At 48.2% G+C, this 112,333-nt stretch overlaps 3 protein-coding genes and 1 long non-coding RNA gene across 11 annotated transcripts; 2 read left to right on the forward strand and 2 right to left on the reverse strand.

The window, feature by feature from the left end:
* Positions 1-445: 445 nt before the first annotated feature.
* FKBP1A (FKBP prolyl isomerase 1A) lies at positions 446-23,856 on the forward strand. The gene is made up of 5 exons (XM_012754904.2): positions 446-632; positions 714-761; positions 17,969-18,081; positions 20,722-20,886; positions 22,757-23,856. Exons 1-4 carry the CDS (start codon positions 596-598, stop codon positions 20,848-20,850), a joined length of 327 nt encoding a protein of 108 aa, XP_012610358.1. The 5' UTR covers positions 446-595; the 3' UTR covers positions 20,851-20,886; positions 22,757-23,856.
* Positions 2,767-52,705, reverse strand: LOC142876879 (uncharacterized). Its single transcript, XR_012923724.1, has 5 exons — positions 45,549-52,705; positions 22,583-22,701; positions 19,797-20,240; positions 7,707-8,545; positions 2,767-4,426 (listed from the first exon to the last, which is right to left on the reverse strand). It is a non-coding gene; the product is annotated as an uncharacterized LOC142876879 (long non-coding RNA).
* On the forward strand, positions 51,579-67,508 carry SDCBP2 (syndecan binding protein 2). The gene is made up of 9 exons (XM_012754902.3): positions 51,579-51,699; positions 56,474-56,546; positions 57,239-57,308; positions 59,298-59,398; positions 63,562-63,720; positions 64,352-64,527; positions 64,605-64,776; positions 66,696-66,787; positions 67,030-67,508. The coding sequence occupies exons 2-9, from the start codon at positions 56,493-56,495 to the stop codon at positions 67,082-67,084; spliced, it is 879 nt and encodes a 292-aa protein (XP_012610356.1). The 5' UTR covers positions 51,579-51,699; positions 56,474-56,492; the 3' UTR covers positions 67,085-67,508.
* A 572-nt stretch (positions 67,509-68,080) lies between these two features.
* SNPH (syntaphilin) lies at positions 68,081-108,337 on the reverse strand. 8 transcript variants are annotated; one of them, XM_012754890.3, is made up of 8 exons: positions 108,207-108,337; positions 107,846-107,952; positions 97,852-98,023; positions 81,223-81,250; positions 79,818-80,474; positions 79,045-79,251; positions 75,436-75,585; positions 68,081-72,505 (listed from the first exon to the last, which is right to left on the reverse strand). In XM_012754890.3, exons 5-8 carry the CDS (start codon positions 79,997-79,999, stop codon positions 71,323-71,325), a joined length of 1,722 nt encoding a protein of 573 aa, XP_012610344.1. In that variant the 5' UTR covers positions 80,000-80,474; positions 81,223-81,250; positions 97,852-98,023; positions 107,846-107,952; positions 108,207-108,337; the 3' UTR covers positions 68,081-71,322. The 8 variants fall into 8 exon arrangements, with proteins under 8 accessions (XP_012610344.1, XP_012610348.1, XP_012610352.1 ...); XM_012754894.3 differs by lacking the exon at positions 97,852-98,023; XM_012754898.2 differs by lacking the exon at positions 81,223-81,250 and having other exon boundaries at positions 79,818-79,914.
* Between the last annotated feature and the right edge of the window lie 3,996 nt (positions 108,338-112,333).

A 112,333-nucleotide genomic window follows, 5' to 3' on the forward strand; every position in this document is an offset into this window, starting at 1 on the left:
GTCAATGCCTTCTGACCTTGGCCAAACATGGCTAACACAGGGAAATATTTCACCACAGCCCAGGCTAAGTCAGGCATCTCTGTTATGTGTTCCTCATAGCATGACACCATGTATCACTCTCACAGAACTTAGAGATTTGAAACTTTACGTTTATCTGATTTCTTTTTTTAATGTAACAAAATTATTTGGTTGTCTCTCCCACACCAGACTGTAAGTTCTGTGAGGTCAAGGACTGAATATCTCCTTTATCGCGGTATCCCTAGCACCTAGCACAGCGTATGGTAACTCCTATTTCTTTAAGGACACGCTTGCCGGGCTGAGAGCACAGAGGAAGTCAGGGAGGAAGAAACAGGGCGGCCCGGCAAACGCAGCCGCATCCGGAGGCCTCGGCTTACCGGCTTCCGGTCCTCCTGCCGGCGGCACGGGCTTCCGGGACGTGCGCGCCGTGTGGGGCGCGCACGCAGGGCGGGGCGTGCGGGGGCGCGTGCGTGCGCAGGCGACGCGCGGAGGGACGAGGCAGAGCTGCGGAGCCGCCGTTACGTCCTTCTCGGTCAACGCTGCCGGTCGCGCCGCCCGCCCAGTGCCCGCCGCCGCCATGGGAGTGCAGGTGGAGACCATCTCCCCCGGAGACGGTGAGTAGCGGCGCGGGCCGGCCCGCAGTGCCTCCGCCGCGCGCGCATCCGCTCACCGTGCCCGTCTGTCTGTCTCCGCAGGGCGCACCTTCCCGAAGCGCGGCCAGACCTGCGTGGTGCACTACACCGGTGAGTCCCGGGCGGCCTGCGGGGTGGGGGCCGGGCTGTGGGCCGCGGCCCGCGTGCGGCCGCCGCCGCGGCCTGGGAGCCCGGGGCCCGGGGCGTGGCGGCGGGGAGGCCCGCGTGGCCCGAGGCTAAGGCCTGGGCAGTGGCTGCGACCCGGAGGGGGCAGCCTTGGGCCTGCCCGACCCGAGACGGTCTGAGCCGGCGGTAGTGAGCGTGGGCTGCGGGCTGGGCAATATCTAGCACTTCGGGAGCAACTCTGCCTTAGAGGCTGCCATTATGCCCACTGCACAGGTGAGGAAGCTGAGGCTTGGCGGGACGAAGTCACTTGCCCAAGGTCACACGCGCAGGAATGGGTAGACCCATGGCCAGGGACCCCTAGGAAGGATTTGTACATTTCTGTGCGGGGGGTGGGGGGGAGGGTTGACACCCTACCCCGCTTCCGGCCCTCCCTTAAGTGGAGATAAGAAGGGCGAGGTAATTCGGAGCCGCTTCCTCCAGGGAATTCGGATTTCGTTCCTCTGCCGCGAAACCTCACACTTCCTAAGTCATTGCTTTGGCTCTACCTGGCCTTGGAGGAAGTAGAGCTGCACTGTCCTTTTTTTTTTTTTTTTTTTAACTTTTTAGCCACTTACAAATCCAAGCCTCAGTGGCAGTGATGATGGCCCAGACTGGCCGAAAGCTGCACATGTAATTTAGTCCCCCAACTCTCGTAGGAGTAGAGATTTTTCTCATCCCCATTTTAAAGATAAGGAAATTGGAGGTGCAGTGAGGGTAATACACGGTGATAATATAAGCCAAAGAGAATTTTGGACCTCCTTCACCGGGGCCAGAATTCAAACTTAAGAGTCTCGTGTCTTGGGACCGTCCTTTATTCCTTGCTCTTACAAGGTTCTCCTGGGTTGTATGGTGGGATGGGGGCAATGAGCTGGTGGAGCTCCACCAGCTGGGTGCCATGGGCTTTTGGCTACAGGAGGAGGGGAGTGATTAGTGTAGACGCAGTTGTAATGAATAATTCCCTCCTCCTTCCCCTTTCTCACCAGTCACACCCTTTCCTCTGGGCCTCCTCCACCTTCCTCTGTTTCTTTTTTTCCCCCCACCTCCTTTCCTCCTCCTCCTCCCCATCTCCCTCCCACTTCTCTCTTCCTCTCCTCCTTTCCCCCTCCCCCTCCTGTCCTTTCCCCCTCCCTCTCCTGTCCTTTCTCCTATTCTTCCTCCTCCTGCTGGGTAGTGAGCTGTGGACAGTTCTGTCCAAGCTGCTGAGGGATGAGCTCTACGGGTCTCTTTCCAGTTGGGGACAATGACTTTCAGTGGGGAGGGGAAAAACGTAGCTAACATCACCCTCCCATGCGCTTTTATTTCTCTGGCCCTTCTCCATGGGCAGAAATGGGGGCAGGAGGTGGAAGAATTGAAGGACTAGACTTTATACAGGCTGCCAAAATAGGAGATACTGAACCTAATCTTTGTAAGGAACAGTCTCATGTTTGTGAAAGAAGCTGGGAAGTGCTTTTGATGTTTTAAATAGCTGTTCTGGTGGGCCATAGTCAGCACCTGAGCCTGGGAGGTTTAGTGGATGAAAGCTTATCAGTTTGGTCGTTTTTGATCAGTGTGATAGAAGAGTAACCATTGCCTTTTATTTACAGTGCTGGGGTGAGTGGGCAGTTTATTCAATTCCTGCTGCCACCTGGGGTGGAGACTGGGACTTGAGAGGTGAGGAGGTGCCTTTTGCTGCATCCTCTCCCCACCCTAGTTTGAAGGTAGCTGCACTAGGACCCCAGGGTGCTTGGCTATATCTGTCTGGCTCCCAAGTCTGCCCCTCATGGCTTGTTCATGTTCTGGTGCTGCTGACAGGACTGGACCCCAGCATGTAGGCAGAGGCCCACTTCACTGTGCCTCATGGTGAAATGTCCCCACACAGTGTGTCTGGAGCCTTTTCCTAAGAGAGCAGATGGTCGTGGGACCCAGAACACCATCAGGGTTCCCAGTGCCTCTTTAACTCTGTGTTTTCCTTGCGGGTGGCACCCACCCACATGTTCCCAGAACAGCAGCAGGACCCTGGCGTGCAGTAGGACAAAAGCTTTCTTTTTTATTTCATTTTGATAAGCCCTACAAAGATGCCTTAGTGAGAAGCCAGCTCTGTCTCATGCTCATAGAATAGACTGTTCTCTGGCATGCTGGCGGCTTTGTTCCCATGGGTCTTTGCCACCAGCCTCCAGGAAGAACCTGTTTGAGACCTGTGGGGGCGTGAGAGGAGTGGGTAGGCGCTATGAGGTCTCATCAGTAACTATTAAGGCTTTTAAATTACTGAGAATAGAATCCATCTTGAGGGAACATAATCAGAAAGCAGGGTTATAAAGATTTAGAGGTCTTCAAAGGTAGAAGCCCACTGGGCCCCAAGAAGGGAAAAGAAGTTCTCTTGTTGCCCCTAGTTCTCATCTCTGTTTTTCTCTCTGTCACTGCTTTAGCAGTATCCTGTTACAGGTGAGTATTTTTCTGTTTCCCCCAACTGGTAGGTGGTGGAGTGCCCTGCATGCTCACCCCAGCCCCCTCCCCATGCTCGGCTTCTCTGTCTCCTTTTGAGTGTCTTGCTCAGATGGCTTGGCTGTGTGATTCTGATGATAGTTCCTGAGGAGGAGGAGATGATTTGAGTCAAGCGCGCTCTTGATCCAGCCAGCTCTGGCCAGGAGTGCTCCACTGCTGATTTGGGGGCAGGTCCAAGGAAAGGAGTAGAAGCAAGGTAGCCAGAATCCCCTTTCAGCCACCAAAGGTGTGCACAGCACAGACTGATCTTTACCACATGTATGTTTTAAATGCCACTAGTGGCTGCCAGTAGTTTCCTTGATGCCACTGTCAAGGCTCCCTCTGGTACCTTTCATGACCTTGTGGCAGAGCACAGCATGAGCAAGGCCTCAAAAAAAGGCCTGTGGTACCAGAAGGGAAAATGAAAAACTTCACTGGGGCCAGCTAAGCATCTCCTAGGAGCATGACAGGCAGTGAGGTGGGAGGGAGGAGCTGGAAAGGACCTGCCAGATAAGTGCTGTGAGATGGAGTGGATTCTCACACCCCCACCCCCACCTCCAGTAGCTTCGTCATCCTCACTGTTGAGCTTGTCTTGGCACACAGATAGCTGTATGTCCCTTTTACTCACATCAGCAAGCCACATGCCTGCTTTGTGAAAGCAACCTCAAGTGGATTGAAGGAATTCTTTTTATCCTCTTAAAAAAATAGCTGGACATTGTGTCCTTTGGGATTGGGTTTAAGTCATCCGTGGCCTCCTGGCCTCTGACTGAGAAAAACCAAGAGTCCCTCAGCCTCTTTTACTCAGTAGGTCACTCAGAGGGCCGCTGAGGCTCCTGTGGCAGGTGTGGCCACTTGAGCCCCCTCAAGCCCCAGTCCCCTTCTCCTCTCTGCTTTAGTCCACCTGCTCCCGTGCTGGGCGTTTCTTGGTTTATGATTTGATGTCTGGGGGAAGGCTCACCCTCACATGTGCTGTCTTGAGGCAGACGGGCTGTGAGTGTTCGGGCAGGGCTGCAGCAGATCCTTTCATTTCCTACAGCAGATGTTTATTGAGCAACAGCAGCAAGCAGGCGCTGGGGCATGGCCAGTGAACTAAACAAAGACCTGGTCTGGTGGGGCTTCGCTCACGGTGAGCTGCCTGGCAGGAAGAGGCCCTGTGGAGAGGAAAGCAGAGTCAGGCATGGGAAGGAGAGTTTGCTGCTTTGAGTGGGGGGGATTAGGAAAGGCCTCCGATGAAGTGACGTTTTAGCATTCACTCAGAGGAAGCTGCAGAGGGAAGAGCTAGTGCCCCGAACTTGGAATGTGCTCTGTGTGGTAGAGGGAACAGCAAGGAGCCGGGCGTGGCTGGAGTGGACTTCGTGAGGGGCGTGTGGCAGGAGAGGAGCGAATGGGTAGACAGCCTTGTAGGTGGTTATCAGAACATTGGCTCTTTCTCCGAGTCAGGTGGGAGCCATTAGCTGACTTGGCTTTTAACAGGACCCCCTCCCTTCTGGCTACTGTGCGGACAACGGGCTTTTGGGGGCAAGGGCAAAGACAGGACGCCGGTTGTATCCCGGGTATGTAGTGTGCCAGCCCAGACCGTGGGCAGAAGTGGTGCCAGGTGGACAGTGATCTTCACAGAGGAGTGGGCTCACATCTTGTCTCTGCCATTAACAGGCTGTGAGAGCTTCAGCAAATTGCCCCATGTTTCTCAGCTTCTGTGCCCTGTGAAATGGGAGCAACCTGCTGTGAGGCAAATGCTTAATGAAACCACCCCAGTTGTCTCCACAGTGTTTTGTATTGCTTCGTTACAAAACCAGAATTCCATTGAGCTTCACTCATTGCAGTTAGATGTTAATGTCTTTAGTCTTCACTTTGGAAGAGTCCTCACACTTTTTTTCATATTATCCACGATTTTTCGAAGAGAGCAGGCGAGTCATCTTGTAAATATTCCACATCTGTCTCATTGTTTTCTCATGGTATTGTTTAACTTGTTCCCCTGCCTTGATTTCCTGTAATCTGGACGTGCAGTTTTAAATGTCTAAATAGATTCTGGTTAAACATTTTAGTGTGACTATTTCATCCTCGGCACACATGGGGAACGTCATGGTGCCAAATTTGATTTTTTTTTTTGTAAAGGTACGTTTCCCTGTGCAATTAGCAGTGGTCTATGGAGTGCTTAGACGTCCTGCAGGTGCTCTGTTCCTCATCAGCCTTTCTCCTGATGCTGTATACACCAACTGATAATTCCCACCTGAAGACATTTTTCATTGGCATGGACAAAGTGATAATTTATAAAATTTTTTCATGGCCAGACGTGGTGGTTCATGCCTCTAATCCTAGCACTCTTGGAGGCTGAGGCGGGAGGATCGTTTGAGCTCAGGAGTGTGAGACCAGCCTTAGCAAGAGCGAGACCCTGTCTCTACTAAAAAAATAGAAATTAGCTGGACAACTAAAAAATATATAGAAAAAATGAGCCGGGCATGGTGGCGCATGCCTGTAGTCCCAGCTACTTGGGAGGCTGAAGCAGGAGGATCCCTTGAGCCCAGGAGTTTGAGGTTGCTGTGAGCTAGGCTGACGCCATGGCACTCTAGGCTGGGCAGCAGAGTGAGACTCTGTCTCAAAAAAATAATAAATAAATAAAATAAAATTCTTTCATTCCTTCTACATTTATTGGCTGCTATTCTTCTATAAGATAAAGTAAAGCTAATTCTTTCTCTTTAATTACCAATTTTTAAAATGAGGAATAAGTGTTAACCAATAGGGTGTTGCCATCCTCACTGGTGGCAAGTGACTACCCCCCCCTTTTGTTTTTAGTGTACTATGGGTTCAAATTTTAGGGCCTTAAAATCAGTGACACTCATTATTTTTTATCCTAAATTTGGCGAGTAGGAGCCCTTTCAAGCTGGCTCCAGTACTTTTTTGACATGCTACCACTATTCCTTCATCAGTGTATTGGTTTCACTGCTCCAGTCCTGGTTTGTCACAGCCATCTCTCCAAAGAGCTTTGGTTTCCTTCAGTGGGTCTCCTAGACTTTTAAAATCAGCTTTATCGGCCGGGTGTAGTGGCTCACGCCTGTAATCCTAGCACTCTGGGAGGCCGAGGCGGGCGGATTGCTCAAGGTCAGGAGTTCGAAACCAGCCTGAGCAAGAGCGAGACCCCGTCTCTACTATAAATAGAAAGAAATTAATTGGCCAACTGATATATATATATAAAATTAGCCGGGCATGGTGGCGCATGCCTGTAGTCCCAGCTACTCGGGAGGCTGAGGCAGAAGGATCACTCAAGCCCAGGAGTTTGAGGTTGCTGTGAGCTAGGCTGACGCCACGGCACTCACTCTAGCCTGGACAACAAAGTGAGACTCTGTCTCAAAAAAAAAAAAAAAAAAAAAAAAAATCAGCTTTATCAAATATAATACACATACCATAAAATCGCCCATTATACCATTAAAATCACCCATTTACCCATAGACTTTTTAACTTGAACATTTTTAGTTGTTAAAACTTATTTTTATGAAGTACTAGTGGGTTTATTGTATCTGTGAACTGGGAACCAATTGTCTGCCTTGGAATTCTGTAAAAATATTATTGTCACCTGCTGTTTCCCATGGAAAAGGCCAGGATTATCATGAATAACTTAGACATGGTCTCCCTTTGGTGCTTATAGTGGTTTATTTATTTTTATTTCTATTTTTTTCTGTGTGTGTGTGTGTGTTTTATCCTACTGGAAAGCTTAACCAAGTCCCTTCGCTCGTTTCCCTGGCTCCGTTTAATTTTGACTAGGTAAATTCTAGCAATGCAAAAAGTTAGAGAAGGAAAGCGGGGATGGGGGTGCAGCAATTGCCAGTTCCAGGATCCTGCTGTCTCTTCTTGTTTCATTTACTCTTCTCCCAGGAGCTCACGCCACCTGGCCTGCATCCTCGAACACACCACGCCTTTCCTCACATGAACGTCTGTGCCCTCTGCTTAGGTACCGCCATCTTACCCGCATTCCCTACCACATGGCTCTTTCCTAGTCTGTGTAGCACAGCTTAAATGACATCCCCTCAGTGGGTTCCCCCGACCTTTGGCTAAAGTGGTTCTTCACACGTGTACACACATGCTCCTAATTCCCCAACGAGGTGCCCATCCATTTTCTTCTTAGCCCTCAGCCCAGTCAGACCATGTATAGTACATCTACGCTTTCTCCAACAGACTGCAGGGTCCAGGAGGCCAAACCATACTAGTGTTGTTCTCCAGGGTGTCCCTTTCAGTTTTACTGTGATTAAAATGGAAGATAGACATGGACACAAGGGCACGCATTCTGGTCTGTGTTCCTCTCACTGTTGCTGGGATCCTGTGTGTTCTTCCTATCATGGGCCCTGCCTTTGAAAAAGACACTTATGATCATGTACTCTAAAGGCATTCAGCCAAGGTTAGAAGTATTTCCATACTACATGTAAGAAATGTGCTTACCCTGAGTTTATGATCTCAGGAAAATGATGAGGGGAGGGCTACTTCCCCCTTGGTAGGCACTTGACTTCTGGTCATACTCCTCGTAAGGGGTTCTCAGAACCCCAATTCAGGAACGTTGCACTGGAATGCAGCCACAAAGGCCCAGAAATGAAACAAACATGTAAGCTTTCAGTTAATTTATTTTACTTACCAACGAGTAGAATCCCTTTTCACCCATCATGATTGGGACAAGTGGGTAGTTGATGTGTTAATCATAAAAGTGACATGGCTTCCTTAAACATTTCAAACTCAGACATAAATCATTTGCTAAAGGACTGTGTCTTTTTCTTTGAGTACAGCTCTGCTGGTGGAGTTTCCCATCATAGTTATTACAAAAACTAATTTTGACTTTTTTTTTTTTAAGTGGAACAAGTCTGTTGTGAGACCATTTAAATACTAAACCTTTCCAGATTTTTAAGATTTCATTCTCCAAATATACAGTGTTCTCACCTTCATACAATTATTCCCTGGCAATATTTTTCTTTAGTGATTTGCCTTTGAGTCTTTCCAAGCAGTCACCTAAGACCATTCCTTCTGTTGACACTCATGTTATTAATTTACATACTATTTAATTATCTGTACACTATAAGGATAGGTGCCATAAATGGGTTTGGGAACAAACACAGCTGACCACCTCTCTTGATAAGCATAAAATTCATATAGGAACGAAGGAGTGAGGTTGAGCTAGACACTGAGGCATGAGGGAGCTTTCTTCAGCATGCTGAGTTTGCTGGCTGTGTGTTTTATGAGAGTCTCTGGCAAGGCAGTTAAGCAGAAGGTGGTTAAGAGAACTTCTGTATCTGAAAAGAAGAGGGAAGGGAAACAGTTAAGCCATTAGACCTTGGGCCATAAGCTCATCTGGGAACTTTCTAAGTGCCTTCAAATGCAAATCTGCAGGAAAATATTGGCTCTCCTTAACTTCATCTATTCAACCATTGTACTTTTGTACTTAAGAAACTCACCTGTGTGTTCAAAAGTAGAAATCCTTTCTCCCTCTCCCAACTGTAAGATGGCAAGAACTTCATCTTGTTTTGAAGTTCTGGGGCCTAGGATGTTCTCTTACTTTGTTATGGTTTGATTTGTTTAGGCTTTTTTTTTTTTTTTTCCAATCTTAAAACTTTCCATATCTTAGTCCCCATAAAATGCTGCCTGTGAAAACCACCTGCAGAGATTCACGTGCAACTGTAAACTACATTGTGAGTCATGAGCTTTCACTCCCAAGTGCTCAAGCCGTAAGTGTTTAAAGAGTCCTCTTTCCTTATCCAGGAGAAGGCGTACGGGGCCTCTGCCTTTCACAAAGCAGAGTGCACTGGAAGCAACTCCATTTCTGTTGGATTATTAGTGAAATAATGCCCCAGTGGTTTCTGTGAATCTCCAAGCCCTGGTCTTGGGTCTTAACCACTACTCTGGCATAGGCAAGGCACCAGAAACACAGTCTGGCAGCACTGTCTGCCCAGCAGCTGCTGGCCAAGTCTCCCCCTGCTGCTTTCTTCTGAACGAGAACACTCTCAGATAAGCAGCAGGAAAAAGCAGGCTGCAGTGGGGAGACAGACTTGAGACTCTTTCTCACACCCCTCTTGTATTTTTAAATCCTCCTACTCCCCCTCCAAGGATTTCAGTTTGGAAGAGACCCAGGCAAAAGTGACATCAACAGCCTCTGCCTGCAGTCATAGCTTTCGCTCAGTGGTCTTGTGCTTTTAACTGGAGACCTCCAAATTGTCACCTTTTTCTCACTGATTAGTAACTTAAAGGTGCTGAAAGTAAAGACTACCATTCTGAGATTACCCCTCAGACTATTGTTTCCATATAGGGAAGAAGGTCTAACCGTGGAAGCCTTGTGCTCCTTCTGCTGGTTCTTAAAAATCACGCAAGTATGTGCAACAGTTGGGGCATGGTCACGCTTGAAGCTCTGACTCGAGGGGGGATGGGCAATATACATAACCTTAACATTTGTACCCCTATAATATGCTGAAATAAAAAGGGGAAAAATCATACAAGTAAAGCAAATCCAAGAGTTCTCATGAGTGCCAGCACCTTGAGTGCCAAGGGTTGAGCTGAATGCCACCAGGACACAGAACTCAGGCCAGATCTGTGAGCTCGGGCTGCATTCAGTCAGGAGAGCCAAGACTTACTACTTGAAATCAAGAATACAGAGCTATTCCAGGCAGTTTCTTGGGCATGAGGTACAGATTTGTGTATGGTCAGAAATGAAATTGGTCAGTTCTGCAAATAGAAGGCAATGTTGGTGATGCCGAATGCTGAGTGACCTTCAGAGCTTAAAGACTGTCAGAACTGTAACCTCAGTTGCCTTCTGTCAGCAGGGCATGCTTTCTCTAGGAAATTACAGCAATAACTTGGCAGGTGGTTTCACTGTTCAAGGGTTCCAGCTCTTGGCACAGTGATCACCAGAGTTTAAATCGGAGCAACTGCTGAGACTTGACGTGCTGCCTGCTTTACCTGCTCCTTCTCCAAGCAGAGGAAGCACTTTTCATTCGTTGCCAGGGTGAGTGTAGGAGCTAAACATATGCAGGATTTTAGTAAATGCCCCTGCCTATATTTTTTCAAAAAAATTTTATAGATTTAGGGGGTATAAGTACAGTTTTATTACATGGATATATTGCATAGTGGTGAAATCTAGGCTTTTAGTGTACCTATTATCCAAATACTGTACATCGTACCCAATAGGTAACTTTTCATCCCTCCTACCCTCCCACGATTTGGAGTCTCTGATGTCTTTCATTCCACTCTGTATGTCTGTCTATACCCATTGTTAAGTTCCCACTCAAAAGTGAGAATATGCATGCAGTGTTTGTTTTTCCATTGCTGAGATACTTCACTTAGGATTATGGCTCACTGCTGCTGTCTTGAACTCCTGGGCTCAGTCAGTCCTCTCACCTCAGCCTCCTGAGTAGCTGGAACTACATGCTCAGGTAGGGATGAGATCTCACTATGTTGCCCAGGCTGGTCTCAAACTCCTGGTCTTAAGCATTCCTCCCACCTCAGCCTCCCAAAGTGCTGTGGTTACGGACGTGAGCCACCGCACCCAGCCTTAGATATACTTATTTATCCATTTACTGGGTTGATGGATATTTGGGTTGGTATGTAGTCAGTCTTTTTGGTTTTACTCATTTTAACTAGTAGTAGTAGACCTGTCTCCTAGTGGTTTTAATTTCCATTGTCACAGTGACTAAGAACGTTGAGCATCTTTTCATGTGCTTATTTGCCATCCATATATCTTTTTCAATGAAATGTCTGTTCAAATCTTTTGTCCTTTTTTTGTTGGGTTGTTTTATTTCTTATTTTTGAGTTTTAGTAGTTCATGATATTCTTGCTGTAAGTCCTTTATCAGATATATGCTTTATAAAAGTTTTCTTCCACTGTTTGGCTTGTCTGTTCATTCTCTTAACAGTGCTTTTTAAAGTAGAGACATTTTTAATTTTGACAAAGTTCAATTTATTTTTTTATGGTTAGTAATTTTTGACATCATATTGAAGAAATCTTTGCTTAACCCAAGGTCACAAAGATTTCTTTCCTCTATTTTCTTCTAGAAGTTTGATGGGTTTATCATTTATGTTTAGGTCTAGGATCCATTTTAAGTTGGTGTTTGATAATGATGTGATGGGTGGATCCAAGTTTTACTTTTTTTATGTATGGCTATCGAGTTGTTCCAGCCCATAGTATTTTTCGTCTTATACATTGTAGTTTTCATCTCTGAAAGTTTTGAGTTCTACTGTCTGTCTCTACTAATTCTAATGTATCTGTGTCAGTTCTGGGTTGTTTTCAATTGATTTGATAAGTCTCCTCATTGTGCGTCATGTTTTTCTTCCTCTTTGCATGCCTGGTAATCTTTAGTGCCAGACATTGGGTGCTGGATGTTTATATTACTATAAATCTTGAGCTTTGTGCTGAGAATCATTTAAGTTACTCGGAAACAGTATGATCCTGATGGGTCTTGCTTTTGTGAGTTGTTAGGTAGGTCTGGAGCAATGCTCAATTTAGGACTGATTACTTCCTGCTACTGAGGCAAGATCTTCCTGAGTATTCTACACAGTACCTTGTGAACCATGAGCTTCTCCTGTCTGACTAGTGGGAGCAGGCACTAATCCCAGCCCGGTGTGAGCATTGGCCACTGTTCCTCTTCACATTTTGTATGATTCTTTTCCTGGCCTTCAATAGTTTCCTCAGATACATGCACCGATAAGTACTCTGCTAAATACTCAAGGATGACCCTCTAGAAATCTCTGGGATCTCTCTCTATACATCTCTCTCCTGCCTGGCACTCTGTCCTCTGGACCCTAGCTTCCTTGAGGTCCATTCCAGTTCCCTCTCCCTGGAAACTCCCAAAGATGTAAGCTGGAGTAATGTAGGGCTCCTCTTGTTTGTTTCCCATGTCTTGGGAATTGTTGCCCTTTGTTACAGATGTCTAATGTCTTAAAAACCATCATTTTAGCTATTTTGTCTGAGGTTTTTTGGTGTGTTTTCTGGGTTGTGAGATTTTGTTGGTTGGCTGGTTGGTTAATTAATTGGTTGGTTGCAGTTGTTTCAGGAACAAATCTGATCCTTGTCTCCCATCTTGGCCAAAAATGGAAGTCTTCACTACCTATTTTGACATCACAGATTCTCTTATCTTCCACATTCAACATTAACCAGCATAATTCCCACTCCAGAAAATGAGCACACTCATTCCTGCCTCTTAGCAGACACTGCTTCCCTTCTTGCATCATCTCCCCCAACTGACAACTACAGCCATAGATAAGGGGGTCTGTTCCTCCCCACTGGGGAAGCCCTCCTTCTAGCATCTCCTCGTCCTATAGCTTGTGCCAGTTGCGTCATACCTGCGTAGTCACGTACCACCTGGCTCATGGCTGGGAATTCTTGTTTAGCTTTTGGACTTAGATTATGGGAAATTCTCTCAGGCCTAAGGAACTCTACCACCACCCCCCAACCCTTCCCTGTGAAGGTTTCTCCTTCTGAGAAAGTAGATGAGATTGACAGAGGGTGACTGTGGTCTGAAGTTCTAGAACAAGACTCATGTCCCTTTTTTTCTAGGGATAGGAGATCATTCAAAATGACATAGGAAAATAAGGACCCCAAAACAAAGACCCTGCTTAAAGCTCCTTTACTTAGAAATCCTGCTTCCTGGCTTTTATGGTTTCTTGAGGTAATAGGCAGAGGCTTTGCCTCCTCAGGGTGCCAGGTAGACTTAAGAGAGCAGGGGTTAGACAGACACCCTTAAAGACCCGCTGTCTCTGCACTGAAGAGCATCCGCATCTCCAGGCTGGCTCAGCAGCAGGTAGATGCTGTGTTCCCCTCATGCTCCTGGCGTGGTACCAGTCAGATAATTGAAGCATCTCACCTCACACAAAGCGGTATATGTCTGGAGGTTGCTTGGCGTTATTTTTAATCTGGAATAAAAAGAAAGTATAGGGAGTCTGTCTGTTACCCTGTGGTTTTTCATAGCAATCAAAATATGATCTTGCCTGGGTCAGGGCCATGTTCAGATTGCCAAGAAATAGGATAATTCTTTTATAGATACACTGTATGTTTTAAACTATGGATTATAACCCATTAGTGTATCAATGGAATACATTGAGTGGGTCACAATCAGCATTTTTTTTTTTTAGGGACAGGGTCTCGCTTTGTCACCCAGGCTGGAATACAGTGGCACAATCACAGCTCACTGTAACCTCAAACCCCTAGGCTCCAATGATCTTCCTGCCTCAACCTCTGAGGTAGCTAGGACTACAGGTGTATACCATTACACTCAGATGATTTTTAAAAAAAATTTTTTATAGAGATGGGATATCACTGTGTTGCCCATGATGATTTAAAAAGTGATCCTCCCAAAACATCAGAATTATAGTCCTGAGCCACCGTGCCCAGACAGCATTCTTTTTAAGCATGAGAACTGTATTCCATGTAGTAACTATTACATATAAATTTCGTTTATATACAAAATGCATATGTGTATACTGGGTCCTGATATCAAATACTGGTCTGGTTGTTACAGATGAGTGATAGCTCTTTGTGGTCCTGGTGGTGGTTGGGTTTCATTTCTTAGTTTCTCCTTTCGTGGCAGCGCTACATTGGATGTGCTAACAAAATGTCGAATAAAGGTTTACCTCGTGCCAATTCGGTCATATTCAGCTGCAAGTAACTGAAAATGCAACTTAAGGCAAAGTAGACTTTTTTTAAAAAATTAGACTTTGTTATTTTTAGAGCAGTTTTATTTATTTTTTTTTATTTTATTTTTTTTTTTTTGAGACAGAGTCTCGCTTTGTTGCCCAGGCTAGAGTGAGTGCTGTGGCGTCAGCCTAGCTCACAGCAACCTCAAACTACTGGGCTCAAGGGATCCTCCTGCCTCAGCCTCCCAAGTAGCTGGGACTACAGGCATGTGCCACCATGCCCGGCTAATTTTTTGTATATATTAGTTGGCCAATTAATTTCTTTCTATTTATAGTAGAGACAGGGTCTCGCTCTTGCTCAGGCTGGTTTCGAACTCCTGACCTCGAGCAATCCGCCCGCCTCGGCCTCCCAGAGAGCTAGGATTACAGGCGTGAGCCACCGCGCCCAGCCTAGAGCAGTTTTAGATTCTCAGCAAACTTGAGAGGAAGGTACTGCGATTTCCCATAATACCCCTTGGTCCACACACATGCACAACCTCCCTCATTATCAACATCCCCCACTAGAATGGCATACTTGTTAAAACTGATGAACCTACACTGACACATCACAATCACCTGGTGTCCATAGTTTGCCTTAGGGTTCACTCTTGGTGTTGTGTATTCTGTGGGTTTGGACAAATGTATGACGGCATGTGTCCACCATTACGGCATCATAAAGAGTATTTTCACTGTCCTAAAAGTTCCCTGTGTTCCATCTATTCATCCTGCCCTCTGCCCCTAACTCCTGGAAACCGCCCATTGCTTGCCGTCTCCAGAGTTCTGTCTTCATAGCACACTTTTAACTTCAGAACTTAAGTCTTGAGGGAGGTGTTTGGGGGCTGGTTCAGAGCACTGGAATGACTGCCCTGTGGTGCTCCTGACTTTCTCATAGGCACAGGGTGACTGCCATGGCTCCAGACATCACATCCTCACAAGACAGATTCAATAGGAAGGAGGGCAGAAGCTTTCTTCCTGAGTGTTTTTTTCTTTTTACTAGTGAGGCAGAACTTTCCTGGAAGACACCAATAGACTTCACAGCAGGTGAAGTAGTGCCAAAACTAAGTAGGCTTTAGTGCCCAAACTGGTTCATGTGCCCATCCTTCACCAACCCTAGCATAGGGGAAAGACTTAGATTGATTCTAATTTTTTTTTTTTCTTTTTGAGACAGAGTCTCACTCTGTTGTCTGGGCTAGAGTGCCATGGCATCAGCTTAGCTCACAGCAACCTCAAACTCGTGAGCTCAGGCGATCCTCCTGCCTCAGCCTCCCGAGTAGCTGGGACTACAGGCACGTGCCACCATGCCCAGCTAATTTTTTTTCTATATATTTTTAGTTGGCCAATTTCTTTCTATTTTTGGTAGAGACGGGGTCTCACTCTTCAGACTGGTTTCGAACTCCTGACCTTGAGAGATCCACCCACCTTGGCCTCCCAGAGTGCTAGGATTACAGGTGTGAGCCACTGCACCCGGCCAGATTGATTCTAATTTATCTGCTGGGCCAGCCTGTTGTTGCTCCTAGAAAGTTGATGTTTAATTAGAAAGCAGGGTGAGTGTGCTGGTTCTGGATGGTGCCACAACCTTAGTTCCAGGTGAACCTCTGGGCATGTTTTTCTCTGTAGGTTTTGTCCAGCCACCCTTTGCAGATAGGGCTTAGAGGCCAGGGACCACCCTCCCATCCTTAGCCCTTCCTAGAGTGCTTGTTCACCGTTTCTGCTTGGGAAGCCCTGGGCCCTCAACTTCAGGTCTACTCAAGAGTGCAGACCAGCTTGAGCCTGTAATCCTAGCACTCTGGGAGGCTGAGGCTGGCGGATTGCTCGAGGTCAGGAGTTCGAAACCAGCCTGAGCAAGAGCAAGACCCCGTCTCTACTATAAATAGAAAGAAATTAATTGGCCAACTAATATATATATATATATATAAAAATTAGCCGGGCATGGTGGCGCATGCCTGTAGTCCCAGCTACTCGGGAGGCTGAGGCAAGAGGATTGCTTGAGCCCAGGAGTTTGAGGTTGCTGTGAGCTAGGCTGACACCACGGCACTCACTCTAGCCTGGGGAACAAAGCGAGGCTCTGTCTCAAAAAAAAGTGCAGACCAGGAAGAGGCTATTTCTGGTTTCAGTCTCCTTCGTGGTTCCCAGTCCCCACTGTACTAAATAAAAATAAAGCCTTTTCTAGCCAGGCCCTACCACTCACTGGCTGTGACCTTGGGTGGATTACTGGGCTTTGGAGTTGGTTTCCTTATTTCTGCTACAAGCATTGTCAACATGGGTGGATGGAAAGGCTCCTTCTTTGGCCAGAGAAAAGATTCTGAGATCATTGCTGTTTATTGCCTATTCTGACTCCTAACTCTGAGTTCGGTTGGGTTGGGCTCATCGTATCAAGTAGACCTTGAAATGGGCTACAGCCAGTGTGTCCAGTGGGGTATTATGGCGCCTGGAGACCTGTGCGCTCCCAGTTATTCATAGAGAACTATTCAAGCCGTGCCATTTGTCATTTCTTTTATCAGGTGGTAATTGTGCTTGCTTTGGTAAAGGAGTAAGCTGAATGTATACCCTAACTCTTTTGTGCTGACTTGGAGCTGGGGTGGGTCCCCACCCTCCTATCTCCCTCTTAGTCCTTGACTCCAGGTTCCAGGCAGTGTCGGTGCCCATTCTGCCCCAGGACCTCCATCTCCCCTCCTGCTCTGGAGGGGAGCAACACCTACCCTGCCCCCCCCCCCATTTCCTATTTTGCTAAGACCACATAGTCTGGTGGCTGTGATAACGTTCTCAATTCATCTCTGCTTCCCCTTCCCACTTACAAGTGTTGACATTGGCTTTTAGGTTGGGATTTTGTTGGTATTTCCCTTTTTTCCTAAACACATAATACAAGCATATTTACAACAGAATTATATGTTTTGATGGATCTTCTGAGTGGATGCCCACCCTCATCTCCAATCAAATCAGCTTTCTAAGTCAACAGCTGGCTGTCTCCTTCCAGTCTGGGATCCTAGTTCGGGAGTTTTCAGAAACTCGGTTTCAGCTATCATAGTTGGCTGGCACTGGCTTCCAGAGAAACCAATGCTGATGGTCTTTTTTGAAAAGGAAGTGGCAGGTTTCTGTCACAGGTGTCAGTTTCTCTTTTCTCATGGCACTTACCCTCTGAGATCTCCATCTCTGGAGTCCTTTTTTTTTTTTTTTTTTAATTATCAATTTTTTTCTTTTTTTTTTGGACACTCACATACATACTCTCAGAATGGAGTTCCCCTTTTATTGGAAGGTGTCATTGTGGCGAAACTGGTATATTAGAATGAGACATGGTATTTGGATTTATAGTCTAGCTGTACTATTTCAGCAAGTTATTTTACTTCTCTTTGCCTCAATTTCTTCATCTATGAAACGGGGATAGTGCTGTGGAGAGTGTTGGGTGAGTTTATGTGCCAGTCCCTGACTCAGAGTGGAAGCACTGCCAACAGAGTCCTTAGCAGTTGCTGGGTGTACTGAGTAAGTTCTCTGGGGGCAGCCGTTAGCCCTCCTTACTATTCCTGTTCTCCTCAGCCATCTCTGTTAGAGTTAACTGTGCAAAAATGAGCTGCAGAGGGCTGGGGCACCACTGGATAAAATAAGTTGGATGACTGCTGCACAAGTTCTGTCTTTTCTCTAGTTCAGCCTTGGTCAGTTTTTACTTTTCCCAGAAAGATTACAATATGACAGCTTGGGAGCCAGTCTGAAGGGCCCAAGTTTGTGTCCCAGTTTCTGTGTCGGTATGAGACACTCAGCACCAGAATGCTGGTGAAAACTTGCCGTACGGCTTCCTCCACATCTGCAGGACAAGGTAGACTGCTTCCCACCTCTGGTAGGCAAGGCCCTTTTGTGGTCAGCTTAACTGGGAGGGACTATCCCCACTCCTTAGTTGCCCAGTGAGGTGATAGGAAACCCTCTAGACACTGTAGTTCCTGCCAGGCCTCGAACACCCTGCCAGTGCCATTAACACTGGCATCCGTGATGGGTGCTCTGCTGCTGGTTTCTGACTTGCCTCGTGTCATCACTCCTTGTTGCTCACGTTACAACTGCCCTTTTTTACAGGGATGCTTGAAGATGGAAAGAAATTTGATTCCTCCCGGGACAGAAACAAGCCCTTTAAGTTTATGCTAGGCAAGCAGGAGGTGATCCGAGGCTGGGAAGAAGGGGTTGCCCAGGTATGCTTTCATTTGTTTGTTCTATTTCCTAGTATCTACCTTTTAAGTTATTTTTATAGGTAGCACATTCATATGGTTCAAAAATCAAAGGTATAAGTGAAAAGTCTCTCAATCCCACCCCTGCCCAGTACCCCCACAGGTAACTCGTTATTAATGATTGTGAATGTATTGTAGAGTTTAAAAGTATAAAACTGTATGTGTAAAGTATGTTTTTGTGCTTAATCTATTTTTATACTTCCCATTCTATGGGCTTTGTTACATATGTGTGCTCATGGTGCCATAAGACATTCTCCAAAGTGGGGTGAGTGGCTCAGAGGCTGTATGTACTGTGTTTTGGCAGATCTTGCCAAGTTGCCTTCTGTGGGGATTGCACTCTTTGAACTGCCACCAGTAGGCTACGAAGGGGCCTCCTTCCAGCTCCAGCAGCTCAGTGTGTTGTTAAACTTTTGGCTTTGGGACAGTGTGAGGGAAAAATGATATCCCAGTGTAGTTTTAATTTGTGCTTGTCTTATTATTGACCATGTTGTGTCAGACCACTTCTGAGAGATCCTACTGATGGAGAAAGTCATTTTGTTTGTCTTGAGTCTGTTTTCTCACTTCTTCCTTCCCCATTTTTGGAAACAGCTTTGTTCTGCCAACAGTACAAAAATTCCCAGATGATAGGGGACCCAGGGTTGCCAAATTTCAGTTGGATTCTGTCCGTCCATCAAGCCCAGGAATTTTTTCCTTGGCTCTAACCAGGTAAAGGGGTGTTTACAATGGCCTGAGACCCAGGAGGTGCTGTATAATTAGGCCCTGCATGATAGATAATTGGTCTGTTTCCCTCTCACGAAGGAGAATTGGAAATTTGACCAAGAAGAAAAGACTGATCTGTCTTGCTCTTTTCCAGAATACACATTGTTCCACTTCTGTAAAATATCACTGATTTCCAAATAAATGGCTTAAGCCTTCCTATTCCAGGTATCTGGGTTTCTGCCCCTGCAGGGCAGGGTTGCAGTGTGAGCAGCTTTGTGGCTTACTTCCCTTGGGAAGCCTTCCCAACTCTACCTTTTTGCCTGTCTCCCCAGTCCAGCCAGCTCTGGGGCTGTAGCCCATCCTGCATCCCAGGCCAGCCCTTGTCCATACCATACACAACCCATCTTCTGTGACTATGCCAACATTGGGACAAAGGCTGTATTGTATGTTCTAAGTGCTATAGCTGCCGTGGAGATAGTGTTATCCCCCTTCTTCATATTCCAGGCTTGGCAAGGCATGACCGAGTATTGGGGAGATGCCCAACTGCCCCTTCAATCAGTGCTTTGGGGTCAGTCACAGTCCTGTCACTTGTAAGGTTTGGCACCTACATAGCACATCTTCTAAACTCTCCTCCACAGAATATTTTTTTAGCAAGTGAGTTAACCAGGAAGAAGGGATTGTCTTGTCCCCCTTTCATTTTGTTTTGGTTTTACATGTTTATCCTGCCACCAGTACTATTTTGACAGCTGCTTTTTTCATCTAACAATTTATCTTGGACATCTTTTCATGTGATTATGTTTAAAGCCACTATATTCTTTCTAATGATTAATCCATGTTGTAGATATGCCTATGAAACCGCTCTCCTTGTGATGGACATTTGGGTTGTCAGCAGAATATTCCAAAAGTAGAATTGCTGAATCAAAGGGTATGACCATTTTTTATTAGATAAAATAAAGCCTTATGCTTTTAACTCTCCTTACCACTGTGGTCCAGCGTGTCCCAGATGCTGAGGGGAGCTGTGGAAAGCACGGATTCTGAGCTGCATCAGACGCTTGCCACAGCCTGCAGCTTCCCCTGTAGTCATCGTCTCTCTGACCGGGGCAGAGAACCAGGAATGCACGCATGCAGATTAGACAGATAAAAGGATGGAAATACAGCAGAGAACCTGCTCACTGTTCAGAAAATAGATATTTACACTTATTTGTATATTTGATTAAAAAATATACTTGTGTATTTTTTCAGTTTCTAAAGTGAAAATTTATCCTATCCACACTGTTCTCATATAGCAAAATGCTGGTATTATTGGTGTCCTTCCAAAGATGTCTATTTATATACAGTGGGTACAAACATATAAATATTTTCACAAATGGAAGCAAACTGCACATGCTGTTGTACCTCCAGAAAATCATATTCTTGAAGTTTTCCTGTATAAGAGTATAAATATAGAAAGTACAGAAAAATAGATTACCCCAAATGTTACTTTCCATGTATATTTTCTGTTATAGCAAAGTTTCAATCAGGAAGAGCATAGGTATCTTTTAACATATCCTTTGAGCGACAGACCACTGAAGGACTAAGTGGTGACACTGCTGGAGCATTACTTGCCTAGTGTCTGTCATTAAGACCTGGGTACAAAGGCTGAGGGCCTGACCCATCTGGGAGTCAAGAGTGGTTTTTAACCACCACTGGGCCCCGTGGAGTGAGATGCAGGGATCATGAAGTCTTGACCACAAACCTTTAAGTCCTGCACAGGGAGGTGCCGGATGCCCGGGCAGCTACAAAATCACTGGGATGTCTTAGTCAACACCCTCCTGGCCAGGAATACCCCGGTAAACAGCTCTGCTTCTTATAAAGACAGTTGGGGAGTGTGTTCAGCTAAGTCCTTCTTCCTTGTTCTTTAAACAGATGAGTGTGGGTCAGAGAGCCAAACTGACTATATCTCCAGACTATGCGTATGGCGCTACTGGGCACCCAGGCATCATCCCACCACACGCCACTCTCATCTTTGACGTGGAACTTATGAAACTTGAATGACAAGAATGGCCTCCTCCCTTAGCTCCCTGTTTTTGGGTAAGGAAACTTAATGCTGAAGAGCTGTAACAACCTCTGTTCCTGCCACATTGTGCCCAGCGTTTGATGAGTAGCAGAGAGAACAAAAAGTGCTGCAGGGCTATTTTTCCTTCATATTCGTCCTCTACCGGGTAGCCTTTCAGTGTTAGCTGTTAGTAAACACCTTGAATATAAAAGTTGGTCACCCTAAGGAAAGGGATGGCAGCTATTTAAATGAAGTGTGTTTATGTGCAGCTTATAAACTAAAATTGAGTTGGGACTATAGAAGCATAGTTTTTAGTGCCCACATTTTAGTTCTTTAGAAATAAGACAAATTTAAGAAATGACTTTGCTCTACTCTGTTTCTAGAAGCTAGTAAAAAAGCATCTCTGAAGATGAACAGCATGTCCTAGCTTGTGCTGCTCTCATCCACATACAGTTTGCGGTTACTGCTTATCAGATGATAGGAGGGAGGTGTTACCGCCTTGTCCTCCTGCCTCGGGGCGTAAGCCCAGGACTCCTCACTGAATGAAGTAGAATGAAGCCGAGGGTGCCCGTGAGGTGTAAGGGATGCTGTTGGATCGTGGAGTCCTAGGAAGGGACCTTAGGGCCAGCAAGAAAGACCTCGCTGAGGGTCACATCCAGGCAGTGGCAAACTAGGACCAGAGTCCATTTCCTGATTTCCCCTCTCCTACCCTCATTTCTTAGGAAACCAAACTCAGCATCCTAATGGCACATAGCTTTTCACGTGGGTGTTGGAATCATTACTGACGTGAGTGCTGTCATCTCCTTTCCAACTGCCCCAGACCTTTACATTCACTCCCTTCCTGCCCCTGGAGCCAGAGGGTGGGTGAGAACACTTGTTTGAAAGCTGCAACACATGGCTGCCAGCCGTGCAGTCGAGGCTACGTGTAACCTCGTCCTGTCATGGACTTCTTTAACTGGAGGGGCTTTTTTATTTTCAGCTATCTTCTCCCTCAATGGCTTGAGCCACACACCCCTAGGTAATGCAGGCCTACTCAGGTTTGGTAACTCTGGCTTCTTCGCTTGTCATCCCTACTGGGAGGGAATCGCTGACACTTTACAAAGCCTCTGTCTGCCCAAAGGTCCACACGTGGTCCAAACTCCCTCTCCTGTTCTTTGAGAGCTGAGTCATTTGAACAGAGGTGTACTTGAGGGAGCCTTGAACAAGCTTTCTGTAAACCTGGTTGGCTAGAGGGAGGGGTAAGGAAGGGATGGAGGGCTACAGGTCACCCTGACTAGCCCTCCCCACCCACTGCCAAAGAACATCTCAGAGCTTCCTGCAAGGGTCTTAAAGAAAAGCCCAAGGGCAAGACCCAGAAAGTTATAAGTTTAGTGAGTGAATGAATACTGGAGACATTTTCCAAGTCTATTCAACATGAATACCAATTTAGGGCTATAGATCTCTCCCTGGACTGCACATTAGTCACCAGGGAAGTTTTAAGAATCTCCTGATGCCCAGGCCACACCCTAAGTTAATAATCACAATCATAGGGAGCAGGACCCAGGCATTAAGATTTTTTTAAAGCTGCCAGGTTATTCCTATATGTACCCAAGTTGGAGACCCAGCGAAGATGGGGAACTGTATTGTCAGCATGGGTGGACGCCTTCCTGTCCTCAGCATGGTAAACTTAACTTTAGGTTAAAAACAAACAAAACACACCGATCGATTTTAAGTAGGAAGAAGCTTGCTTACCTGGGCACCCAGCCCAACCCGTCTGGTTCTCTCCAGCTGGAACTGGCTTGGTCTCAGTAAGACCTCTCAGCTGTTGGGAAGGGACTTGGCATGGCAGATGGCATTGTGGCTGTCCCCCACTGCATACAAAGAACACCGAGTTATTGGAACTCACAGATTTTCTGTCCTCAACAGATCGGCCATGGAGGGATCTCGTGCCTCCAGACGTGTGCACACGAATCCATATGGAGCTTTTCCTGATGTTCCACTACACTCTGTATAAACATCTACCCCGACTGAATGTGTTCTGTCACTCAGCTTTGCTTCCGACACCTCCATTTCCCCTTCCCCTTCCTCCTTGTATGTGTGTTTACCTAAACTATATGCCATAAACCTCAAGTTACTCGTTTTGTTTTCATTTTGGGGTGAAGATTTCAGTTTCAGTCTTTTGGACCTAGGTTTCCACTTGAGTATGTGGTCAGGTATTAAACAGCACAAGTTATGGGTTAACTTTAGAATAGGAATTGGTGTTTTTTTTGGGGGGGGTGCAAGAATCTTTATTTTATTTTATTTTTTTGGATGAAATTTTTATCTATTATATATTAAACATTCTTGCTGCTGCGCTGCAAAGCCATAGCAGATTTGAGGCGCTGTTGAGGGCTGAATTGTTCTCCAAGTTGAGAGATGTCCTTGGGTTAAATTAAAAGCCCTACCCAAAACTGAAGTGGGGAGGGGGGAGAGTCTTTCCCCCCACCTTACCCTCCCCCTTAAACCCTCTGCCTTTTGAAAGCAGGTCATTTTCACTGCAACGTTGGACACTACAGGTATCTGTCCCTGGGCCAGCAGGGACCTCTGAAGCCTTCTTCGTGGCCTGGCTTATTTTTTTTTCCATCCTGTCGTTTTTCTAATGGACTTTCAGGAATTTTATAATCTCATAACTTTCCAAGCTCCACCACTTCCCAAAATTTAAGAACTTTAAAATAATTGAAAGTTTAAATTGAAGGTGCTGTTTGTAGACTTAACACCCAATGAAAGCCCAGCCATCATGACAAATCCTTGAATGTTCTCTTAAGAAAATGATGCTGGTCATCGCAGCTTCAGCATCTCCTGTTTTTTGATGCTTGGCTCCCTCTGCTGATCTCGAAGTTTCCTGACTTTCCTCCCACAGCTCCTTCTCACCCCTTTGCTGTCCTGTGTAGTGATTTGGTGAGAGAAATTGTTGCTACCCCTCTCCCCCCCAGCACCACATATGAGTTTCAAGTTTTATTATTGCAATAAAAGTGCTTTATGCTGGCTTTTCTCAGCTCTGTGTCATGGTGGTTGCTTCCAAGGGCCTCCCCTGCTACTTGGCGTGGGGGGTGGGATTGGGCAGCGGGAGGGTGGCAGTAGGGACGTAGCCTGCAAGGTTGGGTCTTGGCAGAAGAACTGCAGCAGTCGGCATCCTTCCCCGCTGGCCACTCTGGTTGGGGGACAAGGAAGGGGAGGATAAGAGGTTGTATGTTTGCATCAGAGGGACTGCCCCGAGGTCAGGCTGGGATGGTCAGGAGCACTCCCTCCTCCACCCTCAGGTGTTCGTTAAATGTGTGTTCTGGGTAGAGCCCTGTGCTGGTTCTTGGATTACAAAGAAGATACAACCCACTCTCAAGGGTGAGTCATAGTCTTCTTGGAGATGTGCTACAAGCAAACTGATGGAAAATTACGAGGGGAAGATTATTTCCTCAAAAATTCTTGCATAAAAATCATCAAAACCAAGTAAAAAAATGATTACAGTGAACACCTGCATACTCACCACCTAGACTGTCATATGAACATGTTACTATACCTACTTATATATCTATCCACTCTTCCGTCCTTTGTCACATTTCAGAGTAAATGGCAGACATCACTGCAGTTCCCCCAGTACATATTAACTAGAACTAGAGTGCAGTGGGTGTTTGCACTTTTGTTTCCCTATCAAGATACAGAAAATCATCCTAGAAAATTACATTATGCCTTTTCCTAGTTGATCCCTCCCACCTAGAGGCAAAGGTGGTTTCATTTTCCCACCATGGATTAGTGTTGCCTGTTCTAGAATTCAATTTAAACGGAACCCTACAGTATGTCCTTTGGCACCCAGCAGTGGGTGTTGTGCCTTCACTTAGGTGCTTAGGGAAGCTATTCTCCATGAACTGGGAAGTTCAGAGAAATCCTCTGGATTGGGAGTGGGGGCCCTCAAAAGGCCCACATCCTAATCCCCAGGACCTGTAAATGTGTCACCTTACGTGGCAAAGGGGACTTTGCAGATGTGATTAAGTTGTTAGCCTGGGTGGATCCACACAAGAGTCAGGAGATGTGAGGATGGAAAGACATTTAAGGATGCTGTGCTATTGGCTTTGAAGACAGAGGAAGGGACTACAAGCCAAGGCATGCTGGCAACCTCTCGAAGATGGAAAGGCAAGGAAATGGTTTTTCCCTGGGAACCCGAAAGGAGCCTAGCCGTCTGTATCTTGATTTTAGCCCCAAGACGCCCATCTTTTTATTTCTCAGGACACCTCATAGCTGGATCTTATTTTTAATGTATCAACAAAACAGATTAATGAATGACTCAGAATCCTACCACCCCAACAAGTCTAACTTCAGTTTTTTTCTCCTTCCCATCTAGTTCTTGCCCTCAGCATTTACTTCTTAGCCTTAATCACAGCATTTCTGCCCCCCCCCCGTTAATGTTTTATCAGGTGTATTTGTCCATGTTGTTATATGGTCTTTATAACTCTTTTAAATGTATCAGATATACTAAACTTATTTTAACTACCTTATTAAAGGATAACTTTTTTAGAAAGTAAAGTTATGACTCATACAAATAAATATTAAATCTGCATTATGAGTTTTCCTCAATTTGTGTAATTATACAGTAGCTCAAAGGCAATGAGAGTTGGAGACAACCCAGAGGGTGGGCTGGGTGGAGCGCCCAGTAAGCGGGTGGCAGGGGCGAACCTCGTTCAGTGTCCTTGACAGCGTCTCCTGACACCCTGTTGTGGGAAACTTAGGTTATTTCTGGTTCTTTGCTTTTTTACTAAAACAAATTTGAAAGCCAATACACCTTTGAACATGCTTTTTCTTTTCTGAATACCTAGATTCTGTAGGACGAGGTACTAGAGGGGAACTGTAGGGTCAGGGGAGGCTTTATGACTTTTCACGAGTGTTGCCAAGTTGTTAGACCAGAGCTGGAGAAGCCTTTTCCCGCACCCAAACCAACCAAACTCCCGTGGCAGAAAATGGGCTATTGCTTCCACGGTCTTTAAAAAAAAAAAGCTTTTTTTTTCTTCCAGAAGCCTGCAGCTATGGCTTGAACGTGTCCCCCAAAGTTCATGTGTTGGGACCCTGATCCCCGGTGCAGCAGTGTTGGGAGGAGGGCCTTAATGGGAGGTCGTCACGTCATGGGCTCTGCCCTTGTGAACGGATGATTAATGCTGCTGTCACAGGAGTGGCTTCCTTACAAAAAGATGAGTTCGTTCCCCCTCCTGCCCTCTTTCTTGCTCTCTTTGCCCTTCTGACTTCCACCATGGGTGACACAGAAAGAAGGCCCTTGCCAGATGCTAACACCTTGATTTTGGGACTTCTTGTCCTCCAGAAATGTGAGAAATAAATTTCTGTTCATTATAAATTACCTTGTCTGTGGTGTTTTTTTTATAGCAGCACAAGATGGATTAAGACACCCTTCCATTTCCCCTCATATTCATTGACCAGAATTAAATCTGGAGAATTGACTAACCTGGACTAATTAAGACCCATCCCCAGGGCTAGGGAAGAGCTCAGACTCCCCTAAAGCTCCAAGCCCACACCCCTAAATATAACCAGGTTCTGATAATAAAGAAAGGAGCAGGGAGACCAAAGGGCGCACCTGGAACTGACAATATTTTAACTTTAATAATTTTTACTACTGACTGTATTTTAATTTTTTCTATTTTTTATTTTTGAGGAACATGATGGTTATATTTGCAATGCTAGGATTCAGGAAGACTTGTTTCTAATTTTCTTTTGAACTTTGCTAAGGCTTACACACTGAATTACCCTGTATCTGAGTTTTTCTGCTCATTAAATGGACTTAGAGTGGGAGTGGGGAGTTCATGTGACCACATGGACTTTAAGATACCTTCCAACTCTAAAATTTTAATTACTTGAAATTTGATCCATGCGAGATTTGATCCATGATCCATGCGAGAAAACCTCCTGCCATGGCAGCCACACACTACCACCACCACTCCCCACCCTGTAAGAACCATGAGACAGACTGCAAGAAAGCACCCCATCGACCACTTGTTCCGGAAATGGCTGGCCACAGAAAACTCTCCGCCCCCTTCCTCTTTTGAAACCCCAAACCATCACTTGCCCCCTCGCAGCTGTGTGCATTTGGATGGCCAAATGCACGTGAAGACCAGTTCTCCTTCGCTTCTGCAAACCCTACCTTAATAGAACATTTGCCAATGCAACACTATTTCCTCTTTTTACTCCATAAAACAAACGTTGGCACCTTTGAACCCCTGCTGAAACAAAGGTGACAGCAAGAGTTCCCTTGCTGCAAATGTATTAATATATGTATTAATAATAAATGTATTAATAGCCTTTATTTTTCTTAGACTCTGTCTCAAAAAAAAAACTGAGTCTCACTTTGTTGCCCAGGCTAGAGTGAGTGCCGTGGCGTCAGCCTAGCTCACAGCAACCTCAAACTCCTGGGCTCAAGCGATCCTGCTGCCTCAGCCTCCCGAGTAGCTGGGACTACAGGCATGTGCCACCATGCCCGGCTAATTTTTTTTTCTCTATATATTAGTTGGCCAATTAATTTCTTTCTATTTATAGTAGAGACGGGGTCTCGCTCTTGCTCAGGCTGGTTTCAAACTCCTGACCTTGAGCAATCCGCCTGCCTCGGCCTCCCAGAGAGCTAGGATTACAGGCGTGAGCCACCGCGCCTGGCCTTAGACTTAGTTTTGTCTGACACATGTAGGATGTGTGTCTATTAGAATTCTGCTTTTAACACACCACCTGCTTTCTGGATAAATGTAGGTTCGTGTGTATTGACAACTTTGGGCTACACTAGCTTCTTGAACCACTGAGAAGCCAGTGTAGGGATTCTCATTCAGACCTCTAATTACATCCAGTGAATTAATGGACAGCTGACACCAAAAATGGATTAAAGTAAAAATGCCAAGGGCAGCACTACCCCCTGGCTGCTACCCAGAGAGTGCGATGAGTTCATCTGAGTTCCCGGAGTTCCAGGCACACACTGGGCAGATCGATCACGTGCCCATCAGAGGCTGGGCTTGCGGCAGCAGCTGCCCCATACAGCATGCAGCAAAACATGTCAGCTCTTGTTAGGAAGGTAGGAACACGCCAGGGGGTATGTATGTGGGACTAGTGTACTGTGGGATCTGCCTACTAATGACCTGTGGTTCTTCCTATTTTAACATTAATTTGTATGTTTCTCAAAGCAGTATATACCCAAGATTTAGGACAGTAAATTCAATTAACCACAGAGTATGCTCAGTGTATGCCATTCCTATGACCAAGTAGTGAATACAGCACAGGGCAGAGCATGTACTGTCTGCAAGGACCTTACATTCTCGTGAAGGAGACCGAAACAGGTGAGCAAATAATGTCAGGTATCCAAAGCCTAAAAGTGAAGAGAGTGAAGTGGCCAAGCAAAAGCCTGGAGGGAAATTGTTCTAGGCAAATGGAACATCAGGTACAAAGTCCTGAGGGGTGGCGAGTTTAGGTACAGTGATACCAGTAGGGCAGAGCAGAGGTGTGAGGGACAGAATTGGGCAGCGGCCAGGTTGAGGGTGTTGTATTATAGGCCTAGTGAGCATGATGGTGCCATTGGTAGATTTCAGCAGGGAAACAGTATCCGTTTATTTTTTTATTTTTTTTATTTATTTATTTTTTTTTATTATTTTACTCCAGGATTGTTAGGTTTATTTTTTTAAAAAAGGTGTCTGGAAACTGGAAGATGGACTCAAAGGTAGCTAGTATTCCTCCACAGCTCTTGAATCCAGGCTGACCTTGTGACTACTTAATCATTAGAAGGCAGTGGGAAGGATGTTTTGGGACTTGCAAGCCCAGGCCTTAAGAGGACGGCCAGCTTCCACTTCCGTCCTCTGGGAACACCTGCTCTGGGCCCAAGCTACACAGAGAGGCCACACAGAGAACGGAGGCCCACAGCTAAGGAGCCAGCCAATTGCCCGCACCAACTGCCAGCCAGGTGAGTGAGCCACTGTGGACATTTTGCCCAACTGAGCCCACAGAGGCCCACAGCCCCAGCAACAGCACATTGTAGGACGAGATGACCTTGGCTGGATCTTTTCTGCCAAATATCAGAAAGTAGCACACTTCTACATACACCTCACCGTGCATGACTAGCCCGCCAACTCTAAACGCTTCCTACACTAAGCCTCCTACCTCCTCTTCGTGTCTTAACGCGCCTTAGCCAATCGGGTAAGAACAAGATTGTGCCGTCAAAATCCCAGCCAATGAGATGAGACACAGCCGTAGGTCTGTGTGAGGCATAAAAAGGTAAGAAACCATTATTAACTCAAAAGCCACCCACTCCTCTCTAACATACCATCCGCCACTATACAACTGTCCAATAAATGTCTATTTATATCAGGGATAAAAGAAAGGAATTGAACGTCCCAATTTTCAAAAAGACAAATCATATACAAAGACCAAAAAACACAAATTTCTTTTCATGCCTAAAACAAAAATCTCCTAAGCCAAAACTTAATGTCAAAATTAAAAATAAGGCCGGGCGCGGTGGCTAACGCCTGTAATCCTAGCTCTTGGGAGGCCGAGGCGGGCGGATTGCTCAAGGTCAGGAGTTCAAAACCAGCCTGAGCAAGAGCGAGACCCCATCTCTACTACAAATAGAAATTAATTGGCCAACTGATATATATATAAAAAATTAGCCGGGCATGGTGGCTCATGCCTGTAGTCCCAGCTACTCGGGAGGCTGAGGCAGAAGGATCACTCGAGCCCAGGAGATTGAGGTTGCTGTGAGCTAGGCTGACGCCACGGCACTCACTCTAGCCTGGACAACAAAGTGAGACTCTGTCTCAAAAAAAAAAAAAAAAAAATTAAAAATAAAATTGTTAACTAATATACAATTCACATTTTCTTAAACCTACTATCCACAAAGAAAAAAAATTCTCCAAAAAAAAAAAAAAAGAAAGAAAGAAAAATCTAAATATTTCTCCAATACAAATTTACCTTAAGACTCCAGGGGAAGCTATCAAAAGACAATACCTAATTCCTATATTTAAAAAAAGACTAAAATGACAACCTATTATAAAAAATTTACTAAAACATAGTCTCCTCAAACCCTGTATGTCTCCCTTCAACACCCCATTACCTATTAAAAATAAATAAATAAATCATATAATTCAAAATTTAAGATCAAATTATTCAATGTCAACATCCTATAATCCCCAACCCATATGCCCTTCTCAACAAAATCCCTTATAGTCATAAATAATTTAACATAATAAATCTAAAAAATATCTTCTAAGCCTGTCCTCTAATTAAAAATAACAAAAACTTACTCATTTCTAAGTTAAAAAATCCACACACAAAAAAAATACTGATAGACTTTCCTCCCTAAAATTGTACTAAATCAACTTATTTAAACAAATCCTTAAATACTAAAAAAATTTATAACTCCCCCTCCAATCAAATTTCTCTAATAATAAATAATTTACTTGTCTCAGGGTACAGAAGGGAAGAAGTGACAAAAACCACTATAAATTTACTTAATTTCCTAGGCCAACAAGACTTATGGGTCTCAAAAACTAAATTCTAATTAATAAAAAAATAAAATATCTAAGATATTTAATCAATAAAAACAAAAAATTAAGCCCTAAATTTCAAAAAGTCAATATGCCTTTACCAACTACAAAAAACCTAAACAAATTTTTTACATTAATGGATACTACAAATTATAAACTCCCATACTTTCCTAAAACCAAAAAATTATATCTTAAACTTTCAGATAAGGAGCCTAACTCCCTCCTTTAAAGACCAAAAAAAACCCAACTAATAAATACCCTCGAACAGACCCTGATCACAGCTCCAATACCCTCCCTTAAAAAAACCTTTCATCTATTTATAAACATTAACAAAAAGTGCCTTAAAAATTTTAACTCAAAAACACAAAAAACAAACAACTGTGACATTTTTGTCGAAACTTTTAGACCCTGTCTCTCGAAGGTGGCCAAAAATACATCCAATCAATAACAGCCACTGTTCTCTTAACAACAAAAAAAGGCTTACCTTTTGGAAAAATTTAATTATCAATAAACCCCACCAAATTAAAACCCTTTTCACCAACGGGTAAAAAAATGACTAATTCTAAAATCCTAAAATATAAAATTATCCTATTAAAAAAAAGACAACTTAAACCTCATCACAGACGGGTGCTTAAATCCTGCCTGATATTGAATAACTTGGTTTTGAAGTGGTTTATATGTCACAGCAATAGATAACTGAAACAGGGACAAGGGTGGACACAGGGCATCAGGCAGCCAGCTTTTGGGGTCCCTTGGGCAAGCAATGATGAAGGCATTGACCAGACTGTAGAAGTGAGGAGAGCATGTGTTCAGATTGAGGACACGCTTTATCAGCGCAACGCGATTGGAACGTGAGGGAAAGAGTTATAATAGGTACTTTTTGTCTTTTTTTTTTTTTGCCCTTTAGGAAAAAAATAAGATTAAATCTTTGAGTGGAGAAATCCTTCCTAAGGAAGAAACAAAACCTCAAAGACATAAAGGAAATTATCATGAGATGTGACCACCTAAAAAACTTCTGTATCAAAAAAATATTTCAAAGATGAGTCATAATGGACAGAAAGTATTTCAAATTAAAACAAAAATCTCATACCCTAAATATTAAACAATTCTAAAGAAAAAGACAATCAAATAGAGACTAGACTAGTATTAAGCTGCTCTACAAATTTCACATCCTATTGCTGTGTCACATCCTATTGCTGTGTCTGTACCAATTTTAGACATGCCATGAGGCCCTCCGTCTTCTAGTGGACATGCCCAGGCTTCTCACAGCATGGGGGCTCAGGGTTCCAAGAAGATGAGAGGAGAAGCTTCGAAGGCTTCTCCTCAAAGTTCTTAAAGCCAGAACTCAATGTTACTTCTTCCACATCTTCTTGGTCAAAACAAGTCAACAAGGCCAGCCGAGGTTCAAGAGGTGAAGAAATAGACCCACTTTCTCACTGGGAGAGACAGTGAAGTCTCAGTGCAAAGTGGCATGATAGTTTGGCTGATAATATTATTCTAGATTGAGAAGTATTTTCTCTAAGAATGAAGGCATTGCTGCATTGTCTTGTAGCTTCTGGTGTTGAGAAAGGTGAAGCCATTTTGATTCCCATTCCTTTATATGCGATCTCTCACATTCCTCTCTGAAATCTTTCAAGATCTTCTACTTATCTATGGTATGATGAAATTTCATAATATGGCCTTGCATGGGTCTTTTTATTTTTGTTTTTATCTATTCTTCCTCTCCCGTTTTCATTTTTACTGTGTTGGGTACTGAGAAGGTCATTGCATTGAAACATGTCCTTCAGTCTGGAAGTTTTTCTTATATTATTTCTTTATAGGTATATTTCCCACAAATAGATTTTCTCACAAAAAATATTAGAAGAGTGGTGTTGGCCGGGCATGGTAGGTAGCTCACGCCTGTAATCCTAGCACCCTGGAAGGCCAAGGCTGGCGGATTGCTCAAGGTCAGGAGTTTGAAACCAGCCTGAGCAAGAGCAAGACCCCATCTCTACTATACATAGAAAGAAATTAATTGGCCAACTAATCTATGTAGAAAAAATTAGCCGGGCATGGTGGTGCATGCCTGTAGTCCCAGCTACTTGGGAGGCTGAGGCAGGAGGATCGCTTGAGCCCAGGAGTTTGAGGTTGCTGTGAACTAGGCTGACGCCACGGCACTCACTCTAGCTAGCCCGGGCAACAAAGTGAGACTCTGTCTCAAAAAAAAAAAAAAAAAAAAGAAGAAGAATTGTGTTATTTTACATTTTTAAAAATTTCTTTAATGCCTGGCTTAATAGAACACCAGTGAATTCTCAAATCTGCTCTGTATTCAATCTGTTGCAGTATGTTGTTTTAGTTGAAGTATATGAAGAAATTACAACTAAGCACATTTTAAAGGAAGCTTGTGTTTGAACAGATAGCAATACAAAAACCAATATGACTAGAAACACCTGGCATCTATTTCTCTTAGGACTAAATGGGAAATACTCAGTCATCTTTTTTGAAAAGAATGTATCCAACCTTGCATCGGTAGAAAACAAAACTGGCTTTGTTTCCCTGTATTAAAAACACTTAGCACTTCATTTGTACATCTGAATGTAGAAGGTTGTGAAGAGAGCAGTTGGTGAAATCCACGTATTCCATTTGTAATATAATTAACCGAGAGAGAATACAAGGTCAGATCACCCCTCAGTTGCTCTGACAGTTGCCATCACAAAATGAGTCACCTGCCAGGAGTAACCTACAGTCATGCGTTATTGAATGACACGGATACGTTCAGAGAAATGCGTCATTGTGCAAGCATCATAGAGTGTACTTACACAAACCTAGATGATATAGCCTACTACACACCTAACTGATACAGTATAGCCATTGCTCCTGGGCTACAAACCTGTACAGCATGTTACTGTACTTAATATAATAGGCAATTATAACGCAATGGTAAGTATTTGTATATCTAAATATAGAAAATGTAATGTGTTGTGCTGTGATGTACAATGGCTACAACATGACTAGGCAATAGGATTTTTTCAGCTTCATTATGGTCTTATGGGACCACTGTTGTATATACAGTCCACAGTTGACCTATATGTTGTATGCGGTGCATGACTGTACTTCTACCACCAGGGATACAAGTGCATGGATTGGACAGAAGACAAGCCTTAGCGAACCTGAGGATAAGATCGTTTGTTGAGGCATTCATCACAACTCATCACAAGCCACCAGGTATTCAGCATGGAGGCATGATAATAGTTATGCAGGACTGCAATACAGTGGTCATTCTTGCAATCAATGAAGGCCATGTCCAACAGATTCTATAAGTTTGCAGTAGATGGATCATCAAAGGATATGGATTTTCTTGTATTTACTTTCCCATAGTCCTGTTAACTCATGGGACATAGACAGCAATATAAGCTGTCCAAGGTTACAGACTCCTAAAATTCCATGGCAAGAGAAGGACTATTTTTTATGTACTTTTGTCTGAGCCTGTCATTAATCAATATATGACAGATCAATTCAGGTAAATCCAGAAGAAACCTTTCATCCTGGAATGTTATCCTATCCAGACCTTGAAATAAGCATTAATATGCATCAGAATTTTCCCCACTTGGATCAAAGAGCAGTGGCTTTGAGAGCAGAAATGGTAGCAATGGTGGTGGCAGGAGCAGCTGTGGTCATTAGGCTCTTGGCATCTGTCAGGCAAGACCATAGGATGGTGACAATCAAATGAAAATATGGACAAAAATATAATGGAATACTAAACAATAAAAAGGAATGAATTACTGATATGCCAACAATATGGATGAATCATAGATATTATACAAAGTAAAAGAAGTCCAACTTTCACAAATACAACATTCTACATAATTTTCTTTATATGAAACTCTAGGAAGACACGTCTAATCTGTAATCTGTAATTTACTGATTACAACTAAAGACTCTGGACAAAACACATATAGCAACTATCAGCAGACTCTGAAAGGTGGAGCAAAGAAGGGCTGGCTAGGTAACTTGGGTCTCAATGGGTGGCCTGGCAGGGAATTCTTAGAGGCTTTCCTACCTCATATATCTCATGCTGAGCCCCAGAGAAAGGCACAACCTGAAACGACCAACAAGCAGAAAGTCCCAAGGAAAATGCTTTCTCTAGTGAAAAGACTTAAAAGACAACAGCAATGAAGGACAGCCCTTTTGACAATAGTTGCCAAAGGAAGCCACAGCCCTCCATCTCCCCGGCAGACTCTGCAGACTGTGGTGTGGTGTTCTGCCAACCATCCTGCTGTGCACTAATGTGTGGTCACCCTCGCCCCCAATTTTGGGGACTGAAGTGGACCTCTGTCAATGAGCCCCGCCCTGCACTAACATGATGAGGTGATTCCCACTCCCTCCTCCTTCCCCTGGGATGCAATGGAGACGAAGGTGGAGCCTTGTTGACTATCCTTGCCCTGCACTAAGCAAAGATAATAAAGAGGCAGCACCCACGCCCTCACGGCTAGAATGTGGGGAGGACTATAGAGAGGAGGAAACCAAAGAAACAGATTCTTTCAATTTGTGCATAAAGTCTGGGGCACATCCCCAAGTGGCCTATGTGTGAAACTCATCAGAATTAACAAAAGCTTTGAGAGCTGAACTATGATGTGGAATACTACATGGATTTCAGACTGGTCTCTGGGTAGCACACAAGCAGGGCAGACTAAGGTAGCACTGAATTTGAAACTAAATTGATATTCAAACTCAGACCACAATGTGCATTCTGAATTTAAACAGATTGAATGCATGCTAGAATAGAAGATTGAAAAATGAACCAGAGTCTCATAATACAATACCCAAAAAGTCCAGATAAAAAGAAAAACCAAATGGAAGTTTTAGAACTAAAAACTACAACAACAGAAATAAACTCGATGGATGAGCACAATGGCGGAATGGAGATGACAGAGGAAAGAAGCAGTGAACTTGAAGACAGACCCATAAAAGTTATGTATCTTAACAGAGAAACAATAGATTTTTAGTGGCTGGGCGAGGTGGCTCACACCTATAATCCTAGTACCCTGGGAGGCCGAGGCAGGCGGATTGCTCGAGGTCAGGAGTTCGAAACCAGCCTGAGCAAGAGTAGGACCCCATCTCTACTAAAAATAGCAATTAATTGGCCAACTAATATATATAGAAAAAATTTGCCAGGCATGGTGGTACATGCCTATAGTCCCAGCTACTTGGGAGGCTGAGGCAACAGGATTGCTTGAGCCCAGGAGTTTGAGGTTGCTGTGAGCTAGGCTGACACCACGGCACTCACTCTAGCCTGGGCAACAAAGTGAGACTCTGTCTCAAAAAATATATATATATTTTTAAAAAATGAATAGAACCTCAGGGACCTATGGGATAATACCAAAAGATCTAACTTTTGTGTTATTGGAATTCCAGAAGGAGAGGAGAAAGAGTGCAGTACTGAAAATATACTTAAAGAAATAGATGAAAACATCCCAAATTTGAGGAAAGACATAAATCTTCAGATTTAAAAAGCCAAGCAAATCCCAAACCAAGAGGACATAACCACCCTAAAATGGGATGCACTAAACAGTTATGAAATACATGAAGCAAAAACGGGCAGAATTGAAAGAGATAGATAAATCCACAGTTATAGCTGTGGACTTCAACATCCTTCTTTCACTAATTGATAGAACCACTAGACAGAAAATAATCAAATATATAGAAGATATTAACACCACCATGAACCAACAAGATTCATTCCACCCAACAGCAGCAAAGTCTGTCTTCCAAGTGCACATGGAACATTCACCAAAATAGACCATATCCTGAGACATACACCGTAACAGAGTTAAAAGAATGGAAAGCATGCAAAATATGTTTCCTGATTGATCAGCATGGAATTAAACTGTATATATCTCACTCAAGTGAGGCTCATTCCAGGAATACAAGGCAGGTTTAATATTTGAAAATTAATCAGTAAAATCAACCATACTAACAGTCTAAATAAGAAAATTACATGGTCATATCAATGATACATACAAGCCATGTGGCGAATTTTGACACCCATTCATGAAAACAAATCTCAGTAAACTAAGGGAATTTTCTTGATTTGATAAAGAACATCTAAAAAACTAACAAATAACTTACCTAGTGTAAAGAACTATTAATAGTGAAGCATCACTCCTGCTCTCACCACAAGAGCTGAAAAAACTAAAAATCAATGACTTTTCTTTGTTTTATCAGAGAATTACAGTCACAGAGAAAACCACCACACCAAAAACTGGAGAGACGGGTGAATACAGAGAGTGCAGATCAACTTACCTGGAGCAGAAGCCAGTGGGGTTAGTAACTGGTAGGAACACGTAACAGTCACTGGAGGCTGGACTGGCTATGAGAGTTAAAAATCCTCTATACTAGCATCGAGTATAGACTAGCTTGAGAGTTAAAATCTCCTGGAGTTTTACCCCTAGGAGGCCCACTGGGTTCTTACAGTGAAAATAAAAAATAAGAAAAAAGAATCTCATTTTTGGCAAGGGAAAATACCTGTTTTGAAATAAGCCCTGTGTGTTCTCAGTAGCAACGGCCTACCATGCCCCACGTAGCAAGGGAAAGACTTCACCAGAGCCTTATCCAACCTGGGGGAAAGGACTATTCAGCTCCAGTCTCCTCGAGCTGCTTGACTCATCTAAGGAGGAAGGAGATGCTGAGAAGCACCTGTGATGATCCCAGCCCAGGGGTGCAGGCCCGCTCAAAGACTGAGACCTAATCATGGGATTATAGAATGCTGCTTCTCCCCCCACCCCTCACTACCACATCAACAGGCCCTTCCACACTGGATTACAGGTGAAAACTGCAAGGCTCAGACTCTTCTAACAAGACTCGAGAAACTCAAAGATAATAGGGGAGATATCTTTGCTTTGCTGATAGAATGCCACAGAAAGGGTAATTTATAAAGAACAAATTTATTTCTCAGTGTTTTTTTGTTTGTTTGTTTGTTTTGAGACAGAGTCTTGCTTTGTTGCCCAGGCTAGAGTGAGTGCCGTGGCATCAGCCTGGCTCACAGCAACCTCAAACTCCTGGGCTCAAGCAATCCTCCTGCCTCAGCCTCCTAAGTAGCTGGGACTGTAGGCACACGCCACCATGCCCGGCTAATTTTTTCTATATATATTAGTTGGCCAATTAATTTCTTTCTATTTATAGTAGAGACAGGGTCCTGCTCTTGCTCAGGCTGGTTTCGAACTCCTGACCTCGAGCAATCTGCCCGTCTCAGCCTCCCAGAGTGTCATAGTTTTGAAGGCTGGGAGGTCCAAGATCAAGGTGCTTGCAGGTGTGTTGCCTGTTGAGGGTTTGATCTCTGCTTCTAAGATGGCTCTTTGAACACTGCATCCTCCAGAGGAGAGGAACACTGTGTTCTCACTTGGTAGAAGGCAGAAGGGCAAATAGGGATGAACTCACTACATTAAGCCCTTTTAGAAAGGAACCTAATCTTTTTCATGAGGGTGGAGCCCCCATGACTCAATCTCCTCCCAAAGGCTACACCTTCCAACACTACTGCATTGAGGACTAAGCTTCAACATGAATCTTGGAGGGGACAAAAACATTCAAACTGTACCAGGGGAGAAAAACAATGATACTAGAGGAAATAGAAGGCTCTAACACCTTCAGCTACAGCAAACAGTGAACACGGCCTAACCTCTCGCCAGATACACACAAAACCTTATACCAATGGCCTACCTCAGCAGTTCCTACTACCCAATGCATCATATTTTGGTTTGCTTTCAACCAAAAATTATTATTAGGCATGCTAAAAGGCAACAACAACAAACCAACCACAATCTGAAGAGAAAGCAACCATCAGAGCCAGTTTCGGATAAGGCAGAGATTTTGGAATTATCAGATTGGGAATTTAAAATAACTATGACTAATATGCCAAGAGCTCCAATGGGAAAGGTGGACATCATGCAAGGACAGGTGAGTACTCTAAATAGAGAGACAGAAATTTTAAGACCCCCCCCCAAAAAAAATAATATTAAAAAATCAAACATAGTAACAAATGAATACCTTCAATGGGCCCATCAGCACAAAGGACACAGTTGAGGAAAGAATCAGTGAACTTGAAGGTATGTCAAAAGAAATTTCCCATCCGGGCGCAGTGGCTCACGCCTGCAATCCTAGCACTCTGGGAGGCCGAGGCGGGAAGATTGTTTGAGCTCAGGAGTTCAAAACCAGCCTTAAGAAACCATGGGTGGAAGCTGCAATGCGCATGATGATCTAGTTTGGAAGTCACACACTGTCACTTCATACTGTACTAGTAACAGATCAGCCCTGATTTATACAGGGTGGGGCAATTGGGGAGGGGACTAGAAGGGCGTGAGTACAGGAGGAGAATCATCTGAGACCATCCTGGAGGCTGGCTGCCAGAGCCGCCTTCTAGACCCCATGAAGACCTCGTGACGCAATCCCTGCTAACTACACCGGCATCTATTTTTGGCTTCTGGTTCACAGAGGTTTTGAGAATGAGCGTATGTGTGTGTGTTTACGTATATTTAATTTTTTTGCTATCATTTTTATGGTGTTTGAAATAAAAAGGGAGAAATTTCAGCATGTGCTAATCTATCCTCTTGGTCACCAAATCCCCTATTTCTCTCTCTTTTTTTTTTGAGACAGAGTCTCACTCTGTTGCCCCGGCTAGAGTGAGTGCCGTGGCGGCAGCCTAGCTCACAGCAACCTCAAACTCCTGGGCTCAAGCAATCCTCCTGCCTCAGCCTCCCGGCCTCCCTATTTCTCTTTTAAAAATTCACTTTTCCATTATAAAATTACTATAACTTTACAGTAAAATAGAGGTATAGAAGAATTCAAAACCTTAGCCCTGGCCGGGCGGGGTGGCTCACACCTGTAATCCTAGCACTCTGGGAGGCCGAGGCGGGCGGATTGCTCGAGGTTAGGAGTTCGAAACCATCCTGAGCGAGACCCCGTCTCTACTAAAAATAGAAAGAAATTAATTGACCAACTAAAAATATATACAAAAAATTAGCCGGGCATGGTGGCACATGCCTGTAGTCCCAGCTACTCGGGAGGCTGAAGCAGGAGGATCGCTTGAGCCCAGGAGTTTCAGGTTGCTGTGAGCTAGGCTGACGCCACGGCACTCACTCTAGCCAGGGCAACAAAAGTGAGACTCTGTCTCAAAAAAAAAAAAAAAAACCTTAGCCCTCCCAAACAACTTGCGATAATTTATTATTGTATTTTCTTCTAATATTTTTAAAGTAAGGTTTTAAAATATTTATTTTTTTTTTTTGAGACAGAGTCTCACTCTGTTGCCCGGGCTACAGTGCCATGGCGTCAGCCTAGCTCTCAGCAACCTCAAACTCCTGGGCTCAAGTGATCCTCCTGCCTCAGCCTCCCAAGTAGCTGGGACTACAGGTGCTCGTTACCACACATGGCTAATTTCTTTCTACTTTTAGTAGAGATGGGGGTCTTGCTCTTGCTGAGGCTGGTCTCGAACTCCTGACTGTCCCGACTCGCGGGACCTTCTGTTACTCGCGGGGGCGAGGGGGACCGTGCCTGAAAGAGATGGGCGAGAGAAAGAAACGAGACCAAGCAAATGGTTGTCAAGGTCTACTTTACTTGGATTTTTAGTAGGTTTTATATACAGAAAACAAGGAAGTAGAAACAGAAAAATAGAGTGGGGGGATGATGAGGCTTGGGTGTGGGCTAATTAGCCCCAATCAGCATCTCAATGGCACCGAAAGCTGTTTGTGATGGATCTCTCAATCCCAACCTGGCAGGGGGTTGGGAACAATTGCAGGTAGCATGCCCTGGAGCAAGCACGTCATGGAATGCATTCTTCTCTGAACTATAGCTGGAGGGCTGGGTGCTATTTTCATCTTAGGCTATTTTCAGTGCGTGGGACAAGTCAGGACGAGTCGTTGGAATGTGAGGGTCTTAGTCTCCAACACCTGACCTCAAGTAATACTCCCGCTTTGGCCTCCCAGAGTGCTGGGATTACAGGCGTGAGCCACCACACCCAGCCTTATTTTTTAAAGTTGTGTAGCTAATGCACATTCATTTTGGAAATTTTTTTTTAAAAAACATTTTTTCCTTTTATTTTTTCCAGCATATTATGGAGGGGGGTGGTACAAATGTTAAGGTTACATATATTTTCTTTGCCCCCACATTTTGGAAATCTTATTGAATGGATAAGAATAAAATCAATAACATAACCAGCATTTGTAATTCTTCACCCAGATATCCTGTAGTTGGTTCTGGGCTTTTTTCCCCACGCACACACAGAAACATGTAGATATACATATACCCACACTTTTTAGAAGTGGGTTTCTATTATAGTACATGTCAATGCCTGCCTGGGTTATTAAGTCTATTCCTGCAGCGTTATACAGGTGTGTGTGACATTCTTTAGTCCTGTGGACCAGTGCAGGTCTGTGGCCTGTTGGGAATGGGAGGCACACAGCAGGAGACGGGTCTCCAGCAAGCCAAGCTTCACCTGCATTTACAGCTGCTCCCGGTTGCCTGCCATCCCCCACCCCTTCCCCGTGCTTGGAAAAACTGTCTCCCATGAAACCAGTGCCTGGTGCAAAAAAGGTTGGGGACTGCTGCTTTAGTCAATGATTCACTATTTTTCAACCACGTAGGCTTTTTTCATTACCAGCACGAGGTGGAAATCCAGGCCCACAGGTGGTAGGAAAAACAGACCGGGGTGGGGGCGGGGGCGCAAGGATAAGGTCTTACGGACACGTTAAACAAGGATGATGTTGATGACACAGAAAGCTGTCAATGATAATAAATTAAGTGAAAAAGGAAAATGATGAGAAAGTGTATACATAGCATATATATTTCCTTATATATGCATGTATATAATATTTATAGTAGTTAAGAGCACAGGATCTTGAGCCAGTGTGCCTGGGTTCAAATCTTGCTTTCACCTCTAACTTCACTTTGGGCATTTTACTTAAATACTGTGCCTCAATTTCTTCATCTGTAAAATGGAGCCAAAAATAAGGGTAAGGTGAAGATTCCATGACATAATTGATCTAAACTATTTAACACAGGTGCTGGCATATAGTAAGTGCTCAAAAATGTTAGTCGCTAATCTTATTGTTAGTCTCTGGCACAGGGACCTTGTATGCCCAGCCTTGGTGGCAGCCAGGCCCTAGCCATCCCACCCCAGGCGCGGGAACCCCCTGCCGCGGGCAGCCCATTGTTCTCGCCTTCCTGTCTGCCCTGTTCCCGGACTAGCTCCAGCCCGGCCAGGAAAGCATCCGAGCTCTGGCACCTCCCCCACTCCACCGCAGGGACAGTCAGCCAGGTCCCTCCTCCCCTCCTAGTTAGGAGTCCCCAGACTGAGTCCTACCCAACCGAGGAGCCCACCTGACAGGGCCACCTGAGGGTCAAGATGATGGGAGCAACCATAAGCAGACTGTCCTCAGAGTTACCATCTTGTTCAGGATCAGCTTTCCAAACGCTGCCTCCAGCAAGGATGCCGGGGACGGTTAGGCCGCCAGTGTCTGGGCCTGAGCAGATTCCTCAGATCACGCTGCCTCTCCCTACCCAACACCCAGATCCCCCCCCCCAACACAAGGCCAAAAGTGGGTAAAAGGGCCGGGCAACCTTCCCAGCCTGGCGGCCGGAAGAGACCAGGATATGGAGTCATTGTATCTTGGCTCTGCTGCTGAATTCCTCTGTGACCCTGGGCAAGGCCTCCCCCTTTCTGTGCCCCAGTTTCCCTCCTCCAATGGCCACAGGAAGGCAGACGTGGCTCTTCACCCTGACTGGGCCACTGGCTGGCTGGGTTACCGCGGGAGTCGTTTGACCCCTCCAGGGCTTAGTTTGTCTGATCTGCGAAGTGGCACGCTCAGCTACAGTAGCCAGCTAGCTCCTCATCTCGCAGAATGTTTTCTTGTCTTTCTGCTGCCCTCTCCCCCATTTCTCCGCTCAGTAGAGGGACTGTGCCAGCAGCCCAGGGCTGTATTTGGGGCGTTGAGGAGAGTAAATCCAAGCCTTAGCTGCACTTCTCTCTGCACTGGGCAGGACAAGGGCCTGGCTTTTTTTTTTCTTTCTTTTTTTGAGATAGAGTCTCCTTCTGTCACTCCAGGTAAAGTCCAGTGGTGCCATGGTAGCTCACTGCAACCTCAAAGTCCTGAGCTCAAACGATCCTCACACCTCAGCTTCCTGTAGCTGGGACTACAGGTGCACACTACCACGCCCGACTAATTTTTCTATTTTTAGTAGAGATAGGTTCTCTCTCTTGCTCAGGCTGGCCTCGAACTCCTGAGCTCAAGCAATTCTCATGGCTCAGCCTCCCAGAGTGCTGGGATTACAGGTGTGAGCCACCGCACCTGGCCGAGGGCCTGGCTTTTGACACGCTTTCTCCCCACCCTCACTCCAAGGAAGCAGAGACCCTCTGTGGCCACAGGTTGGCTTTGACGTGGACGACATGCCAAGTGCCCACTGTGTAGGAGCGAAAAGCTTGTCAACAGGAATTTTCTGAAGATCTGAGGAGCAAGGATCTAGGGCTCACATCACAGCAAGGCAAACAGCTTCAGAGCCTACGTCTATTCTTAGAGTCCCCCCTCCCCTGCTTGCCTTCAGCCTCCCAGGGGACTTTCCCTGAAGGTCACTGTGCCTTTCAGCCTCTGCCCCTCATGCCGCCTTCCTTCACCTGCTCTCCTTTTTGCTCCCCCATCTTGTGGATTGCCACAGGAACCCCCAAACTTCTGTTTGGATGGGAGCAGGTGCCACATCTCCATCAACTCCTTCCTCCAAAACTGTCCCAGATAAAGTCACCACAAAGATATCTTAGGAATACATTGTGCTTTTGTGAGCACAGTCTTACGCTAAGCCCCCTCCAACTTGGCTGCCTCCCTCAAGCCCCTGCTTGCAAATGTGCCCACCCAAATTTAGCAAAGGGCTCAGCGGGGCCGAGGGTCTTCCACTGAAAAGTACCACCTTCTGTAGATGGCTGCTGGGAGTATAAAGCTTCCCCACTGGTCTTCACACACTTCATCTTAGAATTCTGCAGGTTAGGAAATACTGTCCCAGCTTTATAGAAGTGGAAATGAGGCTTCAGGCTGGGACTGTGTCTCTACTATAACAAAATACCTTAGACTGGGTAATTTATAAACAGAAATTTACAGTTCACGGTTCTGGAGGCTGGGAAGTGCAGGGTCAAGATGCTCTCTGCTTCAGAGACGGCGTCTCCTCACTGCTTCCTCCCAGGGAGAAAAAGGCACCTAGCTCCCTTGGGTCTCTTTTATAAGGACACTAGTCATGTTAGGTGGATAATTAGGATCTCCTGCTCTTCTCTGGACAAGGGTTCCTTGTTTGGTGCTGTTTGGAGCAATTGCGCCACCTGGGAAGAAGGATAAGGGCGGGCATTTTGGTGTTTTGATGTTACCCTTAATCCTATCCTGAGCAACTGCTGCACCTGGGGAAGGGGGGAGCGCTTTACCAATCTAGCAATTCCCCAGCCCAGGCATAGTAAGATTTAGAAAGCGACCTAGAGTAACCTAAGGGTAACTAATATGCCATTAGCTTGCATCTGCATTGTAATCCACAACCCCAAAAGGTGGGCTTTCTTAGAGGGAGCTCATATACGCAGATGGCATTTTGAGGCTACTTGTTGATCATTTGATAACATCCTACACCTCCCAAGAGTCCTCCTCCAGACTGGGCTAATAAAAGGAAACCATCTGAGAAGTCAAAAGAAGTGAGTGGGTCAGTCCTCGAGTGAGTTGGTCTGTCTCTCTCTACTCTTGCAGACAGACCCATTTTATTCTACGATAAAGAGCTGCTCTTGTGAAACTGCTCCCTGCCTGAGGTTACTCCGTTGGATCGGCCTTGCTGGTGTTTTTCCAAGAAAGGAGTCAGAGGACCGGGAGAATAGTCTGGACTTGACACTTTGGTCATTCTCTGGCCAACAGCACACCAAGAATGGAGGACAGACTCCCACCCTGACATCTTCAGTGCCGAAACCTGGGATTCTGACGATCTCATTCACAAGGGCTCCACCCTCACAACTGAATCACCTACCCGAAGATCCTTACCTCTTAGTACTATCAAACTTGAGATTAACTTTCACCATATGAATTTTGAGGGGACACAAATATTCAGACCGTGGCAGATTGGCAGGTAGGACTGTCTGGCATCACTGCCCCAGGCTCTGGAATGTCAAGTGTCTTTCCTTCTCTTCACCCTCCTTGCTCCCCACGTAGATCCCAGTGGGGCTCAGTCAGCCCCTCAGGTCACATCTGCTCCACTGGCCCCTGCACAGGTGATCAGAGCGATCTGGCAGACACCCTACAGCAGGGGCCTGAGCTCATTAACATCAATCTCCTGTATTTCCCACTCTCCGCCTTCCAAGCATGTTGCAGGATGACACTTCCTTGCCCTCTTGCAACTCACCTAACCAGTGAGGTATGAGAAGTGATGTTTGTCACTTCAGACTAGAGCATTTAATTGGCAGATGGAGACCTCTTTCCCTCTGACAGCCTTTGAGATGGCAGCTGCTTTGTCACCCTGGGTCCTGGAGTGAGGAGACGTAGAGACCCCTGCCAGCCCTCAATGGGTATGTGCTGTGCATGAGCAATGCTTTGTGTGAGGAGCCACTGAGATGATCAGGGTGTTGCTGCAGCCTGACTTGGCCCACCCCGACCAGTACAAACCTCCGAAAAGCAAAACCAAGATGGAGCTGACACGGCATGAAGGACCTTCTGTCTCTTAGAGACCAAATGCCCAAAATGGTTATTTTTGGTGTCTGGCCCCAGCAGGGATTGGGGATGGCATTGAGTTAGCCCTTAAATGGTGCATCTGGGAGAAATCTCAAAGATAATACATCCAAACTCTCCCCTGGCTAAATGTGGAGACTGAAGCCCAGAGAAGGCAGGGACCTGACAGCATGCTCTGGTACAAGCTGGCACAAACCTGCAACAGAATCCACTTAGGGCCTCATGACTCTCATATGACAGACAGGAAGACTGAGGCCTGTGGAGTCAAAGGCAGACCCTCCATTCAGGGCTCTTCTGTACACACCCCTTCCCGCAGGCAATGTCCTCAGGCTGCTGCTCACAGAATCAGAAACGATCGTGGTCTGGCCTGGGGAGCCCTTGGCACACCTTGGCACGGGTGGCTTAGACTGCTTATTGCTTATCCAATATCCATGCTCCCCCTCTCCCTTAGCAACAGAACCTCAATAGTACCTGGCAACATGCTCAGCCAACAGACCATTTCCCAGCCTCCCATGCAGCTCTATGTGGCCATGCGATGAAATTCTCGCCACCGAGGTTGAAGTCTACGTAGGACTTTGTAGGCCTCCTGTAGGCTCAGCTGTGCATGGTGGACTCCTAGAACCCAGGCAGCTCTGTTCAAGGCCTGGCTGCAGCACTCTTGGGCTGTCTGGCCTTGGACAAGATGCTTCACTCTCTGAATCTGGGGACTGCTCTGAAGAGATGAGATCAGCTTATGCCCAGTGTACAGCAGAGCACCCGGAGGGCAGGACTCGGCAATGGCGCTCTTCCTGTTACTGGCACTCACGGTAGGGATGCACCACCCAGATCCCAGGCAGAGGGCAGGACCGCACAGCTGCTCCTCTGCACAGCCACCTTTCTCCCTTCTTCCAGGAAGGGCGCCTCCATTTCACTGGAACCAGATGACTTGTGTTTCTGTAACTTGCAGTCTTGAGGAAGTAGGGAACTAACATTACCAAATGCCAGCTGCATCCTAGGTACTTTACCCGATTAACACACCTACTCCTTAGGGTAAGCCCATAAAGCAGGCAGACGTGGAAAACTGCAGCCCAGAGGCTTAGCAATCCATGCAACGTCACACATCTGGGACTCAAACCTGACACCCCAGCCCAAGCCATCTTTTAAAGGGTCAGCCATTTAAGTTTATAACTGTGACTGGCTTCTACCAGGAGGGCATTTATCATCCCATTGTTATTTACTGAGAGCCTACTGTGTGCCAGGCACTGTGAGGCCCCTGCCATCGTGGAGCACCCATTCCTGATGGCACAGGGATTTTACCTCGCAGGCCAACTCCAGGTGACAGAGCTGCCTGCAGTGTCACGAGGATTCCGTCAGCAGGAAGGGGTGTAGCAGTTGATGACTCAGGTCTGCCATGGGTGCTGGTAGGGAGTTTCTGAGTGTGTGCTGTATACTGGCCACCCAAAGTTGGAGGACCTTTTAAGACTGTCCATACAAATAAATAACAAACGGGAACTATATCCTGGTCAGAGCATAGGTTGCAATCTTTATTTTGAAAAGATTCGCCATTGTAAGATCTAATAACTAGACCCTGCCCTCAAGAAACTTAGGGTCTAATTGGGTGGCCCAAGGCACACATGAATGCAAGATGGTTATTATTAAAGAATGGAACGGGACAGTCTGATCCAGAGTCAGAGGCAGGAGACGCTGCAGGGAAGGGGATGAGTGAGAGGCTTCCTGGGAGAGGAGCTCAGCGGATCTGGCCAGGCCAGGTGGCGGTAGCCGCACAGGCAAAGGCACAGAGACAGGACAAGTGGGCATGGTGAGGGCTCTGGCCTAGCTGAGAAGTGTCTGGGAGAACAAAGCTGAAAAGGGAACAAAGGGAGTGGACCGTGGAGGCCTCAAATGTCAGCCCTGAGAGTTTGGTCCTGACCCGGAAGCAGTAAGGAGCCGAAGAGTTTAAACATGGCTATGCCCATGTTTTATTCTGTGGCCAGAATAAAACGTCAAGAATAGGGGTAACTATGAAACCAGGGAATGAAGGGCAGGTGGGAGTTAGGGCACCCGGGCTCTATGCTGACAGGTGACCACAGGCAAGGCCCCTCACCCAGAAGGGCTCCTTCTTTCTCCACCTCCTCTAAGGCCTCTTCAGACCATGTCTGAGTGACCTGAGGGGTGTGTATGGGGGGTGGGAGTGGGGCTCATTCGGTTCAATTAGGGTCTCTATTTCCTACTTTGCTTTGGCCTAAAGTGGGTCCATCACCCCCGGTTACTTCAGCTTCAGGCCCACATGGCTCAGCCCCCACTGTGTCTCACACCTTCTGAAACAGCATGTCTCAGAAGAGAAAAGGAGGCCTTGGAGCCACCTTCCAGCTGTGTAACTTGAGAGGAATTTGCTTCCCCATGCCTCAGTTTCCCCACCTGTAGGGACAGTGTCAATCAAACTTACTTCACAGGGAAGATATGAGGAGTCACAGTGATGAGGCCTCTAAAGTGCCCAGGGCAGGATCTCTGTGCTGTTTGGGCAGTAAGTGCTCAATTAGTGGCAAATGTCTTTCTTGTTATTCTTCCTGTTACCTGTTTCCTGTGTGGGACGCTGGGCCTTAAGCGCCTCACAGGCAGGCAGAGTCTCCTCCCGGGGCTGAGCTCAGGATCTGACGCCCAAGGCTAGTGCAACTGTGCCCAGGCTGGTCACAGCGACTGTGACGTGGACCGTGACGCCCGCCTGCCTGGCCTGGCGACCAGCCCCGATACTCACCACACCCTGAGTGGGTACACTGCGTCACTCCTCACGGGCCTGCCCAGCACATGGGTCCCCAGTCCCTCCCCAGGAACCAAGGGTGACAAGCACCCTTGTCCAACCAAACCAGGATCTAAACCGAATTCCTCCTCCTTTTCTGTTGAATTTTACATAATTATTTCTGGGTGTAAGTAATACATTTAAATTTTTCAAAATTTAAAAGACACACACACAAAATGTGTTATAAAAATAAATCCCCTCCTACCCCAGAACACAGCTTAGTCCCCTCCCAGGAGACAACCAATTTGAATTCTTTGTTTAACAATTAAACTTAATTTGCTTCTCCCTTATAAAAACCGTAAGCCTTCAGAGCAAAAACTTAAAAACAAAAACCCACCATCACGTTGGAACCCATACAAAAGCACAAACTGAAAACTTCCCCTTCTATGCCACCATCCAGAGACACTCAGCATCTTAGTATATGTCTATTCACTTTTCAAAAAATGAACAAGATCAAAATCACAATATTGATTTTTCAGTATCTCACTGGTATCTCAGGAACATGTCCTCAGAGCTTCTTCCTTAAATGACTTTAATAGCTTTGTATCTTCCACAGATAACGGGCATTTGGGATTTTTAGATTTTCCTTACTAGAAGCAACATGGTGATGGGCCCCAGGACCTCAGTGTAACAAATACCTAGAAGAGGAAACGCGGGGTCACGAGGTATGACCATTTTTAAGACCCCAGATACCCATCAAACTGCCCTCAAGTCAACTGCCTTCCATCATCAGTGGGACTAGGTGTCCAATCCAAATGCCAAGTTCTTCAAAAAAAGGCAAGGAAGTCTTGGTTCATGCCCATCTCAGCAGCTGTGTGTCCCCTACCCCTACCTCCAAATGTGGACTAAGGTCAAAGACCTCCTCTGGGCCTGGTGACCTGCCTTGTTTATCCAGCCACAGGGCCTTACCTGGGCCCATCCCAGTCCAAGGTGAGTCAGCTGAACAGGGGCAGGCACCACCCTTCCCAGAGCAGGAGCCCAGCTGGTACAAGGGCCACCTTCCAGGGAGGGAAGCAGACTGTCTCAGCAGTGACTGGAGAAGGACGTGCAGCAGCACCTGGCCTCCAGGTAAGAGCTGGGCCCTGACCACATACTGGCTGGGACTGGGATGAGTGACACCTGCTCTTGCCCTGTCTCCTTCCCTCCCTGCCCTACCCTCCTAAGATTTCCCAGGCAGTTTCCTTTCAAAGTGCTTCACTGTAGGAGTGAAGTATGAACTGGAGTTTCCTCTTCTGACCTCAGCCCTTGCCAGGTTTGAGGACTGAGTGATTGTCTTCACCTAGACATCATGAGGGCCTCCAGGTTCCTTCTGACTGCCGGGGCTGTGCTCCAGGAGGTGCGACCCACACTCTGCCCCTTGAAAGGGCAGGCCCAGCTGAAAGCAGAGGCTGCAGACAGGCAAAGAGCTCAAAGGCCTCTGTCTGTTACTTCCTTCTCTGGCCTGAATATGTTCCTATCAACAGCACGGAAAAACCTGCTGGAGAACTGGGCCAGTGGCTTTACCTCTCTAAGAACTGGTTTCTTCATCTGGGGACTGGAAATAGCCCGCATGATCAGAGACCTTAAAGAGACAATGTACACATGGTGCTAGTACATGCCCTCCACACAGCAGGGTCTCAGAAAATGGGGCTAAAATGAGCCTGCTGTGTTGGGCAGGCACTGTCCTAGCTGATTCGCATACAGTGGCCCAAGCTAGTCCCAATTCTACCAACACCACCATGTCTCACCTGGGCTCCCTGCTCCCACCCTGCCCCCTACTCTATCCTGCAAACATCAGCTTGGGAGCCTGTTACAAGGGGGATCACAGCACTCTGCTGCTCAGAATTCTCCAGGGGCTCCCATCACACTAGAGTAAATGCCGCAGTCCTCCCCATGGCCTATAGGCCCTGTGGGTCTGACCCTCCTCTCACTACTTCTCCAGACTCCTCCCCACCACTCCCCTCTGAAGAAGTGACTTCAGTCTCACTGGTCAGACATTCTATTCTCCAAACACAACAGGCACTCCCACCTCAGGGCCTTTGCAAGGGTTGTGCAAAGGGTTAGGGAACTGATCTGCCCGGCCAAGTCCCCTTTCCTCCCAGGGTAGCAGGGGCCAATCACTTAATCACTGGGGGGCAGGACCGAGGTGAATCTGCACAGAGCAGGGAGGGGCATTTTCAGCTTAGCACCAGGTCCGGAATGAAACCCGGGAGAGTGAAAAGCTCTTCCCCACCCTGTCAGGCCTCTACTCAAATGCCATCCCACCAGCTAGTGAGGCTCTTCAGGACCTCCTTACACTCTTCCCTCCATCCTGCTTTGCTTTTCTCCCCAGCCCTTCCTGCCATCTGACAGAGCATACAAAGTCTCTCAGCCTGTATTTCCAGCTCCTTCCTCGAGGACAGATTTTTCTTTTGTTCACTGCTGGCACCTAGCAGGTGCTCAGTAAATATGTGTTGAATAAATAACAGCTATTATTGAATGCCTATTATGTGCTAGGTATACTGTGCTAAATGCTTTCCACACAGTTTTTTGAAAAATCTTTTAATCCCCAGATAACTGTGATGTAAGTATTGTTATCCATATTATAAAGGGAGAAAAGACATTCAAAAGGGACTTCCCCATGCTCTGTTCTCAGTCTGAACCCAGTCCTGACTCCCCCAAAGTCCTTGCTTCTCCCTGCCTCTCCTGAGCTTGGGTTTAGGAGCTTCTGCATTTCTTAGGAAGTCCACCTGTCACCAGCAGGCAGTAGCTCTGAGAGGAGGGGGTGTGTGCTGGTGGCCTAGCAACAGCCTCTTCCCTTCCAACTCACCATATTCCTGGGCTAATTTGGCCTTCCAGGAGCTATTCCTCTGACACTCTAACCCACGCTTCCCTCCCGCACACTGTCTTGTAAAAGACGGATGAGTTGTCCACAGGAACAAGTGGGAGTCCCACAGCTTCAGCTGTTTGGAAAGCGTTCCAAAGGACTGTTCTCATTCTAGGTTCAAAGCTTGGGCCTGAAGACCCCTTTTCAGCCCTGCTGATATCCAAGGACCTGGCTGCTTGTTTGTTGTGGGCAGTGTTACTGTTTGTATCAAAAAGTACAGAAGTTTAGGGATGGAAATCTGGAAAGTGCTGTAGGAGAGGAAAATTCCTCTGTGAGAGAAGGGTTAAGTGGATTCCTTTCCTTTCAGAGGAGCCAATTATTTGTGGGAAGTCATCAGCACAGAACTGAGCAAACTCTTCCACTGTCAGATTATAGAAATCAGGCAGTGTTTCAGTCTAACTCATTAGGACTGTGTTTTCTCTCCCTTTTTAGGCTCAGAGTTATTCTCCAGAAGACTTTCTACTTACTGATTGTAAACACAGGTGGGAATGGGAAGAAACTCTATATTTAGGTTTTCAGGCTCTCTCTTCCTTCTGGGTCTGCTTTTCCACCACGTTCAGAAACAGTAACTGGATGCCTGCTGTGTGCCAGGCACTGTGCTCAGCACTGGGGATTCAGACATGAGCCACATTCCCTAATCAGTGAGGGAGACAGGCAAACAAGCGCAGCACAGGGGAAATCCAACCCAGGAAATGCAAAAGGCTTTGCTCACAATAGGTGACTAATAAACATTTGTGGAATGAATGATGAAGAGGCAAATATATATGAGATGCTGTGGTCTAGAGAAGGGAGGCTTGCCAATCTCCATGGGTATGTGTGGGTGTGGGGATCTGGGGAAGGCTTAGAACTGAAGGAAGAAGAGTTCAACAGATGAATGAGGAGGGAGAAGGCGTGAATGGCATTTAAGTCAGAGGGAACAGCATGTGCAGGAAGCATGGAGGCATGAACTAGCGGGTTGGATTTCAGGACCAGCAAGTAGTGTGGAATGAAGGAAATGCATGGTGAGTGTGGAAGAGTGAGGAGGTGAGATTGGAGACATCAACCAGAAGTCAGGCCACAGAAATTTGAATGCCAAGTTGAAGTTTGAGGTTTATCCTGAGGGTAAGAGCTGGGTATGGCTTCAAGAGGAGGGCAAGGCAGGAGGTGAGGTAACTCCCAGATTTCTGGCTCAGCCCATGGGTGGATTTGGTGGGACTGCTATGGAGGTGCGACACAGCGAGGGAAAACAGTCCAGTCCGGATGACTGGCAAGATGTACTAAGGTCCCGAAGGGCAGCCAGACTCTCAGGCCCGGGCACCGCTATCCTTGGAATAACACTCGATTCCCACCCCCTTGAACCTCTGTCCTTGATGGCCCAGTCAGGGTCTTCTTCCTTCCTCCAGTAGGTCTTCCTAGGTTGACCTAGCCTTTCTCCTGTACCCACACACCCAACTGCCTGAGTCCCCTTTATGGGGCAGTGGGTCTGATTTCACTGTAGGAACTGATATGTCCGGCCAAGCCAAGTCCCCTTCCCAGGGTAGCAAGGGCCCAATCACTCAATCACTGTGGGGTGGGACCTGGGGTGAATCTGCGCGGAGCGGGGAGGGGCATTTTCAGCTAGGCACCGGGTCTGGAATCAAGGCCCGGAAAGAAACCCGGGAGAGTGGAAAAAAGGATGACGTCACAATGGTCGGAAACACTCAGGGACTTAAGGCGTTAGGGAAACCACAGGGAGCGGGGGGCCTCCTTTTTCCGTACGAGCAACAAGTAGCCAGGAGCGCGGCGTGTGGCCTTTTGTCCTCCTTACCAACCATAGCTGCCTTAGCGCAGACTCTTATACGTCAGGAAGGGGCGACTCTACCGCACCCGGCCGCTCCTTCGGAGGCCACAAATGGCGCTTAGAGGCCAGGGGCGTGGGATTGAGGGGGCACCAGTCGCCTTCAAAGCTCGATCTGACCCGCGCAGCCGCCAATCCGGGAAAGTGGGGGCGCGGAGCCCGACCGGACCTTCCCGTCCCTTACTCTGCTGCTTTACCTGATCTCTTTTTGTGGATGCCAGCGCCTGCTACGGGCGCCTGGAGAAAGTGTGAGTCCGGGTGGACTGCAGCAGCCCACCCGGCCAACAACCCACGCAGCGAGGCCGCCGCCATTTTCCGCTGCACAGCCGCGGGGAATCCTGGGAGGCGCCCTGAGCGAGACGCATGCGCGCTAGACGCCGCCGCGCCGCTGGGCGGGGCCTGCAGTGAAGGAGCCCACACCAGGGAGGGTGTCAGAACAGGTCCCGGTGCCTGGCGCTCAGTGGACACCCAAGTGCTTTGAATGAATAGCTGGATGTTGAATGAGACGCCAGCCATATTCGCGGGCAGGGAGCCATTCCCCACCATGTCGAGAACTGCCACAAGGCAGGCAGCTCTCCGTGTCGCTGGGTTCCGCACCCATGGATCCCGCCATCCGCGGATGGAAAATGTTAAAAAATACAATAAAAAATAACAATACAAAAATAAAAACCAATTCAAATAAAAATACAACAACTATTTGCTTAGCATTTAGATTGTATGAGGTATTATAAGTAATCTAGAGATGATTTAAAGTATATGGGAGGATGTGCTTAAGGTATATGCAAAGCTGCGCCATTTTCTATAAGGGGTTTGAGCATCCTTGGATGTTGTTGTATGTGGTTTAGGGGCGGGGAGGTTGTCCTGGAACCAATCCTGAGGAATGACTGTACCTGTATCCTGATTGCCCCAAAGGCCCAGCACCAAGTTGGAACCCAGAGACAGTGGCAGTGGTGAAATAATCTCAGACAGAGAAAGGGTGGTGTGGTCCCAGCCTGGGAGTGATTTCCAGGAAATGGATCTCTGCTTCCCTGCTCTCCTAGAGAACAGCTGCCAAAAATATAACTGCTCCACTGCTTAAATTAGAAAAATCAGGGCAGAGGTGGCCTCTTATCATCTGCCATTCATTCGTGGTCCTGGTGGCAGGGCATGCTTTTGGCAGATGGTAACTGCTGAAGACTGTCCGAAGATAAAAAAAATCTCCCAGAGTGTGTGCTCAGTGGGGATGGCCACAGGCAAAGGAGGGTCTCTTCCCCCAGGTGGCCTAAATGAGGCCAGAGCCAGAATCCTTTTCCCCACCGGAAATTCCTGTTTCTTGCACAATGGTCATTTCTGCCCCAAAGGCCAGACTGGGGCAAGAGTCTGGAACCAAGCAGGCAATATGAATCAGCGAAGGGCTGGATGGGCACCTTAGGAAACAGGAAAGCGCCCCCAGTCCTATCTAAGTGTCGGGCTGCGGCTCAGCCTGGCTGGGGGTTGCCATGCACAATTCCTGCTCTTGCCTTGCCCAATATTTTTAGTTTTTTCAGTGCAAATTAGAAATAAAGAATTTTATGTTTCTGGATTTTTAAATGTTGGCACTAATTCAAACTTTCAACAATGGAACAAGACTGTGAGAGGCAACAAAACGCATTTGGGACCTCTGGTTTTTGTTTCCATCCCAGGAAGGATACCAGGAGAAAAGTGGAGGGCCAAGCAGGGTACATTGCCTCTGGCAATATTACTGAGTTAGCCTCCATGCTAGGGGTTAGAGGTCTCACAGCCAATGAGAAGGCCCAATTCCTGCCCTCTTGGAACTCCCAATCTAATGAGGTAGACAGATAAGTAAAGAGGCAACTACAGGGGTGGTGGATAATCAACAGGAGGAAGGATGGAGCAGGGCTAGGTGGAGCACAAATCAAGGAAGGCTTCCTGCAGGAAGAATCCTCCCGTCTGAGGCTTGAAAATTATTAGGAGTTAGCCAGGCAAGGAATGAGGGGTATTCCAGATGGAGGGAATAAGACATGCAAAGGAGACATGAGAAAATTAGATCCCCATTCAGTGATCTGAAAGTAGCTCACTGTGGCTGGAGCTGAAAGTGGCAGCTGGGAGAAAGACATAAGGCAAGAAGTAAAGCTGGAGAGTTAGGCAGGCATCACAATCAAATGTATACTGGGACTCAGTGGTCTAGGTGTAAGAGACAATAGAGAATGGTGGGGACTGGGGTGCCCTGAGTCTGCTACTATTCGACTGTATCTCCTTTGCTGCAGTCCAGGGTTGCCAAAGCTTCCTATTTTTCAGGTGTAGTGGGAAATTAGATTATTAAATGCAGTGCCTTCAGTTTTTCATTTAGACCTCTAATCTGAATGTTTATGGTATAATGCATTGTCAAATAAAATCTGTTTACATCTGGCCCGAGGGCCACTGCTTCCAATCTCTGGAGGATCATGAAGGCCCTGAGAGCCACTTTCCGGCATGTTAATTCTGCGGGCAGTGCGGAGTTAGTGACTTACTTGGAGGATGTCGTGGCTCCTGGGGAGAGGCAGGGAGATGACAGAGGTCTGCACAGCATGGGATGTGGAAGAGACAGATTCGATGACAGATTAGATGGGAATGTGGGGGCAGAGGCCGAGGATGAAGCAGGGGTCGAGGCAGCAGGTGTGCAGCGAAGGGAGGGGTGGGGGATGGATGAGGAGGCCCTCAGCGCCTGTGAGTCACTCAGGGAGGTGCTGGCAGATCTGGCCCTGGGGGTGCTGGAGTCACCTCATGCCTGGCACAGCCCGCTCAGGTCCCTGTGCCACCACCAGGCATTCCTTTATCATGTGCCCTGCTGCATGTGGGCTCAGTGGGGTGAATAGGACACAACTTGACCCCATGGAACTGCAATCCAGCCAGGAAGACAGACAGGACAATGGATGAGTTGAGGCAGGAGGCTGGCCCTGCACTGTCCTAGGGGACAGGGCCCTGCCTGGGAAGGCAGTGACCTCATTGCCAGGGAGCCAGGGGGTCAGGGGAGGCCTGTCCCGCAGGAACTGAGAGTGACAAAAATGTGTGGAGTGGACTGCCCCAGTGAAGGCCTGGAGGTGTGACAGAGCCAGCGGTTAGTGGGCAAGGGAAAGAATCCAGAAAGACAAACTACACCCCACACACACAGTTTATCCGGGAAGGAAATAAACTGTTTCTCGAGAGGCAATAATTACTTTGAATTTCTCTGGGCACCTTGCTTGGAATCCCTGCTGATTCTCTGCTGGGACAGTGAGGTGCCGGCAGCTGTCCATGGTGCCCCTCCCTCCCCACTCCCTCTTGCCTCTGGAGCAGTGCCCTGTTTGCCCTGTTGGGTGTTTAAATTCTGCTACAGTTTGTGTGTGTGTTTATGAATTTCCTTTGGTCTGACTGCGTCGTGGCCGAGATAACAAGGCGACTGTGAGTTCAGCAGTGGGTGGTCGATAGCAGAGCCCACATACCCAGAGGGGAGCAAGGGTGTGGCAGGGCGATTCTGGATGCCCTGTGGCCTTTGTGTTTTCATATTAAGTCCCAATCCACTTGCTGCTGTGGGACGATGTTGTGCAAAGCGGGACTTAGGCCTGGTATGCAGCAGGCCCTCAGTACACACCGGGATCGAAGTTAGATCTTGAGTGACCATTAGCTTGTCTGACCTTTGAAACAGGGCAGGGAAGAATATGCCCCATGATCCTGCCTTTCCTGGCCAGCATGTCCTGGGTGGTCCCCTGGGCCTGAGTTCTAAAGCCCAGAGTCAGTTGATGGGATGGAATTTTGCACATGGAGACCATAGGCTTGGAAACCAGACAGATGGTTCAATTCCATCTCCCTCATCTCTAAACTGGGGACGATAATAGCTCCTAAGATCTTTCTCATGTCGGAGAGTGCTGCACTGCACGTATGGGCAGGAGGAGGATGTCTGAGCCTCTTCTCAAGAAGGCAAGATGGCATCCTCATCCTTCCTCACCCTTTGCACTCTACAGGGTGCTCCCAGGAGCAGCCATGTCCACCCTGTACCCGTCACTGGAGGACCTAAAGGTGGACCGAGCCATTCAGGTAAGCTGCCAGGCCCTGTTAGCCTGGGCTCCCCGATGGGGGACTTGGGGATTGCCCCAGGGATAACTCAGGGAGGCTTACCCTGGAAGGTGCCAGGTATTGGGGACCCCTGGGCATTCCAGGTAGGCCCCAGGGCATGTAGGTCCCCACGGCAGGGCCGGCTAGGCAGAGAAGGTGTCCAGAGGCCAAGCCAGTGGCTTTACAGCAGGGATGGAAAAGAGCTGCTTTGTCCCACTCTGTCCCAGGGCTTCCTCCCTCTGGGACAGGTAGGCCCCATGCTCTAGGGCAGGCTTTCAGAAGAAACCCAGTGGACATGGGGTTTGGGCTGCTCAGTCCCCAAAACCCCTTCCTCCCTCCCTCCATCCCACCGCCCTGTGGTCCCAGTAGGTTTTGAGAATTTAGGACTTTTCACCTGAGAACTTGCTCGGGAGGTGGGCTTTGATGTTCTGCCTATCACAGGCAGTAAACAGGTCATGGCATTTGGTGGAGTGTGGACCCCCGGTGAACCTCCTCTTGGAAAGAACCACATCTGCAGAAGCCACATTTACCTACGACCTTGAGCATTGAGGGTTCATGTACACCCCTGGGCTCATCCTAAAGCCAGTGCCCACAGCCCTGGCCTCAGGGAGCCCCAGGCTCCAGGGGTTGCTGGGCCTGACTACAGCTGACCGGCACTCCCTGCCCCTCCCCAGGCCCAGGCCCGAGCCGCACCCAGGATGCCCGCCCTGCCAGCCCAGAGGGCAGCCGTCGCCCCGCCTGCAGGTGAGTGAGCTGGGGTGGGCGCCCCTGGCTGAGAGTGGCTGGTGCCCAGCCCCTTCGGGGCAGAGGTCACCAGGGCAGCATGGTGGCGCCAAAGCTGCGGGGGGCTCTGGGGCCATGGATTCTACGTGGTGGGAGGAGAGGACCCAGGCTTCCAGCTGCCACCTACCTCTCACCACCTGGGTGACCTGGGCTGTGTCACCTTGCCTCCCAGGGCCTTTGCCTATGCTGCTCCCCTCTCTCCTTCCCTGCCTGGTGAGCTCCTATTTATCCCTCCAAACCCAGCACGGACAGGTGGGAAAGCCATGGCTTCTCCGATGCCCTCAGCAAGGCTGCCTTAAGAGCATGATGTCACCTGTGGGGCCTCTCTCTATATAAACAATTTGAGTCACCTCAAATCAGCATGTCAGCACCATTCTGGTGACCCACTCTCATGTGATCCCAGGAATGAAACATCACACCGGTCAGAGGGAGAGGGCCAGGCCCTCCCTGCTGGAACTGGGGCTGGCCCAGGGTGAGAGGGGAATGGGGGAAGAAGGGGTAGCAGATAGAGCATCAGAGAGAGAAGGGGCCAGAACCCACCTGTCTTAGTCTGCTCGGGCTGCCATAACAAAATACCATAGGCTGGGGCTTAAACAATAGACATTTATATTCTTACAGTTCTGGAGGCAGAAAGCCCAAGATTTAGGTTCTGGCCAATTTGCTTTCTGGTGAGGGCTCTCCTTCTGGCTTGCAGACGGCCTCCTGCTGGGTGAGTCCTCACATGGCCTTTCCTCAGTGCCTCTGTGTGATTGAGAGAGAGGACACACAAACTTGCTACTGTCTCTTACAAGGATGCTAATCGTATGGGATTAGGGCCCCACACTTATGAACTCATTTAACCTGAATTATTTCCTTAGAGGCTCTATCTCCAAATACGGCCACACCGGGGGTTGGGGCTTCAACATAAGAACTTTGTGGGGACACAGACATTCAGATGGTAATATTCCCCAGACAGCATTGCTGGTCCTGGCAGTTCCCATGCACCAGAAGGGAAGTAGAGGTTTCTGGGAAGGTACTCACAGGTGCAGGCTGGGGCAGGGCCTGCTTGCCGGGCGGTGCTGGCCCTGAGGACACAGCCCCAACTTTTCTGGCCATTTCTGAGTGCTGGCCTCTCACCTGCCACTGTGGGTGGGCTTTATGCACATTTCGCCCTCACCATATCACTTGAGGGGGACACTGGGGAAACTGGCTTGGTGAAGGCAGTAGCTCCCTGCCCGTCATGCTACCACGTGAGGCTCTGTAGGGCGACCAGGATGTTTGCAGCCCCTAGAGTAGCTCATGGCAGTCGTGATTCTGGTCCCACAGTAGCAAACCTGAACTCAGACCCAGCCCCTCCCCTCCCCTCCCCTCCCCTCCCCTTCCCTCCCCTCCCCTCCCCTCCCCTCTCCTCCCCTCCCCTCCCCTCCCCTGCCCTCCCCCTGCCCTCTCCTCCCCTCCCCTCCCCTCCCCTCCCCTGCCCTCTCTTCCCCTCTCCTCCTCTCCCCTCCCCTCCCCTCCCCTCCCCTCCCCTCCCCTGCCCTCCCCCTGCCCTCTCCTCCCCTCCCCTCCCCTCCCCTCTCCTCCCCTCTCCTCCCCTCTCCTCCCCTCTCCTCCCCTCTCCTCCTCACCATGCAGGAGCTGCCCTTGGTCAGAGGCCCGCCTCCTGCACTGGGGTGGGGGGTGGGTGGGTGGGGGTGGGGTGTTAGTGCCACATGAAGTCAGCAGAGTTGGATACCAAAGTGGTGCATGAGGGACTCGTGTCCCATGCTGCTCCTGGACAAAGGCAGACAGACCCCTTGCACCTCGGGTCTTCTGAGGCGTGTTCCTGGGGATACGCTGTGTTCTTGGAAATGAGCACATGCCCAGGGACCTTTCTCAATAAAAATGAGCAGCCACCAGGAGCCAGGCAGGTATGGTGAGACACATGCCCCTGAGTGACACCTTTCTTTTTCCTTCCTTCCTTCCCATCAGTTTTGTACCCAAACCTGGCGGAACTGGAAAGCTATATGGGTCTTTCCCTCTCCAGCCAAGAAGTCCAGCAGAGCCTGCCTCAGACTCCAGCAGGTCACAGCGTAGGTATTCGTCCCCTGCCTACTGCAGGTGCAGAATGTCTCAACCCTCCTCCTTCTTGGTCCTGCCATTTGAACAGACTCCCTCTCTCCATGCGTCTGAATCTCCTCTTTCCCCAGCATTTCCGTGGCTCAGTTTCTTGATGGCACTTTGCATTTTGAGCCTTCATGAAAAGCGCTGTGGGCTTTCATGGCTTCACGTCTTCCCACAGGCCTTGGGGCCGGAGGGCCAGGGCCCGCCTTTTGACCTCTGGCCTGAGCCTGCTGGAGGAGGAGGGAGGACATTAAAGCCAGCCTGAGCCTGGAGCATCTAGTGCAGGGCTGCCTCGGACAGGCAGAGCCGAGAGGGCAGGAGCTTGTCACTCAGCTCTGGTCCTGAGTGATAAGGCTTGATTGAATAAAAAGGCTTGATTCCTGCCTTCCATGGCTTTGGGGAGCAAAATAAACTGTAACAGAAATACTTGCCCCAAATCTTACTAAGGCCAGAGGATTTCATGCAACTGATGGAAGTGACAACTGAGAACTGCCACAGCCACATACAAAGCCACTGGCAAATGAGAATCCGACAGGGCCAAGTGGACAAGGATGAGGCCATGTGGGGCCCTGAGAAGAACTGGGGACACTCTGGGTGTTTCTCCACAATGACCCCTTCGCTGGTCATGCTGTGAGATACAAACACGAGGCAAAGAAGCTCACACTGTAGCCAGCTCAACTTTAATCATTTTTTATTCCAATAATTAAGACATAAATGCATTCAACCTAAATTTTGATAAAAAAAAAACATAAGATGGGAAATGCATTTTTATAATTAAAATTTTTTTCATGGCTTTTAACTTTTTTTTTTTTTTTGAGACAGAGTCTCGCTTTGTTGCCCAGGCTAGAGTGAGTGCGGTGGCGTCAGCCTAGCTCACAGCAACCTCAAACTCCTGGGCTCCAGTGATCCTTCTGCCTCAGCCTCCCGGGTAGCTGGGACTACAGGCATGCACCACCATGCCCGGCTAATTTTTTTTTATATATATATCAGTTGGCCAATTAATTTCTTTCTATTTATAGTAGAGACGGGGTCTCGCTCTTGCTCAGGCTGGTTTTGAACTCCTGACCTTGAGCAATCCGCCCGCCTCGGCCTCCCAAGAGCTAGGATTACAGGCGTGAGCCACAGCGCCCGGCCTTAACTTTTTGTTTTACATAGTAATAACAGGAATTTGCAAAGAGAGTGCAGAGAAGTCCCTTGTAATCTTCACCCAGTTTCCTCAATGATTACATCTCACATCACTACAGTACAGCATCAGGGCCCGGAGTTTTACACTGGCACAATGTGTGTCTGTAGTTCTGTGCCATCTTATCAAGTGTGTAGATTCATGTCACCACAAAGATCTCCCTCAGCGGCCCCGTTATAGTCATACCCTCCCCTGGCAACCATCGCTATAGTTTTGTCATTGCAGATTATTATTTTTTTTTTAATTTTTTTTCTAGATACTAATAAGGCAGAGAACATTGCAGATTATTTTATGAGTAAAATCATATGGTATCTGACCTTTTGAGGTTGGCTTTTCTCAGTCAGCATAATCTGGGTTGTCCTGTGTATCAAGTGTGTTCCTTTTCATTGCTGAGTTGTAGTCCACAGTGTGAACATATGAGGGTTTGTTTAACCTGTTGAGGGACACTTCCATTGTTTTCAGTGTTGGCTATTATAAGCAAGCCGTTTGTATATAGGTTTTTGTATGGACATAAGTTTTCATTTCTCTGGAATAAATGCCTGAAGTGCAATGACTAGGTCATATAAGTCTATGTCAAACTATTTTCTTTTTTTTTAAATTTAATTAATTTTTACATTTTATTTTTTTAAATTTAATTTAATTTTTTTTTACTTTCAGAGATAGCAGTGGAGAATGTCAAACTATTTTCTAGAGTGGCTGTACCACGTTACTTTCCTTCCAGCAATGCATGAGTTCTCCAGTTTGTTCACATCCTCGCCAGCATTGGGTGTTATCACTATTTTTAATTTTAGCCATTATGATAGGTGTATAGTGAGGGCTCATAGTGGTTTAACTTGCATTTCCCTAATGGCTAGTGATGTGGAACATCTTGTTATGAGCTTGTTTACCATCTGTATATTCATTCTTTTTGGTAAAATATTTCTTCATGTCTTTTTTTCCATTTTCTAATTGGATTGTTCGTAGGTTTTTTGTTTTTTTAAAGGCAAGTTTTGGGAGTTCTTTATACATTCTGAAGTCCTTTGTTGGATGTTTGCAAATATTTTCTCCCAGTCTATAGCTTAGCTTTTCATCTTTTAACAGGGTCTTTTGCAGACCAAAAGTTTCTTATTTTGATGAGGTCCAATTTATTGAAATCTTTTCTTTTGTGGGTCATACTTTGGAAAGAAATTGTTAGCAAGCCCTAGGTCCTGAAGATTTTCTGCTTCATGTTCCTCTAAAATTGCTATTGTTGTATGTATATCTCACATTAAAATTTATGATTGAATTTGAGTTAATTTTTGTATAAGTTTTGAAGTTTAGGTCTAGGTTCATATTTTTGCCCATGGTTATTCAATTGCTCCAGTGCTATTTGTTGAAAAGACTCTTGCACCTCTGTGAAAAATCAGTTGGTCCTACTTGTTTGAGGCTATTTCTGGATTTCTGGATTTTGTTCCACTGAGCTTTGTGTCTCTCCCTCTGCCAATACCACACTGGCCTGCTTATTGTAGCTATATGTGTCTTGAAATTTGGGAGAGTGAGTCCTCTCACTTTATGCTTCTTGTCAGAATTGTTCCAGCTATTCTAATTCTTTGTCTTTTCATACAAAGTTATAATTAGCCTTACCTGCATCTATAAAGCATCTTTTGGAGATTTTGATAGAAACCGTGTTTTAGCCACATATCAATTTGGGGACAATTTACTAGTTCTTTCAAACCATGAATACAGAAGATCTTCCATTTATTTAGCTCTTCTTTGATATCTTTTTATCAGTATTTTGTCATTTTCAGCATACAGTTTCTGTACATGTTTTCTTTTTTTTAAAATTTTTTTTTTTTTTTAAATTTTTTTTTTTTTTTTTTGAGACAGAGTCTCGCTTTGTTGCCCAGGCTAGAGTGAGTGCCGTGGCGTCAGCCTAGCTCACAGCAACCTCAAACTCCTGGGCACGAGTGATCCTCCTGCCTCAGCCTCCCGAGTAGCTGGGACTACAGGCATGCACCACCATGCCCGGCTAATTTTTTTTTTTTTATATATATATATCAGTTGGCCAATTAATTTCTTTCTATTTATAGTAGAGACGGGGTCTCGCTCTTGCTCAGGCTGGTTTTGAACTCCTGACCTTGAGCAATCCGCCCGCCTCGGCCTCCCAAGAGCTAGGATTACAGGCGTGAGCCACAGCGCCCGGCCTCTGTACATGTTTTCTTAGAGTTACATCTAAGTATTTTCTTTTTTTTGAGTAATTATAAATGGTATTGTATTTTAAATTTCAGTTTCCACGTGTTCATTGTTAATATATAGAAATACAATTGATTTTTTATGTTGATCTTGTATCCTATGGCCTTACTGAACTCATTTATTAGATCTAGGAGTTTATTTGTAGATTCCTTGGGATTTTCTAGTAGATCATCATGTCGTCTGTAAATAGGGACAGTTTTATTTCTTCTTTTCTGAGTCGTATGCATTTTTCCCTTTTCTTGCCTTATTGCGCTGGCTAGATCTTCCAGCACTGTGTCAATAGTAGCGGTGAGAGTGGACATCCTTGCCTGTTCTGCATCTTAGGGAGAAGCATTCATTAATTTTTATACTTTTGGCTTAATTTTTTTTCAAGACAAAAATCAAATCGAGCCCTTTTATCCCCCACTACTCACTACTTACTGTGATTTTTTTTTCTATTTTACGTGGATTTTAAAAGGGTCTTTTCCTGCTGTCAAAATGGGGGTTCCCTTCCTGAATCCCAAACACCCTCCCCGTTGCCCTGGCTTTTTGGAGGCATGGACTTTGACGCCCCCTAGTGGCTTCATGGAGCTACGTCCCCTCTCGGCCCCTGCGTAGATGAGTGTGGTCTGGGGACGGGGTTGGCTGAGGGACCCGGGCCGGCTGTCCTCCTTTCCCCATCCATTCGCCCACCCCAGCGACCCCTGAGGCACAAGGTCCCAGGAGCCGGGCTGACCCCTGCTCCCCTGTCGTTTGCAGACGGCGGTCTCCGGCCCCTGTCCCGGCCAGGTGGTGGCACCGCTGACCGGGGACAGCCTGGGCGTGCGGCGTGCGGAGATCAGGCCTGGGGTGCGCGAGATCCACCTGTGCAAGGACGAGCGCGGCAAGACTGGGCTGCGACTGCGGGCCATCGACAAGGTGGGCGGGGCCTGGCGGGAAGAGGAGCCCACTCCCACCCCGCCTGCACTTGCTGCCCCGCCGCAGTCACCCACCAGCCGGACAGGGGACAGTGCTGGACGGGGCGGGGGCCCTTCCCCTGCACGGAGTCAGATCCCACCCATTCCCCCAAGTAAGGCAGGTGCAGAGCAGGCACCTGCGCCCTAAGGCAGGCTTTTCCTCCCCATCTCTCCTCCCCCAAGCCCCAGGGCTGGTGCTGGGTTACAGCGCATACCCTCTGCGGGTCGGCCCGCCTTCCGGGGCTCCTGTCTCTCGAGCTGCCCTTCCCCTCCTGCCCCCAACCTGCCCCTCACCTGCCCCTCACCTGCCCCGGATCTGGTTCCCAGGAAGAGCTCAGAAGCCGGACGCTTTGGCGAGAGGTGGTACAGTAGAGTACAGTTGTAGTGCAGCCTCTGGCCGGGGCTGAAACCTTGACTCACCTCCTTGCTAGCTGTGTGTCCTAGAAAAGGGGGGAACCATGGCGCCTGCCGTGCAGAGCTGCAGCCTAGCACCCTGTGGGCTCCCGGAGTATCAGGGGAAAACAGGAGCTCGGAGGACGGACCTGGGCTCAGAGTGGGCAAGGACGCTGACTCTGGGGCCCGGCCTCCCCCAGGGGCTCTTTGTGCAGCTGGTCCAGGCCAACACCCCTTCATCCCTGGTGGGGCTGCGCTTTGGGGACCAGATCCTGCAGATTGACGGGCGTGACTGTGCCGGGTGGAGCACGGACAAAGCCCATCGGGCGGTGAAAAGGGCATCGGCTGAGAAGATTGTCATGATTGTTCGGGACAGGTAAGTACCAGACCCAAGGAGCCTCTCTGTCCGACCCCAGCCGTGTCCCCAGCTGGCTCACTGTCCCTCTCTGGCAGGCCATTCCAGCGGACTGTCACCATGCACAAGGACAGCTCGGGCCAGGTTGGCTTTAACATCAAGAAGGGGAAGGTTGTCTCTGTGGTCAAAGGCAGCTCTGCGGCCTGCAACGGGCTCCTCACCAACCACTACGTGTGCGAGGTGAACGGGCAGAACGTCATCGGGCTGAAGGTAGGTGGGGCACACCAGGGCCTGAGGGCACTGCTGGGTGGTGGCGGGCAGGCTCAGGTCTGTGGGCAGCTGCAGCCCCTGCCCAAGAGTCAGCTTCCTCGTCCTACAGTTGCCGTGAGGGTTCAGTAAGACAGTACACCCAGAGCTCTGAGCACCGTGCCGGGCACATAGTAAATGCTCAATAAATATTAGCTATTGCTCCGCACACATGGAGGCCAGAGGCGTGACGGAATGAGGGATGTGACGATGTGTTGAGGACATGAGCACCCATGGCTTCTGGCCATACAGACTCCTCCTTGTTCCGTGTGGCACTTCTGTATGTATATTGGATCAAGTTCAGCAACAGGAATATTTTAGAAAATTGTCATTCAGAAATCCAGTTCTGACCTTTATTCATTTTTCAAGGCGGTATGTGTGGTGTGTTTTATATTTAACAAAGAAGAAGCAAGTAGTCTAGGATCGGTGGACATGAAATGAGGGCTGGGTATCTTCAGAGAATTGGTCCCAGAACAAGTGAAGGTGGCTTTATCCTGACTTGATGCCACTTGGACCAAGAGTGGTTCTCGATCCGAGCTGTGCTGTAGAGCGAGAGCCCCTTCCTCCTGCACGCAGAGCTTCGGAGCCCAGCAGACGTGGTCTGGGCGGTGGCAGATGGTCTTTTACGCCAGCTCTCTGCTCCCCTGACAAGGGCCATCACCGTGCCATTCCCGTCACTTGTCTGCTTCCTTGTGCCTGACAACCCCCAACCTTCCTGGGAGGCTTGTTCTGGTGGCTCGTGACCGTTGTGATCAGCAGCTTCTTCTAATATGTGCCTAAGGTCCCTCCTGCTGCATCCTCTCCCCTTCCTCTGGGATCACACAGGACGATCCAAAGGAAACCCATTGTACTTAAACGTTGAGGACAGTAATACCAAATCTGAGTGGATGGAGCTTTCAGAGATGAATGAGCTTGCTCCTTGCAAAGCATTACAGTGCTTTGATCTTAACTATTCTGAAGAACAGTCCATCTAAGATCTGATCCTCTCATCTCCACTGGTGGCCCAAGGCATCACTGTGAACTTGTCAGTGACTCTACAGAACCGTGGGGTTGTGAAGCTCTTCGGGACTGGGTTTGTCCTTTTGCTGCATGGCTCCAGACAGCTGTGCTTCCTGAGCTCATTTATCTTTTCCGAGTTTATTTATTTCCACCTGTGGCCATCACTAGTCCTATCTAGCACATCTCCCATTTATTCTGGATCAACTAAGGAAACACACAATCAGATTATATGTATGTGTAAAGTAAAAGTCACTAGAGTCTGAGTAAGGGCCAGAGGCTCTTCTATGGCCCTAGCTTGAGCGTTTGGACCATCTAGAAACTTTTAGTTTCGTGTTCTCACCATGATCTAAGTGGTGCCTGCAAGGTTTTCTCTTGTTACCAGTCCACCAGATGTAAGAGGAAGAGGACCCCTGTGGCCCTGGCTCAGGCTGGCAGCCAGCAGGAGCCAGAGCGTGGGAGGGTGTGCCTGTCTCCCACTGGATGGTTATTCTCTGTGCTTTGGGGCCAAAACCCAAGTTGACTGGGGCCAGGGAGATGGGATAGAAAACATGGGCTTGGTGAGTCTCTGGGAGCCCTTGCTTCCCCAGAGAATCACATTTACGAGCCCCTAATGTGTCACAGCTGGCCTTCAAGGTGAGGGTGGGGAGTGGCACTCATTTGACCAAGGAGATCCTCAAGTGGCAGGTGCACGTTCTTGCTCAGGCACAATGCACCTGGGTGTTGCCTGGGGCCTCCCCTGACAGGCAGTCCCGTCCCTGTGGTCAGGTGTCAGTGGTGTCCTCCAGCAGTGGCCACACTGGCCCCTCCACAGAGGGGGCTGCAGAGTTGCCCCTGGCCACTAGTCCCCAGTCCCCAGGGTGACCACTTACTTGCCTCTCCTCCAGGATAAAGAGATCACAGAGATTCTGGCCACCGCCGGGAATGTCATCACCCTGACCGTTATCCCCACTGTGATCTACGAGCACATGGTCAAAAAGTAAGGCTACACCACTCCTCTGCTTGCCCTCACCACTCTACCTCCTGGGGCGCACCTGGGCTTGGCCTTCCTCATCCTCCCCTCCCCCTCCCTCCCTCTAAGGGGGTTGGTGGCCTCAGGTGACTGGGAAGTTTTAGAACTGGGAGTGAAGGCCCACATGGGATGCACAGGCTTGGGGTGGGGGAGGGGGCTTGCACAGAGAAGGAGCTGGAAGTTTTGGTCACTGTTGTTGCTGTATCCAGGTTGTCCCCGACACTGCTCCACCACACCATGGACCACTCCATCCCAGACGTCTGAAGCCACAAGAGGGCAGCACCGGCCCTCCCGCCCTCCACAGCAAAGGGCAGCCGGCCTGGGCCTGGGGTCAGGCTGTCTCCAGGGGGCGTGTTCCAGGTGGGTGGACATCGGATGGCGAGGTCTGTCATTTATACACACTGGTCTCCTGGGAGCCTCAGTCTCTAGCTGGGCCGAGGCTCAGGCAGGGCCCAAGGGCAGCCGATTCTTTGTGCTGGTTTACATGCTGGGCACGTAGGCAGGCCGGCTAAACACTTCTTAAAGTTGCAACTGGGTCCCTTTCAAGAATTTGCCTGTAGCAGGAAAACATTACACATTTTCAGAGAACAGAACTACATTCTGAGAACGTTTTCTTTGCCTTCACTTTGTCACAGACTGTACAAAGTTATAACCCTTACTGTCTTTTGAATAAAGATTTGATTTTAAACAAAACCCCTTCCACAGGAATTGAAAACTCTGGAATCCTTGATCCTATGACATGCCAGGGCTGGTTTTCTTTTAAACAGTGGTGAGACTAAAGCCTTTTCTACAGATCACCTCTGAGAGCCATGCTGTAGCTCTGCCTGCGTCCCATACCGCCTGGCAGTCTGGCGCAGGGATGACAGCTTGGGGCCAGGGGCAGTGGCACTGGTGGAGGGGCCCCGGCTTTAGGCCACCCTGCTGCATGGCTGCGGCTGCTTCTGCAAAGTGGGCGTGAGAACCCACTTCAGGGGATGTTGGGAGGATGAAATGCGATGTGCTTACAGGGCCCAGTGGGGTCTGACACCCAGGGGAGGGGGGTGCTTCCAGACCCCGTGCCTGACCCCAGGAGGGCGGTGGACCCCAGCAGAGCCCAGCAGGCTGAGTCGGCGCGCAGCTCCCCGCCTCCCTCTGCGCTGGAGAAGATCGCTGCCCCCTGGCGAGTGTCATCACCCCTGCGCTAGGGGAGGACAGTGTGAGCCCCTCATCACCCCCCTTAGAAAAACCACATTGTATAAAGAAAACAGTCGAGGGTCTCTGTCTGTTTTCATGCTTTAATTCAGAGCTGACTGCAGCAGGTACAACTCTGTCTGAACAAAAGGACAAAGGAGAGACAAGGGTCAAGACCCCTCCCGACCTCCCCGTTTCCCACACCCCCCTGAATTCCCTGTCAAGGGGATGGCCTAATATGTGAGTGCACTGTGACCTGTTTCATTGTCCCCCAGGTCAGAGAGGGGTTGTGAGTTGACTGGGCAGAGGCCCCAGACCTTGCGGTTTGCCCACCCCTCCCCAAAGTGCTGTCAGATACCCCTGTGCTAGTGGCAATTGGGAAGGGTGTTTCAGTGAAAAGCTAAGTTATCCCCTTGGGAGATATTTGTAGTAAACTCCGCTCAAGGCCAGCTCTCTGTGCAGAAGTTTGGGCCCAGACTCTCAATTCCTGCCTGAGCCTGGACCAGAGGGGCGGTAGGGCCGCTCTGACCCGAGCTCTGGCCCTAAGGAGAAACCGCTTCTGGCCACTGGGCTCCCTCCAAGAGACCAGCAGTTTCCGAAGGTGGTTCCTGGGGACACTGTTCCGCAGGACCTAAGCAGCTCCGGCCAGAGGCTTAGGGAGAGGGGAGGCCCCAAAGATTTCTGCTCAGAAGCCGAGGGCAGGAGGAAAAGGTCACAGCCCAACAAGGGGAGGTATTAAGCAGGAAGGAAGAGGGGGAGCTTTGGAGGATGCACACTCTCAACGGGAGGCCCCGGCCCCAGGCCCCAGCCTTGCCCCCCAGTCCACTCTGACCTGCCTAGTCAGGGCTTGGAGCCTGAGCCAGCCGGCTGCTGTGTCTCCACTGCCGGGAGCTGCACAGGCAGCCTGCACCTTTGCATAGATGTGGATACTGACCACACACACGCACACACTCGAGAGCTGGGCCAGGGCCACTGGCCAGCACGGTCCCAGGGCTGGCGGGTGAGCCGCTTCCTCCAATGTTAAGAAGAAAAACCCATCAAAGGCCCCAAGAGAACCCCCAAAAGGGCCCTCAATGCTGTGTGCTAGGGCCCCTTGTGACCCGGGGCAGCTCTGGGGCCAGCAAGAATAGAGGGTGGCAGCCGGCCCTACCAACCTCCTCCACAGGTCTCGGGCCCAACCACAGACCACCTCTTCCCTGGGGGCTTCTCCAGCAGCAGGGACAGACTGGACTATGGCCCCAGCCCTGCCCATGTCCACCAAAACACAAGACACAATAGGAAGGCCACAGATGCAAGACACGGACAGGAGCAGAGGGGCTACGAAGCTTGACTAAATTCCAGTGGTGAAAAATATATAGATTTTATGTTGTCAAATATAGTTCATACATTTATTTTCTCAGCAAAGCTTTGACTATTTCTAAGGAGACACTAAGCAGCTCCATGAGTACACAGCACAGGAGGCTGGGTCCGTGGCCAGTCCCGGCTTGGCTTTGGATTGTTTTGTCCACTGCCCCCTCTGTGGCATGAGCCCAGTGTCCTGAGGGGGCAGCCCCAGCCAGGCCCGAGGCATTTGGGTTTGGTCAGGCTGGGGTCGGGGGTGCTTCGCAAAGGATAGCTGGTCTGAGGCCCCGGCCGAGGCGGGGGGAGCTTTGGAGGCACAAAGCGCGTGGCAGAGGGGCCTCTTGCCCCGATGGCTGGGCTGGGCGCCCACTCCCAGTGCATGCAGGTGCCCTGGCCTCGAGTGAAGGGCACAGAGTGGAAGGGCGGAGCCCAGGAGTCAGGCAATGGCTGCTGGAGCATCGGAGCGAGGGCAAGCAACCTTGGCAGAGAACCAGAGTGCCCCTTAGGCCAGAGGGCTGAATAAGACACAGGGTCGCACCAACCCCCCCAAATAGGGGGCCTAACCTCTGAAGAGTAGGTGGGATGACCAGATGGGTGTAACCCCTGCAGAAGAAGCGAGTTTACTTTGTAAAGTAATAATGGTAATAAAAATGTCAGCAGCTTTGCTGGGGGACTCAGACGTGGTCCCAGGGAAGGAGTAGGGGACAGTGAACCTTCCCAGGCCGACTGGCGCTGGGCCGGGAGCAGCGAGGCTGCAGGGTGCCTGCCCGCCCTGCCGCGCCCCTGTCTGGGAAGCACGGCCTAGGCACCCTGCTTTGGCCTGGATGAAGGTCATGGCTTCAGTACCCTGTCTGTGGATTCTCCTGTCAGAATTCCCTACTCTCGCTGGGAGGCGGATAGGCCTAAGATTTAGGAACCCTCATAGCAGAAAGCAAGCAGCTACGTCGCTGGTAACCCTGGGATGGAAGGGAACCAGGCTCCCGGAGGACATAGTGCAAAGCAGAAGCTGAGCCCGAGGCCCAAGAGAAACTTGGGGCACGCTCCAGGGGCAGTCACGGCCTCTGGCTTTTCAAACAAGCTGAGGATTCCTGGGTCCTGCCCCGCCTCCCAGACTGCAGAGGAGATGGGAGATGGCCTCATCTCAGAAGGCTGGAGCCCTTGGGGCACCTGCCCCTGCCTCCTCCTCGTGCGCTGGGGCTCAGGCTGGTGCTCCCACCCCAGCGCTGAGCTTGCTGGGCTGAGCCGTCTCATGGGAAGAATGACCAGACACACCGAGCAGTGCCAAGAGGAAATGGGTTACGAGGAGGACTGGGGACGAACAGAGAGACACAGAACCCACACTGCCCTCTGCCACCTCATGCCCCAGTGCCGTCTTTCCTCCAGCCTGTGGCTTTGACTGGGCTTCTGAATCCCAAGGTGGGGAGCAGTCTGGGGAGGCTGGAGCTCCAGCCTAGGCCCAGGGGTTCCAGACCCTGCTCTGAGTCCTGGGGTCAGTGACATGCACTTTGGGCCATAGCTGCCTCCATCTGAGGAGATAATACTGGCCCAGAAGCCTGGGCTGAGGGCAAGGGTGGCTTGGAGGAGAAGGCATGGAGTGAGCAGGGCCCTGGACAGGGTGGGGGGTTCTGGTGGGCCACACAAGCCCAGCTTCCCCAGATAAATACAGCCAGAGACTTCCTGAGCAAGGTGTGCCCTGTCTGAAGGGCCAGGTGAACAGAGGAGCCAGGTTGGAGGACCCTCATCTCCTCTCTGAGATTTGTCCAGTTGATGTACGGCCCTGCCTTTGGTCTCCCTCTTCTCTCTGTTGAAGTTTTGGAATGCCTTTCCCCAGCCCCTACTCCTGCCCTGACACTGTTAGCATCCTGAAAAAAATAGTTACACACCAAAACTAAATAAATAAGATGATGCCCCATAGGGATAGGTGAGGGGAGAACAGAATCCCTACAATCAGTGGTCAGGCCGTAGGAGCCGCTGCCCGGGGTGGGGCCTCCTCAGAGCTGGGAGCCTCCGCCTGCTGAGCTCGGGCCTGCCTGGCTCAGCGAGCGGCAGCTGATCCTGCGGATGGAGTGCAAGGCCACCGTGCAGCAGCCCCGCAGCAGGGAGCTGATGTTGTAAATGGGCTGGCCCTGGCGCCGCTGGGAGCGGCAAAGCCAGGCCACCGTGGGCACGGCTGGTACCACCACGGCCAGCAGATCCACGATGTAGTGGCGGCTCCAGTAGCTCTTGGGCTCCTTCTCCGCTGCAGCTGTGGCTGCCTCTTCCTCCTCTTCCAAGGGGCACACCACGCTCACTGACAGCCCAGGGTTGGGGTTGGCACCAGGCCGCTGTGGGGTGGGTCCGCGGGTGATGGGCTCCGGGGCCTCCAGCTCGTCACCCACTGTCACCACCACTGCTGAGTTGGGGTCTCTGGGCACCGGGGGGTGGGGGTGTGGCTCTGGGCGCCTGTCCCCTGACTCAGGGACTGTCCCACAGACCTGGGCCTGGGTCACTTTCTCCAGGATGGTGTCCAGGTCAGGCTGGTACTGCACGAAGTCTGTCTGGATGGCACGCTCCTGCATGCAGCTGGCCTGCACGCCAGCCTCCATGGCGCACAGCAGCTTCTCATAGGTGTTGCTGGCGGGGAAGCGGGGGCCCGGGCCGAAGGCGTTGTGCAGCGAGCCCTCCTCCGGGCCGCAGTCCACCCCCGACGACAGCAGGCTGCTGGCCTCCAGTGCATCCGTCCTGCTCAGTGTGTCATCGGCTGCCACATAGCCACTGTCGGCCCCATCCTCAGCGGAGGAGCTGGTGGGGTCCCCAGGCTGGCGGTCCCCGCAGACAGCCGGGTCACTCAGCTTGGTATAGGTGGAGCTGCGGGTGAGGGAGCGGGCGGGGGACCCACCCGCAGACTCGCCGGTGCCGTCCTCCTTGGCTATGCCGTTCTGGGCCACCTCCATGCTGTGCAGCAGCGTCTCCAGCTTCTTGTTCTGGATGTTGATGTCCACGAAGTACTTCTGCAGCCCCTTGTCCTTGTCAATCAGGTTGTTCTTGACGGTGTCGATGACCTGCTTGAGCTGCTTGATCTCCTTGCGGGCCTCCTTCAAGGCCAGCTGGGCCTCCACACGGTGGCACTCCTCCTCAATCCAGTCCTCTTGCATGCGTGACAGCTGCGTCTTCAGGTCATCGATCTCGGTGTCCCTGCGGGCAGAGGAGACACACACATGCTCACTGCCTGCCTGGTCTGTCGCCACCAAGGACAGCGTCTGCAAAGATGAAGGGCCCCGTGCTGCTGCTGCTCAGAGCCCAAAACAGAAGGAAGGATCACATACCCAGTGCCCCTTCCTTTTCATTCCACATGGAGGAGCGAATGTGGGGAGGAGTGGCTGAGGAGTGAAGACAGGAGAGGCCCCCACTTGGGAGGAGAAATGTCGGTAGGACACACGGCCCACATTCCCACCCCCTAGACGCTGAAATGTAGATGACTCTCATCGTTTAAATCCATCATCTAGAGAGAAGACTCAACAAGAAAGATTTTTCATTTGTAAGAGAAACTACCATAAAAACCTGATAAATTTTTAACATAAAAAACTACAAACTAGGCAGAAAAATCTCTGCTCTATAGAAAGAGATGTGGCCTCTTAGCAAAGCAGGCTGTGAACATTTTAAATGAAAAGATATTTTGGCAGAGACCTCTGGGGAGAGAGCAGTGGACTGCTTTTTTTTTTTTCTTTTATGGGAGAGATGACTGTCTTCAATGTCGGGGAAGGGGAGCTGATAATTTTACATCATCCCAAGTGGAGGGATGGGAAGTGATGGATGGAGCAAAACAGGGCGGCTCTCTTATCTATGCTGTTTCTTCTTTGTAGTCACATCTACCATAAAGAGGAAAGGCACAGAGTCACTTCTGAGAGAAGGGGCAAGCGCCAGGCAAATAGGACAATCAGAAGACTCTCGTCCAGAAATGCTCAGGATTTTTCAAGCCCCCAAGTCACAGATGAATGCAGAGGTACAGTGGAGGGAGGAAGATGAGTTAGAAAAACATCCCATCAAGTCTAGAGGTAAAACTAGAGCAAGGCTGAACAGGGACAGAATAAAAGTAGTGAGAAAAGGGGAAAATCATTCATGAGACTTAAAATCCTGCCCAGGGCATTCTTCCTCCAGCACACTTCCTAGTGACAGTCCACAGGCAGCCACTTGACCCAAACCACTAATTCCATACAAATAAAATCCACAAATGGCACAGATGTCACCTTGGGGTTTATAAGCCCGGCAGGTGAGCATCCCACATCCTTTGCAAAGTCAGATTGGCAATTCCATTTGGGAAACGGGCCCAGAATCTCATTCCTCAATATGCTGAAGGGACTGGGACCGAGAGGCTACAGTAGCCACAGAGTCAGCAATGGTGTCTCCAGGAAGAGGAAGGGCCGTTCCACAGGACACAACTCAGCAATGGCAGTGAGGTGGCAGCAGTGAGCCGGATGGAGCTGCTTAGTGTGGGAATAACAGTCACAGCAACAGGCATCGGGGAAGCTGCTTGTTCTTCACTCCCCTTGCCCCAGAGTGGGGGCTCATTCTAGGGTGACCCACCCGGCCTCTCACACCCATTCCTTACTCAGACCTTGCCCCGGAAGGAAGAGTAAGTCTGGAAGAAGGAACTGGGCATACTCAGCTCGGCTGGTCCCTGGCCCCTCTCCTTGGAGCCAGCCGGTCCCCAGGGAGCCATAGATCCAGCCCTGCCTATGCCACAGTGGATCACAGGCGTCACATCTGAACTGAGTCTAGAAGGGCGGGTTTCCCAAGGAAGCAAGATGGCGGACAGGGCATCTGAGGTGGTGGGGACGCAGGATACGAAAACACAGAGGTATAAAAGCACATGGTGTCTTTGAGGAGCAGAAGGTAGGCCACTGTGGGAAGTACAGGCATGAAACCCAAAACATAGGGTGTGAGGAGTGACAACACAGCACATAAAGAATGGCCACAGGACCCCATGGGAGCAACGGGCAGAGACTGGGCTGGGAGTTGGGGTGTGGGCATGCCCACGACAGGGCATCCTGCCCAAACCGCACAGGGCAACAGTCTGCTCTGAGCCACAGGGCTGGCCCTAGAAGTGACGCTGGGAGATGGGCCATCTGTTCCCTGAGGGCTTTCGTGCAAAAGGCTAAGCAGACCCTGGACAGCACTTGGAAGACGAGGGGAAATAAAAATAGAAATCCCAGCTCTGTGACAAGGATGGTCACAGAGCACCGCCTGTACCCTGCTCAGGTCAAAACTCACAGCAAATCCAGAGTGGACCGGCTACTTGGCAGAGCTATGTGGCCACGCATACTGTATGACCCATTTATATGGAACATCCAGAATAGATAAATCTACAGAGACGGAAAAATGAGTGGTTTCCAGGAACTGGGGTGGGTGAAGAGAAACATAGTAGTGGTTGCGCTAATGGGAATCGGGTTTCTTTTTGAGGTGATATAAATGCTTATGGGGGCCAGGCGCAGTGGCTCATGCCTGTAATCCCAGACCACTGGGAGGCTGGGCTGGGGAAGTAGAGGCTGAGACGGTCAGGAGTGAGCACCCTCATGGTCTTGAGCAGGAGCTCAGAGGGGCCTGTGGGGCTCCTGGGAGGCCTCTGGCACTCAGTGAAAGGTTTCTCATGACCTTGCGTCAGCTACAAACAGGAAGTAGATGAGGAGGGCTTCTGGGCCCTGACCTGGTAAGCAAGAGCCCCCTGGTGACTCACTCGGGAGGAAGAAAGGAGGGAGGAAGGGTTGTTTCTCTCTGTGCTCCAACTCCCCAGACAGACAGGAGTCAGGGGTAAGAAGTGGCCCACAGGGGCTGCCAGGCTGGTGCTGGGAGAGGACTGCTGCAGGCGGGGGCCCAACGGGACAGGCCCTCGCAGAAGAAACCACTCCCTGCCTGGCCCCCAACAGCCAACTGGAGCAGTCAAGGTGAGAAGCTAGAGTGGGGTGTCTGCCAACGGGCTCCGACAAGGCTTTGCTGGGAAGGCGGGAGCAGGTGGATGCTGGGAGGCCTCCAGCCACTCCTCCCTCCCAGAGGCAGCCCAGCCCCGGGTTCCTCTGAGTGTGGAGCTGGCAGGTCATTCCCAAGTTTGCTGCTGGCCACCCGCTCACCGATCCTGCAGCCGGTCCTGTGTGTCCTTCAGCCGGGCCCTCAGGTGCCGGATGCACACTTCCTTCTGCTGCAGTGGAGTCAGGTACTGCTCTGGGGTGGGGGGCTTGATGCCATGGTTGTCACTGCACAGTGTATACTTCATGGAGCGCCTGCAAGGGGACACCCGTCATCAGGGAGGGAGGAAGAAGTCGGGCAAGGCACAGATGTTGTGCCTCTGGGGAGCAAGGGGAGGCCAGCCTAACCATCCTTGTCCCCTGACCACCAGACGGCTCCAAGCCAGGCCTCCTGCATAGGGCCCACATGGGCATGTGAATACCCAGCCTTCTGGAAGGTGGGTTTTAGTAAAGCTCTTGTGAGGGAGGATGTAGTGTCAGGGTGGGGGGCTCAGGGTTCCTCTAGTTAGGGTGGGAGACATACCACAGAGCATGCATGTAAGCCCAGCACCACGCCAAGTGCTTGACCAACCCCGTCAGTCCCTGGCAGTAGGGATTGCCTTCATCTTTCAGAGGGGCTGCTGGCCTCAGGGAGGTTAGCTCTTGCCCAGAGCCCCACAGACAATCCCAGAGACAGACTGGTGTCCCCCAGAACCCAGCCCAGAGAATGAGTTTGAAGGCTGGAGGCTTGGGTGGGAGGCGCAGACTTGGGTCTGCTCGGTGGACAAGGACTCCCCCACTGCAGAGGAGGAAACATCTCCCCCCGGGTGGGGGGAGATGTTCTCCTCTCTGGAGCTGAAGCCCTCAGAGCCTGGGCACAGAGGGGGCAGACATAGGTGTGCAGGCGCAGTCTCTGCACACACACTGGCACTCTCACCCCTCACCGATGCTGAAGTACACATGGGTGTGTACCACATGTACATCTACTTACTAGGAGTGCATATCTGGGTATGTTGATTCCAGTCCATTTGCACCTGCACACACACACACTCGTGCCTGCATGTACCCACCATCTTGCTGCCACACTCAGGGGCACTCGCATGTACTAGGACACAGCCCATGCACGTGTCCACATGTCCACGCTCTGGGAGCACACGTGAGCCCACATGTGAATACCTATTAGTTCTGGACATGGACTTGCCAAACAACAGCACCCTGAGGTATCAGCAGGCTGGACGTGCACTGCTCCCAGCACGGGGTGGCACCAGCATTGTGTGTGTACACCCGGACCCCAACAGTGCAAAGGAGGAGGAATTTCCACCCAGAGGGCAGTGAGGTGCCGGTCAGGGAGGCAGGGCCAAGGCTTTCCACAAGGAAGGAGAGCACCCCAATTCTACAACAGACTAGGTGGTAATTTGACAACAGGTCGCCTCTGCTCATAGCTTCCTCGCTGCTGGTTGTCCTGTTCATAAAGAAATCTCCTTGGGTCTTGGCTTAAAAATCTGGGCATGTTTTCATGCAGTTAGGGACTTCAGCCTTGTTGCCATCCAGCTCTGCTACTTTAGAACATGGGGACCCCTAGGTCTAGGGAGGGACAATGATCCTTTATGGGCTGAAAAAGACAGGCCATGGTATGGCCCATTTGCTGAAGCAGCCAAGTTGGAGGAGGTTTTTGAAGTTTTATAGAAGCTGTCTAATGTTGATCCAGGAAAAAGTATTTGTAAATTATAAACTGTTGAAGAGAAATGGTGATAGGAGAGGAAAAGAAGGAGAAATTGTTTTCATCTATGTACTCACCTTGCAGTCCCTACGTTTGCCTCCAGCAGGCCTGTTTTCTGCCTGGCAAGGGGCAGAGGAGTGGCATGGTTTGGGGAGCTTGGGATCCGCCCTCTGGTCTAAGAACTCTATCTCCAAAAGAGAAGCAAGCCACAGAGGTCACCCGGAAGCTCCCACACTAGCTCTGCAGTTATCCTCCTACCCCGCAAGGCCTCTGGCTAGAGGGGCCCAGGTCTGTGATGAGTAACCGATGCCTGGGTGTGCGGTGGGTGGTGGTAGTGCAGGAACCAAGATTAGTCAAACTAGTAAGAATCAGAGAGGATTAGAGAGGAAATAGCTATTTAAAATTTTTCCATTTGCATTCATGAGTATTTTTCCCCAATATAACATTTCTCACTCATACATTTTTAGTCACTAGCTGTGTGTGTGTGAAAATATATATCTTGACAAAGAAGAAAAACATGTTTTAATGAACGTCTCTCAGCTGCTTCTGCCTTGGAATGCCTGGCTGTTTGCAGTGAGTTCCTAAGCAAGGCCCCACCGCTCACCTAGGGGCAGCAACCCTTATGGTGGGCAAGACGAAGACCCTTCCACGGAGCAGTTCTCACTCTTGGAGTTGAGATTGCCCTCATGGACTACAGTGATGCGGTATGTTACAAGAATCTGTTACTAATGAAAAAATATTAAAGTTTCCAATTATATGCTTTTTAAAATGTTAGCACATCATTTTTACGTCCTCCTCGGGGGTAGAGCGATGATCAGGACACTGGGGCACAGGTTGTGCACACAGTATGTTACCCTTCACGTGTGTCATGGTGGAAAACTCTGAGAACCTCTGCTTCAGTGGCTCCAGACATCTCTTCACACACATGACATCCTCTTCATTGGAAGAAGCAAGACAAACGTGCCCAGGAGGTGCCCCAGCCATGGAGCTCTAGTCTGGGTGGCTCCTGGCCTTCTCCTGCCCAAGACCCTTAAGTCAGACCAGAGCCCTAACAATGGCAGTTATCAGCTACCAGCCAGCTAGGATGTGTGGGCAGTGTGCAGATACCAGCTCCCCTTTACAGATAAGAAAGTGGAGACACGGAGACAGAAAGTGACTGAATCCAAAGCTTACACTTCTTGATCTCCCACTTGTATCTCAATGCTGGGAACACAGAAATGAGGGCTGCCATGACAGCTCTTACTTCCTGGTCTCCAAGGACCTTTCACCTGCCTCTCCAACCTGATCCTGCTTGGGGAGTCTCGGTCCACCACAATTTAGTACGTGCCGCATCTGTAACATACTTCACCTTCCAAACCAACTCCACCTCTGCCACTCTCCAAGTGTCCCCCTGAAAAGAGCAGGAGGCAGACACTGCTAGATGCCTCCCAATGTCCATCTTGCCTTCTTCCCAGAACCCCGATTTTGTTTGGGGTGGCACTGTACTAAGAAAACGCTAACTCACTCTGCACTAACTGGCCCTGCAGCCAGAGTTAGTCACACGACCCAGTTCCAGCCAGCAAGGTGTAGGCAGAATTTCCTGGGGAAGATGTCCTTTCTCAGAAAAAACAACCTCTGCCAGGGAGTTTTGGTCCTTTCTATCTTGCTACTTCCTAGGTGACTGACCTGATGCCTGGAGGTACAGGAGCCATCTTGTGATGACGAGGACAAAAGCTGCGCACCAAAGATGGTGGAGCAGGAAGAGAGAAGGAGATGGGATTCTTGACACTTCAGGGAGCTGCCCCCTCTGGCTCACTGTTCTGAAAGCAGCACTGCTAGTTTGTTAAGCCACTGTCTTGGTTAAGGACAGCTAGGCATTATTATATCCATCCTACAGACAAGAGCTGAGTCTCAGAGAGTGAGCTGGGGTCAGGGATGGTCAGAACACCACACGGCTCCCCTGCATGCCCCACCCTGGAGCCACCGGGTTGCCAGCCAGCAGGGCCAGGCCTGGAGGGGAGGGGAGGGGCCGTTACCTTGGCGTGGGGCTGCTGTCGCTGCCCTTGCAGGAGCCCGAGTTGCTGCTGCTGCTGAGGGAAGAGGCGCCGTAGGCATCCCGCACGCTCACGGGTGGAGAGGTGCGCCTGGAGGCAGGGAGAAGAGGCAGGTGCTCGTTCTGGCTGGAGGGCAGCTGCGGACACTGGGCGAACACTGCCAGGCCGCTGCGGCCCAAAGGTCCCCCACTTCGGGGTCACCGCCGGGGAAAGAAGCAGGGAGAGAGGGGAACGCACAGACGGGGGTGACAGAACAGACAGTGCAAATCAAGATGGAAAACCAGAAGGAGGCTGGCCCTCCTGGCTCCCCAGGGATAAGAACAGAGGCCGGGCAGGGCTGCAGGTCAAGGGTGGGGCCCCATCTGCCCTTACCAATGGTGCTCAACTTCCAGGGTCCCCAAACCCAGGGAGGGAGAACTCTGTAAGGACTGAGACAGGTGGAGAAGAATGGGGCAGACAGGAGGACAAGGCCACAGGGATGAAAAGCAAGGGAGGCCAAGTGAGCCTGAGCGGATGCTGCACGACTTTTCTCCAGTAAGTATGAAAATCAAACGATAGCATTGATGAGGCTGGTCCTGGTAGGAACCCAGTGATTTGTGCCTTCTGGGAACTTTCATATTCACTGTGTCATTTGAACCTTAAATAGCTCCAGATTTGCTCAAAGACACACTGCAAGTGAGTGGCAGGTGGAGACAGAGGTCCTCTCCCAGTGCCCACCCTCTGAAGCCAAGGTTCTGGGCAAGGGGGAGACTTACCTGCGGGATCCAGCAGATGCCCGTCTACTCCCCGGCAGGGACATGGCCATGAGGCTGCGGGTCCGGGTAAGGGGCGGGATGGGCGGTGTCCCCGGGGCTGAGGAAAGAGGGCGGGTTGGGGGTGCCGTGGAGAGGGCCGGGCCGGGCCATGTCATTCTCTCGCTGGGGCCGCTGCCTGGCATGGCTTCTCCTCTCACTCTTTGCAGGACACCCCAAGACCCAGCAAGGGCCTAGCAGGCCACAGCTGCCTCCACCAATGAGTTTAATGGGGCTGGTGCACAGGTGCCCGCCACCCAACTTAAAATACAATTGTCAGAGCCTCAGGGGCAGCGAGAAAACATCAGTCCAACCCAGTGTCCTCCAGATGAGTGAGTGCGCCCCAGGAAGAGCGAAGGCCTGGCCTGAGGTCACAAGGGCTTCAGGGGCAGGGTCTCCTGGGCAGCGGCCAGCACTGAGTCTTCTACTCTATGAGCCAGCCTGCTTCTTGCCCAGGTCCCTGATGCTCCAACTCCCACCCCCGTGCTGTCCAGTCCTCCCTGTTTGGTGGGAGCTGTAGGCTGGAGGACTCCTGGAGCAGAACCAGGAACCCCAAATTAGGATGGGCTGGTCTCGCCGACCATCACCTTCCCAGTTGGCGCGTAGTTCTGGGCTTCCCGTCTACAGGGGAGACAAGACAGACCAACATACCAGCACATGTGTAGAAAGACATATGGATACACACAAACACGAAAAGGTACCATGCCCATGCCCCTGCCATTCTAAGACGTGCCACACATGTCTCAGTGAACGTGCTCAGGCAGCCTGCCCACGCCGCAGGACATGCAGCTGGGCCCTCCCACACCCGTCCGTGCAAATGCGCATGCTGATTTTGGCATATCCCAGGAACTCAGAGCATGGGCTCAGAGCAGATGAGGACTGGGGTGGGTGGGCGAAGAAGCCCTCCCCTGGGGGAGTCCCAAGAGGGTGGATCCAGGAGGAAGTGTTCCTCTGGCTAAGCAGGCAGGCAGACTGGGCCTTCTGGCTCCTGCCCAAGAGTCCTTAGGCCTGTCTCCTGGGTGAAGGCTTGGGCCCAAGGGTAGACCTACAGGGGCTTAAGGAGGGGAGAGTCCCCATGCTGACTGGATTTGGGCTGTTGTGGGGAGGAGGCTAAGCTGGGCATCACCCCAGAGCTCCCGGAGTTTGAGGTAGAGGGGCCCGGGCTCTTTGCAGCCAATGTGCTGGTCCTGTGCCAGCTCCAGAGACCTCAGTTCATTCTTTCCACACTAAGAGCAGGGACTGAGGACAGCAGCCTGATTACAGGAGACTTGGCTGAGGATGTCATGCCCTGGACCTCCCTCCATGCTGGGAGAGAAGCGCTCACCGAGCCCCACTCCACACCGGACCCCGTGCCAAGCACATTACGTACATTACGCCATTGACTCCTCCCAATAGCCCTATGAGGAAGTGCTGTGATTAGTCCCCTTTTACAGATGAGGAATCTGAGCCACAGAGAGGGAAGGGACTTGGCTAAGTCACATCCCAGGTGTGTGGCAGGGCCAACATCCAAACCAGGTCAACATCAGATGCTGAGGGGCTGGATCTCAAACCCCGGAGTCCCCAGCCCAGGCACCACCCCCTTCCCACATCGGGGCCTCCCAGGAGCAGCCTGGTCGTCCTGGCCAGTGGCGGGGCTGCCTCCTGAGCGGACAAAGGCACTGCTCAGATGGCCTGTTTCCTGGCTGTTACACAGAACATGGCCTGTTCCCCTGGAGGGCCTGGACACAGCCAGCATTGTCTGCCCAGAGGTGTCGGGTGCTGGGCTGCAGGAGCTGCTGACACCATGCCGTCACCTGAGCTGCTTGCCCCAGCTTGGCAACGCTTCCCACCCGTCATGCCGCAATCACCCAGGCAGGGCCTCTGGGAACCCCAGGGCTGGCCTCCAGAGCAGGAGCCACAGGGTAGGGGCAATTTGAGGGTGGGTAACAACAATGTTCCTCCACACTTGTTACGATGGCCATAAATGGCTCCCTGCCTCCTGGGCACAGGAGGACCTTGACCAGGAATAGCTGGGTGCTGTGGGCAAGGGATGATAGTCTTTCCTCATGGGCGGCCAAGGGCTTCAAGGACCACCTGTCATTGATTGAATCTTTCTGTGGCAAGGTGATCATGCTGAGTGCTTTCATGTGCCTCAGCCTATTACTTCAAATCTGTCCAGGTACTTTGTTATCACATTTGGGCCCAAGGTCACATAACTGCAGGTGCGATGGGCTCTAGTTTCTACCCAAGTCAGCCTGCCTTCGCTGGCTAATCTCCCATCATTACTCCCTTCCTTCTGGATTTTGGAGGGTGCAGAGGAGGCTGTGCCTTCAGGAGGACTTCTCGGCACAGGCAGGACTCACAACTGAGGCTGGGCCTCTCTCTTCCAAGCCAGCTTGCGTGAATGTTGCTAAGGGGCCAGAAAAGCCTAGCTGGAGTTCTAGGCCTAGGTCCTGGGAGGCAGGCAGGATGCCTGGTTTGCCCTGGAGCTGCATGTGGCCTTGGTACAATGAGGGTTTTGTCCCAGCTGTCCCTGCTACTACCTTGCTTGGCAACCCCATGCCTCCCTTCTCTTGAGTTCCCTCTTCCTTCCTCCCTGGCCTGGGGGAGAGAGGGGGTGGCATTTGTACCTGGGTGCAGCTGACAGTCTCCTGGGAGGCCAGAACCAGTTATTCATCTGGGACAGAGGTGGAAGTGGCATTTCCCCTGCTGGGATGGGACCGAGTAGGCAGGATCCCTTGTGGGAGGGCAGAAGCCACCCAGGCCCGAAGGGAGACACCTTTCCAGGATCCTGTGCAGAAGCCTCAGAGTGTGCCCTGTGCGTGCTCAGGTCCTCCCTCCCCTCACGGCTCCAGAAAGGAGGCAGGTTGCCATGGTGTTTGTCACCATGCCACCTGCTCAGCCTGGAGTCCCACGGGCCTGTCCCCAGGTGGCCAGAGGTTGCTACTTGAAATGGAAGGTGGAAAGGAAGCCCTCAGCCATGGGGAGCTGGGCTCCTGTCACTTCAACAGGAGTAAACTCAGCCCCTCCTCACTCCAGCCTCCCTCCATTTCCCCACCTCGGCCACACAACTGCAGCCCTGCTGCATCCACTCCTTTGCTTGGTCCCTCCCATGTTCAACATTTCATTAAGGCTGACAAAGGGGCTCTAGGGGGTACAGCAGGGTCCAGGGACAGGAGACTTAGGAAGGAGAAATTGAGTCAAACAGATCTGGGCTCAAATGCCAGCTCTGTCACCCTTCAGCTGCATGTCTTGGGCAAGTCACACCATTTCTCTGAGCCTTAGTGTCCTCATCTGTAAGTGGGGATGTAATAAAATGCATCTCTTGTGGTTACTGTGAGAATAACATGAAATAATGCAAGGAAGGGGCTTGGGTCAGTGCCTATCAAACAATAAACACTCAAAAATGGGAGCAGCCAGTATTTGGGAAGTAACAATGTAAGCTTTAAAACAGAAACACATTCAAAGCATAATAATAATGGCCTCAGGATGATCAGGGAAAGCTTCTCCGAACAAGAAATTTGTAATGGGTATTGAAGGATGAAAAGGAGTTCAACAGGCAGCGTAAGCAAGTGGGAGAGAAGGAGAAGCCTGGACCAAGACAGTGAGTAATTCAACAGCATGGCTGCTCAGGAAACTAGGGGGCCCTGGTGACAGCAGAGGCACAGTGCAGATAAGTCTGTAGGAGGTGGGGCCAGGCCACACAGAGCCACTTAAGCCAGGATCTTGTACTGTAGGCAACAGGGAGCCACAGAAGTGCTTTAAAGGGGAGGGGCACAATCAGATTTGCATTGTTTTTTTTTGAGACAGGGTTTCATTCTAATCACCTAGGCTAGAGTACAGTAGTGTCATCAGAGCTCACAGCATCCTCAAAATCCTGGGCTCAAGAGATCCTCCTGCCTCAGCCTCCCAAGTAGCTGGGACTACAGTCACATACCACCACGCCCAGCTAATTCTTTTTAAATTTTTTATAGAGATGGGATCTCACTATGTTGCCCAGGCTGGTCTAGAACTCCTGTCCTCAAGAGATCCTCCCACCTCATCCTCCCAAGGTGCTGGGATAATAGGTGTGAGCCACCGAGCCTGGCCCAGATTTGCATTTTATCTTATTTTTTGTTCCCCACCCTATCCTCCATCCAGATTTGCATTTTAGAAAGTCCCTGGGTAGGGAGACTGTGTGGAGTAGGGCTGGAAAAAGACAAGACTAGAGGGAAGGAGACCAGTTAGGAGGTTAATCAAAACTCCCAGGGGAGAAATTAGGTGGGCCAGGGTCAGGGCTCTAGCAGGAGCAAAGAAGAAGAGGGCCTGGATCTTGCTCACATTTCCTTGGGAGCCTCAACTAAGTTAAAATTAGAGCCAAACACTTGATCCTGGTAGTCAAGCTCTCCCACCTATACCCTTTCCAACTGGCTCTCTGATGACCCTGGCAGGCTCCTCCTAGTCACTCCCAGCTCCATGTCTTTTCACAAGCTGTCTGCCCTGCGTATGGCACCATGGTCCTCATCACATAGCATGCTCTGTGGGCTCTGCCTGCAGCTTTTCCCCCTGGGGACTTCTCCCACCACTTACTGTCTTGACCACTTAGCATGCCATGCCTTGGATTGAAACTCAGGGAACACCCGAGTGTTTCCCCTGGGGAATTTCATAAAAACAAACACAATCAACACACAACTGTTAGTAACACGATGGTTTGAACAGGCACATTTGATAGACCAAGGAGTTGGATTAGATGGTCTCTAAGGTGCCTCTGGATCTCACATTCTCTGATTCTAGGGCTGTAAATGAAATGATAGACTTCCAATTGGTGTTTTCTGCCCCTTTAATTACTAGGGCTCTTAGTTCTCAATTTCCACATCTGTAAAATTAGGAAGCTGCTTTCTTCAAAGAGACATACAACATCTTACTCAACAGTAAGTCATGGGAGAGAAAGCAGGTGGTTAGGTTAATCTAATATTCTAGCTAAGCAAAAGTCCCTGTATGAACTATAAATTATCTTTTTTTCAAAAAATTAGACATCAATAAAAGAAGAACGCTACCTAAAATGCAAGGGAACAGAATGATCTGTGTGATGACTCAAGCCACTGACAGCTGTGGAAAGCAGATCACTGCAACCAACAGAACAGAACTTGGGAGGGATCCTCTCTCTGCCAAGGCAACACTAGAATGCAGAACACTCCGCCCATCAAACAGCAGAGTGCCTGGTGCTCCTAGAATGCTAATGCAGACAGAAGTGGGAATGGAAGTCAGGACTGGGAGTGTTCCAGCAGCCACACTCTAGATCTCAGAGGATTAACACCACCAGGGCTATTCACAGTTGAGTTCAGTAAACCCTCCACTGACTTCATGGTCTCATGGCCACTATGCTCCTCTGTCCCTCTTTCATCAGCAAAGCCCAGGACCTTCCTTCCTGGACTTGGGAAGGGAGGCAGTCCTGCCCATAATGGCTCAGCAAGTTGCAGCAGAAGGGGAAGTAGAACCAGTACTGCTCCCTCCACCTGACCTCAGGCAGCTGGGCCCAGGGTGCTTCCCTAATGCTCCTGACTTTGGGTCAGCCTGGAGGAGACAGGTGAGTGAGGCTGTCCCTGAAGTTCTTGCATATCCACAACCCCATAGAATCCTCACAGGTTTCCTTTAGAGGGAGGTCAGACAGAGACTATTCCATCTGACACATGGGAAACCTGAAGCCACAGAGGTTACAAGAATTGCCCATGGTTGTACTTTGGACTTCCAGGTTGTGGTCGCCTACATTTCTATTGCATCATGAAGGTCTCATAATAGAACAGACCAGGACACATATCATTCTGCTACATAAAAGAAAAAACCTACTTTCCTAAGAGACTCTAAAATACCACAGTGGGGATACAGACATATCCCTGCATCCTGGGCTTGTCATGCTTCTATAAAAGCAGGACACCACAGAAACAAGAGGTAAGCATACTACAGAAGTTTGTTTAAAAAGAAATTCTAAGGCCGGGCGCGGTGGCTCACGCCTGTAATCCTAGCACTTTGGGAGGCCGAGACGGGCGGATTGCTCAAGGTCAGGAGTTCGAAACCAGCCTGAGTGAGACCCCGTCTCTACCAAAAATAGAAAGAAATTAATTGGTCAACTAAAAATATATATATACAAAAAATTAGCCGGGCATGGTGGCACATGCCTGTAGTCCCAGCTACTTGGGAGGCTGAGGCAGTAGGATTGCTGAGCCCAGGAGTGTGAGGTTGCTGTGAGCTAGGCTGATGCCACGGCACTCACTCTAGCCTGGGCAACAAAGTGAGACTCTGTCTCAAAAAAAAAAAAAAAAAAAAAAAAGAAATTCTGGCTAGGCGCGGTGGCTCACGCCTGTAATCCTAGCACTCTAGGAGGCTGAGGCGGGAGGATCGCTCAAGGTCAGGAGTTCAAGACCTGAGGAGTTTTGAGCAAGAGTGAGACCCTGTCTCTACTAAAAAATAGAAAAATTTAGCTGGGCAACTAAAAATATATATGGAAAAAATTAGCTGGGCATGGTGGATCATTGCCTGTAGCCCCAGCTACCTGGGAGGCTAAGGCAGAAGTATTGCTTAAGTCCAGGAGTTTGAGGTTGCTGTGAGCTAGGATGATGTCACAGCACTCTAGCCTGGGCAACAGAGAGAGACTGTCTCAAAAAAAAAAAAAAGAAAAGAAATTCTATACATGCCTTCTCCCTAGTGTTCCTCAAAGAATTAGCCTTGTGGGCAAAGGAGAAGTCCTCACCATGAGGACACCACTCTTGCCTCTTCCAACAACTGCTGCATTCCACCCAGCAGCCCAGGTGACCTGCAAGCCCACTGCTGAGAGATCCTCAGCTCCTCTGAGCTATGTCACATGGTGCCTCTTGGTGACCTTGGGCCTTTGATCTCTTTAAGTCTCAGCTACCTCAAGCATTCAGTAGAACCACCCTCCTGCCCTGCCTTTTTCTTCAGGATCCAACCAAAGTAATGAATGGAGGGATAGGGGAAGTTCTTGGAAAAGGAGAAGACTGAACATTTCTTGCTATTACTACTACTACCTCTTGAAGGGGATCTCTCTTTTTCCCTTCTTCAGAGATAATTCTTGCTTTATCACCTCAGAGCGGGCCCAGAGCTTTCCTCAGGGAAAGTCAGAGCGGGCCCAGGTGCCAGCAACTCTGAAAATTATTGGCACCCTCTGTTAGGCCAACTGCCCCAGGATGGCTCTCCAGGGCAATGTCTGGCAGGCCTCCTAGAAGGTAGGGAGCAGCAAGGGGAACACTGGTTCCCATCCCTCTACCATCCCAGCTGCTCCAGGGCTGCCCCTCTGCAGACACCCAGAAAGAGGTGTGGGGAACAGAGGGGCCATGGTGCCAGCCCCAGCTTAGTGGCTGCCTGGCAAGTGGCTCCTGGCAGATGGAGGCCCTTCAGCAACCTTGGCTGCAGCATATGCTTCCCCGGGCTTCCTGACTGATAGAGCTGTCAAGCCTCCGCCCAGCTCCTCTCCCAGCCCCCTTTGCCCAAGGTTCCAGCCCTAAAGCGTCATATGAAGGGGAAGCTGTGGGACTTCCATCCCTATGGATTCTCCCTTGTTTCAGATCTCTGCCTTGGTTCTTAGGATCCTTAGGATCTTCCCCCTGGCATTTACCCCAAACACCAACAGGACTAACACACTGTCAGAATCCTAGAATGAAAAGGATCTTGGAGTAGATCCTGTTGCAGCCCATCATTCTATAGAAAAAGAAACCAAGACTCAGAAAGGGCATGTTATTTGCTTGAGGTTGCCCGGCAAGTGGAGGACAGAGTCTGGGCTTGGGGCTGGACACCTGACTCTGGTAATATGGCTTCCGCACTGCAGCCCTCACCCCCATTTAAATCCAGGCAAAAGTTCAATAAAATAAGAACAAAGAGCAGCTTTTTAAGTAAAGAAGTCTTGGAAGGAAAGCCTAGGGGTAAGAAGGGAAAAGTCCTGCCAACTTTAAGGAGCTCACAAATGACATGCAGTAAAATATGCTTTAAATGGAAGGCCCAGGAAAGAAGCGCATACCATAAGCTGACCACAAACACAAACATGATGGCAATAATGAGGTTCAGATTCAATTCTGGGCTTCCTGGCTACTGATGCAAAAAAAGAAAGTATGCTCAGTTTTGTTGTTCTCATAGTTAGGGGAGAGTAGGAAGAAAATTAATTCTTTGGGAGAGGTCCCCCAAAATGAATGTTAAAAGAACCATTTTTGAGCCCGGGTAAAATAGTGAGGCCCTGTCTTTACAAAAATTTAAAAATTAGCCAGGCGTGATGGTACACACTTGTAGTCTCAGCTACTTGGGAGGCTGAGGCAGGAGGATCGCTTGAACCCAGGAGTGTGAGGTCGCAGTGAGCTAGGATGATGTCACTGCACCCTAGCCCAGGCAACAGAGCAAAACCATGTCAAGAAAGAAAAGAAAGAAAGAAAGAAAGAAAGAAAGGAAGGAAGGAAGGAAGGAAGGAAGGAAGGAAGGAAGGAAGGAAGGAAGGAAGGAAGGAAGGAAGGAAGGAAGGAAGGAAGGAAGGAAGGAAAGAAAGAAAAGACAAGAGAAGAGAAGAGAAGAGAAAAGAAAAGAAAAGAAAAGAAAAGAAAAGAAAAGAAAAGAAAAGAAAAGAAAAGAAAAGAAATACTTTGCATGGTCTTGGCTGCAGGGCAGGAATACTGCCCACTGGGAGTCTGCAAGGAGGGTCCTAGGGTAGAGGAAACACAGTGCCCTCAGAGCTCACCCAAGGTGCCCTGTGTTGTGCTTTGCTCATGTGAGATTAAAGGACCCATGAACCGCAAGGACCAAAGAGACTAAAGGGATGTGGAAATGTCATCTGATCTGCCTGGGACCACAGCCCCTTTCCATGGAGATAGTCCTACCCAATCTGAGATCAGAGAGCTTCCATCTTCCTGGAAATCCCAAACAGGAAAATAACCACATAAAATCATGTCTCATGCTCTCTTGTGCTCACTTACACTCCCCCCAACCCCCTTTCTCTCTCTCTTCCCTGGCATTTCATGACAATTTAGTCCAACTGCCACATTTTCTAAGCAGAAAAGCAAGACTTGCCAAAGGCCACAGTGGGAGCTACAGAAACAGGGACTTTGGCCTGAAAGGTGGGCCGGCTCATTCTAATCCTACCAACAGCTCCAGGCATGCTGTTCCTGTTGGAAGCCAAATCTCATCTATCTTCCTGCAGCTCCTGGGGGCTCAGCATGGAGACGCAGGGCCCAGCTCACCCAGCCGTGCCTGTCTTATCTCAGGAGCTGTGCCCATCTCACATCACATGCTTCATCTGTCCTCCCAGCTCCTGTCTCTCTCTCCAGCTGCCAGCTGCCCTGCCATCCTCAGCAGCTGATCACTGTCCAGCTGATTTCCGGTGGCATTTTCCATGTCATGCTGAATTCTTTCACCTTTGATAGGTTCCAAGGCCTTCAATGAGGACCAATGTGGCTCACGTTTGCTGAAAGAGGGTGATGACTAAAAACCCCCTCTCCCTAATAAGTCTTCCTTCTCTGGAGACTGCCCCATCTTTTAATTTAGTTAAAGTGAGCACTTAAAAGTGCTTTAAAAGGGAGACTCTGAAAACATCTCTGTCCTATTTTAAAATCTCTTTGTCCCAGAATGAATTTGTCCCTTTTACTGAGAGGCCAACTAACCTAACAGAAAGAAATCATGCCTTCGGGATCAAATATGCCTGGGTTTTAATTCCAAACACCACCATACACTATCTTTATGAAAGTGAGAATGCCACTTTACATGGCTAAGCCTCAGTCTTCTTATCTGGGCTAAGTACAGTTGTGTACCAGTATGGTCACAAGTAGCAATAAAACATATGAAATGCCTAGCAGGGACCTGGCGTAGGGAAAGTACTCCATAAATAGTAGTAATTATTTATTCACTAAAATATAATCTTACTTTTAATGTTGTTCATATATACTATTAATACATCTTTAGCCCAGTCCAAAATCTTAATCTGAAATAGTTTGTATCTGAGAAGTTCCTGACTACAGAATCATTTTATACCTTCTCAGGTATACTGGCAGAAAAAGAAAAGGAAAGAAAAATCCCAAACCAATAAATGTCTACCAAACAACAAAATTTCATGACATTGTCATTTTGGTCTAACAGAGCCTCAAAATTAACACATTCAAAATAAGAATTTCTGGGTCAAACACGGTGGCTCACACCTGCAATCCTAGCGCTTTGGGAAGCTGATATGGGAGGATCATTAGAGGCCTAGAGTTCGAGACCATCCTGGGCAACATAGTGAGACGCTGTCTCTACAAAAAATTAAAAAATTAGCTGGGCATGATGGGTGTGCACCTGTAGTCTCAGCTACTTGGGAGGCTGAGGCAGGAGGATTGCTTGAGACTAGGAGTTCAAGGCTGCAGTGAGCAATGATTGTGCCACTGCATTCCAGCCTAAGCAACAGAGTGAGACCTTGCCTCTTAAAAAAAAGAAAAATAATTTCTGATTTTCCCCCAAAAGTCTGTTTTTCTGCAGCTTTCCTCATTTCAGTTAATGGCAATCCCATCATTCTAGTTGGTTAGGCCAAGTCTCTCACATCCATCACATGAGCCTGTCAGCTTCCTTTCCTTGTACAGGTTCTCCAGAATCTGACACCTCTCAGCATTTCCAGTATTCCCTCCCAACCCCCAGTCTAAGCCACCACCATGTCTCTCCTGGCTGATGGAACAGTCTCATTATCCCTTGTAATTTCTACACAGTAGCCAGAGGGATCCTTTTAGAACATGAATCTGATCATGTATGCCTCTCCTCAAAATCTCTCCAATGGCATCTCTCTTGGAATAGAAGGCAAAGCCCTTAATTTGGCTGATGTAAAGTCCTGTACATCCTTCCCCCAGCTTCCTGATCTCTTTGACCTCCCCTCCTACTCTCCCTCATTCACTCTGCTATAGCCACCCTGCCTTCTTACACACTTCCTCCTCAGGGCAGTGGCATATGTTGTTCCTGCTGCCTGGAATGCTCTTCTCCCAGATCTCTGTCCCGTGTATTCTCTCCCCACCTTCAGATCTTTGTTCCAATGTCACCTTCTCAGTGCACCTTCTCTGACTACTTTATTTAAAATACAACTCTTCCTCCCACAGCATTCCTCTTTCTTACCATGCTTTATTTTTCTCCCTAGTCCTTAGCAACGTCTAACATATTTATGTATTTACTTAGTTTGTTATCTTTAGAGTATAGATAGCTCCAGGAAGTTAAGAATATGTGCCCATTTTGTCCTTTATTTAGTCTAGTCCCCAGTACCGCCTAGACCAATGTCCAGTTTACCACAGGTCTTCAATAAATATGTACTGAACGAGTAAGTGGGTCTGCACTCTCTGGGGTCGATGTCACTAAACCAAGTAAATGTAGCCTTCTTAGCAAGGCAACAAAGGGGAAAAAAAGGCTTTGTGGTACTTTGTTTATATTATTATAATTCTTTCTGTGCACGGTGTCCTATTTAGTGGGCTTGTCTCTCCTGCTAGGTTACGAGCTGGAAGGGTTTTATTCTTCTCTAAATAAATAGCATGAGCAGGTCCCCTCCAAGGGGTGTAATGACCATTTGCAAGAGCTCTGGGGGTATAGTCAAACACTCCTGGATTCACGTCCCAGCTCAGCCAGGGGTTGTGTGCCCGCAGGCCAGTCACTCTCAGGACCAATTTTCTTGTATGTACAAGAAGTTAATCACTGTCATGACAATGAAGGGAGGGTGTACTGCCCAACACAGTGCTGAACACAGAAGCCGTTGGTACATGGTCCATGGCATAGCTAGCTGGGATACACCTTCTAGCAGTAGCAGAACAGAGCCTTTGAAAGCTATGTTTGGCAAGAGTGAGCATGGGGGCCCGGAAAAGCCAAGCTTAGGGTCTCCTTCTCCTCCTTCTCAGGAGACTGATCTTGCTTTGCAGGCCAGGGTCTTAATCTGTCCAGCACCAGGCTCCAGCAGCCTCTGTAGACAAGGAGGCCAGGTACCAGAAGGTCAGAGTCAGAAGGTGCTCAGAGGCAGAGGACTACAGAGATCCTAAACTGGCAGCCTATTACAGAGATCCTAAACTGGCAGCCTATAGGTCATATCATGCTCGTAGACCTGCATGTGTATTTTGAGTCAACATTTATGAATTGAAGCATTTCAATTATTTTTAAAAAAATCCAGATTTCTGGCTTATTTCGAACAAATTAAAAACTAACACCTCTGTGCCTGTATTCTTGCATGGCAATGATTGTCTGAGGCTGAGAAGTGGTTCCGTTTTTACCAGAGTTCTTACTAGAGCTCTTGCTTTTATATCTGGTCTATTTTGTTTGTTAGCTGCCTGGCATTGGAGTTTGGAATCTCTACTCTAGTCCAATCCCATTTTACAGGGAGAAGATCTAAGGTCAGGGTGGGGAGTGGGAGGCATTTGGTCAAAGCCCCAGATAAATCAGTAGTGGGGCTGGGACTCAAACTCTAGGATTATAGCTCTGAATCCACAATGCTGGGATGTACCAGGAGGCTGAGAACACAGCCCTGCAATGTTCTTTCAGGTGAGAAGAATGGAAGACTTGGGCTGAAGGGGAAATCTTTTTCAGGAAAAGCCTGCTGGGGCCAGAGAGATCAAGTAGGGAGCATCAGCTCTGACTGCAGTCAGGGAAAAGCTCTCATCTTCTCACCTGCTGGCAAACACTGATCTCCCCCACCCTGTAAGATAAACTCAGAGGAAAGGCTCAGCCCACACCAGCTCTGTTGACACAGCACTCTCAAGTGTCCCTCTCACCTGCGCTGTTTCCCCAGAGCAGGCATCATAGGGGCCCCTGAGATGGTGTAAAGAGCAGGGGCTTTGTCCTGGGCAGAATCAAGCCAAAAACCTAGTTCATAGCAGAGGGCTGACCACAGCTGTAACTTCATCTATAAAATGAAGTTTTAGTTGTGAAGATTTAATCAACGATGCATGGAAAGAGTCTGGCACACACTGCTCAGTAGTTGTTTCCCCTTGTTTTATAAACAAAGTTCCTGAGACAACTGAATAACTTATCCCCAAATGGTTACCGAACAAAAACAGGCTCCCTTAGCTCCAACTGGGTAATTATAACATTTTAAATATAGTTATAAAAGTAGCACATACCCTTTTTAAAAAGCCCTCCAGTTTTGCCACTCAAAGATAAACCATTGATTAATTTGATTGCTGTCCATTCTCAGTTTTTTTCTAAGCACAGATATATTCTCAGGGGGCTTGAGGTTGTTATATTTACATAGTTACAACCATGGTATATATACAACTTTGTATCTTTTAAAAATCTAACATGGTTTAAGAATATGGCCTATTCTTTGTAAAATATATTTTATGGGCTATAAAATTTCCATTTCAAGGGTTCATCATGGTGCACTTAACTTCTCCTCTCTGTTGAACAATTAAACTTTCTAACTATTGAAAATAATGCTACAACAGTTATCTTTGTACACAATTATTTTTCTGTATTTAGAATTATTTCTTCAGGCTGGATTCCTGGTAGTAGATTTATACAGTCAAAAAAGTATGCGTGTGCTGCCAACTGCTTTCCTGAAGGGTTAGGCTGCTGACCCATCAGCTGGGTAGTCTCCTTGACAAAACCAATGGCACTTAACCAAGGCCTTAAAAGGCAAAGAGTTCAAGCGCAGACACACCAATTGTCCAAGATGATCTTTCTATGTCTGTTTGGCCCTATGGCCAAGTATCTTTATCCACATGTGGCAAAGGGGAAACTGAGGCCTAGCTCAAAAGTGGCCTAACTCCAAGATTGAAAGCAAGCCTCTGAAAGCTCCTTCCCTCCTAATTACAGTATTTCCTATCTGTGTGGCAGCTCCAGCATGACTGTTTCAGTCAATATTTACCAGATGTCTATTGTGTACTGTTTTCTCCTCTGCCAATAACCCCAGTAATCAAAGCACATGTCAGTGAAGGGTTGGGCAGAAGAGAGAGTGAGTCTTTCTGTAGAACTCAGGAGGTCCCTTGAGCCAAGTTGTGAAGAATGGGTGCATATGTGTTCTCCAGGTATCTAGGAGCTACCTGTGGAGGAGCATTCCAGATTCTGCTGTGCAAGGGGCAGGGGTTAGCATTTACAGAGTTATAGAGGAGTGAGAGAGCTACAAGGGGCTGGGTACTGCTAGAACACACAGTGTAAAGGTGTAGGGGGAGCAGAGAGAAAGGCCAGGCAAGGAAGTGTGGGAGGGGCTACCTTCTCAGCCTACAGAAAAAAATTTCTGAACAAGTTTAAGGTAAATGTCAAGTTTAAGGTTCAAGGTCAAGGCAGGTTTAAGGCTCAAGGTCAAGTTTATATTATAGAACATGACCTTGTACTAGATCTGCCAAAAATGGACTGGCAAGAGATGAGGAGAGGCACCAGGAGAACAGGTCAAAGATGATGAGGCTTTCATGAGGGTTGCAAAAGCTAAAATGAAAGTAGAGGAGAGGAAGTGACAGAAGTAAATGTGGCTTCAAGAGAAATTTAGGAGGTAGACTCTTCAGAGCCCAGAAGAGATAGACCATGGGGAACGAAAGAGGGGGAAAAATGGTGATGATGACCAGGTCTCTGGGTGGGTTGGCCTCACTGCCTGCCCAATGTTCAGTGCCTCCTCCCTAGATGATGGAACCCTATTTAGGGGTGGTGATGTAACCTGACTAAAACATACACACACCCACCCCAATTCTGGATCCAGAGTTACAGCGGCAGTTTTAGCCTGTGAGTTGTGAGCAGCAGCTCTCTGGACTTGAGGACCTGCAAGGGCTAGAAGAGAAGTGAACATCATGCCTTTAGTGGCCTGGAGTTTTCCCAGGTGCTGTGAACAGGGATGGATGCAGAATCAAGGCTTAGCAAACACCTGCTGAAAGAAGTAAGGCAGCTAAACAGATGAGCTGGCAGTCCTGAGAACTCCACATGGTCAATCCAGACAGCAGGATGAGGGGCCATGAGAGAGCTCTACCCTGTGTCCCTCTTGGGACAAAGCCTGGCACAGCATTGAGAGCACAAATACTTGGAGCCAGGACACTCAGCTCTGTCACTGACTCACAGGTCTAAGGGCATACCTCTGTTGACCTCTTGGTACCTCAGTCTCCCCACTTATACAATGGAGATAACATCTCCTACCTCACAGAGTTGTTGTGACAACCTGACCTCTGCCTCCTTGTCCACCTTCTACCCCATCGTACCTCCTTCCCAACCATCTTTGCTGTGCTCATACTGAGGATGCACTGGACTTTTCCCTATGTAGTGGCCTCTGCCGGGAAAGCCCTTCTAAGTTTCTTCAGCCTACTTATCCTCAAGTTCAAGTCAGCCCTGGCCACCTGTATGTAGCTTCACAGGAGGTAGAGTTCATGGCTCTCTCCTGGTGGCCTCATTGCAATGCTCCCTTCAGAGCATGCCCTGCACCAACAGGATGAAGGCTGTTTATATACATCTCCACCTGGAGACCATGGTCTTCCACCTTTTGGGGGGTTCTGGGCCTACACATGCACACACATGCATACACATGTATGTGTGCTGCTGGTGAGCTGTGAAAGAAAGGGCTCTGGCAGGAGAGGTAATGAGGCTTTTATCTGGGCTCCACACAGCTCAGAGCAAAGCAGAAAAGCTGTGAGCACTGCTCCAACCAGCGCATCCCCCAACGTAGCCAGTGTGGAGCCTGACAAACCTTCCTTAATGAATACATGGCCATGGGCATGAAAGATTTATACATAAATGTTCATAACAGCTTTACTTGTAATATCAAAAAAATCAGAAAAACTAAATATCTATCAATAGATGAATGTATAAACAAATCATAGGGCCAGGCGCGGTGGCTCACGCCTGTAATCCTAGCTCTCTGGGAGGCCGAAGCAGGCGGATTGCTCGAGGTCAGGAGTTCAAAACCAGCCTGAGCAAGAGCGAGACCCCGTCTCTACTATAAATAGAAAGAAATTAATTGGCCAACTAATATATATAGAAAAAATTAGCCGGGCATGGTGGCGCATGCCTGTAGTCCCAGCTACTTGGGAGGCTGAGGCAGAAGGATTGCTTGAGCCAGGAGTTTGAGGTTGCTGTGAGCTAGGCTGACGCCATGGCACTCACTCTAGCCTAGGCAACAAAGCGAGACTCTGTCTCAAAAAAAAACAAAAAAAAACCAAATCATAGTTTATCCTTTACCCACACAATGGAATACTACTCAGCAATACAAAGCAATCAATTACTGATATATACAACATTAATCTTAAAATAATTACAGTGAGTGATAAGAAGCCAGACTAAACAAAAGTGCATACTATTATTGCACTTTTCCATTTATATAAATTTCTAGAAAATACAAAGTAATCTTTAGTGATAGAAAGCAGAGCAGTTGTTACCTGAGGACAAGAGGAGAGGAGGCTCAAGAGGGGAGAATTACAAAGGTGTAAGAAGAAACTTTGGGGATGATGGATGTGGTAATGGTTTCATGGGTATATACATATGTCAAAACTTAAAGTGTATACTTTAAATATGAGCAGCTTGTTGTATATCAACTATTAATATATTTCAATAAAGCTAGAAGAAAGAGGAGGGACAAGGTAGAGGAAAGGAAGGAGAAGGAGCAACAGCAAACAAGAGGAGTCTTAGGCAGGCACACACAACACACACGCACATGCACACATGCATACTGAGTATGAATCTGCCACATGGCCTCTAGGGCAGTCCCAAGAGTTTCAACCTGGGATTCCATCTGATAGGGACACCAGAGCTACTTGTCATTACTCAGCATATTTCCAAAGTATTTCTTGTGTGCCAGCTTGTGCTTGGCATTGGGGACTCAGAGGTAAAGAAACAGTCCTTGCCCTAGGAAATTCATTCTAGCAGCCACGGGGTATGTAGCCTTTCCCAAGTTCAACCTAAACATTTAACCACATGCCCCTAATACCCCAGACAGTTTCCCTTCACAGGATCCATTAGAGCCCTTCTTCTTGGACCCGATTTTGTTTCTAGCCTTGCCACTTCTTGGGAGAAAGCTGTCAATTAGCTCACAACTCCAGCAGAATTTTATCTGTGCTAAACAGATGTCCAAGCTGAACCCCAACTGATTTCTAATAATTGACTAATGAGATCTGAGTCAGGACTTCACAGAATCCAGAAATACAGGATAGGAAAGAATCTGAAGGCTTCAAAGCCCAACACCCTTCTGAATGAAGTTCAATTTCTCTGAATAACATTCCTGTTCTGTGGTTAGACCCAGTTAGAACACCTCCAGTGAGGAGGGAGCTCACTACCAACCGAAGATGCATTGGAGATTTGGGAAACCAGGGGAGTTATAAAGTTCTTTCTTTCTAATTATGGATGGATGTGTACTGTATTTATTAGGCACTACTGTGTACTAAACCCTGGGATAAGGGCTTTGCACATATGGGATTTATAATCCAGTTTAATTCTCATGCCAGTTTTGCTTCTGTGAGACCGGCATTGTGATTATGATGGCCATTTTTGTTAATGAAGTAAGGAAGGGTCAGTAAGTCCATGGTAGAGACTGAGATGGCAGTCTAACCATGCCCAAATCCGGTTTGTGCTCTCTGTTCCTGACTGCTCAGATCTGATGGATCTGATGCTGTCCATGGTGGGATCCTGCCCTTGTTTATCTGGATGGCTGACATCTGGGACTCCTTATAACACTATCTTCTGCCAGGCCCAACCTCTCTTGGACCCACAGCCTCCAGAGTGAGCACCCCACCCTAGGGAGGCAGGGAGGGGCTCTCCGGAAGGAAGCCACAGAACGGCACTGGTTCAAGTTGTCCTACAGCTTCAATCTGGGCCCTGGGTATCACCCAGGGAGGGTGGTCTCTGAGGGTCATGGAAAAGGAGGGTGTGAGAGCACAGAGTGCGGCATGGTGACTAAGAGTTGGGGCACTGGGAAGGAGCTGTGGGAGTTGGAAGAATGACCCCTGAAAGGTGGTGTTTGAGCTGGGCCTTGGGACAGATCTGAGTATGGGGAGACAGCAATAGTAGTAGGAAGAAAATTTCAGGCACAGAGAACAGGAAGGGTGTAAGTAATTGAGGTGGAAAGGAATGGCATGGAAGGAATACTGCTGACCTGGGGTCGAACATGTCCAAGGCTCACTCAGGGACTCTTCTGAAGTAATAGAGCATCACAAAATCCTTCTCAAGCTCTGAGGCCAGCTCACTCCAATCAGGACCAGGACTAGCAACCTTGTTTGTAAGAGCCCAGCTAAGAGTTGAGGAGAGAGGAATAGACATTCATAGGCCTAAAAGAATGGAAATAGGGAAAGGAAGAGAATGAGAAAGCAAAGGGACAACATGAGAGGCGGGGAGAATCTGTGCTCTGGTGTCATATTTGGTAGCTTAGCCACCATGTCAGAGCTGTGGGACCTTGAACAAGTTGGTTAACTTCCCTATAGTTCAGCTTCCATTTCTATAATGCTTTCCTCAACCAGGGTGACAGGGGGTTGCTATAAGGTCACATATCCCTATGCCTGGCATGTAGTGTAGCTGTTATCACTCGCTGGGATAAGAGCTGGGAGTTCAAGGGGCAGAGAAGCAGTTGAGGCCCATAGAGAGGAAGGAGACAGGAAGAGGCAGCATTTGTGGGGATGTCTGCTGTATACCTGGCCCTTTCCCACAGAAGCTCTCAGCAGATCATCCCACCTCCTCTCATGCGGGAACAATCAGTTTCTCTCTGGTAGGTGGGAAAATGGCCCAAGGGGGAACGCAATTTGTCTGAAGTCCTAGGCTAACAAGTGACAGAACTAGAACTGAGCCCAGCCTAACTCTGAAGCCAGTGCTCACTCTGAGCAGCAAGTGGTTCCCAGGATGCCCAGGGCCACTTAAGTGAATGGAGCTGTGGCTCCACCCCCTCTGGCTCTGTGCCCCAAAGTGTGAGGGAAGTGACTGCTGTCTGATGCCTTCGGCTGCCCATGACCTCTGTCTCACTGCAGAGGCGATGTTTAGCACAGCTTTCTCCGACTTGAGCTCAATGTCTAAAATCTGCTACTTCTGAAAGGGAAGTGAATGGTACAATGCAGAGAGGAGGGGGTGTGTGGGAAGTAAGACTGGGAAGTGGAGCCAGACTAGTCGCCTAACAAGGCTTTGGGAAAGACCCAGGATTTACTGAGCCTCCGTTTCTACTTTTTTTTGAGACAGGGTGCCACTCTGTTGCCCCAGCTGGAGTGCAGTGATGTGATCATATAGTAGCTCACTGTAACCTTGAACTCCTAGGCACAAGCAATCCTCCTGCCTCAGTCTCCCAAGTAGCTGGGACTACAGGTGTATGCCACCACACCCAGCTGATTTTTTTATTATTTTTTGTAGAGATGGGGTCACGCTATGTTGCTCAGGCTGGTCTCGAACTCCTGGTCTCAAGTGATCCTCCTGCCTCACCTCCCAAAGTGCTGGAATTATAGGTGTGACCCATCATGCCCAGCCTGTTTCCAGGGAGCTGCCTTTTGCTGAGGGAACCCAGACCTATGGCCCAGCCAGACTGGTGGGCTCACTACCTGAGGACTCACTTTATACAATCTTCTTCTTCTCCCTTCCCCCAGCCCTTACTCTGCCAGCTCTTTAGGTCCTGCACTATTTCCTCTTCCTTTTCCTCCTCCTCCTCCAGAAAGCCTTCCCAGATAGTTCTAATCTATAGCTACTCTTTCTCCTGGGAGTGCCAGTGGTGCCCACTGCTTGCATCACCTGTGACCAGCCCTATACTAGAATTCTAGATCCTTTGGATTGCAACTGTCAGAATTCTTCCTAGAATATCCGGACCTAGGTGAGCAGCCCAGAGATGAGGCACTAGATCTCAAAACACACTCTTTGTTACTAGACTTTTTTTATTTTAGAATATGCTCCTTTGAACTAAGCCAAAATTTGCCTCCCTTGCTGGCACTTGCAAATACTGGTCTGGGATGTGCCCCTCAGGGCATGTGGAAGCTCACAATCTCTCCTGTGAGTATACTTTGAATATCTACAGACAATGATCTTCACTCTGGAAGACCACCACTCTGTCTCTACAGTGTGGGAAGCCACATCCAGTACCCGTGGGTTGGAGTTCTGGCCCCACCACTCTGTGTCTACATAACTTTGGGCCAGTTTCTTCTTTCTTTCTTTCTTTTTTTTTTTTTTTTTTGAGACAGAGTCTCGCTTTGTTGCCCAGGCTAGAGTGAGTGCCGTGGCATCAGCCTAGCTCACAGCAACCTCAAACTCCTGGGCTCAACCTCAATCCTCCTGCCTCAGCCTCCCGAGTAGCTGGGACTACAGGCATGCGCCACATGCCCAGCTAATTTTTTCTATATATATATATATATTAGTTGGCCAATTAATTTCTTTCTAATTTTTATAGTAGAGACGGGGGTCTCGCTCTTGCTCAGGCTGGTTTCGAACTCCTGACCTCGAGCAATCCGCCCGCCTCGGCCTCCCAGAGTACTAGGATTACAGGCGTGAGCCACCACGCCCGGCCTAGTTTCTTCTTTCTAGCAGTCCCAGTTTCCTTACCTATAAAAACTCCCTACCTCACCAAGTAGCACTGTGACTCACCTGCTATAGGTGTTCAACAAATGATAGTTTTATGTTTTTGTTCATGAATCACTTATTTAGAGGCAGTATGGCTTAGAGGAAAGAACATAGCTTTGATGCCAAACAGACCAGCATCTAACTGTAAGCTCTGCTACCAGCAACTGGGTAACCTTGAACAAATTAATTCCTTTCTCTGAGTCTGTGTCCTCATCTATAAAATGAAGATAACATATGCTAAGTGGGACTGAATTGTTTTGCTGCTTCTTTTTTTCTCTGATCCATCTGTATTTTGCTGTTCTTCTGGATCTGCCAGGCTACCAATAACATAGCTACATCACCGTGTGGCAGGCACAGGCTGAGTGCTCTAGAGGAAGATTCCATTCAATTCCCACATCCACCCTCTAAAACGGGTGCTATGGTGGCTAGCGCTTAATACTGAGGAGGCATGCAGTCAAATGGCAGCTGTTATTAATATTTGTATGTGCCAGGCCCTCTGCATCATTCATATGTCTTTCCTTCAAACAGGTTATATAGCTCCCTGAGGGTAGGAACCACTTCTTGGTGTCTGCATACAGAGTAGACGCTCAGTAATACTGATTGAATGAATGGATATAAATACTTCTTTGCATTCTTTCACTGTGGCCAGAATAAAACCTTGTCACATTAGGTGCTTTTATATTTGATTAACTGGAGCCAAATAATGTAAACTGTCATCAGTGGCTTTAATCTGAATCCCAAAAAGGCCTGAAACCATGTCAGTGGGGCTCCTCTTGTTAAGTAGCAGCTCCTCTGAGGTCCTTCTCTAAGAACACTCTAGGCTTCCTCTGCAACCAGATTCCAGCTTTTCCTCTGTGGGGCCATGTGGTAGAGCTGCATATGGAGAGATGCTTGCCGTCCAGACCACATTGCAACCCAAGGAGAGGCAGCAGAACCTCGGCGGCAAGACCAACACAGCTCCCAAAGAACAGGAACTGCTCCGCCCACTGAGGAGCTGCCCGAGCTTCTCTTCATGCCTGTCTCTCAAGGGTGGCTTCTGTGCCAGGCTCCACAGGCCACCAGCCAAGTTAGCTCCTGTGGGGCTGCCAAGCAAGCTTCCAGAGACCCTGTGGTAGGGAGGCCTGGTTAGGGCCAGCTTTAAGTGGGTACAGAGGTACCTGGAGGCCTCAGGCCCTAGGGCCTCAATCCTAATAGCACTGCCAAAAAGGAAGGGGCACGATTAGGGCCTTTGAGCTGGGGGCCCAGAAGCAAAAGCTCACAAGCTGCCAAAGCAAGGCTAAAGTCTCCAGCCTTGCAAACAAGGCACTCTCCGACCTGGGCCTGCCTTTCTAGCCTTGTTTCCTCTCTGTCATCATCTGTAGTCCAGCCAACAATTTCTGAGTATTATGTGCCCAGCATCTCAAACTCTATACCAGAGGTCCCAAACTGGTGGCCTGCCACAGACACGTTTTAATATGTGCATTTTAAAATGTTGCCTAGTTGCCCACACTTTAAAAAATAGGGAATGTCACAAATATCCAGATTTCTGTCTTATACAAGATATGAAAACATTGGGCTAACATTCTTGTAGGCAAGCATGGCGAGAGCAGAATAGCAGCTGCCTCTTTCAAGCAAGCACTTTCCAATTTGCTACAAATAGCCCAATCGACCCATCTTACCTTTGTAGACAACTGCGTTTGACATCCCTTGCTTTACATGTTTTATTTTGGCATACAGACTTCCTAATGATCTTAGGAGATAACATTGTTTCCCCATTTTACAGATGAGGAAACAGAGGCTCTGAGAGAAAGTAACCTGGCTGAGATTCAAATCCCAGCAGCCTGACTTCAGAGCCAAACACAAGAACATTAGTCTGTGGCAAAATGAGCAAAATATGGACAACACAGTGAGGTTTTACTAAAGCAAAATGTATTCCATTTAAAAGAGTGCCTTTTTTTTCTGATAATATGGCTTTTGGGGATAGATGTATTAAAATGTTCTTTCTGTTACTATATGATAGTGATAGTAAACAGAACTCTAAGTGTCATTCAAATGTCCTTATCTGGAAAAACAAAAAGCTGGCCAACCTAGGGCAGATTCCCAAATGTAATGATCTTTGTGAAATCTAGCCCAGGAACCCCTGCTCTGCTACACTGCCTTCCTGTCCCAGTATGACAGCACGCTTCTGTGACTCCTCCTGGTTAAAACAAAATGAAAACACCAAAAATCAAAACACATACAACTCCATCTATCTGTATCTGCATCATTCCGTCTTTGAAGAGGTAGCTTTTGAACCGAGCCTTTCCCAAGCTCTCTCCCTCCAGCAAATCCACAGTGCATTTGTTCATGCCTCTTGTTATATTTATCTTATTCTTCCTCAAGTTACAGCTATCTGTATCCTATCCACCCTTGCACCCCCTAAGGTGGCTACAGAACAGAAGAAAGAGTTGCTGAATTGTTAGCCAGTCAGAGCTTGAAGGGCTCTCAGAGATCACCACCTCTGACTCCCATTTCGCAAGTATGGAAAAGCAAAGGACCCGACCTCAGGCCACCCAGTGAGTCAGTGGCAGAGCTGGGGAGAGCCTGAGCCTCCTGACTCCTCGGTGCTGGCTCTTTCCACTGCACCAGGCTGCTTCCCAGACACTCCCTTTTGGTTGGCTCAGAACCTCAATTTAGAGGACAGTGCTGAGCATGTGACAAACACTTCATAAATATCTGTCCATTAAGAGATGCAAAGCAGCCTGGGGAACATGGGCCTCTGCCTCTCCAAAAGCGCTCAGCTCCAGCTTTATATCGCCTGCATCAAACCTTCACTTAGTGCCAACTGTCTCTCTAATGAGAAATGGCCCCTCAGGTCCCTGGTGGCCTACATGTAGAAAGACCCCATGTGGCTCAGAAATGCAATCACCATCAGGCCAGAGTGACAAACCCAGCCCTGCTGAGCAATTTTAGGTAGATGCCTTCACCTCTCAGGTGTTAAGTGCTCCACCGGAGGGGTAGAATGCTGAGAATAGACATAAAGAAGAATTCTACAAGCCTACTGAATGTGTATAGGCACTAGATGGGCTTTCCAAGAGGAATTTCAGAGTCCTGCTTCTAGAAGCCTCTAAGGACAAGAAAGGTTCTGGTCCATCTAGAAAAAATGGGTAGTTCAATTGGAACTGTACCATAGAATTAGCTTTTATAATCCTTCAGACTCTGTGGCCATCTTCTGGGTTGATGAGGACAGGAGTCAACAGGTCTTTAGAACTGTCTGGAAATATATCAGGCTGGGTAGAACCCTAGTATTATTATTATCATCAACATCATCATCATTACAAACTCGGTGTAGAAAATAAGGACATGGCATCCTCTCTCTAAAGTCTTCCTGATCCACTCAGTAGAAAAGACCATCCCCCTCCGTCCCTGCATTACATCCATAACAGTAAGCCTCACAGCTCCTAGACATTTTTTCATACCTACGTGCTTAGGTATCTGCATCTCTCTCTGTTAGACGTGAGCTTCCTCTTTTTTTTTTTTTGAGGCAGAGTCTCACTTTGTTGCTCAGGTTAGAGTGAGTGCCATGGCATCAGCCTAGCTCACAGCAACCTCAAATTCTTGGGCTCCAGCAATCCTGTTGCCTCAGCCTCCCGAGTAGCTGGGACTACAGGCATGTGCCACCATGCCCGGCTAATTTTTTCTATATATATTAGTTGGCCAATTAATTTCTTTCTATTTATAGTAGAGATGGGGTCTCGCTCTTGCTCAGGCTGGTTTCGAACTCCTGACCTCGAGCAATCAGCCTGCCTCGGCCTCCCAGAGTGCTAGGATTACAGGCGTGAGCCACCGCGCCCGGCCTAGAGGTGAGCTTCTTGAAACTAGGGATCATCTCTTACTCTTAACTGTATGCCCAGGGCCTAGCTAATAAACCATAACAAATGCTGATCAATGTTTAGCAAGACAAGGAATTCTCTCTACCCCTGATACTGGAACAAGGCTGCGTTTTGGCTTTTTTTTTTTTTTTTTTTTTTGAGACAGAGTCTCACTTTTGTTGCCCTGGCTAGAGTGAGTGCCGTGGCGTCAGCCTAGCTCACAGCAACCTCAAACTCCTGGGCTCAAGTGATCCTCCTGCCTCAGCCTCCCGAGTAGCTGGGACTACAGGCATGCACCACCACGCCCGGCTAATTTTTTGTATATATATATTTTTAGTTGGTCAATTAATTTCTTTCTATTTTTTTAGTAGAGACGGGGTCTCGCTCAGGATGGTTTCGAACTCCCAACCTCGAGCAATCCGCCCGCCTCGGCCTCCCAGAGTGCTAGGATTACAGGCGTGAGCCACCACGCCCGGCCCCGTTTTGGCTTTTTATGGCCAGTAGTTGCATCCAGTCTATCTGAGAGATGGGAACACCAACTCTCAGAGGGAAACTGGTTCACCCAAGGTTACCAAGTCAATGAGAGGGCTCAGACTAAAAGCAACCTTTTGACTCCCTGTCCAGTGCACTTCCAGCTAAATATGCTTCAGGTTCTACAACATATTAGCTGTACAGGCCTGGGCAAGACCCTCTGCCTCTCTGTCTTGGTTTTCTCACTTGTAAAAAATGGGTAAAATTACATAAGCACTCAAAAAGTATGTCTGTCATGAATGTCATTCAGGCCCAGCCATTCCCCTTGGTAAAAGGGCACCTAACACCCATCAGCAAAGCAGATTTCATGGTGAAAGGAAAACTCTCCTTTTCCTGTCCTGACTCACACACTCTTCCATCAAGTCCCCTGCAGAAATCACTTCGGGGAAATGCCTGATCTCCCACCATGACATTTTCACAGCTTTCCCTTCTCCAAACCCCTACTCACGCCTGCAAGTGCATGTGTGACTCACAGCAACAGCAAGGTGCTATGGGGAGGCAGCAAGACCATTGGAAGAGCATGCTCTTTGACTCAGACAGACCTGGTGTCAGGTTACAGTTCTGCCACTTTTAGCTGTGCAGTCAGGGGCAAGTCATTTAATCTCCCTAAGCCTCAGTTTCCTCATCTTTCACATAGGTGTAATTTGTTATGAGGATTATCTGAGATAGTTGATGGTCTGGTACTTCACAAACGATATTAAGAGTAATAACAGTTGTCCCATTTTAATTTAACAAAATCCACTCGACAGGATATCAGAACCAGAAGGGGCCCTACGATTCACCTAGTCCAGTCCCTTCATTATATAGATGGGACACAGGCTTTGAGGGGAAGCTTAATTGACCCAAGTTCACACAATGAGGGGCTGGACAGGACCTGGGTCTCCTGACTTTCTATGGCATGTCCATCTTGGCTCCCTTCATTCTTCTTATCTGCTCTCCTCCCTCAAACACAGAAGATGGCTCTCTTCCCAATCCTCTTCTCTTCACAGTCATCTTACACCAGTCAGCACCATTTGGATCCCTTTTTGCCAACATCACCACCCTCCCTGGCACATCTGGCCTCTTTGGGTCTAGTTAGGAGCCCTAAAGGAACAGGCAAAACATCTGCTAGCCACTAGCAATAGCAATAATAAGTTTTAGTAATAGCAATAGCAATGTCCCACACTTACCTATATAATCACCACATGCCCACAATTTCTCCATAACCTAGATAGTTGAGGGGCATAATTTCCTCAAACTTATTTAATTCAACACTTACTGAGCACTTACTTTGTGCCCAGTCATGGGCCAGAGGCTGGAGACACAGAGAGGAAAGATGGGGCCTCTGCAGAAGGAGCTCACAGTCTAACGGGAATTTAGAGCAGGGGTAACATGACAACTTCTTTTGGCCCAACTGGTGCAGCAACAAAATGCCCCACCTCATCCTATAGGGAACCTCTATTATCATGCTGTCATAAGTCAAGGTATCTGTGGAATAAATTGGAGCAAGAAGGATTGAGTGCTAGGCTGAAAATGACAGCAGGAAGGAAGATAAAGAATAGTAAGTATGGGCACCAAAAACTTGATGGCCTAATCTCAGGGACATTCTAGAGTGAGATTCCAGGGAGGCCAAGAGAACAGCAGTGGGATTCATCTGGAAGCCTTGGTGCCTGCCCCACTGCCAGCACACAAAATTCTGATGTTCTCTTCCCTCAGAGACTCCACCCTTGGATGCTAGGATTTTCCAAGACCAATGCTGGGCTATAAATGCCTCCTTGGGACCATCATTTGCTAGAATGATGTCACAGTCCTTGCAATGGAAATGTTTGTACCTCCTGATTGCTGCCTAGGCCCTCAGCCTGGTGGCCCAACACACTCCAGCATTCATTATCCCCTGGCAGGGACATTATTGCAGGGATGTGGAAGACAATGTCAGAAACTGGGGAGAAAAAGACAACTACAAGTAGCCACCCCCTCCTGTCTTCTCCCAGTCTATCTCCCAAGTCCCAAGTCCCCGAGAACCTTCTATGTGCCAGGCACAGACACCATTTTAGGTGCTTCCATATACAATTCATATAATCCTCACAACAGCCCTCTAAGGTAAGAGCCCTCTTCCTAGATTTGCAGATGAGGAAACTGAAGATTAGGGAAGGGAAGTAATTGATAGAGCAGGGATGTCAACATAGGTCTGTTTGACACCTCCAAGGCACACAAGGTCAATGCTTCACTTGTGAGGTCCAGAGTTGAAAGAGATCAACTGAGGAAACCCCAATTATTTCATGAACATAATTTTTAATTTAAATTAGTAAAGGAGTCCCCCTGACGTGTAAGAGCTGCTTGAGTGGTATACTAAAATTGTACAGATCATTTAATCCAACTCCTGCATTTAACAGATGAGCAGACAGACACCTACGCCTAAGGAATTTTAAGATGGCTACTTGTGGCCAACTAGCAAGTTAAAGGCCTAGAACTCCAATCTCTAGCACTTTCCTTACACCACTCTGCCTGCAGAGATCACCTTTTTCTGGGAAGCTCCTCCAGCCCACCCCACATCACCAGATGGGCAGAAAAGGCAGAGGAAACAGGTAGCATGTGACCAGCCTCTCCAGTCTGCAGGGTTGAGGAAGGGAATATAGGGCTTCCCAGGCTAGTAGGTGTTGCAAACAGCCTAGCTCTCTGCTGGGGAATGGAAGGAGAAAGCTTCATATCCCATGGAAGCTCCAGGGAAACCGAGGCTCAGATCTACCACTCTAGAGCACATGGGCATTTTTTTCGGGTCTACTGGAGGGCCCTGACGCTTTTCACAGGGAAAAATAGGAAGGGAGCAGTCACTGGCACTTGACCTTGGGGTGGCTGTGGGGTTCCAACCTTCTCCCACCCCCAGATACCCCTTGCTCCAAGAAGGAAAAAAAGAGAAGCTTAAATGTTTGCCAAATGCCAGAAGAGGAAGACAAATAGGAATGGGGGGTCCCCTAAAACCCTTCCAATCGCCCACCTTGGACGTCTTCCCAGTTGCAATCAGCATCCTCTAATTAGTAAATTTCACTGTGGGAGGGGAGCGCTTAGAAGGATGTAAGGGAATGAAGGGAGGGTAAGAATGAGTCACGATTAACCCCTCTTTGGCCGGTGCCCTCTGAGGGATTCTACCGCAGCGAGCGGTTGCAAGCTGCCCCCACCCGCCTCAGTGGGGCGCAGGGCCCCCTCCCGGCTCCGCCGCGGCCTCCTCACCTGAGTCCACTCGCCCTCCGCAGCCCCGCCGGCTCGCGCCACTCCGGCCCGGCTTGGCGCAGCGCCTCTGCAGTCGCTGCTGCAGCCGCCTGGCCCTGATCAGCAACCTGCGGCGGTGGGAAGAAGAGACAGACAGGGGCGGGTGAACGCGGGCGGGGGACACTGCTACAGCTGAGCCCGCGGTCCCAGACAGCTGGGCCTCAGCAGCCAGAAAGCTTGGAGGGCAGGCTGCCTGCTGGGCTCTCCGTCCGCTCCTCCTCGCGGCCCGCGTCCTCCCCACCCCCCTGGCCCTGGGCACTCTGGGCTGAGGCGGGTGCAGCTGGGCGGTGGGCCGGGAGGTCCCCGGCGTCCTTGTCATCACCTGCCGAGGCTTCCATGGCTTCAGCTGCCCTATTGGGGCCGCCGAATTGCTCTCCGGAGCTGGGTGCTAGCTAGGTGCTCGCAGAGCTGGGACTGCCTGGAGGGAGGGGAGAAGAGGGTGAGGTGGATGGAAGGGACGAGCCAGTCGGCGACTCGCCGGCAGCTGCGTAAGAGGCCCGTCTTCACTTTCCTTCTTAAAGAGATAGTCTCTTGCTACCGAGGGCCTGGGAGCAAAGACACTAGTAGGCTGGGTGTGGGGGCCTCTCCCACCTACACTCCAGCCAGTACATAGAGCTGGCTGATGGGGCATGGTGGAAAAACGCATTGGTCCCACTGACAGGCTGTGTGACCCCGTGCAAGTCCTTTCACCTCTCTGGGCCTCAGCTTTCTCATCTGTAACATGGGATGATGACTCCTTGTCACACAGTTGGCTTGCGTTATACAGTAATTTTATCTGAATTCCTTTAGCAACATTCTTCACTCTTCAAACCAAGTCTGAGTACCAGGGTTATTTAATGTGAACACTTGGACTACTAAGAAAAATGATAGCAGGAATCTTAAATATCTGAGAACAAAAACATTTTCTTTTTTAGCATTAAAATAGTGACTCACTGGAAAGATGGAAAGATAAGCAATCACAACATGGGGACTTTTCCCTTTGTTTTCCATCTGATATCACAGGGAAAGCAAGGGGACTAAAAAGAAAACAGACAGAAAACTGGATTTTGGGCCTACCCCTTCCACTTCTAGCTATGTAACTTAAAAGAGAAAACTCACTCTCTGGGCCCAGTTTTTGTTGTTTGTTTTTGTTTTTGAGACAGGCTTTCACTCTGTTGCCTGGGCTAGAGTGCAGTGGCATCATAACAGCTCACTGCAACCTCAAACTCCTGGGCTCAAGCAATCCTCCTGCCTCAGCCTCCCAAGTAGCTAGGACTACAGTTGCACACCAACACACCCAGCTAATTTTTCTATTTTTTGTAAAGGCTGGTCTTGAACTCCTGGCTTCTAGTGATCCTCCCACCTCAGCCTCCCAAAGTGCTGAGACTGCAGGAGGTATGAGCCACCATATCCAGCCTGGGTCTGGCTTCTTATCTGCTCCATAAGTAGGAAGTGGGTGGAGTGGGAATGGGTTCCTTCTTTCTGAACCAGCCCTAACTATCTGATCAATCTTCTGCTCAAAACCATCAATGGTTTTCCATCACCCTCTGCTGTCTGCCCTCATCTCACACCTCACTTCTCTGCCTTCATCTTGCATAGCTTTCCCCCTCACTCACATCCCTCCCATCAAATTGTCCTTCTTGATGAGGACTGTGCTGCTGGGCCTTTGCATTTATTTGCTGTCCTCTTTACCTAGTACACTCCAAATATCCATGATTCACTCCTGCACTTCCTCCAGTTCTCTGCTCAAATATCACTGTCTCAGGAAGGTCTTCCTTGACCACCCTACATAAAATAGTACCCCCCCACTCCCTTTTGCCCTAGTTTTCCTGTATTTAATTACCAGCTGACATATGGTATGTATATTTACTATTTGTTTCTCATTTATCACCCACTAGGAATGCATACTTCATGAAGGAAGGAACTTTGTTTTTCCCCTTTCTCCTGTTCTGTTCCCAGTGCCCAGAACAGGACATAACACATACTAGGTACTCAATAAATATTGACTGAGTGAACGAGAGAGAAAGCACACATTGTGCCAGGCCCCAGTCTTCTCTAAGAACATTCAGCCAGATGCCATTCTGGAAGTCCTTATGCCTTAAGGCTCTTAAGGCTCTTAAGACCTAAGTCTCTGCCTACTCTTCCCAAGGCTGAACTTGGTACCTTCTACTCTCTATGCTAAGCTGACTTTTCCAAGAGATTTATAAAGTGACTTCACTGACTTGTATCATGACTCTGCAGTACTGGCTTGGTGAGAAATAGTTAATATTTATAATGTACATGAAGAAATACTTATTTTAAATTTACTGTTCCTTTTCAACAGTGAAATCTTTTTCTGTAGCTCTGATTTGCAGAAAATCCATCACTTCTGGCAACAAATATTTATAAATTTGGGGGAGGAGCATTGGTTATATGTTCCCCTCTATTCAATTAAATTGAATTATTTTATTAGATGGCCATGTTTATATTATGCTTTGTGGAAGGAAAGCATAATAGAAGAGCAATTGTAGCAATTGTAGCAGGAATAGGAAACTGTAGTTGAAAAAGCAATGTGAAATATTGGGGCCTGCTGTCTAAAATACCTAATGCTATATTAACAAGTTAATTGATGAAATGTTTTATCTGCCCTAATGCCCACATAAATTATATGTGACATCTTTATACTTAAAGCAAAACCAAAGGAAGCCATATAATTACTGTTTGTTTAGAGGGAAAATATTTCTGAGATTGTCATTAAAGAAATTTTTTTTTGTCCATTTCAATTTTTTTTTTTTTTGCTTGGTACTTAGAAGACTACATTTCCCAGAAATCTCCACAAGGAACTTCCCCAAAGCAAGAGGGCACCTCCACCCAAATACTCCCATCTGGAATGGTGTTAGCTAGTAAAGAATGCTTCTGAGCTTCAGGAAGCAGGTGACTGAGAAGAGAACCAGTGTTTACTTATAATGTAAATTGCATCAAATGAGGATTATAAGCAAAAAACAAAACAAAACAAAACAAAACAAATTATTTCAATAAAATCAGTAATTTTGTTTTGTTTTGGACTAATTGAGAAATATTTAATTTTTATTTTTTAGTCTCAAAAGCAATTTTTATTCCAATTCTGGATAAAAACATTCTTCCCACTGAATTCAGGAATAAAACCTGAACGAAATGCATGTAGCAGCTATATGAGGATTCTGAAAACAAAATAGTAGGCAGATTGGGGAAGGTGGCCAGAATTTGGTGTACTGTACCACTGAATTAAGGGTGAATTTACCATTTTTGTTTCCTCTAGTATCTCCTGGCCTGGTCTCAAGGCAGGCCAAAATCTGGAATTGGGAATCAACAGAGAGAACGCACCTAAAGAATTTCCCTAGTTCTGATTTGAGAATCAGGAAAGTAGACTTTTGATGCCCAGAATGACTTGGGGTGGGGGGATAATTTTTCTTTTCTTTTCTTTTCAAATCTTTTCTCCATTATCTGATAACCCAGGCCCCAGGCAATCCTGCAGTGGTGGCTGTGACAGCTGGAGCACACAGATTCCTAACACTCTGAGGGAGGAGAAACTTCTTCAATCAGAATAGCTCTGGTCCTGAGGGAGAGTGAGCCCCTGCTATGTTCTGCCTCTTTCTGTCCTCCACCACCTGGCCCCAGATGCAGGTATAATTGTGGGAAGTAGGCAGTAAAGCAGAGCAGAATAAATAAAGCTCTAAACTCCAGCTTTCTGGTGAACCTCCCAAAATATAAACCAAATAATATAATGATAATGATAAAAATAATAGTTTTCAGTTACTGCTGAAAACTAAAACAAAACAAAACAAAATCTTGAAAGCAGTCAGAGAAAAATGATGCATTAATCGTGTGGGAATAATATTTGAATAACTGTGGATTTCTCATAGAAACATGGAGGGCAGAAGAAAATAGAACAACTTTTTAAAACTGCTTAAAGAAAATAACTATAACTATCACCCAGGATTCTATACCCAGCAAAAAATCCTTCAGGAATAAAAATGAAATGAAGACATTCTCAGAATTCTTTAAAATATGTTTGACAGTTGAAAGAGCAACTGTAATATTGTCTGATAGGGTTTTTAATGTATGTCAATGTAATACATAAGACAACTATACAATATAAAGGAAGAAGTATAAAGGAACCTATATGGTATAAGGTTTCTACACTCTGTTTGAAGTAGTAAAATATTGATTCTAAGTAGTGTGTGAAAAGTTAAGTATATATCTGTAATCCCTAGAATACCCATTTAAAAATCTGTAACAAAAGATATAGTAAAAACACAATAGATAAATTAAAATGGAATTCTAAAAAAAAAGTTTAACATAGTCCAAAAGAAGGCAAGAAAGGGGAAAACAGAGGAATGAAAAATAGAGGGAACAAACAATAAACAAATATTAAAATGGTAGACCAAAAGCAAAAGATGTCAATAATTACATTAATAAACATATGAATTAAAACAGAGATTATCAGAATGG

The sequence above is a fragment of the Microcebus murinus genome, chromosome 16 (assembly GCF_040939455.1).
Source record: "Microcebus murinus isolate Inina chromosome 16, M.murinus_Inina_mat1.0, whole genome shotgun sequence".
NCBI classification, from domain to species: domain Eukaryota; kingdom Metazoa; phylum Chordata; class Mammalia; order Primates; family Cheirogaleidae; genus Microcebus; species Microcebus murinus.

What these genes read in the sequence shown, in the direction of transcription:
- SNPH (XM_076011000.1), bottom strand. Translation starts at nt 108,203, where the DNA reads ATGACAAGGACGCCGGGGACCTCCCGGCCCACCGCCCAGCTGCACCCG. An exon ending in CGGAGGGCGAGTGGACTCAG is followed by an intron (nt 79,915 to 107,845) that starts GTGAGGAGGCCG and finishes CTCTTTCCTCAG; the next exon opens with CCCCGGGGACACCGCCCATC. An exon ending in CAGGACCGGCTGCAGGATCG is followed by an intron (nt 72,506 to 75,435) that starts GTGAGCGGGTGG and finishes CTCTGCCCGCAG; the next exon opens with GGACACCGAGATCGATGACC.
- FKBP1A (XM_012754904.2), top strand. Translation starts at nt 596, where the DNA reads ATGGGAGTGCAGGTGGAGACCATCTCCCCCGGAGACG. An exon ending in GACCATCTCCCCCGGAGACG is followed by an intron (nt 633 to 713) that starts GTGAGTAGCGGC and finishes CTGTCTCCGCAG; the next exon opens with GGCGCACCTTCCCGAAGCGC. An exon ending in GGGAAGAAGGGGTTGCCCAG is followed by an intron (nt 18,082 to 20,721) that starts GTATGCTTTCAT and finishes TTCTTTAAACAG; the next exon opens with ATGAGTGTGGGTCAGAGAGC.
- SDCBP2 (XM_012754902.3), top strand. Translation starts at nt 56,493, where the DNA reads ATGTCCACCCTGTACCCGTCACTGGAGGACCTAAAGGTGGACCGAGCC. An exon ending in AGCCGTCGCCCCGCCTGCAG is followed by an intron (nt 57,309 to 59,297) that starts GTGAGTGAGCTG and finishes CCTTCCCATCAG; the next exon opens with TTTTGTACCCAAACCTGGCG. An exon ending in AGACTCCAGCAGGTCACAGC is followed by an intron (nt 59,399 to 63,561) that starts GTAGGTATTCGT and finishes TGTCGTTTGCAG; the next exon opens with ACGGCGGTCTCCGGCCCCTG.